The sequence below is a fragment of the Taudactylus pleione genome, unplaced genomic scaffold (assembly GCF_031769625.1).
Source record: "Taudactylus pleione unplaced genomic scaffold, aTauple2 ptg000181l, whole genome shotgun sequence".
In the NCBI taxonomy this organism is placed as follows: domain Eukaryota; kingdom Metazoa; phylum Chordata; class Amphibia; order Anura; family Myobatrachidae; genus Taudactylus; species Taudactylus pleione.
Genome location: NW_028284583.1, coordinates 4270899 through 4415077, shown reverse-complemented (window position 1 = coordinate 4415077; position 144179 = coordinate 4270899). Strand labels below are relative to the sequence as shown.

General features: G+C 45.1%; 1 protein-coding gene across 1 annotated transcript; it reads right to left on the bottom strand.

Annotated features, from left to right (window-relative positions):
• Positions 1 to 35748: 35748 nt before the first annotated feature.
• CDK13 (cyclin dependent kinase 13) lies at positions 35749 to 97675 on the bottom strand. Its single transcript, XM_088476044.1, has 15 exons — positions 96800 to 97675; positions 95486 to 96719; positions 62922 to 63500; positions 60319 to 60483; positions 56104 to 56243; positions 51399 to 51569; positions 50951 to 51140; positions 49241 to 49297; positions 47554 to 47655; positions 43559 to 43636; positions 41795 to 41911; positions 40116 to 40247; positions 39660 to 39862; positions 38978 to 39427; positions 35749 to 38087 (listed from the first exon to the last, which is right to left on the bottom strand). Exons 2-15 carry the CDS (start codon positions 96451 to 96453, stop codon positions 37270 to 37272), a joined length of 4170 nt encoding a protein of 1389 aa, XP_088332170.1. The 5' UTR covers positions 96454 to 96719; positions 96800 to 97675; the 3' UTR covers positions 35749 to 37269.
• Positions 97676 to 144179: the final 46504 nt, after the last annotated feature.

The window sequence follows — 144179 nt, the reverse complement described above, 5'->3', positions numbered from 1 at the left end:
AATGGAAGCTCTAACATTTATACATTTGGTAACCAGCCTTGTAGACCCATATACTTGAAAAAGGTTATGCTCTCTAGTGCATGTTTTTGTGTGCTTTGAAGAATGCAGTAATTACTCTGGGTGTAGCCTTTTTTTGCTCACTGCTACATAAAGTTATATACTTTTACAGTATAGTGTATATTTATATAATGAATGTTCTTTTGCCAATAGGTTATCACCCTTAATATTGTCCATTTTTGTGTTGTGATTGTATATTCTGTTTTTGATTAAAGTTATTTATGTGGGCCCTAATGCGTTTATTTACATACAGCACCAGCTCAAACAAATGCCTAATAAGAAATTAAAATGTATTAAACTACAGAAAATGCTGAGTTTGGATCTGTTCAATCCAAATGGGAAGAGGGTCCACACATTTCTCTTTCAGACCAAGAGTGGGAGAAGATATTCCAGAATGTGTTTAAAATGTTTCAATACATTAATCTTTTGGAAATGCTCGTTAAGATGATACATAGAAAATATCACTCCAGAGCGTTTGCATAGGTTCTGGCCCAATGCCTCTTCGCTATGTTGGAGAAATTGTGATGAGGTTGGTATCCTTTTACTTGCATACATTTTGGGCTTGTGCAAAACTTCAGGTTCTTTGGATTGAAGTTTTTAACCTTATTTCTAAAGTTACATGTATTATGCATCCGCTACGTCCTGAGATGGCTTTGCTCCACCATTACCCTTCCTCCCTGCAATCACATTGTATATATGTAACAGGCCACATCCTTTTTGCTACCAGATCGGCTATTGCCCAATATTGGAGAAATTCTGATCCCTCGGCCTTTTGTAAATTGTTGCTTATGTACAAAAGAGTTATGATGTGGAGATTCTTGGGTTTAAGTATTCCACTTTCACTCTCTCTCCTTTGATTAAATGGAGGTTATGGTTTGACTATTTCTCTACATCCAAACCGTTACAAGATACAGCAATAGATAATGTCTCTACCTTGATTTTTGGTATATGATATAGATTCCTGTTCACTCTTCCTTCATGCTTTGTTTTACATGAGCATTTCTTACTTTTTTTTTTTTTTGTTCTCCACTGTGTCTGTATTACCCCCTCCCCCCTGGCCCCCCTTTTTGTTCATTGTCTGTTATTTGCTTTGTATGTCTTTTTTTATTATTATTTCTTTGTATCGTAACCAATGTGTTTCAAAAATATTAATAACTTTCTAGTTAAAAAAAAGAAAATGTTCAGTTTGGGAGCCTAAGGAATATTTTTTTTATTTTCAAAAAAGTAGGAAAAGTGTTGAAATGTTGTGCTTTTAATATTTACTACTTGTATGTTCTGTTTAGAGCCTAGAAATAACCAGTTTTAAAAGTGGACTGTATGGTATTGTAATGCTTTTATATAGATTAATATCTATCTTTAAAAAAAAAAAATATATATATATATATATATGTACACACACACTGCATCCAGAAAACATTCCCAACACTTTACATTTTCCACATTTTGTTATGTTACAGCCTTATTCCAAAATTGAATAAATTAATTTTTGTCCTCAAAATTTCTACACACAATACCCCATCTTGACAACGTGTAAATAGTTTTTGTGAGATCTTTGCAAATTAAATAAAAAAAAAAAAAAAAAAACTAAGAAATCACATGTACATAAATATTCACAACCTTTGCTCAATACTTTGTTGATGCACCTTTGGCAGCAATTACAGCCTCAAGTCTTTTTGAATATGATGCCACAAGCTTGGCACACCTATATTTGGGCAGTTTTGCCAATTCCTCTTTGCGGCACCTCTCAAACTTCATCAGGTTGGATGGGAAGCATCGGAGCACAGTCATTTTCCGATCTCTCCAGAGATGTTCAATTGGATTCAAGCCTGGGATCTGGCTGGGCCACTCATGGACATTCACAGAGTTGTCCTGAAGCCACTCCTTTGATGTATTGGCTGTGTGCTTAGGGTCGTCCTGCTGAAAGATGAACCGTCGCCCCAGTCTGAGGTCAAGGGTGCTCTGGAGCAGTTTTCATCCAGGATGTCTCTGTACACTGCTGCATTAATCTTTCCCTCTATCCTGACTAGTCTCCTAGTTCCTGCCGCTGAAAACATCCCCACAGCATGATTCTGTCACCACCATGCTTCACTGTAGGGATGGTATTGGCCTGGTGATGAGCGGTGCCTGGTTTTCTCCAAACAATGCCTGACATTCACGCCAAAGAGAACAATCTTTGTTTCTCATGGTCTGAGAGTCCTTCAGGTGCACTTTGGCAAACTCCAGGCGGGCTGCCATGTACTTTTTATTAAGGAGTGGCTTCCGTCTGGCCACTCTACCATACAGGCCTGATTGGTGGATTGCTGCAGAGATGGTTGTCCTTCTGGAAGGTTCTCTCTCCAGAGAGGAATGCTGTAGCTCTGACAGAGTGACCATAAGGTTCTTGGTCATCTCCCTGACTAGGGCCCTTCTCCCCCGATCGCTCAGTTTAGATGGCCGGCCAACTCTAGGAAGAGTCCTGGTGGTTCCAAACTTCTTCCACTTATGGGTGATGGAGGCCACTGTGCCCATTGGGACCTTCAAAGCAGCAGATATATTTCTGTGCCCTTCCCCAGATTTGTGCCTCAAATCAATCCTTGACTTCATACTTGGTTTCTGCTCTGACATGCACTGTCAAGTGTGGGACCTTATATAGACAGGTGTATGCATTTCAAAATCATGTCCAATCAACTGAATTTGCCACAGGTGGACTCCAATTAAGCTGTAGGAATATCTCAAGGATGATCAGTGGAAACAGGATGCACCTGAGCTCAATTTTGAGCTTCATGGCAAAGGCTGTGAATACTTATGTACATGTGATTTCTTAGTTTTTCTTTTTAATTAAATTTGCAAAAATCTCAAAAACTTTACATGTTGTCATTATGGGGTATTGTGTGTAGAATTTTGAGGACAAAAATGAATTAATAAAATTTTGGAATATATATATTTAATGTGTATATATGTGTGTGTATACACACTCACACTATATATATATATATATATATATATATATATATATATATATATATATATATATATATATATATATATATATATATATAATTAGTACCAGTCTAAAGTTTGGACACGCCTTCTCATTCAATGTTTTTTTTTAATTTAAATTATTTTCAACATAGTAGATTAGTACTGAAGACATCAAAACTATGAAAGAACATATACAGAATTATGTTGTAAACAAAAAAGTGTTAAGCAAATCAAAATATGTTTTATATTTTAGATTCCTCAAAGTAGCCCCCTTTTGCTTGGATGACAGCTTTGCACACTCTTGGCATTCTCTCAATCAGCTTCATGAGGTAGTCTCCTGGAATGGTTTTGAATTAACAAGTGTCAAGAGTCAATCTGTGGAATTACTTGCCTTCCTAATGTGTTTGAGACCATCAGTTGTGTTGTGCAGAGGTAGAGTTAGTACACAGTGGACATAGATGGTGGTGTAGTGCGCTACCAAGGAGTGGGATAGAGAAAATGGATTGGGTTTGTGTTGCGGCTATAGACACCAGTGAGTTTCCCGTTGTCACCAGAGTAAGGATAAGTAGTAAACAGAATGGTATCTGTTAGTGCAACATGGGGTTAATTAATAAGTATATAGATAATGTATAAATGATTTTTGTTTAATAAATGCGTAGATAATATGTGACAATTTAAAATGTAAAGGAAAACTATCATACAAGAAAAATTGGGCAGATATTATGCAATAAGTATAGAATTGGTATTCAATATAAGTAGAATCCACAATAACATAGGCACACGGATGTGCCACACCTGCATCATAGACTTATACCACACAGCACGACGAGGTAGGAGGTGCACGCACCTTAACCAACTTACTGTAACATTGTATTCATCATTACAGCTGACGAGCTGCCACTTGCCGCAACTGTAGCAAAGTTACCAACATAATACAATTTTGATATACTGTGAAAAGATTTTCTGGACTACCCAGTTCTAGTTATATTGAATACCAATTCTATACTTAATGCATAATATCTGCCCAATTTTTCTTGTATGATATTGTTTTACTTTGCATTTTAAATTGGCACTACTATTTGACTACTGTTGTAATCCATATTATGGCACCAACCACTCAACTCAGTAAAGAGAAATGACAGTCCATCATTACATATAGACATGAAGGTCAGTCGACACGGAAAATTTCAAGAACTTTGAATGAATCCTCAAGTGCAGTTGCAAAAACCATCAAACGCTATGATGAAAAGGGCTCTCATGAGGACCGCCCCAGGAAAAGAAGACCAAGAGTTACCTCTGCTGCAGAGGAAAAGTTCATTAGAGTTACCAGCCTCAGAAACCGCTACGTAACAGCACCTCAGATTAGTGACAACATTAAGTCTTCAGAGTTCAAGTAGCAGACAAATCTCAACATCAACTGTTCAGAGGAGACTGCGTGAATCAGGTCTTCATGGTCATATTGCTGCGAAGAAGACACTACTGAGGATGAACAACAACCAGAAGAGAATTGTTTGGGCCAAGAAACACAAGGAATGGACATTAGACCAGTGGAAATCTGTACTTTGATCTGATGAGTCCAAATTTGACATTTTTGGTTCCAACCGTGGTGTCTTTGTGAGAAGCGGAGAAGGTGAGCGGATGGTTTCTGCATGTGTGGTTCCCACTGTGAAGCATGGAGGAGGAGGTGTGATGGTGAGGGGGTGCTATGCTGGTGACACTGTTGATTTATTCAAAATTCAAGGCACACTTAACCAGCATGGCTACCACAGCATTCTGCAGAGCCGTGCTATCCCATATGGTTTGAGCTTACTGGGACCATCATTTTTGTTTTTCAACAAGACCATGACCCCAAACACACCTCCAGGCTATGTAAGGGCTACTTGACCAAGATGGAAAGTGCTACTTGACCAAGATGGAGTGCTGCGTCAGATGACCTGGCCTCCACAATCACCCGACCTAAATCCAATTGAGCTGGTTTGGGGTGGGCTGGACCGCAGAGTGAAGGAAAAGCAGCCAACAAATGCTCAGCACCTCTGGGAACTCCTTCAAGACTGTTGGAAATCCATTCCTGGAGACTACCTCATGAAGCTGATTGTCATGCAAGCAAAAGGAGGCTACTTTGAGGAATCTAAAATAGAAAACATATTTTGATTTGTTTAATACTTTTTTGTTTACAACATAATTCCATATGTGTTCTTTCATAGTTTTGATGTATTCAGTAGTAATCTACTAGGTTGAAAATAAATTAAATAAACAAAAACCATTGAATGAGAAGATGTCCAAACTTTTTACTGGTACTGTGTGTGTAATATTAATATATATATTAATAGTAGGGGTTTTGAAAGGCACTCCAGATATCAATAAAGAAATCCACGACGCTCATCGTGTATGCCAACGTTTCAGAGGACTTTAACCTCCACTGTGGCGCTGGAGCCTGGGTGCAGGCGATGACGTCATGGATGCTGGACGGAGGGAGCATGGAGGTGCTGCATGGGTGAGTTAGTATTTATTTGTTTGTTCTTGTTCATTTTAGTGATGATGTCTTGATAAAAGAGGTTAAAGTCCTCTGAAACGTTGGCATACACACTGAACGTCATGGATTTATTTCTTTATTGATATCTTTAGTGCCTTTCAAAACCCCTACTATTGATATCCATACAGCCTGAGGGCTGCTGGAAAGTGCACCTAGTAACCTACCTGTGTAATAGGAGTACTGGGCAAAAAGACTGTGGGGAAAAAAAAAAAAAATATATATATATATATATACACACACACACAAATATATATATATATACACACATATATATATATGTGTGTGTGTGTGTATATGTATATATAATATATATAATTTTTTTATTTTTTTTGATAAGGGTAAGTAATGCAATTGCTAGAATAAAGTCTCTTTCAGACAAAGACGACACTGGAGCACTCTGGAGGAGAAAAAGATGGGCTGCCATTTAATATATAAAAAAAAAAATATATGGGGAAATTAATTAGTATGATGTATGTAAAATGTACGCTTAGTGGCTACCGAATTGGTTATACCTGCTCGTTAATGAAAATGTGTAATCAGTAAATCATGTGACAGCAATTCAATACATAAAAACATGCAGGTCAGGCCAAGAGGTTCAGTTGTTCAAACTAAATTTTAATTAATTTTTAACTGAAATGGCTGTTTTTGTCAGGGTGGTTTGAGATGATCTGGGATTTTATGCAGAACAGTCTCTAAAGTTTAGAGAGAACGGTGTAAATAATAATACACCAGAAGCAGTAGTTGTGTCATTAACAAGGTGTTTTCACCATTTCAGAAGAGATTTGCCAGACTGGTTCAAGTTGCAGGTGACCGTGTAACCAGTGTTACAAGAGTAGTATGTAGTATTCCAAATGCACATGTGAAACCTTAAAATGTATGTGTTACAACAAAAGACCACAAATAGTTCCACTCTACTCAGCCAAGAACAGGAAGCAGGCTCCATTAGGCACAGACGTGCCAAAACTGAACAGTTGAATGAAAAATGTGTCTAGTCTGACAAACTTCTAATTGCAACTACAACTTGCAGATTGCAGTCAGAATTTGGTGAATCCATATTGTCCAAGTTTGTAGTGGTGTGTAGATGTTTAAATGCTATAACTTACCTGTGTATTGTAGCAGCTGCGATAGCAATACCGTCAGACCCTGAAGAACCTCCTTAGTTTTATGCACTCCAATGGCCTCCAGTCACCAGATCTCAATCCAGTAGAGCACTTTTGGGATATGTAAGAATGGTAGACCTGCAGCATGAATGTGCAGCTGACAAATAGCATCTGTGTAAAGCTATCATTTCAACATGGACCAAAATAATAAGTTCTACTATCCTGTTGAATCCACATCAGGTTTTTCTAGGGCAGTCCTACCTAGTAGTAGGCTATAGTGCAACATAAACTGGAAGATTTATTGTTTATATTTATTTTTTTTCCAGCAGTTGTTTTGCTATGCATGTTCAAAGTAGGGGTGAGCGGGTTCGGATTTCTGAAATCCGAGCCCCCCCGATCCGAGTCCGATCCGAATCAGGCTCGACTTTTCCCGCCTGACTCGGATCTGAAATCGAGGCAAAACGTCATCATCCCGCCTTCCGAGTCTCGCGGGTTTTGGATCCTATATAAGGTACCCACGTCGGCGCCATTTTCTCACTCGGCTGTGGACAGTGAAGAGGGAGGGTGGGAGTTAGGGCTGTGTAGTGTAGTGCTGCTGTTGTCCACTACTTCAAAGTCCATAGGGGCTGGCTGTGTTGTGCTGTGCTGCTGTTGTTAATAGGGGCTGTGTCCACTACTTCAAAGTCCATAGGGGCTGGCTGGACTGTGTTGTGCAGTCAGTTCTCCATAGGGGCTGTGTCCACTCCAAAGTCCTGTGCAGTGTCCCAGTCCTAAAGGAGTGCTGCAGTGTTGTCCAGGGGGTGCTCTGTCCATCAGGGGTGCTCCCCCCAAGTGCTAAAAAAATAATATATTTTCTGTGTTTGTGAATTGTGTGCGCAGTAGCCGCACGTGCATCAACAAAGTAGTGCCAAGCGTGCGCCTGTGTCATAAGTAAAGGGCCGGCTGGCTTGACCGTTAAGGGTGCTGTAACCCCCGAAAGTACACTCCAGTCCAAACCAAAAAAAAAATTATTTTCTGTGTTTGTGAATTGTGTGCGCAGTAGCCGCACGTGCATCAACAAAGTAGTGCCAAGCGTGCGCCTGTGTCATAAGTAAAGGGCCGGCTGGCTTGACCGTTAAGGGTGCTGTAACCCCCGAAAGTACACTCCAGTCCAAACCAAAAAAAAAATTATTTTCTGTGTTTGTGAATTGTGTGCGCAGTAGCCGCACGTGCATCAACAAAGTAGTGCCAAGCGTGCGCCTGTGTCATAAGTAAAGGGCCGGCTGGCTTGACCGTTAAGGGTGCTGTAACCCCCGAAAGTACACTCCAGTCCAAACCAAAAAAAATATTATTTTCTGTGTTTGTGAATTGTGTGCGCAGTAGCCGCACGTGCATCAACAAAGTAGTGCCAAGCGTGCGCCTGTGTCATAAGTAAAGTGCTGGCTGGCTTGACCGTTAAGGGTGCTGTAACCCCCGAAAGTACACTCCAGTCCAAACCAAAAAAAAAATTATTTTCTGTGTTTGTGAATTGTGTGCGCAGTAGCCGCACGTGCATCAACAAAGTAGTGCCAAGCGTGCGCCTGTGTCATAAGTAAAGGGCCGGCTGGCTTGACCGTTAAGGGTGCTGTAACCCCCGAAAGTACACTCCAGTCCAAACCAAAAAAAAAATTATTTTCTGTGTTTGTGAATTGTGTGCACTGTGGCTGCACGTGCATCAACAAAAAAGCAGCGCCAGGCGTGCGCCTGTGTCCCATAAGTAAAGAGCCGGCTGGCTCATTTCTTAAAGGGTGGTGTAACCCACAAAGTGCACTACTCTCCAGCAAAAATAAAATAATATTTTCTGTGTTTGTGTGCGCTTTAGCCGCACGTATATATATCAATATAACATAAATGGAGGACCAAACTTTCTCCGATAAAAATAAAATAGGGAAAGATCAAGAACCACTTCCTCCTAGTGCTGTTGCTGCTGCTGGGAGTTGTTCATCATCCCAGAGAGGAAGTAGGAACATCACTACTTTTACTAAACAATTGACCCTCCAACAGTCCCTAGCGATGAGGATGAAGTACGACAGCAGTCATCCTGAAGCAAATCGTATAACTGAGGCCTTGACTGCTATGTTGGTGTTAGACGTGCGTCCGGTATCCGACATTAGTGCAGTGGGATTTAGACAATTGATGGAGGTAGTGTGTCCTCTGTTCCAAATCCCGTCTAGATTCCACCTGCATCCTCAAAGCAGCAGCGACAAGCGTGCGTCTGTCTGTTAAAGGGTGGTGACACCCTCAAAGTGTGCTACACAAACAATTAAAATATTGTTCTTTTTTTTTTGGTCTTTGTGAAATGTGTGGGCTGTAGCCGCACCTGCATCCTTAAAGCAGCAGCGACAAGCGTGCGTCTGTCTGTTAAAGGGTGGTGACACCCTCAAAGTGTGCTACACAAACAATTAAAATATTGTTCTTTTTTTTTCTGTCTTTGTGAATTGTGTGGGCTGTAGTCGCACCTGCATCCTTAAAGCAGCAGCGACAAGCGTGCGTCTGTCTGTTAAAGGGTGGTGACACCCTCAAAGTGTGCTACACAAACAATTAAAATATTGTTCTTTTTTTTTTGGTCTTTGTGAAATGTGTGGGCTGTAGCCGCACCTGCATCCTTAAAGCAGCAGCGACAAGCGTGCGTCTGTCTGTTAAAGGGTGGTGTAACTCTCAAAGTGCTCCAAAAAATAAAAAACTATTTTTTTAATGTGTTTGTGACTTGTGTGCGATGTAGCCACACTTGCATCCTCAAAGCAGCAGCGACAAGCGTGCGTCTGTCTGTTAAAGGGTGGTGACACCCTCAAAGTGTGCTACACAAACAATTAAAATATTGTTCTTTTTTTTTCTGTCTGTGAATTGTGTGGGCTGTAGCCGCACCTGCATCCTTAAAGCAGCAGCGACAAGCGTGCGTCTGTCTGTTAAAGGGTGGTGACACCTCAAAGTGTTCTACACAAACAATTAAAATATTGTTCTTTTTTTTTTGGTCTTTGTGAAATGTGTGGGCTGTAGCCGCACCTGCATCCTTAAAGCAGCAGCGACAAGCGTGCGTCTGTCTGTTAAAGGGTGGTGTAACCCTCAAAGTGTTCTACACAAACAATAAAAATATTCTTTTTTTTTTTCTGTCTTTGTGAATTGTGTGGGCTGTAGCCGCACTTGAATCCTCAAAGCAGCAGCGACAAGCGTGCGTCTGTCTGTTAAAGGATTACATCAGTGACAGCATCCAAGTAGGCATGTCAGACAGTCCGTACCTGTACTGGCAGGAAAAAGAAGCAATTTGGAGGTCCCTGTACAAACTGGCTCTATTTTACCTGAGTTGCCCCCCCCTCCAGTGTGTACTCCGAAAGAGTGTTTAGTGCAGCCGGGAACCTTGTCAGCGAAAGGCGTAGGAGGTTGCTTCCACAAAATGTGGAGAAGATGATGTTCATAAAATGAATTATCAACTCTTCCAGGGAGACCAGCCTCCAGAACGTACAGAGGGACCTGTGGTTCCAGCAGGGACGAATTAATACTCTGTGAGGATGAGGATGTACACACTGAAGAGGGTGAGGAATCGGTGGATGAGGAGGATGAGGATGACATCTTGCCTCCGTAGAGCCAGTTTGTGCAGGGACAGATAAATTGCCAGCTTGTTTTGTGGGGGCCCAAACGAACCAATCATTTCAGCCACAGTTGTGTGGCAGACCCTGGCGCTGAAATGATTGGTTTGTTAAAGTGTGCATGTCCTGTTTATACAACATAAGGGTGGGTGGGAGGGCCCAAGGACAATTCCATCTTGCACCTCTTTTTTTTCTTTGCATTATGTACAGTTTGGGGCCTAGTTTTTCAATGCCATCCTGTCTGCCACTGCAGTTTCACGCCTAGATGGGTCACGTGTTTGTGCCGCCCACTTGTGTCGCTTAGCATAGTCATCCAGCTACCTCGGTGCAACCTTTTGGACATAAAAACACTATTGTGAGGTATTCAGAATAGACTGGAAATGAGTGGAAATTAAGGTTATTGAGGTTAATAATAGCATAGGAGCAGAAAAACCTACAAATTCTGTGATTTTAGCTGTTTTTATGCTTTTTTTCAAAAAAATACAGATCCAAAACACAAAACCCAGAACCCAAAACACGCAAGGGTGGTTTTGGCAAAACCAATCCAGATCCAAAACATGAAGAAAGATCCAGATCCAAAACCAAAACACAAAACACGAAAAGTGGCCGGTGCACACCCCTAGTTCAAAGGGTGAAAGGTTTTTTTTTTTTTTAACAGTGATATACTTTCATGTGTGCTATGAAAGAATTATTGTTACAACTTTCATACTTTTTTTTTTTTTGTTGGCTTTCACTTTTCATCTATTATGTAATATAGTCAAAATGCTTTAAAAAGTACTGGGACTGGACTGCTAAATAAATAAATTAATATTAAAGGCATCTTGTAAAATACACAAATGTATACAAATTCAAGTTGCACCTGAATTAACGATATGCAAAATTGTATTTTCTCTAGTGATTTTATAAGAGCGCAAGTTTTATGTCAACAAGCCTGTTGAGCAAACAGCATCTCACAAATGATTGCTTTATTTCGACTTTAGTTGCATCCAGCAGTGGCTCCTGCCCTCTTATCTGAGAGAGGCTGCTGCTGCTGGTTTGGCTGTGGCCGGCAGGGCCCCGGCGTCTGCACAATGCATCTGGCATGGACCGGCACATGCGCATAACACCGGCTTCTGGGGGCTGCATTGGCTGCAGCCCCGAGAAGTCCTGCAGGACTGTCCAGAAGGCAGAGCAGAGACTTTCACTGGAAGCCGCTCTCTAATGGCAGCCTCGGGGGGGAGAAGACACCTCCCTCTGGGGCTGCCTGTCTTTTGCGTGACTGGCAGGTGGTGCTTCCAATGGGAAGCAAGCTCCAGTCTCGGTGAAGCCAGTGCAATCATGGACTGCAACTGGCTCACTGAAGTGGCGGACTTTACTGGGGGGGGGGGGGGGGGCTTTAGTCCCTAGGTAAAATCCTCCACTGGTTGCATCAATTCAGCATTTGTATTAATAAATTGTGTTAATGTTACATAAAGAAAGTAGGGGGTATATTTATCAAAATTCCATTTTACTTTTGTTTTGATGTTCGATTTAGTTCACCTCAAATCGAAAGTACAAATCCCTCTTCAAATCCTACATTTACTAAAATTCGATTTTAGCAGCATTTTCTAAATCGAATTCGATTTGGTTAGTTTTTGAACAGGGATTTGCTGCTTGATTTTGCATGTTCATGTACAAATCGAACAACAAATCCCACTTCAAAACAATCTTCAAAGCTGAATAGAACTGCTTCATGCTTTCATTTTCAGCATGAGCTGTTAGTTTTGAGACACATACATGCACACATCAGTGAGATGCATGCATGTATTTTACTGTAAAAATCTCATAAATAGTTAAATTTATAAAAAAAAAATTACATGGGGTCCCCCCTAAAACAGAACCAGCCCGGACTTTTCATAGCCAGCCCTGGTTGTATAACTACAAGGGAAAAATTGTGTAGGGTTCCCCCTGTACTTAGCACAACCAGCACAGGGCTCTGATCCTGTCCTGGCTCTGGAGTAATGGAAAAAAATGTGTAGGGTTCCCAAGAAATTTCCAAAACCAGCACCGGATCCTTTCTAGCGGCGGCTGATGCCATAGCCAGGGGAGCCCTTTCACCAGGCTCCCCACCCAAAGTATCAGCCCTGATAGCTAGTCAGCCCAGGCCAGGGATCCCTGGGGAGTTGGGGACTTCCCCAATAAAGGGGCACCCCTGGCCTAGACTAATAGCCAGGGGCTATCCCCGCCACCCGTGGGTGGCGGGTTGATAATGTTTGTACTCTATTTTTTTTTTACACTACACTGTCTTTACAGTAGAACTGCAGATCTCAGCAAGCCTCCCCCGCATGCTGGTACTTGGAGAACCACAAGTACCAGCATGCAGGGTATTAATGGCCAGCTGGTACCTGTAGTTCACCTGTAAAGAAATGTTTACTATCAGTGTGTGTGTATTGTATTTAAAGTTTTAATACATATATACATACACACACACACACACACACACACACACACACACACACACACACACACACACACACACACACACACACACACACACACACACACATATATATATACCTACATTACCTGGAGTGGTCCCTTCTCCCTGTAGGCATACCTTTCCCAAGTCTCAAATAATTTCTCTGTGAACCTTTCTGTAGCGAGGCCTCCAACCATTCCATTCGGAAGATATTAAAAAGTTTTCCCAAATATAAGGAGAGTGTAGGAGCCGTGGGTTGGATTCATACTTGTAGAATACATTTTTTTGCTACAGCAGATATAATTATCAGTAATGTTCGAACCCCCTGCGCCATTCTGGTACATATATGAGTAATATCGAATATTGCCCATTCAGGTGTCAGGGAACTATTAATAGACATCTGATAAATTGTTTACCCCTATTAGGATCCAAAATCTCATTATTGGGCATCCCCATAAACAGTACATTAATTCAGCCCCATGTGCGCCACATCTAAGGCATGAGGAGTCCTCGAACAACCCCATAACATGTCTGCGATGGGGGGATAAATATGTCCTGTGTAATATATTCAGGAACAACTCTGTATATGATGTTGCAGGTACGAGTTTGACACACAATTCAAACGGTTGCAATCATTTTTTGTCCTTAAAGATGGAAAATATTCCCTCCATTGTGCCAGACCAGTTTTCTGCATCTCGTATTGTATAGGAGTGTGTAGGAATGAGTAATGTATTGAAATGGCCTTATAGAGGCAGATTCAATAACCCCGCGGCTAATTCAATTGTCGGGGATTCCTTGCGCGGGAGACCCGGAGCACGAGTCCCCATAGTCAGACTTTACCTCGCAGCTCAAGAAGGTAAAACTAAATCTGCCTCGTGCGTGGGGGAAAAAAATACACAGTTTCCCTTGTTTACGTAGAATCAATGTGTTTACGCTCAAGTCCCGATTTTACGGCGCAGGAAAAAGGCTATTTAATTGAATAGCTTTTCCCTGCACCGCAGGGATTTTGGACGGCAATTAGTTGCGGGGAGAACACCGCGGCTAATTGAATCTGGATTTTCTCCCAGTAACAAATCATCTAGTCGGTTATTATAATCATCTAACTAAAGTTTTCTAGAAAGATTGGCTACATAATGTTGGGCCTGCAAGTAAGCCAGAGGTGAAGAATTAAGGATTGGAAATTTTTCTACCGCCTGTACAAACTTCAGTGGTTTCTTTGAATTACAACTTATAAATTGTCGGTTCATAGTGATTCATTGTCTTTGCCATAAGGTACAAGGTTGTCCTGCAGCCCCATTTTGAGAGTTTGGGTTGCGTATGAGTGGGGGATGTTGGGATACATAGGAGTTCAAGGAGTATTTGTGACGTAGTATATGCCACGTTCTTTGAGTGGACATCAATAATGGATTAGCTCGAATTGACATAGGTACCTCATCATGTAAATGTAACAAAGGAATAATACCAATATTATCTTGGAAAGCTGTTTCCAACAGTATTCACATACAGATTCTTGTTGTGTGTCCAATCTCTTAAATATCGTAGGTGAGCGGCACGACTGTAAGCACTAATGTTGAGTAGTTTAATGCAATCATTAGATCTATGTTGCTGGAGTTTTACAAATCCAATTCTCGTTCTCTTACGATTCCAAATGTACGCATCATCCTCTCAATCTCCATTGTGTCATTTTTAGTTGGCTAAAATGGGAAGTGATTGGAGAGTCTTGGAAATAGAATAATTTTAACCAAGTTTGCTCTTCCTAGATATGAATGATTAAGGTGTCGCCATCTCTCTGTATCTTCTTTAATACTGCGCAAAATACTTTTCATATTGAGTGTATATAGATTTAAATATTTAGGTAGTTGTATCCCTAGATAGGAGATTGTTATAGTCCTCCACTCAATGGGAATCTCCCTAAATCAAGCTGGGCGTGCAAAACCATTTTTCAAATAAAGTGCTGTTGATTTCTCAAAACTGACTTCAAAACCTGATACTGATCCTATTTCTTTTATACACATCATCCGCTGCCCAAGGGTGCTCCTCGGGCCTGAAATAAAAGAACATCGTCTGCAAAGGCAGATATCTTTACAGTTTCCGTATCAATTTCCTTAAACTGTGACCATGGGGTCTAGTGTCAAATTAAATCGCAAAGGGGGGAGAGTGGACAACCCTGTCTTGTTCCTCTGGTTAGTGTATGTCCCTCTCCTACAGTCCCATTGACTACTAATTAAGTAGTTGGGAGGGTATAAAAAAAATTTAATCAGGGATTGGAAAGTCGGTCCGAATCCTCGTCTTTCTAGTATCTTATAAAGGTAAGGCCAGGAAACCATGTTTAATGCCTTGGTGGCGTCTAGGCTGAAAAGCATGGTCGAGGAGTCGATGAAGAGAGGCCGCCATTACAGCCGCAATGGCTGTGCGGATGCCTTTCACCGAGTGTCTGCCTTTAGAGAAACCTTGTTGATGGGTTGTAAGCAAGGAGGTAAAATATTTCTGTAAACGATCTGCTAGTATTTTGGGCAAATTTTAAAATCAACATTTAAAAGTGATTGGGCGGTACGATGAAGAAAGAGTCAAATTTTTATTTGGTTTTGGGATTAGGGTGGTAAATGCCTGATTAAAGCTAGGGTAATGAGGATTGTCTATTTTTATTTTATTGTAGAGTGCACAAAGTGTTGGTATCATATCATGTTCTAGAATTTTATAGTATTCTACTGAGTAGTCATTGGGTCCTGGGGATTTGCTAAGATGCAATTATATTATTTTCTAACGCTTCCCTTTTTAAAGGTAAGGTACGGAAGTGTTGCCTCATCCCATATTTTCGACATTACGGTAGGATCGTGGGGGGGAGGGCGTATAGATTTGCATAAAATATTCCTGGAATTTCTGAGCTATAGCTGAGGTTTTAATAAATAAAGTCTGCGTGTGGGTGTCCTGCAGAGCAGTTCTATGGTGTATTTTTTAAAAACTTTGTCATATTTGCAAGTAGGGTACCAGTTTTGTTGCCCCTCCAATTTCAACTGGGCCTGGGCTAGTAAAAAACTAGCAGTTTTTTTGAATCCATATAAGTTACATGGTTATTCTCAGTGGGATACCTATTGCAATCCGCCAGAGTGGGTTGCAATTCGGTATATTGAGTTCTAATATGTTTATTTAGTTTAGCAACATATGAGACAATATGTCCCCTCATAACTACTTTAGATGTCTCCCAAAACAAGACAGGGTTGTCCCAATGCTCTAGATTGTCATCCATAAATTCCGTCCATTTTAATGTAAGGAATTTTTTTAATTGTTCTGAACGGTAGAGATATGAAGGAAAGCGCCAAAAAGAGGGGTGTGTGGGAGACGATTGGGTGTGAAGAGCTACTGATATTGGAGCGTTGTGGGATACTACTATATCTCCTAGGGAAGTAGACACAAGATCCGAAAGGAGTGTTGTGGAGAGGAGGATGTAATCAATACGAGAGAAGGACCAATGGACCTCCAAATGAAACTTATATGACCTATCAGTGGTATTAAGAAACCTCCATGGGTCTGATAAAGTGATTGGGCAATAATTGGGTGATATGGGTCCACTGGGAAGCTAAGGGGTTAGCTGGTATTGTAAATTTATATAAGGGTCAGCAACCGTATTGAAGCCGCCACCTAATATCAAATTATAATTTATTCTACTATGGAGAAGTTGAGTTATTGACTGATCAAAAGCTTGTAGTTCATTATTAGGTGCATATAAATTGAGTAACGTGTATTTAGCTTCATAAATTTGGATGTCCAATAGAATATAATGAACCTCTGGGTCTATAACGGAGTTCGGTGTCTAGCAAATACAATGGCGACACCATGAGATTTGGAATGGTAGAAAGCTGAAAAACATTCTTCAAGCCAACGTTCACGTAAAGTGGAATCATCTGCCTTCCAGTGTGTCTTTTGTATATGGACTATATCTGGTTTTAGTTTTTTGAGAGATGTAAGAACCCGTTTACATTTAATTGGGGTGTTTAGACTGCCAACATTCCAGGAGGTAATGTTAATAGTTTGGGGTGTCTGGGTATTAGAATAACATGCTGTCAACTAAGGTCATCTTATTTAATGAGATTGTTGGAAGAATACAATTTCCAAAAAGAACAAGGCTCCCCCGTCTTAAAAAAACAAACCTAAATGTAGAGACCCAGGTTCACTTCACATAATATATCAACAACAAAACATGCTTCAATAATTTTTCAAATATTTTCCCATCCAAAATAATATACCAAATCTGGGCATATTTCCCAGAAATTGGTGGATTCGTAAAATCTGATAAAAAAAAAAAGCAAACAATAAGAACATAGAAACTCCCGGTTTATTTCTGTCTCCATAGTAGAACATTTCAATACAAGTAGCCATTATAATTAGAAAAATAGACATTTTAAATAATCCTAGCCTAAATGGCTTATGTCTTAGAGGAAGGGCTTAAACGCGTGAGGTGCGGTGAACCCCTAGGAGAGCTGATTGTAAGAAAATGATTACATGCTAGCTCTGGATCATCAAAAACAAGTGCTTGACCATTCTCTGTAACCCTCAGTTTGGCTGGATAGAACAGAGCAAATCTCTTGTCTACCAGAAATTTATAGACCGGGGAGAACTCCTAACATTTCTACGCTACCACTACAGAGATATCTTGAAAAGTAAGGATCCGATGGTCATCAATCATCAGGTCCCGTTGGTGCTTAAGTCACCAAAATCTTTTCTTTAGCATGGTAAGCTAGAAATTTAGCTATAGCGTGGTCTGCCACTAGGTCATTCTCTTTCCAGGCCCAGTCTATGAGCTCTTTCAATCTGTGAACTCCCAGATCATTTTGTAAGCCAAGAGCTGATACCAGAGTTTTGTCTAGATAATCAGGCAATGTCGACCCTTTAACCTGCTCTGGGATGCCTATAAAGCGCAAATTATTGCATATGTGGCGATTCTCCAAATCATCTACTTTATCAATGATTTATGAGAAATCAGATAGGAGTCATGTGATGTTTGCAAAGTATGCAGATTATCCTCTTTGTTGCTAGTCCTCTGCTCCACTGCATCTAATCTATTGGTGTGATGCATTAATCTAGACAGTGCAGAATCTAAAGAGGATTGTATTTTATCTAATCTTTTATCAATCCTAGGGAGAAGTTGGTCAAACTTGTCTTCCATTTTTGGTAAAAACTGGTGTTTTTTTGTCAATCATAAGTCTAAGTGCTTCAAATGTTTCATACATTTTGGGCATTATAACATTTAGGTGCATAGTTCCCATATCAGGGGTAGGAGTCGCGGGGTCACCTTTCCCCGACTCCAAGTGCTCTGTAGAGGGGCCCCAGTGGGTGAGGGTGGTGAAGTGCCTGACTTTTCAGGTGTTTTATTTGGTTTAACCATATTGCGAGATGAAGATCTCGGTGGTAATGGGGGCAGAGATTTATAGAGGAATTTATCCATACACCGTTTATAAGATCAAAAGGGAAATAAAGTAATAATGGGCAAAGTTGGTTCAAATCGTCAATAGGGAATGTATTCAGTACCAGTATGATGTGTCCGTAACTAGACAGCCACACCACAAGAAGCAACAATTAGGTTTTTAAAGTTATAGTGTGATTAGCTATTCAGTTAGAACTGAGGTGACGGCACTAGGCACTATAACCGCTCTGGTGAAAAGACAAATTATATTAAGCATGTATCAGTAGAGGAACTGTCACTAGATGACAAGTGATGAATAAAATAAGTAAACAATATTTGTCCACAGACTAATGCAAATGTCAATCAAAATCGGCACAGAAACATGTTCAGTACCAAATATGGACATAAAATGTATAGCATAAAACATAAATTGCTACCATGTTCCGGAAAAAGGCTGCAAATATGAAAATTTCCCAGTAGATGGCGATGAGATTAAAGATATAAATCCACCTGTAAATTTTGATAAGAAAGTTGTACAGAGCTGTAAAATGCAATATGTTTGGAGAGACAGCATAAAAGGATACTAATATAGGAATTCTAGTCCCTGCAATATTGAAGAGTAGGTGTATTCCTGAGATATAGTGAGGGTACTCCCTGATTACTGTTAAGTCCCAATTCAAACCGAGTGTGCCACTTAGTTCACTTACCCTCACAACAACTCTGGACAGCAGGTCAGTTCCAGGAATCTCCACCGACAGGGAATTGCAGAAGCACAGAGCTCTAGTGGTCACTCTGCTCCACTATCCACATGTGATGGATTACCCACAGGCAGCCGATCAGCAATCCAAGGCAGCCGCAACAGGACACCTCACAGCAACACCTCTCAACTTATCCTTCAAGTTGGCTACAGGTAAGAGGGGAGACTCATTAGGATCAGGATCCATGTCAGATATATTAGCGGCCACTCTAATATATTCTTGAGGGAGCAGTCCAGAATTCACCGCCAAAGATGACAGCAGAGTTCCCCAAGGGTCCGGCTGTCCGATAGGGAGCAGGTTGCACAGCGTGATCAGACAGGCACCAGCAACCCCTACGTGGTTCCACTGCCAGGATAGGGCTCTGATGCAGGCTGAGACTGGCTGCTAGGCTTCAGATGAGGCGGCCGCACAAGCTCCTTTAGTGGCAACAGCGGGATTCAACCAAAGTCCAGCGGGTGATGAAATCTTCAATCCAGGCTGCAGCAGGAGAGCGGATCACATCGCGGATGGCCAGGTATCGTGGATACGTTCGTAGAGTTCTGGAAACCAGTGGTCAGGATAGAACTCCACACTAAGGTAAAGCAGGGTTCATGGGAGGCAGGTATATGATCTCCGCCAATGTTGATAGTGGAGCTCTCCCTAGGTCCAAAGGTTGAAATAGTCCTCCGGCTGCCGCAGGGCACTTTGTCGGCTGTATGTGCACACAGGTTTAGGAGCAACAGCAGAAGGGGGTAGTGGAAGGCACCAGGAGGGAAGTAACCCTTAACAGGAGCCCTCACACCCCACGCCGAATTTCGCGTCAGTACTTAGGCGGTCATGTAGGCCAAGTATATACATGGCCAAACTCCGGTGGTAAATGAAGCCCACAGAGCCAATATATAGCACAGTCCACTCCACTCGGGAAGAGAGATAGGGTAGGTGATGGAAGCTTAGGTCCCTGAATGTAGAGTATTGAAGCAGATTTATTGAGCCTCGTGCAAGAGTTTGTCTAAAAAATGGCCATGCTGGATGCCCCGCCCACTGGATGTCATTTCCTTTTATTAATATTTCTTGGTTTAACTGCAAATGAGAGGAATCACTCCCAGGACGCTACGGGTATATAATCATATACCCTTATCCATTCAATATGTCCACAGTTGCTGCTATCACGTTTATGTGATCATTCTCTAACATAAGATCTGACTTTTCCTCCAATATCACATACTGCAACTTCACTAGAAATGAAGAAGTCACTATTACCACTCCTTTACTTCTGATGACAGACTTTTCTAGTTGTTCCTATTTATGAATTTGCTGTAGGAGCTAGTTATGTACAATATATTGAGCTACAGTCCATACTTTTTGGAAGTGCATTTTTAGTTCTAGAAGAGCACCCCTGACAAAATGATTAATATAGAGGCACGTCACAGGCTCCAGTGTGGATGTACTAAGGTTTTCTTTTGTTTTGGTTACATTTAACCAATGACATTCTTTCCAAGTTCTACATATTCTACATGGTTAAAAGCATGTGGACACCCATGTGTGCTTGTTGAACATCTCATTCCAAAACCATGGGCATTAAAATGGAGTTGGTCATGCCCTCCCCCTGACAAATTCCACACTGCTGGGATGGCTTTCCATTAGTTTTTGAAACATGACTGCGAGGACTCTAATCCACTCAACCACAACATTCGTGATGTTGGGCACTGGTGTTCCAATTCATCCCAAATGGGCTCATTGGGAATGAGGTCAGGGAATGTTTTCCACTTCAAACTCTGCAAGCCATTTTTTTTATGGACCTAATTTTACGCACGGAGGTGTCATGTTTAAACAGAGAAGGGTTGTTGGAAGCACAACATTTTCTATTATATCATTGTATGCTGTAGAATTGAGATTCACTGGAATGTAGGGTACCACCCTAACCATGAAAACAGCCCCAGATCATTATTCCTTCTCCACTAAACTATGCATTCAGACAGAAAACGTTCAGGCGTCTGCCAAAACCAATCTTTGTGCAAGACATCCACATGGTGACATGTGAGTCGTAACTCCAAAGAATGTCTTTGTACTACCACTCAAGGCAATGTTTGGAATTGAACATGGTGCTCTGAGGCTTGCTTAGCCATTCACTTCATATCCATGGAACACCTGATGAACAGTTCTTATGCTCTGTTGCTTCCAGAGGCAGTATGGATCTCTATTGAGTGTTTCAACCATGGACTGACTGTTTTTTTTATACACTTCAGCACTTGATTGTCCCATTCTGTGTTTACTTGGCTGCTTTGTGGCTAAGTCAGGGCCGTAACTAGGGTAGTGCGACCTGTGCCTTGGCGCAGGGCAGGGGGCGCTGTTCAGGCCTGTCAATTTTCCTGTTTATTATCATTCTCACTTGTAGTTTCCTCTTCTTTTATTCCCAGCATCTTGTGTTTGCTCCAAGAGTACCCCTATCTCTTCCCTGGCCCTTCATCATGAAGCTATGGCCCTTTTTCAGAGGTACTATCTTATGTCCCTATTTACAAAATGGGGGGGATGCTCTCTCTTGGCATAGGGTACCAAAAAGTCTAGTTACGGCTCTGGGCTAAGTGGTTGCTCCCAATTCATAATAGCAGCAGGTACAGTTGATAAGGGCAGTTGTTGCAGTGCAGAAATTTTGATGAATTGACTAAAGGTGAGATCCTATGACAGTGCTATGTAAAGTCAATATAAAAATGTGTAATAACTATAATAGCACATTGCAGAATAACAGATCGATGATATTGGACAGCTTATATTCATGTTATATTCCTTAGGCACAGAGGTCTAATACATTAGTGTAATTGACCCGCTGTAGAATTAATTCACATTTGAAACAGGTGTAAAACTATATCCATCAATTGATACCAATAATACTGAGCAAATACCACTAATGATCTGTAATGGTATTTGGATGATCACCCACAGTGTAAGACAATATGGTGGGCGATCTGTGTGGAAATGCAGAACTAAAAACAGCAGGATAGGATGAATCCTATGTGTATGTAAGCTGTTTGGTACACCATTATTTTATGGACACTTGTAGATGAGTAAGCAGTGTTGTTTGCCAGGAAGGTGGTGGTGGTGGGTTCTGCAGTTGCTTAATGAGCAAGTCCAATGTAGAATGGGGAATGATAAGCTGGTAGCCAGCAAGGGGGAAAAAGTGTACTGTTCCATGCAGCACTTACCCATATTGAAAGGCTGCATGTGACCAGAGATATTAATCAGTGACGTGCGGTGAGGTAAATGGCTGGGGAGGCACTGGCTAGTATCAGCCAGATTACAAATTCATATATGATTATGAACCCGAGGGTTCACGCATTATACAATATACAGTATATAGTGCTGGGAATTTGGTGTGTTTTGATCAGGGATGTGCAGAAAAGGTAGACAGGGGAGGCAGTGCCTCACCTGTCATACACTTTTTACACCAGAGTTTTGACTATAAATGATTAGAATAATACAAAGAAGACATTTTTAATATTTTCTTTACATTTTTCTTATGACAGGAAAGCCTCTGCCTCACCTGACCGCACATCACTGACATTAATGCACTTTCTTATATTAAACATTACTTCAGAGGAAAACACATATGGGTATATATTTACGGATCAGGAATAACCACTGTTTTAACCAATTTACAAAATGGGTTAAAGTAATTTATCATGCGGTCCCATCTTTTTCAGAAATATCATATGAAGTTGTGGGGATTGCAATTTTTTTTAGACAAACACCATTTCAAGTTAGTGTTGTGCTTACTTACCTTTGCAGTGCCCATGTGATCTCCACCTGTGCTTTAATGTGTACAGTGTAGAGGGAAATTTCACTGGGCATGTCCAGTATGGAGATGTGGGCAAATAATTACTGCATAGGTGCTGGCTCTCCATCCTGTGCATGCCCTGCTTATGTTTTAATGGTCACTGCTACAAAGCCAACTCCCAGAGCATTGTACTACCAGTGTTGGGACCATTTAGCACTGGTTGCTGCAGTGGGGGGGTAATTACAGTGATAACTTATTTTGTACCTCTGCAATACAGTTATCACTGCAATACCATTTTCTTTGTAAATATACCACTTAGTCAGCAATGCTAATCTTATTCTGCTCTCACACTTATTTAGCTGCACAAGGCAACCGTCACAAATTACAGCAAATCATGGAACATAAATAGTAGTAAAACACTACATTCAAGCTAACATAAAACCAAGTGTACATAAAATTTATAAAGGTAATTTTTTTGCAATAAAAATTATATCTAATGTCAACATAAAAAACATTTATTATAAAATTGGAGATTGATATTAATTAGGTCATTACACACGTTTGCGTGATGACCTAATTGCGGCTGTGGCACATGCACCTCACACCTAATGTGCACAGTGCACACCCCAGCTCCCACTGTGCTTACCATACATATTTGGTGTGATATGCAGGCTCGTGCCAGGAGAGAAGTGGAATGAGGGGGAAGGGGTCCATCTATTTACTAATATTTAATATAAAAGGTGTTTGTTCTTATAAATATTGTTCTTTGATATTAGCTATGAAACTGAATGAACCAGATCTAGAGAGAAAAAATTTATATAAAAGTGAAAATTTGTCCTTTTGCCTTTCTATACAAATCCACAGTTTACAAGCCATGATCGTGAAATTTTACATACGAGCGTATTAAATTAATTAAAAAACACAATTTTGCATAGCATTCACCCTCTACAGGTCAGGTACAGAATTACAAAAGGATTTAGCTTCTTTACTATTTTTTCTTTTCTGTCTTCTCTACTATATCAAAGCGAAAATTTGTCCTTCTGTCTTTCTATACAAATCCACAGTTTACAAGCTCGTGACATTTTACATACCAGTGTATTAAAAGATGGCGGAGGCAACTAAAAAAATGTTAAATCGAAATTACTGTTAATTTTTAATTTAAGACCACAATTTTTGCTGGACGCTCATTGTGGGGCCTCACTGCATATGGGTAGGGCCTCGGAGCAAGCATTTTGTGTTGTCATGTTTTGTCATGATCTTAATGTTTATTATCGAAGAGAGCTTTAGCAGGCTTTGCCAGCATTCTCAGCTCTCTGACTATACCAAATTACGCAACAACATTTACTACTTTCTTCCAACTGTGTCAAAATGATGACTTTGTAAGGACCCTGCTGTACTGTGAGCTGCCAAAATATTACACATGGAATGCAGGGAGTCGCTGTAGATGGTCATCCTGGTATCAGAGCAACAGAAGCTCTTGGCCGTGTTTACAATGTACATCCTACAAATTTTGAATGCTTCTATCTCCGAAGTTTGTGTTACACTGTTACAGGTCTTACTTCCTTTGACAAACTTCCCTATCAACAGTCCTAAGATCTTCACACTTTTCATGAGGCCTGCCTAAGGAGAGGTTGGTTGGAGGATGATGTGTAAACAAACATTCTTAAAATCCCGGGCAACGCCGAGTACTCCAGCTAGTAGTATATAAGTATAAAAGGAACAGCAATTAACTTTTATGGAATAGTCATTAATTTGATAAAATAACCATTTTAGATCACAAATCTTATTACATATTTAGTAACCGGTATTGATAAGTTGAAAATCCAGACCAGATGTAATACCAGACTACAACACCTTGGGGCCTATGTACTAATTGCAGAACTGCTGTGATTATTAAGGTTCCGTTTTGCTGTGGATATTTTCATTGTTAATGAAAATATCTCCACTATGTTCTAAGGGACAATGGTTGTGGTAACTGCTGTCCCTGCAAGTTACTTCACTGGCATTTTATAGAGTTCTTTCACATTTATTAAAGACTTCTCTCGTGGAAGCCGACACTGCGCATGCGCACAGTGTCAGCTTCCACCGCCAACTATGGGAGAGAGACCGGAAAGGTCTCCCTCCTGCCTGTAAGCATCCATAGAATTAAAGCAGTTTACACCATCTAAGAATGGTGTAAACAAACAGTGCCAAAGGAGTGAGTTCATAGTCCCCATTGTTAACAATGGGTACTGTGATCTTCTGTGCTAATTAACACTCTGCCAGATATTCCCTGCATTGTGCTGTTAGTAGCAACAATTCATAAAATTAGACAGAAACTGCAGTTTCTACATAATTTTATAATAAAAAAAACCTTGATAAATAGGCCTCCTAGTCTACTACATACATTTGTATTATATTTTGGAATTTTAAATGTAATACCAGTTTGGGGCCCCCTTCCCTCAAACACAGGGGTCCTCGGCCTGGGCTGACTAGCGGTCAGGGCTAATGCTTTGGCTGGGCGACCCGGTGCAAGGGCTCTCCTGGCTGTGGCATTACCCCCTCCCCCCCCCCCCCACTAGAAAGTTTGCTTCTAGAGTTTACAGGGAAACCCTATGCAGTTTTCCCCCCTGTATTTCCAGACCCAGGACCGACTCAGAGCGCAGTGCTGGTTGCGCGAAATGCAGGGGACCTTCACATTGTTTATCCCCTGTATTTTGGCAACCAGGGCAAGTTCTGATTAGCCAGTTGCTGGTTGTGCATAAATATAGGGGACCCCTAAGTAGTTTTCCCCCTGTATTTAGCACAACTAGCACTGGGTCACTAAAAGCCCGTGGCTGGTTGTTCTTATGGAAGGGGGGGCACAACATTTTTTATTTTTTTTTCCATTCATTTTTTAATACAGAAGCACAGACTGTTTTCGTTAATCCCATCTGTGCTTCAATGTCAATGCTACATGCATCTGTGTCGGTCGTCACATCATTCAGTGTGCATATACTCGGAACGTTGTGTGGCATATGGTGAACGACAGGTCGATATCTTTCTGCCTGTTGGAGAGATCCACGACCTGCGGCAGCACACATCTGCTCGTGATCATCCCCACATATGGCACTTTTTAAATGATTGGCCTGGGTGCCTTCAGGTGCATAAGATACTGCTAGTGAACCAGGCGACAAGAAGGTTGTTCACACTACTGCTACATTACATTGCCCACAATAGTATGAGGTAAAAGATCAAACATCACCACCACAAACACTACAGTATCACTGCCATTATACTGGCGACATGTACTACCAACACTACTAGTGTGGAGTATGAGCCTGCACCAGTAAAGCAAAATTATTAAATTCATAAATGAAGGCTCATTTTTTAATGATGGTCTATCTCATGATATGTAATGGATGACTGTGTTGGTGGTGCACCCAAAGAATTTGTGTTGTACACATAAATATCTGTTGCAAGGGGGCAACAAAGATAAAAAAATATATCTTTTTGGGGGCACTCTTGCGAATAATATTGTTCTGAATGGTATGATGGTAATGTAAAAATGTAACTTTTAAATAATTACCCTCTAAAAAGAGTGATACTAAATACACTCAAACTATAGGTCACAAATATAAATATCTAAAAATAAATCTTAAATCACTCTTGAATATAATGTATCCAACCACGAAGATTTAGACAGCAGTGTTCAGTATAAGCAGCCTGAGAAGGAGCATCTGAGGTTCAGACTCCCAAAAATGATTCACGGCATAAGGAAAAGTAAACTCCCCAACACAAGCTGTGTGTACAGCAGCTGCACCCATACACTACTCCAGTCACTCTTGCTCCAGGGACCAGTGGACTAGAGGTATTTTTTCTATCCCTCTTCACTCTCATCTGGGTTGATGCCTGTGACCTCCTTGCAATGCCTCATTGATTTCCCAGACAGCAGAAGTGCACACTGTTGTTTCTCTAGGATCAGCATCTGGCACTCTCTCATCCCTTGTTTGATGATACAGACTAGGGAAGGCAGAAGTGGACTTTGTTGCCCCGTGCAACAGATAATGTATTAAGCCTTGGAGAGAGATAAAGTACCATTCAATTAGCTCCTGTCAATTTACAGGCTGTGGGTTCTATACTAAGCCTGGGACAGAAAGTGGACGGAGATAAAGTACCAACCAACCAGCTGCCAATTTTCAAACAGCCTGTGACATGGCAGTTAGTGGTTTGGCTGGTACTTTATCTCCATTCACTGCTTAGTAAATAGACCCCGATGTTTGAAAAATTGGTTGGTACTTTATCTATATCCACTTTATCTCTCTCTCTCTCCAAGGCTTAGTACATACAGTAGACCCCTTAAACCAATGACAGTACTCCATCCTTGTCAGTATACTCCCACCTCCATCCCTTGTGCTACTACATGTGAGTTTGTCCCCCTTATCTGTACTGCCTGACATCCAGTTATCACACCCTTACTGGTCAGGTTATATACCCTGTTTCCAGCCTTCATTCTACAATGTTACAGTGCTTATTTGTTGGCCACCCATTACTGCTCTTCTTTGGCATTGTGTCAATATCACCTGACATTTCAGGGCATATGCACATTGTTTCTCAATAAATAACACTGCTGATTTAAAATCACCTTTGATCATCTTTGTAATAACTTTAGCTTTGTGGTCATATACCACAAGCCAAACTTTTTTTTCTCACGACCACATTAGTAGAATTGTATCCTTATAGAAGGTTGGTTACCTCCGATCGCAGCTGCTCCAAAGTACAAATACGGCCGCTTTTCTAGTGCACGTTACCCCACATCGATCTTTACCAGCACACACTGCCATCACTAAAATTACACTATCGGCACACACCGCATCACTTTATCACTCAGCAGAGCCTTTCAAACAAATCCCTTGGCAGCTTGACAGTAACCCCCCCCCCTCTCTCTGTACAAAACTCAAGTGACTCGCCTGTCACAGTTCACTGTGGCAGAGCAGAACATAATTTGTGACTTTAGAGGGCTGGGACAGACAGTATTTGGTGATATCTCATATTGTCATAATCAAAAGCGGCCATCTGTTATACTGACAACTTGCAATGTGCTATTGTAGTAGTTATTGTAAATATTCGGTATACATCCATTTCAATGTAATCATACAAGTACTGCCTTAGGGTCATCATCTATTCTTAGTTACTGCTATTTTTACTTCTGGGGGGGGGGGCACTTTGGGTCCAGCCCCACATAAACAGGGTAGGCTACAGCGCAGTCTGCACAGTGTCAGTGGTGGGTGAAGGCGCTGCTGCCACCAGTGTGTATAGCGCTGCTAGTCATGTGGGCCACTCCCGCAACAGGGCCCCTATGCAAAGCAATACAACTAGGGCACCTCAAATTAAAATAGTGTTAGCAGAAGCAATTTCATTGTGGGCAAAGCCGCAGGCAACAGCGTGTGTGTGATATATATCTCCCAGTAAGCATAAACACTGCCCAGCTGCCCTCCAGGAAAACTGCAGTAATACACAATGTTGGTCGATCCTGGGAGAGACTAAAGCTGGCCATCCACTATACAATTTTCTGTCAGATATCTGTCCAATCTGGCTGGTTGGAATGAAAACCTGGTAATGTATGGGAGCAAATGACAGTCAATTTATATAGTTTTAAACATTAAAAAAGGACAAAAAAAAATTGGTTAAAACACAAATTTAACCAAATTTGTCTGAACAACCATTTTTGTCTATTTTCCAGTGTTTGTGAGCAAATGGCCGATTGTCATGTGCTCCCATACATTCCAACCAGCCAGAATGAACAGATGATATCTGACAGAAAACTGTATAGTGGATCGCCAGCTTGAGGCGGCACTCTGGTACTTATATGCAAAAGATTCAAATAAATACTTGTTTGTATACAAGACCCGGAGTGCCACCTCTCTGTGTATATATACATATATATATATACATACATATATATACACACAGAGTCAGGTGCATAAATATTGGGACATTGACAGAATGTTCATATTTTGGCCTCTATTCACCACCACAATGGCTTTGAAATGAAACAAACAAGATGTGCTTTAACTGCAGACTTTCAGATTTAATTTGAGGGTAATTACATCCAAATCAGGTGAACGTGTAGGAATTATAGAAACCGTTGTATGTGCCTCCCACTTTTTAAGGGGCCAAAAGTAATGGGACAAACTAAACAAGCCTGAATCTAACTTTCACTTTTTAATACTTTGTTGCAATTACAGCCTGAAGTCTGGAACGCATAGACATCACCAGACGCTGGGTTTCATCCCTGGTGATGCTCTGCCAGGCCTCTACTGCAAATGTCTTCAGTTCCTGCTTGTTCTTGGGGCATTTTCCCTTCAATTTTGTCTTCATCAAGTGAAATGCATGCTCAAATGGATTCAGGTCAGGGGATTGACTTGGCCATTGCATAACATTCCACTTTTTAGCCTTAAAAAAACTCTTTGGTTGCTTTTGCAGTATGATTGGGTCATTGTCCATTTGCACTGTGAAGCGCCGTCCAATGAGTTCAGAAGCATTTGACTGAATATGAGCATATAATATTGCCCGAAACACTTCAGAATTCATTCTGCTGCTTTTGTCAGCAGTCACATCATCAATAAATACAAGGGAACCAGTTCCATTGGCAGCCATACATGCCCACGCCATGACACTACCACCACCATGCTTCACTGATGAGGTGGTATGTTTTGGATCATGAGCAGTTCCTTTCCTTCTCCATACTCTTCTGTTCCCATCACTCTGGTACAAGTTGATGTTTGTCTCATCTGGCCATAGGATGTTGTTCCAGAACTGTAATGGCTTTTTTTAGATGTTGTTTGGCAAACTCTAATCTGGTCTTCCTGTTTTTGTGGCTCACCAATGGTTTACATCTTGTGGTGAATCCTCTACACTCTTGTGAAGTCTTCTCTTGATTGTTGACTTTGACACATATACACCTACCTCCTGGAGAGTGTTCTTGATTTGGCCAACTGTTGTGAAGGGGTTTTTCTTCACCAGGGAAATAATTCTTCTGTCATCCACCACAGTTGTTTCCCGTAGTCCTCCGGGTCTTTTGGTGTTGCTGAGCTCTCCGGTGCGTTCTTTCTTTTTAAGAATGTTCCCATCAGTTGATTTGGCCACACCTAATGTTTTTGCTATCTCTCTGATGGGTTTGTTTTGATTTTTTCAGCCTAATGATGGTTTGCTTCACTGATAGTGACAGCTCTTTGGATCTCATATTGAGAGTCGACGGCAACTGATTCCAAATGCAAATGTCACACCTAGAATCAACTCCAGACCTTTTACCTGCTTATTTGATAATGAAATAACGAGTGAATAGCCCACACCTGTACATGAAATAGCTTTTGAGTTGATAGTCCCATTACTTTTGGCCCCTTAAAAAGTGGAAGGCACATATAGAAACAGTGGTAATTCCTACACCGTTCACCTGATTTTTATGTAATTACCCTCAAATTATATCTGAAAGTCTGCAGTTAAAGCACATTTTGTTTGTTTCATTTCAAAGCCATTGTGGTGGTGAATAGAGGCCAAAATATGAACATTCTGTCAATGTCCAAATATTTATGCACCTGACTGTGTGTGTGTATGTGTATATATATATATATATATATATATATATATATATATACACATACACACACACAACTGTGCAAAAGTTTTTTAAGGCGAGGGAGAAAATGCTGCAAAGTAAGGATACTTTCAAAAAATAGAGGTGTTAATAGTTTATTTTTATGCTGTTTTGAAAGCCAAGGGTGGTCACACCAAGTATTGATTTGATTTAGATTTTTCTTGTTTATTCACTTTGCATTTTGTTAATTGATAAAATAAACTATTAACACTTCCAACTCTTGCCTTACTATTTGGAGCTTTACAGACAAGCAAGCCATCCCAAAGACATCAAAAACAAGTTTGTTTTTGGCTTAGCACTACTTATCAAATCCAGAAAAAAAATTTTTTTAATAAATGAGGGATGAATTAAATGTCCAATTAAAGATAACTACCAGTCATTGAGGCTTCACACAAACCTTTTTTGCATAGATAAATGGGGAAAAAAGGCAAGTCCTTGCTCCCAGGGAAACAGTAACTTAATAATGTGGAAGATGGTTTTATTCAATTACCAAGCATAATACTTTCAGTGCGATGAGGACTAAAGTGTCAGTCCCTGATATAAGTGACATGACATCAGAGAACTTTCATTAGTGACAGCAGTTAATCCAAGAGTGTACATTTGGGCTCAAGACATCAACTTGATTAGGTTAGCTTGAGGGCCCACGCATTTTAAAAAGGATACATGCATTTATCTCATGCTTGAAAATAAAATGTGGAATTAATCTGTTTCTTTGGTAATCCCATTAATGTCCATGAACATAATTAAACAAGTAGACTTCTACAGAATTAACTTTTCGATGAGTGTGAGTTTCAAGGGACACTAACATCACTAATTATTGACATGCTCCACTTCGCATGTCTCGTGTGAGCTTAAATTCTCTCCTGCTATTGGTATTCTAGTTTGGTCCAACTGCATCTTTACTTGTCCACAATTTGTAAAAGTGAATGCTCTCCTACTTAAAATATAAGATGTGTGCTGGAGCCTTCACCGTGTACCCACTATTTAATGTATGTTATTAAGCTGGTGCATGTTGGCTGAGATCTGTGCAGTCATGAAGTTTTCCATCAGGTGACAGATAAAAACACAGGTTACCTGCTGTGCTGTTTGGTCCTCTGGGATAAATGATCTAGTATACAATGTTAAAATCAAGATAAATCAGGTCAGATCTGTTTCCTTTAATGTGGCTCTGAAACCAAATAATTTAAAGTGAAAACAAATAATTTTTAGAAATGAAATACAATACTGATTGCATAAAGTGCGCACGCCCTTTCATAACAAGGCTGCGATGTTGAGAAATAATCAAAATCATGTAGAAGGGTAATTTGTATAGACCTGTCAGCAATGAAAGTGTGATTAACTTGTACGGTATATAAAATCAGCTGCAAGATTTGCTTGCAGTTTTCTTGGCTTTAACCTAGTACGCTAACCATTGTCCCCAAGGAGAGCTTTCATAACACTACAGGATTTTATTGATGAAAACCACCACTCAGGAGATGGGTATAAAACAGGAGTTCTCAGCTCCAGTCCTCAAGTACCTCCGGCAGGTCTGGTTTTGTGGATTTCTTCAAATCATGTACAGGTGAGTACATCCATACCAAAACTTGCTAGCCTCTGATAGCTGAAAAGAAATTCCACCTTGCACTAAAAAAAGAAAAATAAGAAAGCACACATCCAGACCATGCCTATTCAAGAATGCCACCAGAAAATGAAGGTGACACTTGGAATAGCCCAGACCTCAATCACACTGAGCTGTGTGCAGTAGATCCACCGCTCAGTTTTATGGACTTTACAATTTTATTCCACTTCTACCTGAAAATAAAAGTTCAAGTCCACGTCTGCAAAGTCGACAGATATTTATTCAAAGACTCACCTCTATAATAAGAGAAAAATGTGCTACCACAAAGTGTGAGTTTAGTGGTGTGCACACTTATGCAACCAGGGAATTTTATATATTTAATTTTTTTTGTTTCGTAAAAATAGTTTTGTTTTTACGGTTTGATTTTTATTAAAGGTGGAAAAAGATTGGACAAGTTCAGTCTTGATTTCAGGCTTTACATACTAATAACATGAATTGCGATTCTTTTCACCTATTTAATGAGAAAACTTTTGCCCACATTGGTGCCATACTCTCTTCTTAGTCATGATGGATACAGTAAGAAAAGTTCCCACACATTTTTCGTGCAAATATGTGTCAACGATGTAGCAAAACCGCTTCACAACACTGCATTGATTTACTTGATATGTGACACTTTGATATCTGTGTGACACTCTCGGAATATGAAACACATTGTAACTTGGCGTGACAAAAAGCTGCGGCCGCTGCATCATAGCACTTTATATACAGATTCAGTTGCTCACACTTACACAAGTGTCACATATCAAATTAATCAGGGCAGTCTTGTGAAGTGGTGTGGTTGCATTGTGATGCACATTTGTGCAGAAAATACGGTCGGCGAAAGCCAAGTCCATGCGGACCTGGTGTGCCAATATAGGCTGTTTGACACGACTGCAGCAATAGTGTATGAGGACAAATCTGCCTGTACACATGGGTAATTTTGATGCACTGTTGGTTCAGCGGTTCTAGAACTTCAAATGGTGTTATTTAAACCCTATGCAGAACATGCTGACAGTACACACAAGCTTTCTTATTGAACAGATGACCATGGATACAAAGTGTGAGGACACTCATTTTAAGTAAAGCACTCATACTGCATAAGCCTACTATCATATGGTTAAATGAAGTGTTGGATAGGTTATATTTATTAAATGCAGAGCTTTAGGATACATTTACAACAATTGGTTAAATTAATATGAAGACAGGAAAAAAGTGCCAATTAATTGAATATATTTTTATTTCACTCCCTCCTTGTGCAAGTGACGGAACAGCTCAACAAACTATCGTCATAATGGAAGGGGCAGCAGTGTGGTGAAGTTATTGTGCTGAATAAGCTTCTTTAAAAGCTTCACCGAATCAAATATGGGGTTTTTAGGTATACACCAAAACTGATAGCTCAACAGTGTTTTTATTTTTAATGTTTGCCAAGTCTGAATACCAGAAATTCTAATTCTATTACTTTGTGCACCTTCAGTAGTTTTAGAATGTATGGTTTGCTTATTCAAGATAAAAAATGGAATATACACTTGAAATGAAATATTTATTTTTGACATGTTGGACATTACAATGTTATTGTATGATTTATAGGTGTAGGATAAGTGTAAAAGGAGTTGTTGTTTTTTTATGCAATTATGTATTGGTTTGTTTTTCCATGTAAAATAAGTAGATATTGAAAACACCACAAAGTAGAAGTATGGGGGATTTGATTATGCACTGATAATTTGCACAACAATAGACAACATAATATTTGTCAGTGGCATTACAAGTGCCCCATGGCTGCACATTCATTTTGCAGAGAAGCATTTTATTACATTCTGAAAGCTACCTAAAAGCATGAAAACTAGCATAAAAGTTAAACCGTGGATACTGAGGCAAGCTTGTGCGCAAGAATTACCACTTAATAGCCATCTTCAGCGTCGATTGTTTCTGTGAAGATCGAAGATGGTCAGTTACACCGGACAGGAGAGCAGCATGTGAACGCTGTTTTTCCTTTTGCCCTCGCCTGCCCTTTACTGCCAGTGTTGGTAGGAATTTGGCCCCATTGTAATTATTGTTAATTTTGCTATGGGTCCTGGCCTTTATTCTAAAGATACATCTATTTTCATTATCGATTACATTGTGAAATAGATATAGCAAATAGTACCATGGGACATATGCCAAAAGGCTGCCAAGACTGGATCTTAAGATGTCACCACACCTTACCAATATATAGTAAAAACATGGAAAGTTCCAATCCTGGCAACAAAAAATAAGATTAAACAGTATTCATAAAATCTGAGTCCAAAACCAAATGAAAGAACAGGAGAGAGAGAGTAAAAATAAAAAAAATAAATGCAGTGCCTGGGACAACAGCTAATGGGTTTCTAAAAAAAAGTCTACTTTTTAATCCAATGTCTGTACGTTGTAAGTAGTTATTGCATTGTTCCGTAATTCCTGCCCTTTCATACTATCACCAAACTTTCACTAAGGGAAGGTTGCGGGTAATGTGTAATCTATAACTATTTAGGCACTTGGTAAGACCATTCCCTTTCTTTACTTTTGATGGTCAGAAAGCTCAATAAATTTATATTAACTGCTAATATGTTCCAGAAACTATAAAATGGTTATACACTCAGTCTAATGCGGGACACACTATGCTATAAATCGCTTGTACAGCCGACCAACGATATACCGTTAAGTGTACACATAATATACCCATGAACGACGTCGTCCACAGATATATTTTGTCAGCCATGCAGCACAGCAGATTCACAGACAGACCCGCACACTGGACGCAGAAACTGCAGTCGCTGACATCACAACAGAGCAGGCATTTCCCGTATTTGAGGATCTTGCCAGACATATCAAATGGCCTATTGGTATATGTATATGCCTACCAAATCGATCACTTGCTTTATGGGAGCAGTCGATCAGCCACTGGGTTGCTTAAGTGTGTACCCAGCATTAGATAGAACCCACCTGGGGACACTAAACTGACACTTATTGGATATGTGAAGAGAATACAAAATAGGATTTGCATTCTCATACACAATATTCCTAAATGGATTATGTATACTGCTTTCCCACAAATGTTTGCCTAAATGAGGCATGTCTCCGTCCCCTCATCACAGCTTTTCTAGGCCCAACACTTTCTCCTAACAGGGTAAACTGGTGGGTTCAATGAGCCTTTATTCACTTAGGCTACAACAAGTCTCCTATTAGATTAAATTGGGCACACGGAAAAATAGAAATATTAACTTGCATGCAGAGTTGCACACATCTATGCCCCCCCAATCATATGATTTGCCTCATAGAGTCATCACTTGCCCTAAACGTCATGCAAAAGGTCTGTCTGCAAAAGGCATCTCTCTGCACGAATGCACCGCTACCACCCTTCCACCCAACAAGTGAAGACACAGCGCAGTTCAGTACAACTCCGCTCTGGAGCAAATGCAATGTGACAACATGTGAGATCCATATAAAAAACTGACTTACATGCAACTCTGCATCATCCTCTATATGTCCCCCCCGCCCATCCCTCCCCTAGACCTGACTTTAGCTAGACAGGGTAATGGAATGGACACAGGCTTAATAAAAGTCAACTATTTTTTAATATTCACAAAATTACCAGAGTCTGATATTGCTCTATAACTTATGACACCTCTGCCAGAAAGGCTGAGGATGCACATTGTCCATTTATTTCAGAAAATCTTGGATTTGTGAATGATTGCCAATGCACACAGGTGTGGTTTCTGCCATTCATTCTATTCTCAACCAGCCACAAAACCTTTTATTGTCCAATGAGAAAAGGACCTAGGCATTACATTGTTCCCTCTAGGTTGGCATCATTGCAGAAAACAATCTCATGTTGTGCCGACATATGAGGACGTTTTGGAGATATTTAAGTATTATTTTGTACATTTTATTATGAGCTCTTGTATTTTAGGTTCAGTGGCCATTTAAAAAAAAAAAAAAAAAAAAAAAAAAAAAAAAAAAAGGTGTTGTCCACCTCCCTCCCCAGGAAAAGTAAGTCAGAATAATGTAACTGTCTGACCTACAGCTTGGAAATAACGTAAAACAGATTTGTGACCTGCAAGACTTAATAACGCTATCACTTTGCACACACATGCACCATCATGCTCATTAATTAGATCCCGGTATCTGCGTTCTTTAAACATATTTGCTTACATAAACTAAGCTCAATACAAAGGAATGGCTATCTTTTTAGTTTAAATAATAATAAAAGAAATAAAAGATTACCACTTGCACAAACTCAGTAATACATTCTTCCATACTTGCACAGATACACCATAGTTTGCAACGTTAATATAATTTGGGGTAAAACTGGGCAGGGCACGTACCTTTAAATAATTGTTTAGATGGGTCTGGGTGTCCCACAATGCTCATCTTTAGAATGCTTGTTAACTATGGTTATATAACACTTTAAATCTGCCTATTCAATGCATAAATCAAGTTGGAAAAGCAGTACTAGACTCATCATACTGTAATAAAAAAAAAAAAAAAATCAGGCTGGCTGACATGCAACTATAATATTCATTATAATTTCCAGTTCAATCATTTAACACCAGACACAAGATGTAAAATGCAAAAGCCGCCCTACAGTTAATGAACAAAATAGAAATGTGCGAGGTTGCAATGTGGCCATAAGGAATGTGTAAGCCACAGGTGTTAGATTTACATGGCCCATCTAGATTTAGAGGATTACAATAAGCACAACTATTACAGGACTAGACATAGTGGTAGCAATTTTGCACCAGGCAATGCTGGGGTCACTGCTGTTAGCATAAGTTAGTATATATTAAAAATCAAATCAGACATCAAAATTATAAGCAGTTTAATCAACATTTATTTCTTTAAGCTTGAAAAAAAAAAAAAGTTGATCAAACATTTGCATGATAAGGAAAAGGTTGTGTGTGTTTGTGTTTTGTTTTTTTTGTCTGAGATGAGCACAAGTTCCACAATGAAACAGAAAGCAGTGATAGAACCATCAGTGACCTTTGACTAAAGGTAGTTTTTATACAAATAAAGAAATACCAAGGAATTAAAGCACTGCCTTGTCATTACCAAACATTGGTCCAAATGTACAAAAAATAAGCACAAGTGTGCCATGCTCTTCAAAATTCCTGCAAGTGCTAAGGGGAAAACCTACAGATGATGCCCTTATAATGAATATCCAACTTAAAAATGGTAAAGTACAAAATAAAGATTATTTTTTTTTTGTCATTATTATTTGTCAATGTGTAAATTAGTCACTTCGTTCTCAAACATAGAATGAATTGCAGTTTACAATCTCCCTTCACTCAGTTTAATTTGTATTGCAAGACCATTTTGTTTTACATAAAAATAAAGCTGTTGTCAAATCCATTCTCAAGTCTATTATATGGCTGCTGTAAAATGCAGCTTTGCTGAAAAGTAAAGTCATTTCGGATAGAAATATTTGCCTGAGGGAAATAAAAATTAGAATGGTAAGCCCCTCCCACGACCTCTGACATACGTGCCCATATGTCCTCCGTGTTCTTGAGAAAAGGCAGGTCCCTGGTGAGGAGAGGCCCATGGAGGTCTGTGCATTATAGCAGGTAGACCAGGGTGCTCTGGTATATTAGTGCTGTAGCTAAAGTTATGCATTTTTGTTGGCATAATATGACTGTCCAATCCCGCAGGGAGATTATGGTTTCCCAGAAGAACCGTAGGGCTGGGACTATATTGAAATCTGTGGTCTTTGTCCCCACTGAATAACATGGAACTAGCACTGAGGTAGCTGTCCCTGTAAGTGGTGGCAGAATTACAAAAGGGCTCTGGAAAAGCAGAATGTGCTGGGAGCCGATTACCAATCTGAGATGAAGAAGCACTGTAGTTATCAATGGGCTGACTTTCAGGGCGTCTCTCCAAAACGGCAGTAGACATAGTACTGGCCCTGTCACTACAATAGCTGGTTGGGAGAAAAGATTGCCCAAAATTTTCAGTGCAGTCTGGTGCTTTGACAAAAGATGCACCCCCAGTGTATTCTGTATCACCTGTGTCCTCTTCCTGAGGCTGGTGTGGAGTAATAACCTGTAAGAGGGATGCTTTTACTCCTGCATGAGGGTCACAAGCAGACATGCCGGTGTTTTGTATCAGTGGTCTCTCTGTCCGGTAATCAAGGTCCTCCTCACACACTGGAGGTGGTTCTGGTGGTTCAGGAGGCCTTTGATCTGGAGGCAATATGAAGGGAAGTTTTTGTTCAGGTAATAGGTCTTTGATATGTGGATCATGGTGGTCCTCAAGGTCATTTTCATCTAAAAGCAAACAAAAAAAACCCAAAACATAATATCATTAACATCTGTTCAAATGCATAAAACATGACCACTATAATAAAACATTTTGTCCTGATGTTTTCAAGATGTAACAATTTATCAGCAAAACTAAATTTGGGTAGAGTCAAAATTCAAAAGTTAATCATACTACAACTTGATAAAAATAAGGTCATCATAATAAAAATTTAACCCATGACAGTCAAAGCCACCATATCAAATAAGGGTAAAAAGGCCATTGTTACTAGAGGTTAAGTAATGCAAACAGAGAATTTTTAATTAATTAATTGCAGAAAAACCTACTGTACGTCCACATTTTTACTGGATGTTACTAGCAAAATACGGTCAAAATGTCTATATATATAACGACTATATTTTCCATTTGCTAATGGTTTTAAACTATCATCATTCCTTACCCAAGGTGGGCATGAATATTGGAAAGATGAGACTGTATAGCAGGCACTCTATTGGGAAACCAGCAGGGTCCATTCCCCTGCTACTACTCCTGTTCCCCCTCCTTCGCTCACAGAGGAGACCTTTTCAGTGTGCTAGTCCCTTTCCAAACAAGAGAACCCTGGTGAGTGGAGTCTGCTACAGTTAGCCCTGATCACATTCAATAACAGTACAAAATATCTTCATCTCCAGAATACAAATTATTATTACAACATGAGCAAAGTAGCTTAAAAGGAAGAAAGGACCGGGAAAGCCACCAACATTTTAGTGTCCATCAATAACTTTTGTAAATGTTTTTATATACTGTAATGGCAGGGGCTGGAAATGTTTGACTTGTAATGTTGTGTGTCTGGCACCCAAAGAGAAATGCGTTGCCTACCCCTGGTGTACAGATTGAGAAATTTAAGAGAATAAGTGCATACCAATGGGTGCAGGACTTGGAGGTCTCTTGGGCTTCAGTATCTCTTCTTTTATCTTCTCTTCAGGAGTCATTTGCACTGCCTCAGTGCTTTGCTTTGGTTCCTGATCTTTTAACAACTGAGACAATAAACCTGCAAAAGTGTTCGGAATAGTGGCTGGAGCTCCATCCGCTTTAGCTTTAAGTAAAGATAATGATGGCAAGGAAGGTGGCTCAAGACCCAGTGCTGCAGGTAAAAGTGGAGGCTCCTCCTTAGGTTCTGGTGGTTTATCAGCTGGTGCTAGAATACCAGCTGGAAGATTGACATTAGTCAGTTGTTGCGGAGTCTCAGAGTTCATCTTGACGTCCATAATTTGGGCAAACTGTGCCATGCTGACATTGGTCTGAGACTGCAGCAAATTCAGCAAAATGGCCATTTGACTCTGATTCAGCTGCTGTCCAGAACTTGAGTGACCTTAGGTAAAAAGAAAAAAAAAAGAAAAGTGTAATTATTAAATAAACTGCTTGCAAAAGTCATATAAGGATAACATGTTACTAAGAAAAGGCAGGGTGGAGAAGTAACCTACTGCAGCCTAACATGGAAATCCCATTTTACATTTTTGTTTACACTCTTTGCTTTTCACTGTGTTGGGTTGAGCATATATCTATTTTCATGTTTGCAGCAAGTCAAGTCTTGAGACACCTACCTATTCCAACACCAGGAAATCCCTGAGTCTTCTGAGAAGAGGTCTGCATGCCCTGGGGTGTATTACTTCTGCTGTCATCCAGGCCTGCAGACAAATCTTTCCTTGGTACCTTTGGTGCTGTTGCGTCATCAATCATCCCCATTTGTTTTTGCCTTCTACGTTTCTTACTCCATAATTCATGACAGTCTTGCCAAAGAGGAAGGCTAGAAGAAGGGGAACACCACTGCTCAGTAAAAACATATAGCTACAACCACATTAAACAAATTTGGATAATGTGCATCTTTTGTATTGGTCTTCAAACAGCATATTGCACCAGGAAATTATAACAATTAAATCTAAATATATATGTGAAATAAATGAGAAAAAAAAATCAAATCGTAACAATTAGAATAGTAAAATAGTTAATTATCCACCAAAAACATGCTATCCACAGAATAAGAAACAAACATTACGTACTCAGGTGGTGCCATTTTGGATGGGTCCACATCACGGAGAAACTCGCACTGCAGGGCCTGTTCAGCAGTACAGCGTTTGCTAGGATCCAGTGCTAACATGTGATCAAATAGATCTAATGCTGCTGTGGGTATGCTGAAATTAATGAGTATTTTGTATTAACTGATTTAATCACAAACACTACATTGTCAGGTTAATATTTTGCTTATTAAACAAAAGTCAATTAATGCATAAGAAAGAGTGCTTCCGGTTTTGCTACATTGATTACACAAAGTATTACCTTAATAAAAAAAAAAAAAAAAAAAGCTATTTTAATAACTACTGTATACATTAATTTGTGCCTTTTACCTCCTGACACAGCTTTTTCAAAGTACAGTGTCAGCTAATTTAATACGTGAGAGCTGATCTCTCTCCTCGGTAATGGTTTTAACCTGAAATGGAGGATGAGAATGATTGGCCAAAAGCAAGTATACAGATTTACAGGTGTTTCATGCAGTGGCAGCACTAAGGTCAGTGACTCCCTCTGTGCGCTGGAGGCATGTGCTCCCGAAAAGGGGGCATGGCCAGCACTCCCGGGAATGCTGGCCTGCCCCAGAGTCTCTCCCTGCAATGCCAGCTCCTCCTCTGTGAACATGCTGCACATTAAATCACACTACAGCACCTGGCTCCCGGTCACTGAGGAGGAGCTGGCATTTTGGTGCCACCCCCTTGGAGGGTGACATACAGTGCGGGCCGCACTCCCCTAGTGATACCACTGGTTTCATGTAAAAATAGGGGTTCTTTTTAGGTTGACTAAATATACTGGATAATTCAGTTTTACCAGTAAGAGAATTGTCATGCTGGGTGAGAAATCTGCCTATCAGTAGTTCTGTCCCTCACTTGTTGCCTGGTGCTTCTAACTAATTTGCCTCAAGTTACACAAATATTCAATCAAACAGATGCTAGACTTACATAGTAACTACTGTACACTCATTCCCCACAGTTCATTATCAATTAGGCTGTTGAGCCCACCCAGGACCAAGCAAAGCAATAGGTCAAATGTCTTCCTTTGTTGTCAAGCTCTTGTTAAACAAAATACACCAGCTTTGCTCCATCAATGCTGCCTATGTACTTTATCTGAGGGACCATTTCCACTAGCCTTCATACGCAGAATGTGATATGGGGGCTGACGGAGGTTGCTTGGGTTGGACAAACTCATGAGCACATGAACAGTTCATGCCAAGATATCTTCAGGGTGTATTATTGTGTATAGGTAAATAAGAAAAACACTACAATAATTAAATTTGTTTCTGATATGATACCTTTCCATTAAACCATTTTACAAGTCGATAGATAGAAAATATATGCAGCATTATACGAAGGATTTCTGATACAGTTCAGAAAATAATTTTGCAGTACTACATTGTATAAATAATATTTTGATATGTTCATTTGAACAAACAAAAACTGCTTGAAAACTAACTTTTTAATATTCGGTTATAGAAACGTGCCCACTATCTAAGCCCATTGTTTTTTCTGTAATTTTGTCACAGAGGATTACCGACATTTAGCCTGTCAGAATACAGACCCCTCACACCTGCGTCATTCTCTAAATGACTGTATAAAACCTTATCGGTGGAGAAGAATTTATTCATCATTTTCTGCGCTGCACATGTACTGTAAATGACAGAATGGATTCTTACAAAGCAAACTCTTCTCGGATTTTTCGCCGATATTGCTTCTTTGGTTTCATGGTGTTAAAATATGGTAACTTTATTACGTCTGGCCATACAGCAGGGCAAGGACTTCCACACATGCGGCTTATGGAGAGAAGCAAAGAGATAAAAACTAGATCAATGCACATGCAACTGGACTTGAACAGGCAGACTTGAATTAAGAATAAACAAAAAAAAAAACATACAAATAAGCTGGGACCTATATCAGAGCCTGTTACATTAGAACAGAAACATTTGATTACCTTCCCTCTAGTAACTAGTAAAAATACGCCCCCGAGTATTAGAATGGCCTCTGAGGACTTGGCATCCACATGGTGACAATCTTTGGAGTTCTCATGGACTCCTTCCTTTCCTTCAAACCACATATCCAGAATCTCTCGCAGTCCTGGTGTTTTCATCTTAAAAATATTTCCAAGAATAGACCCTTTCTCACCAAGGATACCACTAAAACCCTCATACACTCATTGGTCATCTCCAGATTGGACTACTGTAACCTCCTCCTATCTGGCCTCCCCAACTCCCTTCTCTCCCCTCTCCAGTCTGTCCTCAATGCTGCTGCTCGGCTCATCTTCCTCTCCAAATGCTCTACATCTGCCTCCCCTTCCCTTTTCAGAACCCAATTCAAGGTTCTCACACTCACTTACGAAGCCCTCACCCATTCCTCTCCCATTTACATCTCGGACCTCATCTCCCTTCACTCTCCTGTCCACCCTCTTCGTTCAACAAATGCACGCCGCCTCTCATGCCAATTGATTACTTCCCCTCACTCCCACCTCCAAGATTGCCAGCACTGCTCCCCACCTTTGGAACGCTCTCCCTCTTCCCATCAGACTCTCCACCTCTCTACAATCCTTCAAACAGGCTCTCAAGATCCACTACTTCATCAATGCTTTCCAGCTCTCATCTTAACTTGCTGCTACATACTCCTTCCTCCCTGTCTACCACACCTGTGTCACACCTGTTTGTCTGCCCCTCCCCTTTAGAATGTAAGCGCTTACAAGCAGAGCCCTCTACCCTCTTATGCTTCTCCTTCTCTACTTTAATCTACTTATTACTCCCCACTAGGGCACAAAATACTTGGCTGCTTTGCTCTGTTGCTTATATGGGTGTTATGGTCGCTAATGTAGCAATCTATATTAATCATGTTCCTTGTCCAGTATTATACTGTACTGTAATTCACTGCTCAACTTATTTGTTTATGTACTTTGTAAGGCACTGCGGAACACTTGTGGCACCATTAAATAAATGATGATAATAATTTAGCTATCTTCTGTCCACTAATGGCTGACTGACAATATGAGTCAGCTTTGTTTATAAAGGTCTTCTAAATTGTTGTAAGAAGCTGTCTATATATGCCACCGATTTATAAAGTGTACTCATACTAGTGTCTTGTATTACTGTACTTACACAACTTCAGACCTTGGGTAATAAGAACAGGTTGGCCGCTTTGAACAGGTTTGTCACTTCTTAATACATATTGCATAATGTGCCTTTAGCTCTTATGAACTTTACAGCCTAATTTATGTCACTACAGAGATAACTGATCACTCTCCATGTGATAAATGTACTGAACTCTGCGGAATACATCAAATACATATGTAATACTGTACTGACAATGCTGGCAATCAATGAGGACAAAAGTACACACATTGGCAGACCACAAGTTTACATTCCTACTACACTGGCAAGGAGCTATTCTGCAATATGAATATAAGACAGACATAGCCTCACCTTATTAGTTCAAGTTGTGCCAATTCTTGATTTGCTTGGAAGATAGGTTTCTTTGTAAACAGCTCACCAAGAATACATCTAAAAATAAATAAAATAAAACCGTAAGTTTGGTTATAGAATTTGTTTGTACTGCAAGGTTGATGTTTGTAAATCAAATAAAATCCTATCCTTGTTACAAACCTCCCATTTATTGCATAGGAACTAATTAAATAATGCAGGGGTGGCCAATCCGCAGCTCTCAAGCCAAATGCGGCTCTTGAGTTTCTTCATAGGGGTGTGGGGGAGCTAGTACTGGGGGCACATCCACAGGGAGCATTGCAGAAGGAACACAACTAATGGGGGCATTGCTTAATGGCCACAGCTACAGGGGGCATTGCAGAAGTGGCACAACTACTGGGGGACATTGCATAATGGGCACAGCTACAGGGGGTATTGCATAAGGGCCACAAATACTGGGGGCATTGCTTAATGGGCACAACTATAGGGGGCATTGCAGAGAGGGGCAAACTACTGGGGGCATTGCTTAATGGGCACAGCTACAGGGGGTATTGCATAAGGGCCACAAATACTGGGGGCATTGCTTAATGGGCCACAACTACAGGGAGATACTGCATATGGGGCACAGCATAATGGGCACTAGCTCTCTCAGTGTATTTTATGTGGTTCTGGATTTCAATATGTATTTTATTTGGATGTGTATTTTAAATGTATTTTATGTGAACGTGGCTATTTTATTGTTTTCTATATTGCTCTGGCTTTTACTTTCACTTCAACAGTGAAAAAATTATATTGGGAACTTTATGTAAATTGTGTATTATCAATGTGCTGGGCTCGCCGCCAGTGTGACTAACAACGGGTGTGTGACACAAGGTCATGCTCCTGCGAATGTCATACCAAAGGCGTGCGCGGAAAAATGGGGCGTGTCCTTGTGACAGCTAGGCCACGCCCCATTTTTGCGCGCACGCCTTCGGCGCGCTTATGCAATCGGCTCTTCAACTTGACCACAGATATTTTTTGGCTCTTTACCTCTGACTGGTTGGCCACCCCTGAAATAATGCAATCTGCTTATGCTGCCATACAAGTACATAGTGCAAAATCCCTGTAACTGCATCAAATAAGTAATTGCGTTGTTCCCAACAGGTCACCGCTCATTTCCATCACTACTGGTCAAAAGGTTTACAGCAACCCGATTTTTCCAGTTTTTATTGAAATGTAAGCAATTTAAATCAAGTGAACAATCTGAAATGGTACCAAGGTAAGTGGTAAAAAAAAAACAAAAAACTTTTAGGTTAGCGAAAACTGGAAAATGTCAAATTTGAGAAGACCTTTTACAGGGAACTTAGAGCTGTTCTGCATAATATAGACACTGTAATGTTGATCGGCATATTATAACAACAACTAAAATGTTGACAAACTGTATGTCGACAATCAATGGGCTCGATTCAATTCAACGCAAATTGAATAGCACCGGGAAGGAGCTCCCTGGGCTATTCAATTCAGCGCGCTCTTATGTCGGGAGAATGGCCGTTCTCATGCCCTAAACATGGTGTTTATTCGCGAGAACCGGCATTCTCTGAATAAACTGCCCGGTGCAATGCTGTTTCTGCAGCGCTAAGTGCAGAAAACTGCATCGCACCAGGAGTTTTGTTGGATTTCTGCTCAGACCCCAGGAGAAGTGCAAGAAGAAATCCTTGGGCTTAAAAGCATGCTGAATGAATAGCTCCGGAAGCTCCTTCCCGGCGCTATTCAATTCGCGTTGAATTGAATCAAGCCCAATATGTTGACAGTCAAAATGTCAAAAGGGACATAATGCAGACAATATATAGAGAGGTTAAAATGTTAATGTCATATTCATTGAAGAATAAAGTCCACTGTCTTATAAAGAAACAAGTCCATATCCAAAATTATTTTTGGACCGATTTAAATGATTCATCTTAATACTCCGACGGACACCGGGTTGATAAAATGAATGGCCAAGGCTTAGAAGATATCCAATTCAAGGCGAGTATACTAAACAACGTGTATGATCTTGGATTGGGTTAATTGATCTGTACCATGGAGGCTTGTCGGATTTATTTCCCCATTTACAATAAATGACGTGTGGGAGGAAGTGACGACCTTATTATAAAGATCAGCGTTGCATTCTGCAACCACCGTAGGAGCACAGTGAAAATTGAGTCCAATGCCTATTACTCTCTCCTGAAGGGTGAGTGCACATGTATCTCTGACAAATAAGAAGCTATTTTTACGGTTTTACACTATATGTGGTTTCTTTCTTTCACATATTTAAAAAAAAAAAAAAACACCAGAAAGAAAGGACTTTTATTAGATCAAAGAAAGCGCCGGAACCACCTTTTACATGAGATATGACATCTTGATGATATGCTCTGATAGTGATACTTATTACTATTAATGGCATACCAATTACTACTTGCTATTATCATATCAACAGACTAAGTATTATGGGGTCAATCCTATTAGGTGCGAAGGGTTCGATGTGCTGTTGCAAAAGTGTTCAAACACCGGCAACGGCACCGCAGCTCGCTCCCTTCGCTACCCGATCCGAACCTGGATTTGCATAATTTTGCTCAGAGCCCTATGGGGCTGCGAGCAGTATTCGGCGAATCCGGGCTGCCATAAAGTGCAGCCACTGCCGCGATGACTCGCACCGGCGAGATCATCACGGCTAATAGGATTGACCCCTATGAATTGCTTTAATAGTGTTAGAAGGTTGCAGGAACAAGAAATACACATTCACTTCGTTTGATAAAGATAAAATAAACTGACAATAACATTTTAAATATGACATAAGTTCAATACTATTGAGTGATTCTTACATTTTAGTTGCAAAATAACATTTGTATTTTAAGGTGTTTAAACACAGAGAATGCCATATAGACATAAGGATATGATAGCAGGCCTGGAATAACCAGCAGAATCTCCAGAATTAAACCTCTCGAGGTGGTTTGGGTAAAAACAAACCAACCTCCATGTGCAACACATTTGTGGGAACTTCTACAACAGTGTTGGGAAAGACTTCCTGAACAATGGGGCTGATTCAGCAGAGGACGGAAATGCAAAGCTGCACACAAGCAGCTTTGCAATTCCATACTTGCAAATATGCAAATGCAGCAGGAGATCTCTGGCACCCCCTGCTGCATTTGCAGGATGGGATAACCATCGTGACCATCAGCTGTAATAGTGGACGGCACCAGCCAGCTGTGGAAGCCTCAGCTTAAGCAAGCTGGCTGGCTGGCGAGGCCAGGAAACTGCGTCCAGGACGCCGTCCGTCCCCGTACCGCCCCGTAAATGCCTTTACCTGTGGATAATCGGAAATCTGCGTTCAAGTCCAATATCTGATTTCCATTGTAGAAAGAATGACAGAAGTGTGTTCGGCAGTTATATCTGCAAAAGGTGGCTACTTTGATGACGCAGAAATGTAGATTGAATTTTGTTAAAATTATTCAGGGTTTTTTTATCTACAATTGTTTGTGTTCTATGCTATAATGTCAGAGTACATTGAGACAGTAAAGTAAATTACAGTAAAAACAATGAAAAATAGGGGTGTGCTAAAACTTTTGACCGATAGTTTATGTTTGCCAGACAAACGCAAAAATCTTAACATTACTACACTACTGATTGATGCCACTAAATTTACTTGAACAAAAAGAGCACATTAGTTCTCTATTTAATACATGGATGCGTGCTTACCTAAAATTCGTACAGCTTTCTTATATGGAGGACAATATGTGCTGCTGGTGAAGTTTCTCACTTCTTCTAAGTACTTTACACAATTGTCAATGCATAGTTATCATGGGAACGTATAGGTGATTTACAATGAAGTACTAATGCTAATAATGGATTTTTGAGGCAGAGACAGCACCCCTTCTCCTATAATGGTAGCATATGTATTTACATGTAGGTATTAAATCACTACTAAAGTATGATACATTTACATTATAAGTAATTGCATGCCTCCCAATGGATCTACTTACCCACAGCTCCATACGTCTATAGCTGGTGTATAGCGCTCCTCCCCAAGTAGTAACTCTGGAGGTCGATACCATAATGTAATGACCTTATTTGTATAAGGCCGACTAAACAACAAAAATACAAGAAGGAACGTATTTAGTTAATAAGAAAAAACTGAATATTTAGAACTAGACCATTTCTCCCCCAACAGTACCCTGGAGCCTGTAATGAAAATAGGAGTAAGTGAATGCAGCTGTAACATACATACACCAGTGTTCTTATTGGGATGACAACGTTTGACCCAACTTCATTATTACTGTACTAGATAATTTTTGCATCAGACTAAAATGCCACAGTACATATCATCAGTATGGCCATTTGCTATGTTTTTTTTTAGACTTTTTTTCTTTTTTGGATTCATGACAATTTCTCCACTCTTTCCAGAATTCTGCCCAGAAAAAAGTTGGGTGGCATTAAGAAGTACCCAGGTGGAGGCAGTGTAATACTTTACAATAATGAAAAATGTTTAAATCCTTATACTCGAAATTAACAATTTTAAATGAAATAATCTCTAAAGACTGTTGCAGATAATGCCCACTTGCTGGCTGGACACACGATATATGGTAACCAGCAATACATGCTGAGCCACAGTGCCCTTCTGCACTCCTCCCTCTACCCTTTCTGCAATGTTCCTGTCTTCCAAATCGCGCCCTGCCTCCTAGAGATGGGGGAGAGATCTCGGTCACTGTGCCTGTCATGGTAACGGAAGAGCAGCTCAACTCTGATTTTGCCTGTCAGACCGCCGGAGCAGGATAGTGTCGGATGGCATGTAAAAAAAAGCTGGGTGGAGCGTTGGAAATGGATCCTGTGGAGAACACTGTATAATTTTTATTTAGTTCAACTAAAAAAAAAACCAAATCACTAGGAATTCAGCAGTACCAGATGTGTATGTATATTGTACAGAAGCAGACTGTCAGCAGCTGTCCATGAACAGGGCACAGCTCCAGTCACTACATTTGGAAGCACGCCCCAAAATGGAATCAGCATGGCCGGCTGTTCTAATCCCGACAGCGGCAGCCCGGCAGAGGTGAAAATTCCGATCGTCCTTTATGTAAGTATCACTAACCTAATTTCCCCCCCCCCCCCCCCCCCCCAACTAACCCTCCCTTAGGGGTGCCTAACCCTAACCTCTCCCCGAGTGCCTAACCCTAATCCCCTTTCCCCGAAGCCTAACCCTAAGTCTCCCAAGGTGGTGCCTAACCCTAAACATGGGAGCCCCTACCCTAACCCCCCCCCCCCCCTCCCCCGAGGCTGTCTGCGCCCGGCACTCCTTCGATCGGTATGCCGGGTGTCGCGCTCCCGGCGTAGGTCTAATGACAGGTGTTGGGATTTCAACGCCCGCCATTAGTACCTTGCCGGGATTAGACAGTCAGGAAGCCAGCGTTAGGGATTTCGTCCATTGGCTTCCCCCCAAAATACATTAGCAAGTAAGTTCTTGTCAACCATTTATATTCAAGTAAATCATTTCAGACCAAAACAGCACTAAACTGGTACACATGTATACAAAAACCAGTAACTGTACATGTATACTATGTACACACACGAAAAATGAAATGTCCATCACAGAAACCGACATGTGTTGTGTGGTATGAAGATATCCTCAAATACATTGCCAAGTCTAGCCACAAGATGGTGCTACTGATAACTTACCTTTCTTCTGAGCTGTACAACCTTGCAAGTCCAAAATCCGCAAGCTTGATCTGCCCCCTTGTGGAAATAAAATATATAGAGGTGAAAACAGATTATACTTACAGAACACCTCACCACCACAGAAAAAAAAAACACTTTAGTTCTTTAAAACTTCAAATCTGAAGCATCAAACATGATATATTGATATTTGTATATATATGATTTAATATATTAAAGAGTGTGCTGCTACCCATTTTCCATGAATGCATCAAAGTAGATGTGCCTTAATTATTGGTAAAAAGAAAAAAGATCAATAATAATCATTAAGCGCTCAGGTAGGTTTGTTACACATAATTCCAAGCATAAAGTTCATGAAACTCTTCCTTCTGAATCAGGATCTTCATCTCCCCCCTTGTGTGAGCTACTTACAGGTAAAGATGACTGTAGGGATAGTCTCTCCCACAAGGTTCTTGTTCTTCTTTCCTTTTCTGTCACTGATTACACTGCTGAGTGCACATTTTCAGGTGAACAGAGATCCATTACTTGTTGATTTAAGTGATTTGGTCTAATGATTACTATTGATTTTTCTTCTCTCGCTCATATATATATATAAAACCGAAAAGTGACCTCTTTCAGCGCTCAATCGAGACTTTTAGCGGACGTGACAATGTTCCATTATTTTGAATATAGATACAGAAGCAGGAGATAATCGGGCACTCACTGTTAAACAAATAGCTTCATCCCATTGCCATCTATGTGTTATACAGTTAAACTCAGCTGCACTTGGTTTACTTGAAGAGACGACAGCACTTTCTGTAATGTCAACGTCATCTAAATACAGGAGACGCACCAGGGAACGGGGAGCACATAAAAGTTAGCAAATTCTTTTTGTATATTGTCCTTATTTCAATGTATTTCACATTTTTGTAACAGGGTGTCCTGTTGTCACTCTTCAAGTATACACTGAGGTGCTGTTTCAAGTGTTTAGCTATACTCTCAAATGATGTCCATTAACACATTATCTAGCAATGCAATTTACATACCAACATCCAATTGGATGCTCGCCTGTTATAACACCATCTCAAAAAGGGCATACAGCACCACAATTTACAGTCCTATATTGTACAATAGTGATTCTAAATGGTCTCCTCAAACTATATATACTGTGTTTGCAGATCTCTTACCATGGTCATAAGTAGGTTATGCGTCTATGAAAACACCATAGGACATCACAGAGGAGTACTTGCTCTGAAGCAAATGCTTGCGGAGCTTATCTTCCATGTTTTTGCACTGAACATGAATGAGTACAAATGATGTAGAGTTGTGCGCGTTTCAACTTGACTGAAGCGACATAAATGGGCATTTTCATACATAAGATTCAGCTAAGGTATGTGGACGCATCTGCAGTGTATGCAGCTTTGTATGTAAGTGTAGTTACACCATTATTTCAGGAGTATGTTTTGCACCTAGTGCTGGTGCACATGCACACTAATGATAACTAGTAGTATATTCAGTGTACAAATAGAGGACGGCACACCACAAGAAGTGCACAACTCTATGTAGAGTCAAATACATGCATTATGTTGTGTGCATGCAATGCAGGAGCACATATGGCGTCAGGCCCAGAATGTATATTCTACTAAATACTGCATTTTAAATAAACTCAATGGGCTAGGATCTCTCTAAAAAGGAAAATGTATGTACATTTACACAAATGCACACAAAGCTCACCTGTTATTTAGCAGAATATTTGAGCACTTAATGTCCCTGTGCAAAAAGTTTTTCTTGTGACAGTAGTCCAAGCCTTCCATAAGCTGCCTCATGAAAGACCTTATGTGAAGTTCATTGAAGTGCACCAGCCCTGATTCCAGTAGACCCATCAAGTCATGATCCATATATTCAAACACCAAGTAAAAAGCTCCTGCGGTCAGTGAAAAGGCATGTATTGTAATTACTCATTATTAACAAAATACTTATTTAATAACTACAAAATGTTCTACTAGAAATAAATGAACAGCGAATTATATTGTCGTCACATGTGGTTGGAGCTACAAACAGCAAGTACACACAATATGCTTTCCGTTCCCACAGGACACATTGCTAATGCTAAATAAGAAACAATTCAAGATGCAATTGTACATTTACGCTTTGATCTTAGAAATTCAAAAGGAGACCAAACCTTTATCTTTCTTGAAGTCCACAGCATCTTCTTTGTCTGTGACTATTTCCTTCATGTTAATAATGCTCTGGTGAGTGAGCTGACGAAGGATCTTAATTTCCCTAATAGCTGTGATAGGGAAACCTTCTTTCTCATTATCCAAACGCACTTTCTTCAATGCCACCATTTCTCCTGCAAAAACAGAAATATTTTTCCCACACCATTACACGAGAATGCATAATTTCAGCCACCATCAAATAGTTGGTCCCTTCACGACTGAGCCTATTTTGGCTGGTCATATTCCAACACCAATATTGGTATACTCAGTTTATTTATTTTCTCAGAAGACTTAAGCTGGACAACAGATTGGCCATCCGTTTGATCCGCCGTCCTAACTGACAATTGGTAAGTGCATACACATACCAATCGTCAGCCCGATGTGCCATGCCTGATGCCACAACTGGGCGGGCATTTACATGTGGTCGCCCAGTTGTGATGTCAATCATCGGCGGCCTCTGCAGCAAGCGTATGGGGGGTCAGTTGACCGCCCGTACACACAGCACAAAGTGCCAATATATCTGCAGATATATCAGCCATCGGCTGTGCTGCACAGCCGACATAATGTGTTTGTGAACGACATCATTCACAGACATATCACTGGTACACACCCGCTGACGCGTCCATGACATGTTGGCGATTCAATTGAATGGCCAATATATCAGCCAGTGCGTACATAACATAAATTTCCAGAAAATTGCTTTAGTTTGCTTATTTTTCCAAAAACACCACAAAACCAATATACCCAAAATAGCCAAAGAAAGTGCTTTTTTTCTATTTTTTACTAATATTAGAAAGAAAAATTAAAATGAAATGTGGAAAGTATATATAAATATATATTTTTTTCTTTACCACTAGCAAGAAATACTTTGCGGTCCTGTCTTTGTCATTAATTCACCATAGGTTTTCACAATAAAATATGCACTTGAAAATGAGAACACATTTATTTATGTATTTTTATGTGCTTGAATGAAATGAAAAAAAAAATGTGTAATATGGTAACTCAAAAAGATACCATTTTGAAAAATAAACCTATTGCATCAAATGAAGGGATCCCTGTGTTTACTGACACCAGGATTGAGGAGATCCGATTATTACAGCCCCCCAATCTCTGGATTTCATAATGCTTTCTGTAGTACAGGGTGTTATTGTAATTGTGGACACAGACAATAACGACTAAGGAGGACAACATTTTTGAATGAGGGGACTCCCCTCCCTTAAGTGCCAGGATGGATGAAGTCACTCAACCCTAGCTTTACAAATTTTTCAGCAGTGCAGGTTGATGTTTAGTGATCACCAGCTAATAACCATTAAAGGACCACATCATTTAAAAGAGGGGACTCAACTTTGTCAAATAAGAGTGCTCCTGAGTTTATTGAAGCCAGGATGGGGGAGATATTCCCCCCATCCCTGGACTTCATAATGATTTCTGCAGTACATCTGTAGGTTTCTTTGGTGGGTGATTCTCTATGTGATGCACAGGACATTTACATACATGGAGTGCTTTGCATGGAAGGGGCGGGGTTTAATGACATCATATTCCAGACAAAATGGCAAAATGAAACCCGAATCCTACATGGTCGAGCAATAGCAACTATAAGGGGGAACTTTTAGGCAAGTTCCCTCCCCCTCATTTGGACCCCTGCAGTGCTAAGGAAGAAAAGGTTATATAGAAACTTAATGTTTGAAAGTTGATAAACATTTGCATTTCAATTTACAAATGCTTGAAATAGACCTAATTCTATATCTCTAGTTAGAGAATGTAATTGTATTTTACAATTGACTATAAAAAAAAAAAAAAAAGCTGGACTCGTTCCTGAATTCCTGGCTCAGCACTTAAAAAGCCGCAAATATCAATAGTTAACACAGGGAGAAACTAACTGGCAGATGCAACAAATTTGTACAGAATATGTAGTAATGTGAGGCTAAGGAAAGGGAGTCACACTGTACCTGTGAGGACTTGCTATTATATACATACCAAAGTTCCTAAACCTTGTAAAAACTGTCCACATTGTCATGCAGAAGGCTAGTGACATACTTCATAGAAGCACATCATCAATCCATTCACAGAGGGCTGACAAGCTTTGTTCTTGTCACTAGCAATCCGCAGTTTAGTGGCATGGCAAATGTGTTGAATGAGTTTATCAGAGCACTTGTCGGCTGTTCAGACTGTAAAGCTGGGTAAACACTACACAATGTGTACCCATCATGACATTACCGGTGACGGGACCCTGATTTGGCAAGTGCTTACACACTTGCCAATGCCGGGTCCGACAGGGGGGAGCTACGGGTCATGCTGCATTCTGTAGCATGGCATCGTTAGCGACATCCCCCGTCAGCCCTGCAGTAGGGCTGACAGACGATGTCGCTAGCGACCTGCGGGAGCTCGTTTTTCATGGGTACACACTAGACGATGTACAGGATATGTCGCTCCAATCAGCGGGATAGGACGACATTGTCTAGTATATACCCAGCTTAAGGGACAGAAGCAGCACCGGGGGGCTGGGGGGACGTGGGCTTTGGTGATGAGACTGGTGATCTGAGTGATCAGATCAAGGATAATTTCCCAGAATGGAACCTGGGGACATTCCCACCGTGTGTGTAGAAGGGAACCAGTGTCCACAATTGCAATTTAGTAAGGATCATGTACCATCTGGTATATACCTTATAACCATTTTTCTTCACCACAATATTCATAGATGACTTGGCTATGCCCTGATGGATTAGAGACCATGAAAGTAGTGAGGCGATTACGCATTAGATGCTGTAGCTAAGATTGCTTTATAATTAAATTATATAACCAACAATATCAAGATGATATAGGCTCCTATGTCAAGGGTCAGTCATTCAGTGAGTTGGTGGTGCTCCCATAGTCATATGTGGTAAGTATACATGTCAAACAAGGAAAAAAATGAGGCACAGTTTGTTTTGTTTTAGAGACCATCCTTCCACATCTAGCTCAACTCCCATGTCCTGTTCCCATGTTTTTACAATGAAGGTTGGGGTCTGAGGTTTAAACCATTTAATTTGTGCCTAAATAAAACTGATTTGCACATAATTAACCTTGAGGTGGGAAGGGAGGTCATATCTATCCTACATAGCAGCAAAACAAACTGGTCTGAAACTACCCATAATGTGCACGACCTTATCCAGTCCCCTAGCAGCCCATGGCTGCATATGACGCAGGTGGTTACCCAAGGGGCAAGAAACATATATTCCACCTATTTCTTGCAGCCCACACCAAGAGAGAATGTGGCCTGGAAGTAGTTCTCAAAAATCGGGAGGCCAAGACCACCACTGTAGATGGATTTGGCTAAGCAGAATTAGAGGGGAGGAGGGTGGGTATCCCAGAAGTAAAAGAGCCACATAGTGATTAAATAGACAAGGCAGCATATTCGTTTTCAGAACATTGATTCTCCCGCACCAAGAAATCTGGAGAGAACCCCAATTCTATAAATCTTGCGCGAGAGCTCTGGGGAATAGTTGGCATAAAAGAGTTGGGCATAAGTCTGAGTTCAAGATACCGTATCGCTAATAGGTGCCATAGAAAGTTAAAATTTAGATTTAAGGCGCTTCTCTGTAGGAGAAGAGAAATGAAGGGCAAGTGTTCCGGTTAGTAACCTACCAAGAGGCCATAGCTCTCAAGCATAGCAAAAAAAGATAAGGTGAGAGTAACGTCTTCCGCAAACAACAATATTTTATATTAATATACACAAATTTAGATCCCCTTCATGTTCAGTCTAATCTTGGTTGCAACGAGCTCAATGCAAAGGGCATAAATCAAGGTTAAATGAGGGCAACCCTGGAGAATACCATATAACTAAACACAAATGATTTCAAACTGTTCAACAATGCTTTATATATATATAAAATTTTAACTGCAGAAATATGGTGTATTATACCTCAAATACAAAGAAGTGGCTGCTTCTTATCTATACAGCAAGTGACAGCCAGCATGCTACTTCTGGGGAGCTCTCAAATGCTACAAAAACTTTTAAAACAACTACAGCAGGAGTTGTAATCTATACACTTTGGGGTATAGGCAATAGGCTGCGGACTTCAAGTATCGGCGAGTCCTGTGCGATCCTGCTCGTTATTTTAAAATGCCAACGCCACTATCCTGAAGGGGATCAGAATACTGGCATCTGCATCTCGACCACTGGAATCCCGAACAATGGCGGCTAGCCGGGGAAGGGGGGTTAGGTTTAAAGACCCCCGGTGGTAAATTACTGTTAGACCACAAAGGGGGGAGGTTAGGGTTAGACACCCCCTGGGTGGTTAGGGTTAGGCACCACTAATGCTGGGCATACATTATACAAATATCTGTCAGATATCTGTCCAATCTGGCTGGTTGGAATGAAAACCTGGTAATGTATGGAGCAAATGACAGTCGATTATATGGTCTTAAATATGGTGTTTAGTCCTGAGAACCACCATTCTCCAACTAAATAGCTGGCCGCGCTAAGCTGGCAAACAGGCGCGTGGCCAGCACTTTTGTCGGATTTCTACTCCCATCCCAAGGAGGGTGCGAGAAGAAATCCTTTAGTCAGACCAAACATCTCGCTGAATTGAATAGCTCCGGGAGCTCCCTCCCAGGGCTATTCATCATCACTTTGAACTGAATCGTGGTCTTAGTACAGGACATCCAAAATAATTCACATTTTCTTACCAGTGTCTTTATCTCTGGCTTTGTACACTTGTCCATAGGTGCCCTCCCCGATAATTCCAATAATATCAAATTTGTCCACACAACGCTTGCCCCAATCAATTTCATTCTCATGGATTTCCCCACAGCGTGGACCACAGATCCTTAAAGAAAGAGATAGAAACAGAGGTACTTATAGCTTCCTAAACCTTATGGTGTAAAGAAAAATTAGTACTTAATATAGGGACTGCCCTTCCTTATCAACTTTCTTAAGCATCAGAGTACTGTGTTTATTATCTTTCTTAAGAATTAGATTAGTAGATGAAATACTGTCTGTTTTTTAAACATCGGGTACACATTAGCTGTTAACAGAAAGTATGTAGTATACAGCTGTTCTAATGTAGTTCACTTGCTGCTGCTTTTCTTTCTAGATGTTAGATTTGGCATCATGAAAATATGGCATCATGGCCTTACTGAAAGTGAGCCAGTGTCTTTATTGCAAAGTGTGTTCTGCCAGCAGTAAGAAAATGCAGGAATAGGCATTATGCCACATTGTAGTTTGGCAAAGTCTAAGCAGCATCTCTGGTGAAATGGTGCATAAAGAAAAAAAAAAAAAAAGAGGTTGGAGAAAATATGATTGTTGTTGTCTTCGGCATATCGGATATTACATTCCCCCCAATTCATGTGTCAGCTTGAAGTTAGTAAAATATAACAAACATACAATATACACACCATGAATTGAGTTCAAATGACGCGCGCATATATATAAATCTCCCTGTCCAAAATACATAATGGTAGGTTATTTGAAGTCTGACAAAATGAACATGTGTGTATTAGAGAGTTTAGACTGTAATGGGGAACCTCAGGCCCAGGGGCCATATAAGGCCAACTGAATGATTTGGTCTGGCCCTTAGAGCTTTTTATGCTAGCTTCATCTGGCTAGCAGGGTGCCTAAAATGGCACCCTGCAGCCAGAATCTATGCAGCAGTGCCACCTGGAGCGTCCTTAGGATGCATCAGACGGTCACACCGCTGCCCTTACAGCTCCCCGGAGCATCCTCAGGATATGGGCATTGCTGTCATCACCGGTGAGTGTGGCCCGCCCCTGTGTGACGTCACATGGAAGGGGTGTGGCCTGCACCAGGCCCGCAAATAATGTTATATATATCAAAATGGCCCTTGGTAGGAAAAAGGTCCCCCATCCCTGCTCTAGTGGGACAAGGACTGATGTAAAAGACAAATAGGGACATATTCAATTAGAAAGTGATACTTTATTGCCGATTACGTCATTTTAGACGTTTAAGACTTTTCGCAGGTGCGAAAAGTCTGTCAAAAACCAGGGATAACTTTTCACCATGGAATAGGTGGCGAAATAAAAAGTGTAGAATTGGGGTTTTGGGTTACAAAAAAAAAAAAAAAAGAAGGATCCTGCACCCCTTGGAATGTCCCCCAAAGGTATTGTGTCAAAAAATTAAAAAAAAAGTTCCACAGGACTTTAGTTTTGGGGGGGCGAAAAAAAAAAAAATGAGGGGACAAACTTATAAACTAGCGAAATAGACTCAGGGGGGGACCCCAAGTACGCGGCAGGTATTTTTTTGGTAGCGGTTGGTTGCAGCAGGTGTATTTTTAACGAATTTAAAAGTTCACTTTAGGGACTTCAAAATATGCCCGCACCCATTTTCATGTACCCCAAATTAGATGGGACTAGTTATTTTTTAAATGTTGCTAAATGCCATTCTTCACCACATTGTTAAAGATGCATAAAAGCACCTGTAGAGACCGTTTAAAAACCCCAAATGCCTTTAGCAGGGCTTTTCGGGGGTATCCATAGTGAACCCCCATGTTAGTGCATCTTTTGGGGGGTGACAGGCTGATTTCCCCAAAAGTGACAGGACTTTTCGCTACTTACCTTTCTGCTGGGTCTCGTTTTCGCCTCTTTGAAACTGAATACGCGGGCATCCACCCAGTACTTTTTCACTTTGAAAAAACCTCCGATGATGGCGAGAAGTCCGGCCACGGACTTCTCACCGCTAATTGAATATGGCCCATAGGGCTCAATCCAATTAGGTGCGAATGGCGAGTAGCAAATTTGTTTCTTGAAACTCGCACACGTCGCAGCGAAGCGCTCTCCAGAGAATTCTCCAATCCAATTAAAAATGCCTATTTGCACTACTCGCAGCAGAGGGGTGCGAACTGACTGCCAAATGAGATTTGCGAGAAATGCATGAAAATGTGGGGAGATCATCCTGGACCCCCCAAAATTGTTAATTTTGTTCGCAGGACTGTATAGACGGCTGTTTGTGGGCATTAGGAAGGTACTGTAGGTTTTTAAATGGTATCAAACGGCTGATTTGTTGCTTTGTTTTCAATGCAAGAAAATGATAAACACTTTTTTTTCTTTTAATCTCAAACGAATTAAACGAAAATGCAAAAAAAAAAAGTAGGAAAAAGGGTGATTTTGGGGTAATTTGAGGGCACCTTGAAAAAATTATTTTTCAACTTAAAAATTATTGTAATTAAATTTGGGGTGCCTAAACTAACAAAAAAGTAGATGTTGGGGTAATTTGAGGAAAAAAAAATAAATTACCCCCAAAAATGACATGTAAAGATTTGACTAATTAAGCCAATTGCGAATTCAAAGTGAAAATAGCAACTCGCACCTAATAGGATTGACCCCATAGTCTCTGCCAGCACTGCATAAAAAGGGGGCACTGTATAAACAACAACAACAATAATAATAATAATAATAATAATAATAAAATTAATGCTGTAAATCCCCAGCTAGTGGACTATGCCATTTGACCAGTCACAACCAACGCCTTTCCTAATAAATTTACAGAATCCTAAGATTAGTATTAAATACTTTTACATGAATCAAAATGCTGTTGAAGTAAACTATGGATTAGCCCAACACTGTACAATTGATATAGTCAAACAAAGTTAAGGTTCCATAAGTAGAAAAACATAAAATCAAGAATAACGAAATGTATTAGATTGTGAGGTATAAAAGAAACAGAAATTGATAGTAATTTAAACTCTCCAAACTGCAGTTATGAAACTATTGTAATTCATTGTGAAAGTGCTATGGTGTATACTGGGTCCTCTCAGGGTAACAAATCCAGAGATCACACTAGGCAAAAAGGATCATACGGTGTAACGCTTAAGCCTGAGCAACATGTACAGTTGTCTTGAATTAGCATTTTGAGGAGCTATATATTGAAGATGAATGGGCAATAATTCTGTTCTGAATGTCAAACGTTAAAGATCTTGCACACTCATGCGCCACTACTCTTGTTGCTAAGTGCTGACACAATTTGGCCATGTGTTGACTCTGGGCACTGTGTTAATAAGCCATTAGAAGGAGCCCATGGATGCAGACACATCCCTTGTAAGGCTTTCAGCTGGATGCTGCAAACCAATATTTCATCAAGCTAGTTCCAGTGGGGCAAGCAACTCACAAAATTAAACCAACATAGGTGAAGATGTCCTGAACCCCCCGCTCAAAGCTATTTGACCATAACAGTCCGGAATTTAAACATACCAGTCAGAGGACACATTCTCCAGAAAAATTTGCAAACGTTGTTGGTGGTCTAGATAAATGGTTGTTGAAGAGGAAAAAAAAAAACTCAATAGTCTTTATATACACAGGGGCCTCAGTAATGTATAAATATTATGTGTAAGACGGTAATCTCAATAAATGATTGTACCCAGTGATTTTTTGGGTTTTTAAACTAGCATTTCTAAACTGACCACGTAAACTGGCCCCGACACTGGAATTCATTGTTTCTAGTGCCACCACACCCAAGTGGCAGATTTATTAGTGTTGCATTTCTAGTTCCCTGCACAGATCTTGGTCGTTTTTCTTATACCGCAGGTAAATGCATCTGGGATTCTTAGTGACCTTTATAACAGTAGTAAACACGCTAGTAAGAGCGCTGTGTTTTACTAGTGTAAAAAATGAAAGACACCAATAGGTACCGTATTTGGCCTTTAACAAATTTGATGGTTTCATGTTTTTTTTTTTTTTTAAAATAGCTTTAATTTATACATATTTGAAACACAACTTGCCCAGTCTGACAATATGCTGAAGATATAGACAACCATTCACTCTCAGTTATGACCATACAGAGTTTAGGTGGCTTTCCCATTAGCAAGACATATATGTTCAGGGAGACATCACCAACAATTGCCTTATCATATAGACAAACTGAAGTTTACTTTCTAAAGAGGTTAATCATACTTAGGCCTCCTTTTGTTCTTCAACAGAGATTTCTTCCCTTCTGGGCTACACGACAAATCCCCACTTCCAATGTGGACAGGCGGGAGGGGTAAATCAGATAGGAAGTGCCAGAGTTTTCTCTCCATTTCCTTCTTGACGGACTTTCCTGGGATACAGCCGCGGAAACTAGGAGAAAAGACATTCATAATGTAGAAATTAACTGGATCATCTAAAAGGTAACTGGCGGCTCTTACTCTAACATCAGCATAAAACTCACACCGTTTTGCAGTAGTTGTTCTGATGCACAGGTTATGTGTGCACAGAACATGCCAGCAGAGCCTTCACTGAGATTTTCTTGCATCACATGCATAGAAAATGTGGTCAGAATCTTCTGAAAATGCCTGTCCAAACTATCCCTAAACAAATTTACTACACATTATTATTATTATATATTTTTTTTTAAGTAAAAGCTCTCATTCAACCATAAAGTTCGTAGTTTGCCTTCCCCACCATGAATTTACTGTCACTTGCCTAGAACACTTAGAATTTGACTTTGAATCTAATTAAGAGCCCCATTTAATAACAAGTGATATTCTTGTTATTACTCGTTACTAATCTTAAAAGGTGCTCCAACCAATCAGCTCCTAACTGTCACTTTATAAGCGGTGTTTGAAAAATCAGTCTCGGCTAGTGTACTTATCAAAGTCTAGTGGACAAATGAAGGCAAAGCATCAATCAGCTTCTCCTGAAACAGGTTGCCATATGTCTTGGGACGATATTGAATGCAAGCACATGATACAGCAGGGAGGCGTTGGCTGGTATAGGTCCATTTTCTGAACTATTGAGCTCACAACTTTGGGATCCACAAGATTGAAAAATAAAATATCACTTTTACTATTTGTTGTTCTATGTTAACTGTAAAGCTTTTATTCAACTGTCCAATTAAATTAGAACTTTACATATAATAACTACAGAGATTTTACATTTTGGTGCTACCATGCTTTTAAAAGGATGTGTAATGTTGTCAATATTGCTCAAACAAAATATTACATTAAATATTTCTCTCATTTTTAATTGCTTAGAATTGCTGTGTGCACAAGCCTTTCACAATAGCAACATGTCACTTGGTCATTTCTAGCTGTATTCACCTATCTAGCCTCAGGTTATTAAAGTATTAAATAGTTATTGTTTTGATACCAAATGAAACGAGACCCACTGAGAAAACAGGATGGGCAATTTGATTATTCTTTGCAAAATAGCCCCAACATTGCTCTGTTTGTTGAGCTAAAATTAACAAAAAAATTCTATATGGCCACGGTACAAAATCTGATCTATAACAGTGATATAATGTACAGTAACACGCACGTTATGTTGCACTTCGCATACCATACAGATTGTACCACACCACCATTTTATATAAAGGCTTATAAAATTGTACTGGAAACACTACTAGGTGTGCGAAGGAACACCTCCCATAGGAGGAAAGCTCTGCTCACAACGGGAGACATCGCAGACCATTGAAAAGAGATTAAAGGGAGGCTGAAGGCTCGCTAGCTGAGTTTCATGCGAGAAGGCAGGTACAATACAAATAGGCTGTATTGTGCTCTTTGCCATAACAGTAGCATAACATACTTTAGAATGTAAGCTCTTACGAGCAGGGCCCTCTACCCTCTTGTGCTTCTCCTTACTCTACTTTCATCTAATTCTTACTCCCCACTAGGGCACCTAACACTTGGTTGTTTTGCTTTGTTGCTTATCTGGGTGTTATGGTCGCCAATGTAGCAATGTCTATTATCCCCATCCTGTATTGTAATGTATTGTATTGTATTGTACTGTAAGTCACTGGTCAACCTATTTGTTTATGTACTTTGTAAGGTGCTGCAGAACACTTGTGGCGCCATATAAATAAATGATAATAATAATACTGATCATAGATTTATTTTTAGTTGGCAAATCAGTTAAGGACAAAGACCTGAGAAGTTTCTGTTCACAACAGTTTAGTTAAAGGGGGAACTAGAAGCTTAAACAGTAGAAAACTATGGGGGAGATGTCTCAAAGCTTGGAAAGAGATAGTGGGGTAGATGTATGAACCTTCTATATGGGGAGGAGTCCTACCAGCGCACGTTATATGCGCTGATACTACTTCTACAAGAGAGCAGCCCCGATGTGCAGGGCAATGTATGAACGTCAGTGACACTGACCGCTGCAGCGGTTGTTGCCCTACCACCATGGCAGGGGCAGCACTGTTCCTGCTGCGTCGGCTGCTGGCTCCAGGGGCTGCCCAGTGGCGCCGGCCGAGAGGTGAGATACAGCGCATCAGCACTAGGCTAATGAGGTGTGTACTCAGGCAGGGATCGCAGGATGGGAGAGTTTTCACTCCACCACTCCGGCAGATGAGATGTTCATACATCTTAACAGTAGCGCTTCCTGCTTCGACTTGGTAAAGATACGTGTCGCTATAATACATTTGCCCAAAGTACCAATCAACTTCTGTCACTTTACAGGCTGTGTTTGAAAATTGACAGACGCTGACTGGCTGGTACTTTATCTCTCTCCACTTCATACATTTCCCCTATAAAACAACATGTATAGAAAGCGGTGTAATCCAATAACTCATGATTTACCTGTTTGCATCAATAGAAAGGGAACTGGGAAGAGGTAGCGAAGAAAGTGTAGTTGGTGACAACCCCAAACTTTTAGCTTTCTCAATGCCAGCTGATCCAGCCTTGTGTGCTTTGATCTTCTCTTTCTTAGGCGGTACATCCCGTTTAACAGTCTCTGTCTTATTAACCCTTCCACTTGACTTGGCGGTTTTGTCTGCATGTAAGTTATTGTCCACAGCTGGCGTCTGATTCAATGTTTTGACCATGGCTTTATCACTTTTTGCTGAAGGGGAAGGTTCACTGTCCATTTTTGTTTTCTTCTGCTCCTTGGCATGGTTTGCTTGTTGGGTGTTGCTGGCAGGCTCCGAATGTCCCTTAGTGGGAGTGGAGGTGCAGGAAGCTTTTGCTAGGGCTCTGGCAGCCTCTGCTTCCCTAGCTTTTTTGTTCTTGTTTAACTCTGCAGCTAGGCTACTCTTCAGGGTCAGTGTGCTAGGGGAGATGCTGGACTGTCTACTTCTCGACCTTGAGACTCTGTGTCTGCTTCGAGACCGAGATCGGCGTGGCTTGTAAGGACTTCTACTACGCGACCTTGCAATACGCCTGTTGGAAAGAGCACAAGGTGTAGTTACTTCTCCATAAATTATGCAGAACCAATGGTCTTCTAAGATATTACACTAGTCCTATACAACTATTTGCTGTATGTGTGATCTGTCCACAATTTACATTTTTGCCGTCACTCTTAATAGCAAACTAGGAGGCTGCACACAGCTGGGGATAAAAAAAAATAAAAAATTGTTTCAAAATGAAAGATTATAATTATAAGGTTAGAATTTTTTCCCCTGCACACACTTGTTCAGGACACATACAGAGGTTTAAAACATTTTAATTTGTTTGGGAATATATTCTCTATTCTCCGCCCTCACACTATTAGTTGGGACCTTCTTCTTAAGGATGTCAGAAATAATGTAAAAGGGTCTCACATGAGTTAAACTAGACAACAAATCATAAATCATTACTGAAGCTTTCCAGGTCACTGTATCCTGCCAACTGATGTAATACATTTAGATTCTGTAAGAGTTATATGCAGTTAATAGAACATAACAGTCTAGTACATGAGAGTAATAGGTCTACTGAAATCAAATGTTGATAAATATAGGGCATGCACCTAGAACATAGTAAGAACTAATCTAATTATGCTTTTAATGGAATATAGTTAGGGAAGTCGGACTTGAGGAAAAAAAAAAAAAGACAGCAATACTAGTTGCTAGTAAGCTAAGGCATTGGCTATACATTTTTCATATAATTCATAAAAAAGGGGGGATAAATGCACATGAAGCAAAGACAGAATTACCATTGTTGAAGCCACTACTTAGACCAGACCTAAAAAATATGGTACAGTTTTGGGCCATATTACTGTAATAAGAAAATGTGCTCCAGTTTTGGGCCATATTACTGTAATAAGAAAATGCGGTACAGTTTTGGGCCATATTACTGTAATAAGAAAATGAGGTACAGTTTTGGGCCATATTACTGTAATAAGAAAATGCGGTACAGTTTTGGGCCATATTACTGTAATAAGAAAATGAGGTACAGTTTTGGGCCATATTACTGTAATAAGAAAATGCGGTACAGTTTTGGGCCATATTACTGTAATAAGAAAATGTGCTCCAGTTTTGGGCCATATTACTGTAATAAGAAAATGCGGTACAGTTTTGGGCCATATTACTGTAATAAGAAAATGTGCTCCAGTTTTGGGCCATATTACTGTAATAAGAAAATGAGGTACAGTTTTGGGCCTATTACTGTAATAAGAAAATGCGGTACAGTTTTGGGCCTATTACTGTAATAAGAAAATGCGGTACAGTTTTGGGCCATATTACTGTAATAAGAAAATGAGATACAGTTTTCGGCCTATTACTGTAATAAGAAAATGCGGTACAGTTTTGGGCCATATTACTGTAATAAGAAAATGTGCTCCAGTTTTGGGCCATATTACTGTAATAAGAAAATGAGGTACAGTTTTGGGCCATATTACTGTAATAAGAAAATGCGGTACAGTTTTGGGCCTATTACTGTAATAAGAAAATGTGCTCCAGTTTTGGGCCATATTACTGTAATAAGAAAATGTGCTCCAGTTTTGGGCCATATTACTGTAATAAGAAAATGCGTACAGTTTTGGGCCATATTACTGTAATAAGAAAATGCGGTACAGTTTTGGGCCATATTACTGTAATAAGAAAATGTGCTCCAGTTTTGGGCCATATTACTGTAATAAGAAAATGCGTACAGTTTTGGGCCATATTACTGTAATAAGAAAATGCGGTACAGTTTTGGGCCATATTACTGTAATAAGAAAATGCGGTACAGTTTTGGGCCATATTACTGTAATAAGAAAATGTGCTCCAGTTTTGGGCCATATTACTGTAATAAGAAAATGCGTACAGTTTTGGGCCTATTACTGTAATAAGAAAATGAGGTACAGTTTTGGGCCATATTACTGTAATAAGAAAATGAGGTACAGTTTTGGGCCATATTACTGTAATAAGAAAATGAGGTACAGTTTTGGGCCTATTACTGTAATAAGAAAATGAGGTACAGTTTTGGGCCATATTACTGTAATAAGAAAATGCGGTACAGTTTTGGGCCTATTACTGTAATAAGAAAATGTGCTCCAGTTTTGGGCCATATTACTGTAATAAGAAAATGCGGTACAGTTTTGGGCCTATTACTGTAATAAGAAAATGCGGTACAGTTTTGGGCCTATTACTGTAATAAGAAAATGCGGTACAGTTTTGGGCCATATTACTGTAATAAGAAAATGTGCTCCAGTTTTGGGCCTATTACTGTAATAAGAAAATGAGGTACAGTTTTGGGCCATATTACTGTAATAAGAAAATGTGCTCCAGTTTTGGGCCTATTACTGTAATAAGAAAATGAGGTACAGTTTTGGGCCTATTACTGTAATAAGAAAATGAGGTACAGTTTTGGGCCTATTACTGTAATAAGAAAATGCGGTACAGTTTTGGGCCTATTACTGTAATAAGAAAATGCGGTACAGTTTTGGGCCATATTACTGTAATAAGAAAATGTGCTCCAGTTTTGGGCCTATTACTGTAATAAGAAAATGAGATACAGTTTTGGGCCTATTACTGTAATAAGAAAATGCGGTACAGTTTTGGGCCTATTACTGTAATAAGAAAATGCAATCCAGTTTTGGACATATTACTAAAGCAGGCAACCTCATTATTAAAAGGAAATGTATAGGTTGAATTACAAAAAAACAAAAACTTAACACTCATGGGAAAGGACTACTAAAATTTAATTGCATTAACTCCTCCAGACATAGCAACTGATGCAGATTTGGCTGGAAAATGGTTAATTTACGCGCAAAAATATAATATTTACACTCATATACAGAGCTTGAGATGCACGCCAGTCGGCAACCATAGCATATTGTTTCCACCAAGCACACTTCACACACTATGTCCCACTTGCGATTTTATTTGTTTAATGTGCAACAAATGTATTCGCTATTAGGCATCAATTAAACCACAAAAACATATCTAATACAGCACAAACATCTCCAATTTTGCATGCTTGGAAAAAAAAAAAAAAAAGAGCTTAAACACACTAACAAAAACATAATCTAGTCCATGCAACAAAGAAAGCACTAAGCAGTTGCAAACAGCCTGCACCTGCCCCTATCAATATTCATCATAAATAGTATATCTTTTCCAGGCATAAATGCATAATGTCGGGACTTGGTGCAGAACCACTGGGATACCCTCCTTAATGACTAATTAGCCCAAAATAAGTTTTTTATTAGCTTCATTTGGCCAATAATTACATGTCATTTTTGGGAAGAAAAAGTAAAAAGTGAAGAAAAAAAGAGTTTAAAAGCAGTGGGACAGGTATGGATGGGACAGATGGTTTAAACATTGCAGGAGCCAGTGACAGGTGCATTTTTACAATTTTTTTAAAAGTGCACTAAAATAAAAAAAATATACTTACACCCATAACTACAGCATTTATTTTGGCCAAACAAAATTTGCCTTCTGTCAATTTTTCACTGTTTTACAAAACCAATTATAACAGCAATTTGACATATTTTAAGAACCCCAAACCTTTTAATTATGGCCAATAATATTTTATTATTAAATAAACCACTGATATTTTAACTTCTATACTGTTACCGGGATGCAATCGGGAAGCCGGCTGACATTCTACCGACAGCCGGCTCCCCGACTGTCATATGCCGGCGAGGGTGAAATGCCCGCTGTCTAGATGTAGACGCCGCTCATTTCACCAACGCCGGGCGCCGCAAGTGGACAGCCATGGCGGGGGGGGGGGGGGGTTGGGATGGAGGGTTAGGTTTAGGGCTCCCGGGGGGACGACGACTTAGGGTTAGGCACCCCCCCGGGAGGTTAGGGTTAGGCACCACCGGGGGGCGGTTAGGGTTAGGCACCCCCCCGGGGGACTTATGGTTTAGGCAGCGGGGAAGGGGGGGTGAGGTTTAGGCACTTGGGTGGGAGGTTAGGGTTAGGCACCCTTAAGGGAGGGAAGGGGGGTAGGTTAGGTTAGTTAATACTTACCTAGGGATGACCGGGATTTCCAATGCTGTCGGGATCTGTTCCAGTGTCGGGCTGCCGCTGCCGGGAATCATGGCCGACGGTATTTCATTACGATTCCCTATTACCCTATATTATTTTACCTTTTTGGGGGGTACCGGCTGATATCCCCATTTTTACCTTTACCGATTGCCTGTCATCCATGCAAGATTTATTGTGCAAATTGGTAATAGCCGGTTTTGCAATAGGAAAGCCCGATAAAATGGAATGAGCATTGCTGTGATAAGTGACATTTTCAGGTGATTGGTGCGAAAAGTTTTCAACAGCGAAAAGTTTTTGAATTCACATTTAAATGGATATCTCCCATTGGCTTTCAGCATGCTCATGTCTGCACGTGGGCACTCCAGGTAGATACAACACCTTTTTGGAGGGTTTGGGGTAGCCTCCTGCTCTGTATTGTTTAATAAAATATTCAAACCATGTCCATTCTTTTGGTTACTTTACTGTTAAGGCACACATCCACTTAGCGATAATACTGAGCGATTGCACGATTACGTCATCGTAATCATGCAATCGCTCAGTAATCGTGCACCCTTACGTCGGAAACGACCAGCGATGCGTGCTCCCACTGGTCGTTTCCGACATCAATCGCCTGAACATGCTGTACAACCTGATGATAACGCCAGGTTGAGCATGGTAGGGGATGATTGATGTACCTACATTGAACGACTGCTCGTTCAGTGTAAGAACAGCACAAACTGTCAAACGACTGCACAATTACAATGTCGTAATCGTGCAGTCGTGCATCCCCTCCGGGGATGAGAGAAGAAATCCGACAAAAGTCCCGGCGCAAGGCTGTTTTCTGCCCTTCGCGCCTGGAAAACAGCCTCGCACCGGGAAGTCAGGTTGGGGAATGCCCGTTATCGCGCCTAAACACCCTGTTTAAAGCGCGAGAACGAGCCTTCCCCAGCCTAACATCGTGATGAATTGAATAGCTCCGGGAGCTATCTCCCGGCGCTATTTACATCGCGTTGCATAGAATCGTGCCCTATATGTTAGTTATAAAAGTTTTATTGGACACAATACGTTGGGTTTTCAACAAAGGGTATATAGCTAATTTGTGCAGTCCCGTATAAGGCACTTAGATGAACAGGGTATAAACCGGTGCTTATAACTGGCTATCTGTATCCAGTACTGTACCTGTAAGAATGATTAGTACGGTAACAATACTTTTAAAGAGAACACAACTATTTATTAATTTTTAGTATTCCCCATTTATGGCCTACAATTTTATACTTCACCCTCCAATGTATCATTCATAGATAAGAGAATTAAAACGATCAGCATTAATGGAAACGGGTAGCACTGCTATGCTGTATCACCAGTTGTCTAGAGAGAAAATATGCTAGGATGTACCTGCTGGTACTGACTACTTGAAAAATGAAGGAGTTACAGCAGGGCTCGAGAATTTTTTTTTTAAATCTAGGAGCCATCTTAAAATTTAGGAGCCAGACCATCGTCCGCGACCAAAATACGAGGGTTGTCCAAAAAGTAATGCCTAAATGCTCATAACTCTGAAATAATATGCAACATTTATTTGAAACTTTGTCAGTTTGTAGTTTAATATGTCTGCTAGCTACATTTGTATTTTTGTTTAGGTAGTCCAAGAAATACCATGGAATCCAAGATGAAACAAAGAGCCATCATTGAATTTCTGGGAAAAAAAAAGGCTGCAGTGCTACAGAAATCCACAGTAGACTGAAAAAAAGTGTATGGTGAGCGTATAATTGACTATAGCAATGTCAGAAGGTGGATGAAGTTTTTTCAATCAGGAGAATCGTCCATGTGCAACAAACCTTGTGGTGGCAGACCATCAACTGCAGTGACAGCAGAGAACAGACACAAAGTCAATGCCATGATTCAGAAAAACCATCGTGTGACATCAGACCATCAGAGGTATCAGTGATGAACTTGAATGTAGCCATGGCACTGTAGAAACACTAATCAATGATTTGGGATATCGTAAAGTGTGTGCTAAATGGGTTCCAAAGCATTTAACCAGGGATCATAAGGCCCAGAGGGTGGAAGTGTGTAATGAACTTTTGACCAACTTTGAAGCTAACCCTGAGACGTTTTTGGAAAATGTCGTCATTACAGGAGATGAGACCTGGGTATTCCTTTATGACCCAGAAACAAAGGCCCAATCAAAACAATGGAAACACCCAGGCCAAAAAAAGTTTAAATCACAAATCACAGCGTTCCGTAAACAAAGTTATGGCCACATTCTTCTGGGATTGCCGAGGTGTTATTCTCATTGATTACTTGGAACCAAACCAATCAATCAACAGTGATCGATACATTATTACACTTAAGAAGCTGAAAGAAGCCATCCGCAAAAAAAGGTCAACAATTCCACTGTCAAATGTCATCTTACACCACGACAATGCCAGACCTCACACTTCGATGGCAACATCTGCAGCCATTGCCAAAATGGGATGGGCAATAATGCCACATCCACCACAGAGTCCTGATTTGGCCCCGTCTAACTTTCATCTGTTTCGCCCTCTCAAATATTGTCACTGGGGTCAACATTTTGAAGACATAGAGGTTGTTAAAATCGTCCTACGTTCCTGGGTCAAACACCAACCACTGGAATTTTTCCAAGGTGGATTCACAGCTTGGGTTGAGAGGTGAAGAAAATGTTTGAGGACAGATGGTGAATATTTTGAGTAGAGTCATTCTGTTACTAAGACTTCAAAGTATTTTACTGCAAATTTTCAAGTCTGTATCTATAATAAAATTTTAGTTGTGAGTATTTAGCATTACTTTTTGAACAGCCCTCGTAAATGGAAACATGTATAGACCACCACACATGCCCCATAATTGCCCCTTAATCTACCTGCATGCCATCAGACCACCAAGCATGCTTCTTCAATGGTCATCAGATTTATCACATGTCCATACCTGTCGCCAATTCATATTACGCCACACAGTATACCCCAAATTCGGCGAAGCCCTCTCACAACACTGCACATAACGGTTTCAAAGGTTGAACTATCTAGCTACAGGGGTAGCAAACGTGTGGCCCTCTGGCTGCTGTAGAACTACACATACCAGTATGTCCAGCAACAATTTGGCTGCTAGGGCATGCTGGGAAGTGTAGCTCCATATAAGCAGGAGTGCCACACGTTGCCTACCCCTAGTCTAGCACATCTAAGACCTCTCCTTTATGAGATAACTATTGCAGAGTCCTTTCCATATACGGAGATTACACTGTGAGTTAGCTGGATGGCCAGTCTCAGTACAAAGGTGTGTGTGGTAGATGGTCCCTGTAATCCCCTCCTCCAGAATGAGGCCAGGCCTCTCCGTTCATAGCACCACTGACAGGTGACAGGACAGAGGGGCAGTTATTGGTGACTAGCACATATACAGCTGGGGGGCAGTTATTGGTGACTAGCACATATACAGCTGGGGGGCAGTTATTGGTGACTAGCACATATACAGCTGGGAGGGCAGTTATTGGCGAGTGGAACATAAATGGGGTGGGGGGCAGTTACTGATGGGTGGTACATAATACAGAGCCCTGTATTGATACTAATACCAATCACACAGAGTACCCAATATAATAATGCCCACCCCAAGGTGCAACACAACTCACCCAGCTGCAAACCTGCAGTGGAGCTAATGGTAGGCTCCCCCATACAACCATAGGGACTTTTCCCTTATAGTTAATGCACTAGGAGGAAACATGTAGGGGAACTACAAGTAACAGCATGCACTGTAGGAGTCCTTCACCACACACGCAGCCTTGCAGGAGGGAGGAGGCGAAGCCACACTGATTGAATGTTGCGGGCACACACTCCTCCTCCTGTGTCAGGCATGCCTAGTCTACTGTTGTAACCATCTCCCGATGAGTTTTTTTTTTTAAATTAGCTTTACTTGTACTGTACCTGCCCTGGCTCTTGTTAAACCTAGTCGACAGGACTAAAATCTTAGTCGCCATGGCGACCGGGATTTGTCAAGCCCTGCGTTAGAGGAGATCTAGTATAAGAATAGATATACTAGTATACTTTAATACAAATGTAAAAACTATTACATTTATCCTATAAAGCTGCACTACCACCTACAAGTTATATTTACCAACTCTGCAGCTTTATTCAGTTCTGTTATGCCTGAAATATGTTTATATAAAATGTGTGTTAAATATTTAGTATAAAGGGATACAAATCTTTGAACAGCTTTTCTACAAAAGAATAAATTTAAAAAAATGTTGATACTTTAGGCAAGAAAATGAAAAGTATTTTTTGTTGAAGGGGTAAAAAAAAAAAAAAAACAGCTGTTCATAGATGGTAAACTAGAGAGGAAGCATTATAGAAGAATACTACGGGTCGTATTCAATAAGCGGCGAAAACTGCCGTTATCTTCGCCATTGGCTAAAACGGATGTTTTCGTCCAAAAAAACAGCTAAATTTTCACCAAAAGACAGGTGAAAATGGTAACAGGCGAACAAAAACTGGAGAAAAAGTTCTCTCCATCCCAGGCAGGCAAAAAAAAATGCAAAATACCTATTTTTGGCAAACAATGTGGGGATTTCTTTCAGAACCCTTTGGACATCCCCCTTAATGATAAATTACTGGGGGGAAAAAAATCGTAAGTTGAGGTTTTTTGGCGAAAAACGACCGCGCAATAATTGAGCGGAAAAAAAAAAAATGTTGAAAAGAAAGAGAAAGCAATTTTTTTTCCAGGAAATTACTGTTCCACGACAAAATAGGGGTACTTTGAAATGGGTGCAAGTATATTTTCGTGTTGTAAAAATGCAATTTTAAAAACCGTGAAAAAAAGCTACTGCGACCGCGTGCGATGTTTAACACACTTGACGCATCCATACTGCCCATCGAAAAATCAGACCCAATAAAATGAAAACCATTTTTAATGATTTTTTTTTTTTATTCAAATCAATGAATGATGCTCTCAGTAAATTAAAAGAGCATGAACAGCTTTTCAAGAGTTCACCAAATTTTCATGCACTGAGCAGGACTCCATTCATTGAATGGAAATCTACAATGTATGCCCCAACTACTAACTAGTTTGCACTCAGTGAACTTTGCAGCATAGAGGAGATACAAGATACATGTATTTAACCCACCTCTATATGAAACAATGTTCATATATCTAACTTTTTTTTTTTTTTTAATACAATACTGACATCTTGGGCTCAATCCAATCAGAAGTGAAGGGGAGCAAATTGCCGTTGCAACAGCTTAGAGATGCCGGCAACATTATGGCAATTCACCCACATGGCCAGATCTCACCCTGAGCTTGCACATTTTTGCTCACAGCCCTATGGGGATACAGCCGCACTTACTCATGGGAGCGAGATAGTCACACCTTATTGGATGGAGCCCTTAGTCTTTAAGTGTTTCTTTCAACCAGATTAACTTTTCATTTTGTATAAACATATTATTGTCACCAAGACCATTAAGTTTTGAATATGTTGCAGTGCTATACACATCAAGATGTTCAAAGCAAATGTATTTTGCAACTCCTCACTAGGTTGTCCACTCACATATTGGGCACGATTCTATTCTGTGCGATGTGAATAGTGCCGGGAATCAGCTCCCGAAGCTATTCAATTCTGCTCAAAGTTAGGTCGGGGAAGTCTCGTTCTCGCACCTTAAACAATGTGTTTAGGCGCGAGAACGGGCATTCTCCCACTAAACTTCCCGATGCGGTTTTCCCGGCGCTAAAGGCAGAAAAAGACTTTTGTCAGATTTCTGCTCGCATATCCGGAGGGGTGCGAGAAGAAATCCTTAGTCAGGGTTAGCAGCGCGGTGTATTGAACAGCTCCGGGAGCTCACTCCCGGCGCTATTCACATCGCATAGAATAGAATCGTGCCCATTGTGTTATAATTTTGCCAATTGAATTTACAGCTTGCACAATTCAATTATAAATGTCAAGCTACAGGCATTGCGTGTTCTCTCTGCAGTGTGTGATCAACATGAAGCGCATGAAAGCAGTGAACAAGAAGAGATCATGCAGATTCTGAGTATGTGGTGCAAACGGAATCGGTATGTAATGCTGGCAGTATGTTCAGCCGCCGGATCAAATACAGACAGCAGCAGCCCGATGGGTCGGAATCTCGACTGCAGCAGGTAAGTACTCTAACCCTCCCATCCCCTAGTGGTGCCTAACCTCCCCCCCTAGTGCCTAACTCTAACCTCCACCCTAGTGCCAAACCCTAACCTCCCCCCATTAGTGCTTAAACCTAACTCCTCCCCACACCCTAAACCTAACCCTCCCGGAGCCTAACCTTAAGTTCCTTTAAGCTTCCTTTAAGCTAAACCGCGTCTACACGCTGAGACACACTGCTTACCTTTGTTCGGTAAGCCGGGTGTCGGGATTTAATTGTGGGACTAATGATAGGCGTCGGCATTTCAACACCTATCTTTAGTCCCATGTTGGGATGTGGGTGTCGGCGGGCTGGATAGTGCCCGCCGGTATCCTGACCGCATCCCGGTGCAAACATGCAGGTCTGCTTCTGAATGCTATCGTTAATAAGCAGATGATTACCCCATAAAGTTCTCTATATACTTTTCCTATAGGAATCCCTTTTGCAAACACAGGATTTGTAACGGGGGTTCCAGACAGAGCTGTCCCTGTCTAAAAAAACAAAACAAAAAAAAACAAAATCTGTGTACGCCACTACTGTATTAGATATATTTAGAAAATGGTGTGGTATAGTGATCGATATTCAATTGTTTTAGCGCGCCCTATCTGCTGTGACAGGAGATCACGGAGTGCTATTCAATTTATGCCCATTATCGCGCTGATCACGCCCATAGAGGTCGGGTTTAGCCGTGTAAAACTGCTTCCCCCGACCAAAGTGCTGGGCGCCCAAACAGGTCACTTTTCGCCCATTTCAGCTCGCACCCCCCTGGTGGTGCGAGTTGAAATGGTGGCCCGGCAGCTGATCGCTCCTGACAGGAGCAACAATTGAATAGCTCCCGTCGGGCGCATACGGGGGAGAAACAATTGGATTCCGCCCATTGAGAGAGATAAAACATACATGATTGGACACACTAGATCACATGACCGTGCATCATCTCCCAATGACCGCACACCTCAGGCCTGAACTACTACCTACTGTTATCTGAACCTCATCACAATACCACAGCTGTATCACTCCACAAGTGTAAACAATAACAACATCTCTCACAGACACTGCTCACAGAAAAGCAGCACTACCTCACTGAAATACACATTTCTGACACCACTTTTAAATTGACACTAGGCAATAACGCTCAACTGCTTAAACAGCCTATTCTAAAAGTTAAACTGTTTTATTAACGTGTACTGTTATCCAGAAACTGTTTATAAATTAAATATAATTCAAATTAAAAAGCCTATTCTGAACTATTTTTTATCTCTTATTCTGTACCTGTTTCACCCTACATCATCTGCACGTAAAAATATTTTGTCACAACAGAGACCATTTTCTAAGATAGATACACCACTCTTGGGTGTGCGGTCGCGCTCTGATATATACACACACCTTGTGTGGTTGAATGCATGCCTCATGCGTATATCAAAGTGCGACCCCCAAGGGTGGTATATCTATCTATACATAGTATAAAATAGTCCCTGGTAGGAGTCTGTCTGTTTGGTTGGACTTATCTCGAGAAACATTGAGCGAATTGTGATGCAGTTTTCACTATGCTACAGAGCATTTGTCGCAAAGGTTTAGGTGTATGAAGCATTAATTTATGACAAACGTGGGCCAGAGATGAGGACGTACCTGTTCTGTCAAACGTCCCTTAGTTAGGGGAGCGGCGGCCCTGGCAAGCAGTTTTAAAAAGTTATTGCAAACTCTGGAGGTGTAAACTAAAAGCTACGATTTCTGCCACTGCAATCCGATTTTCTCATTGAACAGTAAAAATTTGTGCAGCCTTGCTCACAGCTAAATGAATCTGCCTTTAATCCCATGGATCAAGAAAAACAGGGATAGAAGGCATTGGCTGCTACACTGCAGAGAAACATAATACAAAGAAGACAAAATGATAACATGGGGCATTTAAATAAGCACTGATCTACCTTTTATACTTAGTCTATAATAGAATCAAAGACTTGTAAACACCTTGGTACAGTATAAAAACCAGTCATTATAGATTACTAAACATTCCTAAATACATCAACTGAGTCTATCTGCAGCATTTATGTTCCAATAATAACAGTCACATCAAGCAACCAATGTGAATAAAGACAGACAAAGGTGCTTATGGTAACCTTGCTATAAATAACTATGTATTACGTAGATTGCTGCAGAGTACCACTAACCACCATAAGACACCACTGCTGCCCCTTATACAACACTGCTGGATGACACTAAGGGCGGAATTCAATTCTTTCCAGCCCCTATCGCGCCCGACGGAGCTATTCAATTCTTGCTCCTGTCGGGCACGATGAGCTGCCAGCGCTACATTTCAGCTCGCAGCCCCTGGGGGATGAGAGCTGAAATGTGCGAAAAGTGACATGTTTGGGCACCCAAACATCACTTTTCGCGATCGCGCCCAGCACTTTGGTCGGGTTTAGCTGCTTTACGCGGCTAAACCTGACCTCTATGGGCGCGATCAGCACGAAAATCTTGGACAATTGCATAGCGGCCCGCAATCTCCTGTCACTTTAGACGGGAGATGCGGGCCGCGAAAACAATTGCATTCCGCCCAATGAGGGTCAGGGCACATGGTGTATAACACTGCTGGGTGACACTATGATGGTCAGGGCACTGGGTATATAACACTGCTGGGTGATGGGCAGGGTATATAACACTGCTGGGTGATGGGTAGGGCATTTTACACTGCTAGGTGACACTATGAGGGTCAGGGCACAGGGCATATAACACTGCTGGGTGACAGTACGAGGGTCAGGGCACAGGGCATATAACACTGCTGGGTGACAGTACGAGGGTCAGGGCACAGGGCATATAACACTGCTGGGTGACAGTACGAGGGTCAGGGCACAGGGCATATAACACTGCTGGGTGACAGTACGAGGGTCAGGGCACAGGGCATATAACACTGCTGGGTGACAGTACGAGGGTCAGGGCACAGGGTATATAACACTACTGGGTGACACTACGAGGGACAGGGCATATAACACTGCTGGGTGACAGTACAAGGGACAGGACATATAACACTGCTGGGTGACAGTACAAGGTACAGGGCATATAACACTGCTGGGTGACAGTACAAGGTACAGGGCACAGGGCATATAACACTGCTGGGTGACACTACGAGGGTCAGGGCACGGGGTATACAACACTGCTGGGTGACACTACGAGGGACAGGGCATATAACACTGCTGGGTGACAGTACAAGGGACAGGGCATATAACACTGCTGGGTGACAGTACAAGGGTCAGGGCACAGGGCATATAACACTGCTGGGTGACAGTACGAGGGACAGGGCATATAACACTGCTGGGTGACAGTACGAGGGTCAGGGCACAGGGCATATAACACTGCAGGGTGACAGTACGAAGGTCAGGGTACAGGGCATATAACACTGCTGGGTGACAGTACGAGGGTCAGGGCACATAACACTGCTGGGTGACAGTACAAGGGACAGGGTACAGGGCATATAATACTGCTGGGTGACACTACGAGGGACAGGGCACAGGGCATATAACACTGCAGGGTGACACAACGAGGGTCAGGGCACAGGGCATATAACACTGCTGGGTGACAGTACGAGGGACAGGGCATATAACACTGCTGGGTGACAGTACGAGGGTCAGGGCACAGGGCATATAACACTGCAGGGTGACACTACGAGGGTCAGGGCACAGGGTATACAACACTACTGGGTGACACTACGAGGGTCAGGGCATATAACACTGCTGGATGACAGTACAAGGGACAGGGCATATAACAGTGCTGGGTGACAGTACAAGGGACAGGGCATATAACACTGCTGGGTGACAGTACGAGGGTCAGGGTACAGGGCATATAACACTGCTGGGTGACAGTACGAGGGTCAGGGCACATAACACTGCTGGGTGACAGTACGAGGGTCAGGGCACAGGGCATATAACACTGCTGGGTGACAGTACGAGGGTCAGGGCACAGGTCATATAACACTGCTGGGTGACAGTACGAGGGTCAGGGCACAGGGCATATAACACTGCTGGGTGACAGTACGAGGGTCAGGGCACAGGGCATATAACACTGCTGGGTGACAGTACGAGGGTCAGGGCACAGGGTATACAACACTACTGGGTGACAGTACGAGGGTCAGGGCACAGGGTATACAACACTACTGGGTGACACTACGAGGGTCAGGGCACAGGGTATACAACACTACTGGGTGACACTACGAGGGTCAGGGCATATAACACTGCTGGATGACAGTACAAGGGACAGGGCATATAACAGTGCTGGGTGACAGTACAAGGGACAGGGCATATAACACTGCTGGGTGACAGTACGAGGGTCAGGGTACAGGGCATATAACACTGCTGGGTGACAGTACGAGGGTCAGGGAACAGGGCATATAACACTGCTAGGTGACACTACGAGGGTCAGGGCACAGGGCATATAACACTGCTGGGTGACACTACGAGGGTCAGGGCACAGGACATATAACACTGCTGGGTGACAGTACGAAGGTCAGGGTACAGGGCATATAACACTGCTGGGTGACACTACGAGGGACAAGGCATATAACACTGTTGGGTGACAGTACGAGGGACAGGGCACATAACACTGCTGGGTGACAGTACGAGGGTCGGGGCACAGGGCATATAACACTGCTGGGTGACAGTAAGAGGGTCAGGGCACAGGGCATATAACACTGTTGGGTGACAGTAAGAGGGTCAGGGCACAGGGCATATAACAATGTTGGGTGACAGTACGAGGGTCAGGGCACAGGGCATATAACACTGCTGGGTGACAGTACGAGGGTCAGGGCACAGGGCATATAACACTGCTGGGTGACAGTACGAGGGTCAGGGCACAGGGTATACAACACTATTGGGTGACACTACGAGGGACAGGGCATATAACACTGCTGGGTGACAGTACAAGGGACAGGACATATAACACTGCTGGGTGACAGTACAAGGTACAGGGCATATAACACTGCTGGGTGACAGTACGAGGGTCAGGGCACAGGGCATATAACACTGCTGGGTGACACTACGAGGGTCAGGGCACGGGGTATACAACACTGCTGGGTGACACTACGGGGCACAGGGCATATAACACTGCTGGGTGACAGTACGAGGGTCAGGGTACAGGGCATATAACACTGCTGGGTGACAGTACGAGGGTCAGGGCACAGGGCATATAACACTGCTGGGTGACAGTACGAGGGTCAGGGCACAGGGCATATAACACTGCAGGGTGACACTACGAGGGTCAGGGCACAGGACATATAACACTGCTGGGTGACAGTACGAAGGTCAGGGTACAGGGCATATAACACTGCTGGGTGACACTACGAGGGACAAGGCATATAACACTGTTGGGTGACAGTACGAGGGACAGGGCACATAACACTGCTGGGTGACAGTACGAGGGCGGGGCACAGGGCATATAACACTGCTGGGTGACAGTAAGAGGGTCAGGGCACAGGGCATATAACACTGCTGGGTGACAGTACGAGGGTCAGGGCACAGGGCATATAACACTGCTGGGTGACAGTACGAGGGTCAGGGCACAGGGCATATAACACTGCTGGGTGACAGTACGAGGGACAGGGCATATAACACTGCTGGGTGACAGTACGAGGGTCAGGGCACAGGGCATATAACACTGCTGGGTGACAGCACGAGGGTCAGGGCACAGGGTATACAACACTACTGGGTGACACTACGAGGGACAGGGCATATAACACTGCTGGGTGACAGTACAAGGGACAGGACATATAATACTGCTGGGTGACAGTACAAGGTACAGGGCATATAACACTGCTGGGTGACAGTACGAGGGTCAGGGCACAGGGCATATAACAATGCTGGGTGACACTACGAGGGTCAGGGCACGGGGTATACAACACTGCTGGGTGACACTACGAGGGACAGGGCATATAACACTGCTGGGTGACAGTACGAGGGTCAGGGCACATAACACTGCTGGGTGACAGTACAAGGGACAGGGTACAGGGCATATAATACTGCTGGGTGACACTACGAGGGACAGGGCACAGGGCATATAACACTGCTGGGTGACAGTACGAGGGTCAGGGCACAGGGCATATAACACTGCTGGGTGACACTACGAGGGTCAGGGTACAGGGCATATAACACTGCTGGGTGACAGTACGAGGGTCAGGGCACAGGGCATATAACACTGCTGGGTGACAGTACGAGGGTCAGGGCACAGGGCATATAACACTGCTGGGTGACAGTACGAGGGACAGGGCATATAACACTGCTGGGTGACAGTACGAGGGACAGGGCATATAACACTGCTGGGTGACAGTACGAGGGACAGGGCACAGGGCATATAACACTGCTGGGTGACAGTACGAGGGACAGGGCATATAACACTGCTGGGTGACAGTACGAGGGTCAGGGCACAGGGCATATAACACTGCTGGGTGACAGTACGAGGGTCAGGGCACAGGACATATAACACTGCTGGGTGACACTACGAGGGTCAGGGCACAGGGTATACAACACTACTGGGTGACACTACGAGGGACAGGGCATATAACACTGCTGGATGACAGTACAAGGGACAGGGCATATAACACTGCTGGGTGACAGTACGATGGTCAGGGTACAGGGCATATAACACTGCTGGGTGACAGTACGAGGGTCAGGGTACAGGGCATATAACACTGCTGGGTGACAGTACGAGGGTCAGGGCACAGGGCATATAACACTGCTGGGTGACACTACGAGGGTCAGGGCACGGGGTATACAACACTGCTGGGTGACACTACGAGGGACAGGGCATATAACACTGCTGGGTGACAGTACGAGGGTCAGGGCACAGGGCATATAACACTGCTGGGTGACAGTACGAGGGTCAGGGCACAGGGCATATAACACTGCTGGGTGACAGTACGAGGGTCAGGGCACAGGGCATATAACACTGCTGGGTGACAGTACGAGGGTCAGGGCACAGGGCATATAACACTGCTGGGTGACAGTACGAGGGTCAGGGCACAGGGCATATAACACTGCTGGGTGACAGTACGAGGGTCAGGGCACAGGGCATATAACACTGCTGGGTGACAGTACGAGGGACAGGGCATATAACACTGCTGGGTGACAGTACGAGGGTCAGGGCACAGGGCATATAACACTGCTGGGTGACAGTACGAGGGTCAGGGCACAGGGTATACAACACTACTGGGTGACAGTACGAGGGTCAGGGCACAGGGCATATAACACTGCTGGGTGACAGTACGAGGGACAGGGTACAGGGCATATAACACTGCTGGGTGACAGTACAAGGGACAGGACATATAACACTGCTGGGTGACAGTACAAGGTACAGGGCATATAACACTGCTGGGTGACAGTACAAGGTACAGGGCATATAACACTGCTGGGTGACACTACGAGAGTCAGGGCACGGGGTATACAACACTGCTGGGTGACACTACGAGGGACAGGGCATATAATACTGCTGGGTGACAGTACAAGGGACAGGGCATATAACACTGCTGGGTGACAGTACAAGGGACAGGGTACAGGGCATATAATACTGCTGGGTGACACTACGAGGAACAGGGCACAGGGCATATAACACTGCTGGGTGACAGTACGAGGGTCAGGGTACAGGGCATATAACACTGCTGGGTGACAGTACGAGGGTCAGGGCACAGGGCATATAACACTGCTGGGTGACAGTACGAGGGTCAGGGCACAGGGCATATAACACTGCTGGGTGACAGTACGAGGGACAGGGCATATAACACTGCTGGGTGACAGTACAAGGGACAGGGCATATAACACTGCTGGGTGACAGTACAAGGGTCAGGGCACAGGGCATATAACACTGCTGGGTGACAGTACGAGGGTCAGGGCACAGGGCATATAACACTGCTGGGTGACAGTACGAGGGTCAGGGCACAGGGCATATAACACTGCTGGGTGACAGTACGAGGGTCAGGGCACAGGGCATATAACACTGCTGGGTGACAGTACGAGGGTCAGGGCACAGGGCATATAACACTGCTGGGTGACAGTACGAGGGACAGGGCATATAACACTGCTGGGGCACAGGGCATATAACACTGCTGGGTGACAGTACGAGGGTCAGGGCACAGGACATATAACACTGCTGGGTGACACTACGAGGGTCAGGGCACAGGGTATACAACACTACTGGGTGACACTACGAGGGACAGGGCATATAACACTGCTGGATGACAGTACAAGGGACAGGGCATATAACACTGCTGGGTGACAGTACGAGGGTCAGGGCACAGGGCATATAACACTGCTGGGTGACAGTACGAGGGTCAGGGTACAGGGCATATAACACTGCTGGGTGACAGTACGAGGGTCAGGGTACAGGGCATATAACACTGCTGGGTGACAGTACGAGGGTCAGGGCACAGGGCATATAACACTGCTGGGTGACACTACGAGGGTCAGGGCACGGGGTATACAACACTGCTGGGTGACACTACGAGGAACAGGGCATATAACACTGCTGGGTGACAGTACGAGGGTCAGGGCACAGGACATATAACACTGCTGGGTGACAGTACGAAGGTCAGGGTACAGGGCATATAACACTGCTGGGTGACACTACGAGGGACAGGGCATATAACACTGTTGGGTGACAGTACGAGGGACAGGGCACATAACACTGCTGGGTGACAGTACGGGGGTCGGGGCACAGGGCATATAACACTGCTGGGTGACAGTACGAGGGTCAGGGCACAGGGTATACAACACTGCTGGGTGACAGTACGAGGGTCAGGGCACAGGGCATATAACACTGCTGGGTGACAGTACGAGGGTCAGGGCACAGGGCATATAACACTGCTGGGTGACAGTACGAGGGTCAGGGCACAGGGCATATAACACTGCTGGGTGACAGTACGAGGGACAGGGCATATAACACTGCTGGGTGACAGTACGAGGGTCAGGGTACAGGGCATATAATACTGCTGGGTGACACTACGAGGGACAGGGCACAGGGCATATAACACTGCTGGGTGACAGTACGAGGGTCAGGGCACAGGGCATATAACACTGCTGGGTGACACTACGAGGGTCAGGGTACAGGGCATATAACACTGCTGGGTGACACTACGAGGGTCAGGGCACAGGGCATATAACACTGCTGGGTGACAGTACGAGGGTCAGGGCACAGGGCATATAACACTGCTGGGTGACAGTACGAGGGACAGGGCATATAACACTGCTGGGTGACAGTACGAGGGACAGGGCATATAACACTGCTGGGTGACAGTACGAGGGACAGGGCATATAACACTGCTGGGTGACAGTACGAGGGTCAGGGCACAGGGCATATAACACTGCTGGGTGACAGTACGAGGGTGAGGGCACAGGGCATATAACACTGCTGGGTGACAGTACGAGGGACAGGGCATATAACACTGCTGGGTGACAGTACGAGGGTCAGGGCACAGGGCATATAACACTGCTGGGTGACAGTACGAGGGTCAGGGCACAGGACATATAACACTGCTGGGTGACACTACGAGGGTCAGGGCACAGGGTATACAACACTACTGGGTGACACTACGAGGGACAGGGCATATAACACTGCTGGATGACAGTACAAGGGACAGGGCATATAACACTGCTGGGTGACAGTACGATGGTCAGGGTACAGGGCATATAACACTGCTGGGTGACAGTACGAGGGTCAGGGTACAGGGCATATAACACTGCTGGGTGACAGTACGAGGGTCAGGGCACAGGGCATATAACACTGCTGGGTGACACTACGAGGGTCAGGGCACGGGGTATACAACACTGCTGGGTGACACTACGAGGGACAGGGCATATAACACTGCTGGGTGACAGTACGAGGGTCAGGGCACAGGGCATATAACACTGCTGGGTGACAGTACGAGGGTCAGGGCACAGGGCATATAACACTGCTGGGTGACAGTACGAGGGTCAGGGCACAGGGCATATAACACTGCTGGGTGACAGTACGAGGGTCAGGGCACAGGGCATATAACACTGCTGGGTGACAGTACGAGGGTCAGGGCACAGGGCATATAACACTGCTGGGTGACAGTACGAGGGTCAGGGCACAGGGCATATAACACTGCTGGGTGACAGTACGAGGGACAGGGCATATAACACTGCTGGGTGACAGTACGAGGGTCAGGGCACAGGGCATATAACACTGCTGGGTGACAGTACGAGGGTCAGGGCACAGGGTATACAACACTACTGGGTGACAGTACGAGGGTCAGGGCACAGGGCATATAACACTGCTGGGTGACAGTACGAGGGACAGGGTACAGGGCATATAACACTGCTGGGTGACAGTACAAGGGACAGGACATATAACACTGCTGGGTGACAGTACAAGGTACAGGGCATATAACACTGCTGGGTGACAGTACAAGGTACAGGGCATATAACACTGCTGGGTGACACTACGAGAGTCAGGGCACGGGGTATACAACACTGCTGGGTGACACTACGAGGGACAGGGCATATAACACTGCTGGGTGACAGTACAAGGGACAGGGCATATAACACTGCTGGGTGACAGTACAAGGGACAGGGTACAGGGCATATAATACTGCTGGGTGACACTACGAGGAACAGGGCACAGGGCATATAACACTGCTGGGTGACAGTACGAGGGTCAGGGCACAGGGCATATAACACTGCTGGGTGACACTACGAGGGTCAGGGTACAGGGCATATAACACTGCTGGGTGACAGTACGAGGGTCAGGGCACAGGGCATATAACACTGCTGGGTGACAGTACGAGGGTCAGGGCACAGGGCATATAACACTGCTGGGTGACAGTACGAGGGACAGGGCATATAACACTGCTGGGTGACAGTACAAGGGACAGGGCATATAACACTGCTGGGTGACAGTACAAGGGACAGGGCACAGGGCATATAACACTGCTGGGTGACAGTACGAGGGTCAGGGCACAGGGCATATAACACTGCTGGGTGACAGTACGAGGGACAGGGCATATAACACTGCTGGGTGACAGTACGAGGGTCAGGGCACAGGGCATATAACACTGCTGGGTGACAGTACGAGGGTCAGGGCACAGGACATATAACACTGCTGGGTGACACTACGAGGGTCAGGGCACAGGGTATACAACACTACTGGGTGACACTACGAGGGACAGGGCATATAACACTGCTGGATGACAGTACAAGGGACAGGGCATATAACACTGCTGGGTGACAGTACGAGGGTCAGGGCACAGGGCATATAACACTGCTGGGTGACAGTACGAGGGTCAGGGTACAGGGCATATAACACTGCTGGGTGACAGTACGAGGGTCAGGGTACAGGGCATATAACACTGCTGGGTGACAGTACGAGGGTCAGGGCACAGGGCATATAACACTGCTGGGTGACACTACGAGGGTCAGGGCACGGGGTATACAACACTGCTGGGTGACACTACGAGGAACAGGGCATATAACACTGCTGGGTGACAGTACGAGGGTCAGGGCACAGGACATATAACACTGCTGGGTGACAGTACGAAGGTCAGGGTACAGGGCATATAACACTACTGGGTGACACTACGAGGGACAGAGCATATAACACTGTTGGGTGACAGTACGAGGGACAGGGCACATAACACTGCTGGGTGACAGTACGGGGGTCGGGGCACAGGGCATATAACACTGCTGGGTGACAGTACGAGGGTCAGGGCACAGGGCATATAACACTGCTGGGTGACAGTACGAGGGTCAGGGCACAGGACATATAACACTGCTGGGTGACACTACGAGGGTCAGGGCACAGGGTATACAACACTACTGGGTGACACTACGAGGGACAGGGCATATAACACTGCTGGATGACAGTACAAGGGACAGGGCATATAACACTGCTGGGTGACAGTACGAGGGTCAGGGCACAGGGCATATAACACTGCTGGGTGACAGTACGAGGGTCAGGGTACAGGGCATATAACACTGCTGGGTGACAGTACGAGGGTCAGGGTACAGGGCATATAACACTGCTGGGTGACAGTACGAGGGTCAGGGCACAGGGCATATAACACTGCTGGGTGACACTACGAGGGTCAGGGCACGGGGTATACAACACTGCTGGGTGACACTACGAGGAACAGGGCATATAACACTGCTGGGTGACAGTACGAGGGTCAGGGCACAGGACATATAACACTGCTGGGTGACAGTACGAAGGTCAGGGTACAGGGCATATAACACTGCTGGGTGACACTACGAGGGACAGGGCATATAACACTGTTGGGTGACAGTACGAGGGACAGGGCACATAACACTGCTGGGTGACAGTACGGGGGTCGGGGCACAGGGCATATAACACTGCTGGGTGACAGTACGAGGGTCAGGGCACAGGGTATACAACACTGCTGGGTGACAGTACGAGGGTCAGGGCACAGGGCATATAACACTGCTGGGTGACAGTACGAGGGACAGGGCATATAACACTGCTGGGTGACAGTACGAGGGTCAGGGCACAGGGCATATAACACTGCAGGGTGACAGTACGAGGGTCAGGGCACAGGGCATATAACACTGCAGGGTGACACTACGAGGGTCAGGGCACAGGACATATAACACTGCTGGGTGACAGTACGAAGGTCAGGGTACAGGGCATATAACACTGCTGGGTGACACTACGAGGGACAAGGCATATAACACTGTTGGGTGACAGTACGAGGGACAGGGCACATAACACTGCTGGGTGACAGTACGAGGGCGGGGCACAGGGCATATAACACTGCTGGGTGACAGTAAGAGGGTCAGGGCACAGGGCATATAACACTGCTGGGTGACAGTACGAGGGTCAGGGCACAGGGCATATAACACTGCTGGGTGACAGTACGAGGGTCAGGGCACAGGGCATATAACACTGCTGGGTGACAGTACGAGGGACAGGGCATATAACACTGCTGGGTGACAGTACGAGGGTCAGGGCACAGGGCATATAACACTGCTGGGTGACAGCACGAGGGTCAGGGCACAGGGTATACAACACTACTGGGTGACACTACGAGGGACAGGGCATATAACACTGCTGGGTGACAGTACAAGGGACAGGACATATAATACTGCTGGGTGACAGTACAAGGTACAGGGCATATAACACTGCTGGGTGACAGTACGAGGGTCAGGGCACAGGGCATATAACAATGCTGGGTGACACTACGAGGGTCAGGGCACGGGGTATACAACACTGCTGGGTGACACTACGAGGGACAGGGCATATAACACTGCTGGGTGACAGTACGAGGGTCAGGGCACATAACACTGCTGGGTGACAGTACAAGGGACAGGGTACAGGGCATATAATACTGCTGGGTGACACTACGAGGGACAGGGCACAGGGCATATAACACTGCTGGGTGACAGTACGAGGGTCAGGGCACAGGGCATATAACACTGCTGGGTGACACTACGAGGGTCAGGGTACAGGGCATATAACACTGCTGGGTGACAGTACGAGGGTCAGGGCACAGGGCATATAACACTGCTGGGTGACAGTACGAGGGTCAGGGCACAGGGCATATAACACTGCTGGGTGACAGTACGAGGGACAGGGCATATAACACTGCTGGGTGACAGTACGAGGGACAGGGCATATAACACTGCTGGGTGACAGTACGAGGGACAGGGCACAGGGCATATAACACTGCTGGGTGACAGTACGAGGGACAGGGCATATAACACTGCTGGGTGACAGTACGAGGGTCAGGGCACAGGGCATATAACACTGCTGGGTGACAGTACGAGGGTCAGGGCACAGGACATATAACACTGCTGGGTGACACTACGAGGGTCAGGGCACAGGGTATACAACACTACTGGGTGACACTACGAGGGACAGGGCATATAACACTGCTGGATGACAGTACAAGGGACAGGGCATATAACACTGCTGGGTGACAGTACGATGGTCAGGGTACAGGGCATATAACACTGCTGGGTGACAGTACGAGGGTCAGGGTACAGGGCATATAACACTGCTGGGTGACAGTACGAGGGTCAGGGCACAGGGCATATAACACTGCTGGGTGACACTACGAGGGTCAGGGCACGGGGTATACAACACTGCTGGGTGACACTACGAGGGACAGGGCATATAACACTGCTGGGTGACAGTACGAGGGTCAGGGCACAGGGCATATAACACTGCTGGGTGACAGTACGAGGGTCAGGGCACAGGGCATATAACACTGCTGGGTGACAGTACGAGGGTCAGGGCACAGGGCATATAACACTGCTGGGTGACAGTACGAGGGTCAGGGCACAGGGCATATAACACTGCTGGGTGACAGTACGAGGGTCAGGGCACAGGGCATATAACACTGCTGGGTGACAGTACGAGGGTCAGGGCACAGGGCATATAACACTGCTGGGTGACAGTACGAGGGACAGGGCATATAACACTGCTGGGTGACAGTACGAGGGTCAGGGCACAGGGCATATAACACTGCTGGGTGACAGTACGAGGGTCAGGGCACAGGGTATACAACACTACTGGGTGACAGTACGAGGGTCAGGGCACAGGGCATATAACACTGCTGGGTGACAGTACGAGGGACAGGGTACAGGGCATATAACACTGCTGGGTGACAGTACAAGGGACAGGACATATAACACTGCTGGGTGACAGTACAAGGTACAGGGCATATAACACTGCTGGGTGACAGTACAAGGTACAGGGCATATAACACTGCTGGGTGACACTACGAGAGTCAGGGCACGGGGTATACAACACTGCTGGGTGACACTACGAGGGACAGGGCATATAATACTGCTGGGTGACAGTACAAGGGACAGGGCATATAACACTGCTGGGTGACAGTACAAGGGACAGGGTACAGGGCATATAATACTGCTGGGTGACACTACGAGGAACAGGGCACAGGGCATATAACACTGCTGGGTGACAGTACGAGGGTCAGGGTACAGGGCATATAACACTGCTGGGTGACAGTACGAGGGTCAGGGCACAGGGCATATAACACTGCTGGGTGACAGTACGAGGGTCAGGGCACAGGGCATATAACACTGCTGGGTGACAGTACGAGGGACAGGGCATATAACACTGCTGGGTGACAGTACAAGGGACAGGGCATATAACACTGCTGGGTGACAGTACAAGGGTCAGGGCACAGGGCATATAACACTGCTGGGTGACAGTACGAGGGTCAGGGCACAGGGCATATAACACTGCTGGGTGACAGTACGAGGGTCAGGGCACAGGGCATATAACACTGCTGGGTGACAGTACGAGGGTCAGGGCACAGGGCATATAACACTGCTGGGTGACAGTACGAGGGTCAGGGCACAGGGCATATAACACTGCTGGGTGACAGTACGAGGGACAGGGCATATAACACTGCTGGGGCACAGGGCATATAACACTGCTGGGTGACAGTACGAGGGTCAGGGCACAGGACATATAACACTGCTGGGTGACACTACGAGGGTCAGGGCACAGGGTATACAACACTACTGGGTGACACTACGAGGGACAGGGCATATAACACTGCTGGATGACAGTACAAGGGACAGGGCATATAACACTGCTGGGTGACAGTACGAGGGTCAGGGCACAGGGCATATAACACTGCTGGGTGACAGTACGAGGGTCAGGGTACAGGGCATATAACACTGCTGGGTGACAGTACGAGGGTCAGGGTACAGGGCATATAACACTGCTGGGTGACAGTACGAGGGTCAGGGCACAGGGCATATAACACTGCTGGGTGACACTACGAGGGTCAGGGCACGGGGTATACAACACTGCTGGGTGACACTACGAGGAACAGGGCATATAACACTGCTGGGTGACAGTACGAGGGTCAGGGCACAGGACATATAACACTGCTGGGTGACAGTACGAAGGTCAGGGTACAGGGCATATAACACTGCTGGGTGACACTACGAGGGACAGGGCATATAACACTGTTGGGTGACAGTACGAGGGACAGGGCACATAACACTGCTGGGTGACAGTACGGGGGTCGGGGCACAGGGCATATAACACTGCTGGGTGACAGTACGAGGGTCAGGGCACAGGGTATACAACACTGCTGGGTGACAGTACGAGGGTCAGGGCACAGGGCATATAACACTGCTGGGTGACAGTACGAGGGTCAGGGCACAGGGCATATAACACTGCTGGGTGACAGTACGAGGGTCAGGGCACAGGGCATATAACACTGCTGGGTGACAGTACGAGGGACAGGGCATATAACACTGCTGGGTGACAGTACGAGGGTCAGGGTACAGGGCATATAATACTGCTGGGTGACACTACGAGGGACAGGGCACAGGGCATATAACACTGCTGGGTGACAGTACGAGGGTCAGGGCACAGGGCATATAACACTGCTGGGTGACACTACGAGGGTCAGGGTACAGGGCATATAACACTGCTGGGTGACACTACGAGGGTCAGGGCACAGGGCATATAACACTGCTGGGTGACAGTACGAGGGTCAGGGCACAGGGCATATAACACTGCTGGGTGACAGTACGAGGGACAGGGCATATAACACTGCTGGGTGACAGTACGAGGGACAGGGCATATAACACTGCTGGGTGACAGTACGAGGGACAGGGCATATAACACTGCTGGGTGACAGTACGAGGGTCAGGGCACAGGGCATATAACACTGCTGGGTGACAGTACGAGGGTGAGGGCACAGGGCATATAACACTGCTGGGTGACAGTACGAGGGACAGGGCATATAACACTGCTGGGTGACAGTACGAGGGTCAGGGCACAGGGCATATAACACTGCTGGGTGACAGTACGAGGGTCAGGGCACAGGACATATAACACTGCTGGGTGACACTACGAGGGTCAGGGCACAGGGTATACAACACTACTGGGTGACACTACGAGGGACAGGGCATATAACACTGCTGGATGACAGTACAAGGGACAGGGCATATAACACTGCTGGGTGACAGTACGATGGTCAGGGTACAGGGCATATAACACTGCTGGGTGACAGTACGAGGGTCAGGGTACAGGGCATATAACACTGCTGGGTGACAGTACGAGGGTCAGGGCACAGGGCATATAACACTGCTGGGTGACACTACGAGGGTCAGGGCACGGGGTATACAACACTGCTGGGTGACACTACGAGGGACAGGGCATATAACACTGCTGGGTGACAGTACGAGGGTCAGGGCACAGGGCATATAACACTGCTGGGTGACAGTACGAGGGTCAGGGCACAGGGCATATAACACTGCTGGGTGACAGTACGAGGGTCAGGGCACAGGGCATATAACACTGCTGGGTGACAGTACGAGGGTCAGGGCACAGGGCATATAACACTGCTGGGTGACAGTACGAGGGTCAGGGCACAGGGCATATAACACTGCTGGGTGACAGTACGAGGGTCAGGGCACAGGGCATATAACACTGCTGGGTGACAGTACGAGGGACAGGGCATATAACACTGCTGGGTGACAGTACGAGGGTCAGGGCACAGGGCATATAACACTGCTGGGTGACAGTACGAGGGTCAGGGCACAGGGTATACAACACTACTGGGTGACAGTACGAGGGTCAGGGCACAGGGCATATAACACTGCTGGGTGACAGTACGAGGGACAGGGTACAGGGCATATAACACTGCTGGGTGACAGTACAAGGGACAGGACATATAACACTGCTGGGTGACAGTACAAGGTACAGGGCATATAACACTGCTGGGTGACAGTACAAGGTACAGGGCATATAACACTGCTGGGTGACACTACGAGAGTCAGGGCACGGGGTATACAACACTGCTGGGTGACACTACGAGGGACAGGGCATATAACACTGCTGGGTGACAGTACAAGGGACAGGGCATATAACACTGCTGGGTGACAGTACAAGGGACAGGGTACAGGGCATATAATACTGCTGGGTGACACTACGAGGAACAGGGCACAGGGCATATAACACTGCTGGGTGACAGTACGAGGGTCAGGGCACAGGGCATATAACACTGCTGGGTGACACTACGAGGGTCAGGGTACAGGGCATATAACACTGCTGGGTGACAGTACGAGGGTCAGGGCACAGGGCATATAACACTGCTGGGTGACAGTACGAGGGTCAGGGCACAGGGCATATAACACTGCTGGGTGACAGTACGAGGGACAGGGCATATAACACTGCTGGGTGACAGTACAAGGGACAGGGCATATAACACTGCTGGGTGACAGTACAAGGGACAGGGCACAGGGCATATAACACTGCTGGGTGACAGTACGAGGGTCAGGGCACAGGGCATATAACACTGCTGGGTGACAGTACGAGGGACAGGGCATATAACACTGCTGGGTGACAGTACGAGGGTCAGGGCACAGGGCATATAACACTGCTGGGTGACAGTACGAGGGTCAGGGCACAGGACATATAACACTGCTGGGTGACACTACGAGGGTCAGGGCACAGGGTATACAACACTACTGGGTGACACTACGAGGGACAGGGCATATAACACTGCTGGATGACAGTACAAGGGACAGGGCATATAACACTGCTGGGTGACAGTACGAGGGTCAGGGCACAGGGCATATAACACTGCTGGGTGACAGTACGAGGGTCAGGGTACAGGGCATATAACACTGCTGGGTGACAGTACGAGGGTCAGGGTACAGGGCATATAACACTGCTGGGTGACAGTACGAGGGTCAGGGCACAGGGCATATAACACTGCTGGGTGACACTACGAGGGTCAGGGCACGGGGTATACAACACTGCTGGGTGACACTACGAGGAACAGGGCATATAACACTGCTGGGTGACAGTACGAGGGTCAGGGCACAGGACATATAACACTGCTGGGTGACAGTACGAAGGTCAGGGTACAGGGCATATAACACTACTGGGTGACACTACGAGGGACAGAGCATATAACACTGTTGGGTGACAGTACGAGGGACAGGGCACATAACACTGCTGGGTGACAGTACGGGGGTCGGGGCACAGGGCATATAACACTGCTGGGTGACAGTACGAGGGTCAGGGCACAGGGCATATAACACTGCTGGGTGACAGTACGAGGGTCAGGGCACAGGACATATAACACTGCTGGGTGACACTACGAGGGTCAGGGCACAGGGTATACAACACTACTGGGTGACACTACGAGGGACAGGGCATATAACACTGCTGGATGACAGTACAAGGGACAGGGCATATAACACTGCTGGGTGACAGTACGAGGGTCAGGGCACAGGGCATATAACACTGCTGGGTGACAGTACGAGGGTCAGGGTACAGGGCATATAACACTGCTGGGTGACAGTACGAGGGTCAGGGTACAGGGCATATAACACTGCTGGGTGACAGTACGAGGGTCAGGGCACAGGGCATATAACACTGCTGGGTGACACTACGAGGGTCAGGGCACGGGGTATACAACACTGCTGGGTGACACTACGAGGAACAGGGCATATAACACTGCTGGGTGACAGTACGAGGGTCAGGGCACAGGACATATAACACTGCTGGGTGACAGTACGAAGGTCAGGGTACAGGGCATATAACACTGCTGGGTGACACTACGAGGGACAGGGCATATAACACTGTTGGGTGACAGTACGAGGGACAGGGCACATAACACTGCTGGGTGACAGTACGGGGGTCGGGGCACAGGGCATATAACACTGCTGGGTGACAGTACGAGGGTCAGGGCACAGGGTATACAACACTGCTGGGTGACAGTACGAGGGTCAGGGCACAGGGCATATAACACTGCTGGGTGACAGTACGAGGGACAGGGCATATAACACTGCTGGGTGACAGTACGAGGGTCAGGGCACAGGGCATATAACACTGCTGGGTGACAGTACGAGGGACAGGGCATATAACACTGCTGGGTGACAGTACGAGGGTCAGGGCACAGGGCATATAACACTGCTGGGTGACAGTACGAGGGTCAGGGCACAGGACATATAACACTGCTGGGTGACACTACGAGGGTCAGGGCACAGGGTATACAACACTACTGGGTGACACTACGAGGGACAGGGCATATAACACTGCTGGATGACAGTACAAGGGACAGGGCATATAACACTGCTGGGTGACAGTACGAGGGTCAGGGCACAGGGCATATAACACTGCTGGGTGACAGTACGAGGGTCAGGGTACAGGGCATATAACACTGCTGGGTGACAGTACGAGGGTCAGGGCACAGGGCATATAACACTGCTGGGTGACACTACGAGGGTCAGGGCCCGGGGTATACAACACTGCTGGGTGACACTACGAGGAACAGGGCATATAACACTGCTGGGTGACAGTACGAGGAACAGGGCACAGGACATATAACACTGCTGGGTGACAGTACGAAGGTCAGGGTACAGGGCATATAACACTGCTGGGTGACACTACGAGGGACAGGGCATATAACACTGTTGGGTGACAGTACGAGGGACAGGGCACATAACACTGCTGGGTGACAGTACGAGGGTCGGGGCACAGGGCATATAACACTGCTGGGTGACAGTACGAGGGTCAGGGTACAGGGCATATAACACTGCTGGGTGACAGTACGAGGGTCAGGGCACAGGGCATATAACACTGCTGGGTGACACTACGAGGGTCAGGGCACGGGGTATACAACACTGCTGGGTGACACTACGAGGAACAGGGCATATAACACTGCTGGGTGACAGTACGAGGGTCAGGGCACAGGACATATAACACTGCTGGGTGACAGTACGAAGGTCAGGGTACAGGGCATATAACACTGCTGGGTGACACTACGAGGGACAGGGCATATAACACTGTTGGGTGACAGTACGAGGGACAGGGCACATAACACTGCTGGGTGACAGTACGGGGGTCGGGGCACAGGGCATATAACACTGCTGGGTGACAGTACGAGGGTCAGGGCACAGGGTATACAACACTGCTGGGTGACAGTACGAGGGTCAGGGCACAGGGCATATAACACTGCTGGGTGACAGTACGAGGGTCAGGGCACAGGGCATATAACACTGCTGGGTGACAGTACGAGGGTCAGGGCACAGGGCATATAACACTGCTGGGTGACAGTACGAGGGACAGGGCATATAACACTGCTGGGTGACAGTACGAGGGTCAGGGCACAGGGCATATAACACTGCTGGGTGACAGTACGAGGGTCAGGGCACAGGACATATAACACTGCTGGGTGACACTACGAGGGTCAGGGCACAGGGTATACAACACTACTGGGTGACACTACGAGGGACAGGGCATATAACACTGCTGGATGACAGTACAAGGGACAGGGCATATAACACTGCTGGGTGACAGTACGAGGGTCAGGGCACAGGGCATATAACACTGCTGGGTGACAGTACGAGGGTCAGGGTACAGGGCATATAACACTGCTGGGTGACAGTACGAGGGTCAGGGCACAGGGCATATAACACTGCTGGGTGACAGTACGAGGGTCAGGGCACAGGGCATATAACACTGCTGGGTGACACTACGAGGGTCAGGGCCCGGGGTATACAACACTGCTGGGTGACACTACGAGGAACAGGGCATATAACACTGCTGGGTGACAGTACGAGGAACAGGGCACAGGACATATAACACTGCTGGGTGACAGTACGAAGGTCAGGGTACAGGGCATATAACACTGCTGGGTGACACTACGAGGGACAGGGCACATAACACTGCTGGGTGACAGTACGAGGGTCGGGGCACAGGGCATATAACACTGCTGGGTGACAGTACGAGGGTCGGGGCACAGGGCATATAACACTGCTGGGTGACAGTACGAGGGTCAGGGTACAGGGCATATAACACTGCTGGGTGACAGTACGAGGGTCAGGCCGCTTACCTGGTGCCCGGGCTGTACGGGCGGCGGGCCGGGGATGAGGACGTATCCGTTCTGTCAAACGTCCCGTAGTTAGGGGAGCGGCGGCCCTGGCGATGTCCGCCATATCCGAGGCTGGGCGAACGAGCAGGGCTGGCGGCTTTCTTGCAGTGGTTTCCCTGGGAAGAGGCCCGGAAGGTCCGCTCCTCTCTGTAGGCCTTGGGCGGCTGCTTGCTGTGCACCGCGGCTTCCTCCCGCTTAGGCCTGAATGAGACCACGGCCTTGAGCTCTGTTCTCTTCCCGGCCTCCTCCTGAGGCCTCCAGGGCGGAGCGAGCAGTAGAGGCTCCGGTATCAGTAGGTTCCCTAAACCGAGTCTGTTCCTCCTATCCTCGGTCCGGCCTTCCTGCTTGCGCCGGTGACCGGACTCCGGCCTCCTGCCGCCCCGCTTCCTCTTGCTGGTCTCAGCTGCACCGGGCTGACGTAGTAGAGGTAGCAGGCGCTGGTGCTGCACAGTGGGCGAGGGGCATCTATCAGAAGCCGGGGACGGCATGAAGCCTACTTCCAGCAGCGGAGGCCCTTGAGTAACAGGGCCCGGCTCCCCCCCTGACAGCGCGCCCTCTGACAGCGAGCTCACGTCGTCATACTCCACCGCGGCGGCAGCCAGGGCCCCGGCCTTCCTCAAGATCCCTCTCCTACCCCGGTCTCTCTGCCTCTTCTTCTTTTCCCGGCGACGCCTTAGTTCCCGCGGAGCAGCCGGGACCTCGCCTTCCTCCACCAGGCCCATGGCTGAGGCTAGCGCCGCTTTATCCCGTGGCCTCCGCTTCTTCTTCCTGTGCCCTTCCCTCCTCCGCCTTCTCTCCGAGGGGTCTCTGGGCCTCTCACGGTGCCCTGACACGGAGGAGGCCGCTGAGGAGGAGGTGGAGAGGGCTGTGGCCGGGGGCTGAGTGAGGGCTGAGCTCCCCGGCATCGGGGGGCATAGAGGAGAGAACATCCCTCCACACTGCCTCCCTCACCCCTCCTGTGTGTCCCCCTCTGTACCGGTCCTCCTGGTCGGTGTCGCCCCTGTGTACCGGTCCTCCTGCTCGGTGTCCCCCCCTGTGTACCGGGACTACTTCTGTGTGTCCCCCCCCACCCCGTGTACCGGGCCTCCTATGCCCCCGGGGTGGCTGCTCTCACTCCCCTCTGACCACCGTGCACTTTAATAGTAGCAAAACTTCAATATCTCTGTATGCGAACACTCCGCAGTAGGGGGATGACCTGTAATAAAATAAACAGGTGTCTGTGCAAATGATCTGCCCTCTATAATATATAGAGAAAATAATACTATGACATATTACCTATGTGCTACACATGTCTGTCAGTCCTCTGATACACTTATGGCAGAACGTACACTGACTTTCCTATAAATGACGTAGCAACATGTTTTGTAACTCTATATATATATATATATATATATAAAGCTAAACCATTAACCGAGAATCACTAAACTCAGGCACTAGAGAAATCTCAATATAATACATGTGAGACAGGGCTGCCTGTAGACATAACAACCTACATATAGGCAGGAATTTGTTTAAAAAAGAAAACAAACAACTTTCCAATGTATAAGGAGTATTTTAAGTGCCCTCATTCCACAAAAGTCAGCCCATGGTCAGATTTGGCAACCCATAAATAGTGGGATCCAAAAACCATCAGGAAAATATAGCAAATTGGAAAAAGAATCAACCAATCCTCCAAGTCCCTATGTGATTTGCAGGGACAGGGAAAGTCTCTTCATGATGCTGAAGTTGCAGCTGGCATGTCCCCAGAGAGAAGGAAGCTGTAGTGGTTCTATGTCACCCAGGCCTGGAACAAGCTAAACAAGGAAGTGCAGCCGGCTCCATGGTCTTCACTCCTCACATCCAGCAATACAAATCTTCAGCCCTTCAACACATACACACACACCTCCCACTCCAGCACATGGCAGGGAGGGGACTGGTGATCAGAGACGAAATTCACAATCCATAATAGTAGAGGGGAATACAATTAAGCAAGTCAGACATTTTCATATCCTTGAAGGCAGCAGCGAGTTGTCTTGTGGGCCTGTCCCTTCTCTTGTAGTTGTGAACTCTGTCATGTGTAATATTATTCCAGAGTAAGACTGTAGATGGCACAGGAGAGAGACTGAATATGCAACTCTTCAGCATTAGCTAGACTGCTCTGGACAGGCACAGCTTTGGTATTATTATCCCACCCCTCTTACGTACAGTATATCTCCACCTCCTTCTCTTCTGCCTGTTTTATGTGTCTGGTTTCAGTTTCACTAACTTGATTTGGCAAAACTTTCACTGAAGACATCGGTTAATGTCTGAAAATAGTTTATTTGCTTTGTTTATAGGTAATGATACTTTAGAATTGGCACCTGTTTTTTTCACCCTGTGTTTGAGTATCTATTTTGTTTGCAACAGTCTGTTTTCAGGAGTCCTGGGAACTGAACAGTCAATTTACCAGCCAATTAGTATTATGTTCTTTGCTCCAGATGTATTTATTACCAGTTATTTATATAGCGCACACATATTCCGCAACACTTTACAGAGAGAATATTTGGCCATTCACATCAGTCCCTGCTCCAGTGGAGTTTACAATCTATATATATACCCCTTTTACACCAGAGCTAAAACCTGGGTTATTGCAGTGTTAACCCGGGTAGCTCCTTGATGTAAAAGGGGACAGGGTTGGATTTCTGGGTCGAGTGACCCGGCAATCCAACCTAGGTAACTTGCAGGGTTTAACACGGGAATGACCCGCAAAACCCTGCAGTGTAAACGGCGCTATCCTGGTCACAATGACCTGGAGGATGCCGCACTCAGTGGTGCTTGGAGATTACGTCATCTCCAAGCGTCCATTTCCACGCCGGAAGAGCTGGGTCACTGCAGACCCGGCTTCGGTGTGAACAACTAGGTATAAAAGTGGTATTACACACTATTACATAGGCTTCTCAGGCTGACAGTATAATCTGGGAGTTTATATACTTATATAAGATCAGCAGTATGTCCAGGGGCAAACGCAGAATATCTTGAATGTGGTGACCATTCCACGAAGAGGACCTGATCAGCCAGTGGAAGGGCGGTGTCCAGCGTCGGGAGCCGGCTCTTCTACAGCAGGGTGAGTATGTCAGTGTGTGTGGTGTTTGTAAGAGTGTATGAGTGAGTGTGTATATGTATGAGTGTGTGTGTGTGTGACCCCCGGTGTATGTGTTTCCCCCCCAGTATTAGTGTGGCCCCCCCGGAATGGGCGCTGGGAGATCTACATCTCCCAGTAGCCCTTGCCCCTCCCACCAGCCCCTGGAGCCTACCAGCAGCCCCCGGGACTCCCAGAAGCCCCCTTTCCAGTAAGAAGATATAGGGGAGGCTACCGGGAGTCGCAGAGACCCCCGGGCAGGTAAGTGAAGAATACTTTTTTATTTACGTGGCACATGGTTTTCAGAGCTGAAAAACCCCACGACCACTATTTTTTTCATAGGATACTACGGGTATCGGGAGAGCGCATACCCGTGGTAATACAAAATTGGGCTCGAGGGGTGCAAGGTTTTTGCATTGCAAAACCTCACGCCCAATTGATTCTGCCCCTATGACTCAGTGCCTGGGAAGGATGGACAGACGGGTTCATTATGAGTAGGAGTGCATTGGAGACAATGATAGTGCAGGGTGAGAACCAAGAGGGCTGAGGACCTTGCTTTTGAGAGTTTACAAGGTTGGTGACAAAACTGGGAAGAGAGGAAAAGGGAGTACATACAGTAGATGTTGTCACATTAAGGATTTTTAGATCTGAGTCAGGACCCGCGGACTGTGGTATTGAGTTGTAGCAGAATAGAGGTTGTGGGACCAGAGGTCTACTCATGGGTGAGACCCACATGGTAAATGCCTGGTGCCTTCATAGAGGTCAGTGATACAGTACCTGCAAGGCGCCCAATCTGCCGCTGGAACCAATTGAGTGGAACTCAACCCCTAATATAGGGATAAGGGTCCGGAACCAGTGTTTTCAGAACTCAGGGGACAGAGCAGCGAGTAATTCAGGTAATCGGTGGCCCATCTGGAATCTGCTAACAGTGCTACAGACTGATTATAAGAGCTGGGTCACTGGAGCCTAAATCCTTAAGGAGGATCCTAGGTCCAGCACCCAGTCCCCAACAACTAGAATGAATGCTGCAGCAGAAACTCAGCAGGAACCCATACACTCTAGGAGAGAACCCACAGAGCAACAACCACTATGGTACTGATGGTATAGTAAGTAGTGAGTCCCAAAGTAGATAAGGAGATGCAATGCTGAGTATAAGCAATATGCCATAATGCAGGACAGAAGGGAACTGAAGTACAGTGATAATGAAGTCCACTTGAAGCTGCAATGAGCAGGAGAGATGTACTGAAGGACTTACTAGTTGATGAGGTAACTGTGGCAGAAGACTTGGCACTGGAAGCACTAGGAATGTCTTTGGAATGCCCAAGAGACTTCAGAATACGAGTAGGCTGGAATTGCAGAATAACTAACAGACTTGGACGTTAGCTGAACTGGAGACTGTAGACATGGAACTGGAATAGAACCGGAGACTTGAACCAAAATGGGACCGGATGTAACAGCAGAGTAGCTGTGGTGGGACCGGAGTCTTGAACTGGAATGGGACCACAGGTAACAGCAGAGTAACCGGAGTGGAGCCAGAAACTTAAACCGGAATGGGACCGAAAATAACAGCGGTGTAGCCGCAGTGGAACCGGAGACTTGAACCAGAATGGGACCGGTGAGAGTAGCAGCCACCCCTAGAGGAACTTTAGGCTTGGACTGGAATGGGACTGGTGAAAGTAGCAGCCAGCCAGAGTGGGATCACAGACTTGGAGCGGTGAGAGCAGCAGCCAGCCGGAGTAGGACCGCAGGCTTGAGCCGGCTTTCAGCCAGTGAAAGTAACAGTAGCTGAGCCAGACTGGGACCGGTCCTTGAATGCAGGCTGGTAGGTGCAGGCTGGAAGTAGCGTACAGCGCAGTGCTGCAGAGTCAATGTAACAGACTCAGAGGCAGCAGCTTGCAGGAATCTAGTAGCACAGGTTCAGGCAGTGGATCAGAGGTAGCATTTATTCATAAGTGAGATCACTTGAAGGTAAAGAACCACATTGTTCCAACTAGGTGCTAGTAAGTGTCAGATGCAGGCTTAAATAGGGCGCTCTTGTCAGGGATAGGATGAGATGGTCATGTGAGCACAGGAGACAGGTAAAGAATAGATACTGGTGCTCACATTCCCTGAATCTCAGGGAATGGATTGACAGTGCACTGGGACAGAATGGTTTATCTTGGCACCGCCGAACAGGGTAAGAGCGACTAAGTCCTGGGGGTATATTTACTAAAGTGAGAGTTTTTAGAAGTGGAGATGTTGCCCATAGCAACCAATCAGATTCTACTTAACATTTAACCTGCACCTTCTAGAAGATAATAGCTAGAATCTGATTGTTTGTTATGGGCAACATCTACACTTCTAAAAACTTTCACTTTAGTAAATTTACTCCCTGGTTTTTGTGACAGATGTGAGTTAAGAGTGTGTGGGGAGCTGGTAGGCTTAAATTAACAGGTGTGTTTATCCCTGCAGGCTGGTAGATATTCTGGCAGCTCAGGGGAGTGAGTTCCAGAGGAGGGGAGAATCACGGGAGAAGTCTTCGATGGGGAGTGTGACAAAGTACTTAGTGTGGAGGTAAGGCAACACTCAGAGGAGGAGCAGTGAGGGCGATGAGTAGTGTGCATTGGAATGAGGTTGGAGATGTAAGAGAGGGCAGAGTGATTTGAAGATGCGAAGGTGAGTGTGAGGAGTGTGAACTGGATTCTATAGGGGAAGGGGGACCAGTGAAGCCATTTAAGTAGGGGACAGGTTGATTCAGAATGATGACATAGGAAGATGAGGCAAGCAGCAGCATCATTAGATTTAAGAGAGGAGAGGTATATGAGAAAGGATGAGACAGAAGTCCAGGCAGTAGAAAATGAGAACATTAATAAGAGATTTGGGCCCTCATTCAGAGCCACTCGCAAACAGCAGTACGCTCGTTGCGTTCCGATGTTGACTAACCACGCATGCGTCGGTGTTACACTGCGCATGTGCGTACGGCAGATTGCGAGCTTTTTATCTGTCGTTCCTAAAATAGCGTACAGGAAGTGACATGTCAAATGTGATTGACAGAACAGGGCGTTTTTGGGTGTTGACGGGGGTGGAGATGGAAAAACGCAGGCGTGGCGAGGCGTTTTTGGGGCGTACATACATTAGCAGATGCGAGCGTAAAATGTGTTCGGACCGTCACATACGTCACTGGAACATCCTCTTTCCCTTCAAAATGCTCGCACAGTTTAGGGTCTGGATTACTCTACCACATTGGCGATGGCCTTCTCCTCCGTCCCGGGACTCCACGATGTTGCAGCGATTAATCGTGGGCGGTCACAAAAGCAATTAGTGTTGTATTGAAAACCGGCTTGGTATGTGTTTGGAAAGCAGTTTATTGGGATAGCACAAAACCGTACGCAGGTGGAAATCATACCTGCTAATGTCAGGATTACACAATCAATTGGCGTACATTTTTTGGGTTTTTTTTTGGCCTCAATTTGTTGTTTATGGCCTATTGTGACAATAATGTCATCATGTTTTAATTAGCTCCCCCTTTTTTTTTTAATGTGCAATTTACATCGTTATGTGTTTTTTTAAACGTTCCTTCAAGAGCCCTTTTTTTTAGACAAATGAAATGGTTTTTGGTGTCCTTTTTTGCCTTTAGGGCCAGGATTAAATGTAACCCATTTGTCCAATAATGTCACAATACAATGTCAGATTTTTGTCATAAATTTATTGTTTAAACACAAACCAATTGGCATAATATTTTTTTTTAGTTTTTCTGCCAAAGATACTTTTTATCCAAAAAAAAAAATCAATAACTGATAACATAAACGTACAAAAATAACTTAAAAACATTTCACAAGAAAGGAGAGGGAAGTTTTGACCAGAAAGGAATATGAGCCAAGCACAGAAGGAGTGTGGGAAAAGTCGCCATTGCTGTCACCGTTTTTTCGCCCGTTTGGATGGGGGAGGGTGGGCGCCAGACCGGGTCCGGGATGCCATCGGGCTGGCCTGTCCAGAGGCAGATGTTGTGGCCTCTGGACTAGGCACAGGGCTAGGCACATTTGGAGGATTGGCTGATGTTGTGCCAGAGGTGGAGGATCCTGATGTTCCAGCAGGAAGGGAGGTCGGCTCCACCATGTGCTGGCGAACGAGCTGCTCCAGGGCATCGGCGATGCGGATGTTGGCCCTGGTATTTTCCGCCAGGGCCTGACCAATGGTCACGTTGGCCGCAGCATTTTGCTCCAGGGCCTTAGCCCCCCGTAGCAGACTGGCGTCCATCCTCTGCAGAATCTCCGTATGGAAATCCGATTTGAAATTGAGTTCTGTGAGGAGGCCCACTGCCTGCGAGGGGGCACGCCCTGGACTGGCTTCTGCAGGGTCCTCAGCCGGATGTACTGGTTCCTCCCCTGCAGAGCCAGCAGAAATTCTGCGGCCAAGGCTTCCCTCTGGAGCAGACTCATCCGCCTGTGTCTCTGTTTGAAAAATGAGAAAAGAGTCACATTAGAATCTACATATTGGCACAATAGCATTTCAGAGTTGGTGACATCACAATACTTACCTGGGCCAACATGAGGAGCCGCAAAGTCTGGCATGTCCGTATCCATGTTGGACACGCCAAACACCTCCACAGGCTGCACACACCCCTGTGCCAGCTCTTCTAAATCGGTCAACTCCAATGACACAGGGGTGGGACCCCCACCTGTCCCCCTTGCATGCCTAGCCCTGTCCGCGAGTTTTTGCTTTAGGCGATATTTGAAGTCGCCCCATCTGTGGGGAAAAATGGAAGCCATTATCCTTTTGTTTAAAATGGGGTTTGTTTTTAGGGGGGGCAAGGGTTTACTTACCGCCGTTTGACATCCCGGGCTAGACGGACATAATCACCCACCGTATTGACAGCAACGGCTACCTCTTCCCACATTCTCCACTTCTGGCTTAGACTCATATTCCTGTCTGCCTGTGGCAGGATGTCCACACACTTCTGGATCAAAACCTCCATCTCCTTTCTTGTGAAATGTGGCTGCCTTTTTTTTTTGGCCGCTTTGGCCGGAATACTGGGCCCAGCAGCCTCTTCCATGTCATCCTCCTCACCTATTTGTGTAAAATTACAGAATTCACAAAATCACAACTTGCCTCATCTTATGGTTCAAATTAATCGTTGATAGAAAATGCATGAAAGACTTACCGCCTGACTCTTGGGCATTTTTTCCCTGGTCTGTCGCCATGTCTGCGGTCCAAACAAGAAATACACCAGAATTTGAATGTGTTTTCGTGACGTATTTATACATGCGTCCTTATTTTGCGGTCGCATCATTGATTGTGCGGCCCTATGATCCCTCCTTAATTTGTGCGGGAAACGAAACACTATTTATGGCTTGGTGTGTCTCAAGACGAGGTGGCGTTTTTGGATTGTTGGAAGTTATCTTGGCTGGAGTGTATTGATTGTGTAGAAAGGAGTTGGAGGTTGTTGAATCGTTTGTTGGTTAGATTTGCGTTTTTTTTCCCGTTATCTTTGTTGGTTTATATTTTTGGGACCTCGTTTGTTGATTTGGTAAGTTTTGTGAAGTCTAACTTTTGTTCAATTGTTGTTTCATTGTGTTTCGTATATTTTGTAATTTTTGGATACCTAATTTATTCTATTTTAGATTTTGTTTTTTTTCGACCCCAAAGACCTTTTGATTTTGCATCTTAGATATTTTCTCTTGGTAAGTCCATTTTTTATCTTGTATTAGCGAACTAATTAGCGCATTTTTAGTAGTTACTCTTGGGACTTGTATTAGCGAACTAATTAGCGCATTTTTAGTAGTTACTCTTGGGACTTGTATTAGCGAACTAATTAGCGCATTTTTAGTAGTTACTCTTGGGACTTGTATTAGCGAACTAATTAGCGCATTTTTAGTAGTTACTCTTGGGACTTGTATTAGCGAACTAATTAGCGCATTTTTAGTAGTTACTCTTGGGACTTGTATTAGCGAACTAATTAGCGCATTTTTAGTAGTTACTCTTGGGACTTGTATTAGCGAACTAATTAGCGCATTTTTAGTAGTTACTCTTGGGACTTGTATTAGCAAACTAATTAGCGCATTTTTAGTAGTTACTCTTGGGACTTGTATTAGCGAACTAATTAGCACATTTTAAACAGCTTAATAATCATTCTAACTTTTTGATGGTTTAGCTTTCGCATTTTTAAGCCAACATTTCGACCCGTTTTGATGTACTGTGTTAAATGTCGCTTTGCGGTTTTGCTAAATGGGTGTTTGGCATATTTGAACTTTGGTCTAGCACAAAATGTATCCACAAAAATGCACAGAGTGAAATGTGTCAAGTAATTTGGTTGGTTATTTTCAGTTTGGACGTATCATGACAATACCCCGGCATGTAAGCAGCAATGGATGCTATCATCAAGCTAAGTTGTTTTAATATAGTTTTGGGGTGGGTCAAAAGCCTTACTTTAAAATTTTGGATTTTCAGGTTGATCTGGGGAGGATTGTTCTGGCCATGCTCCCGGAAGCCGACCAACCTCAATCTCATCCCAGGCGTAGGCATCGTAGGCATGCAAGGCCCCAGATATTTCGAACACGTGTCACCCTTTTTGGAATGCCCGATGATGAGGTTTTAAGACGCTACCGTCTACCTCCCAAAATCATCATAGACACTCTCTCATTAATAGAAAGTGATCTTGAGCGGCAAATTGACAGTCCAACAGCAATACCACCACTGACGCAATTTATGGCGGTGTTACATTTCTGTGCCTCAGGATCGTTTCAAACAACGGTTGGAATAGTGGCGGGCATCTCCCAATCCTCCTTTTCCCGGATCCTGAGGGCAGTGATGGAGGCACTTTTCAAGCACCTCCATCATTTTATTCAAATGCCTTTGGATATGGGTGCCCTTAGTGTGGCCAAGGCCAATTTTTACCAAATAGCTGGCTTCCCACACATCATAGGGGTTGTGGATGGTACTCACATACCACTTCAGCCTCCAGCACGGCTGGAGGCAATATTTCGAAACAGGAAACACTATCACTCCCTGAATGTAATGGTGGTATGTGATGCCTCCCTCCAGATCCTGTCCCTGAATGCTAAATTACCAGGAAGTGCACATGACTCCTTCGTCATCCGGCAATCAGGGATATGGCAGAAATTAACCAACCTACAAGCTGGTGATGCGTGGCTTCTGGGTAAGTGGAGACCTTTAGTACATAACAATGTTAAGCTTGATACACAGTGTTCCTGATGTTGTCTCTTATTTTTCACAGGAGACAGTGGATACCCTTGCATGTCCTGGCTGCTCACTCCTTATTTGGCTCCCACACCAGGCCCACAAAGTGAGTATAATTCCGCACTTACAGCCACCAGGCAAGTGGTGGAGCGCTGTATCGGCCTTTTAAAAGGCCGATTCAGATGCCTCCACCGCTCTGGTGGCGAGCTCATGTATTTGCCGGATATGGTGTCGAAAATTGTGGTCCTGTGTGGGATATTTCACAACATCGCCATAAGGAGTGGTGTCCCAATGCAGCCAGAGGATGCCTTACCTGAGGATGGCCCCCCCGAGGTTGGTCGGAGGTCAGTATGTGGGGGGGCCATACGCGATGATGTGGTGGCCAGATTTTTTAGGTAAGTTTGACCCAAACTACAGTGTTTATACCTAATGTGTTTGTGTTTGTTTGCGAACATCTAATTTATTTTTATTTTTGCACCATCTTCTGTTTGTTCACATAATCTTTGCCACTCCAACGCTCACTACTTCCTGCTACCCTTACCAAACCTGGATCTGGTGATTTTGGCCATATATTCTGGAACCCATATCGCAACGCCATGTTTGTGGAATCATGTTGGCATGGTCCTTCGTCAACCAGTTCTTGATTGTTTTTTTAAATTAAATATTTTATTTGTATGTGTTGGATTTGAGATTATCAGTGTTTTTTAGTTTTGGGACTGACCACTTTGATTTCTCATTTAAGTTGTGAATAAATGTTTGGAGAGTGAAATGGTCTTCCTTTTTTTGGACGTTAACAGCAAGTGTAACCAGGTTAACACACCTTACAATTGACTAAGGGGTAATCCAGTACTGACACCAGTTGATGTAAACTGAAATATGTTTGCAGGTTCCCAACCCACACCAAAAGGAAGCCTGTCCAAACCTTTGGATTTTGAAGATTGGCCTAAGCAGCTTGCACACCAACTAGGAACCTGTAAACTGTCGAAATATCTAATTGACACTACACCCAAAAAGGGAAATGACATTGTTACTGTTATGTGTTTCTTGTGGCTGTTTAACATACAAATACAAAATACAATCTAACTTTTAAAAAATGGAAATCCGTGCAGGAACAGTCTACTTATGTCAGGGAAAACTATTCGTGTTTTCGAAAAAAAGAATGAGCCAGAACGTATATTAGAACTACAAAATTTATTTACAAAACGAATCCAAAAAAAAAAAAACTACTGGCGAAGGATGCCAGACAGCCGGTCAAGGGCCACAAGAAGGCCAATTACATGTTGCCGCATCTGGCCAACACAATCCTCCACCTCTTGACGACGCCTCTGTTCCTCTGTGGGTGACAAAAGTGTGTGGATTAATAAAACAATAGGGAATCCACATTAAAAAAACAAAAACACAACGAAATCACTCCTAAACCGAAAAAAAAAAAACCAAAACAAAAAGGGGGTGCTGGCAAAAATACAAGGCCTATGTACAAATTCACACAGGTGTGATATGTGTATGTTGAAATCAGCAGGAAGAGGTAAAGGCAAACTGCTAAATCAACAAAAGTAAACCAAACAAGCACGAATAAAGGCACGACACATGATTACATACAAACAGTTTGTGGTTAAAAAAAATGAGAAAGAAAAACATACCGGGAGCCAAAACGGGAGCTCCGGAAGTCCATCCATGTTCCTCCTCGGAGGAGCCTTCATTCCCCAAAGAACGGGGAGGGGTAATGATGGACTCCGGGGAGGGGGTAATTGGAAGAGGGGTGGGTGGAGGAGAGGGGGAAGTGGGACGGAGGGGAAGGAGGCCCGACAGTTCCGGGAGAGGGTCTGGGAAGGCTGGGGAGGAGTGGGGTATAGGGGAAATATTTGGGGTGGAGTGTTGGCTGGGGGTTGGGGATAGTGGCCGGGAACGCCGTCTGGCCGGACGGTGACGGCATAGTCTTGGCTGTCCTCCTAAAATATGTAATACAAATTGAGGTTAGTTTCTGGCCAAATCCGGGGCCCAAATTTCAAAAAAAAAACCAGCACCAAAAAACATGCAAAAAGGAGTAGAATGAAAAAAACAGAAATAGAGGGAAAACATGCACACGCAGATATGAGGACAAATAATTAATAGGACAGACAGGAAAACATGCACACGCAGATATGAGGACAAATAATTAATAGGACAGACAGGAAAACATGCACACGCAGATATGAGGACAAATAATTAATAGGACAGACAGGAAAACATGCACACGCAGATATGAGGACAAATAATTAATAGGACAGACAGGAAAACATGCACACGCAGATATGAGGACAAATAATTAATAGGACAGACAGGAAAACATGCACACGCAGATATGAGGACAAATAATTAATAGGACAGACAGGAAAACATGCACACGCAGTTTGCCACACAAACATGAAAACCACAATACATAACACTTACTTTCCAGGATCTGCATGCGAAAGCATGCCAGCAAGCGGGGCGTTCGCCGTTGCAGGTCTGACCACCTGCGCTCAAGCTGCCCGATGTTGCGGCGTGAACCCATCGACCGCAGGCCGGACCGTGCCTCTGCATACGCGGAGCGCTTCTGACGGTTGGTGATGGGTGGAGGCTGGCTGGTGATCCGCCTATCCATCACCTCCGTAAGCACCAGCAGCTCGCGCCTGGTGAATGCGGAGGCTCTCATGATGGCAATGGAGTTTTTCATACAAAACATTTTTGATAAAGTGTGGCCCAAATTTCTGATTGGCTAATGTATTTTGGAAATTAACAGGAGCAATTTTATTGGTTAGTGTATGAGTCATGTGTTCAACAGGGCCAGAAATCTCTGGAGAGTTATGATAGGCTTGATGCAGTGACATGCGTTTGCAAATTTAAATAAAGAAATGAACCCCGGAAAATATGCGGGGATCCACAGCAATAGAACAATTGTTTAATTGTGGTTCACATGTTTTTTGAACAATAAAAGCGAATGTTCCATCCGTACGTATTCTGCGGGTAAACACAAACACGGACAAGAGTAAAGTTTCTTGCATTTTGTTGAAAAAAAAAAAAAATGAGCTAATTGATACATTGATTGGCATGATACGATTGAGGGAGGTAGGCAGAATAAAGGAGCAGGTAATCGACATCTGACAAGGCCACTTCCGGTTTCACTTGTGCGTGCGTTCCCTTCAAGCCATTTCGGGGATGTACGCTCGCTATTTCGCACGCTCGTTAGTTAGAGGAGGGGTCGCCTGAGTTTAGGGAGGAATTTTAGATGCGAACGAAAATACGAGCGAGCCATTGAATTTAAATAATGTACGTACGCCTAACGTACGTGCGCCTGCTTGCGAGTGGGTCTGAATGAGGGCCTTGGTTGCCTACAGGCTCTGGAAGGGTCTGATCCATTGATATTGTGAAGGAAAAAATGACAGGATTTAGAGAGAGCATGAATGTGGCAGGAGAAGGAGAGAGTTTAATCAAAGATGATCCCAGGCAGTGGGCTTGACATAAAGGAGAGAGGATATTGTTAGCAAAAGAAAGAATGAGATGGGAGGGCAAAGAAACCCTGGAAGTGTGGCAGACAATAAGTTCCAACTTAGACATGTTGAGCTTAAGAAAGTGTCTGTACATTGAGGAAGAGCTAGAAGATAGACAGAAATGTGAGCAAGATTGGGGGAGGAGAGCTTCTGGGGAAGAGAAATTGACTTGTGTATCACCAGCATAAAGGTGGTATTGAAGAGTGAAGGAGCTGATGAACTCAGTGAGGGAGCAGGTGTAGAGAGAGATGAGAAGGGGACCAAGGATAGAAAATTTCGAAAAACACCAACAACTAAAGGAAGAGAAGGGGAGATTGGAGGACAGCCCTGAGACGACAGTCAAAGAGCCCAAAGGAGAGGAAGGTCTATAGTGTCAAAGGGAGCTGACAGGTTAAGAAGAATGAGAATGGAAAACTGACACTTAAACTTGCCAGTGAGAAGATCATTGGTTACCTTGGCAAAAGCAGTTTACGTGTAATGAAGGGGACGAAATCCAGATTAAAACAGGTTAAGGAGGGAGTGAGAGGAAAGTATGGTGCATAGTCAATGGAAAGCAAGATATTCTAGGAGTTTGGAGCGTTTAAGAGTTTGGAGGCAAATGAGGAAGAGAGATAATAGTCAATGCAGCGGAGGGGGAGGTTCCAGTTCCCAGAAATCCCCCTTTCCCCATGACCACTATAGCTATAGTATATAATATGATTCTACCACTGGTAGCAGCTTCTCCTACCAAGTCTGCTGTGTGTGTCAAACTGAGCGCTCAATCAGCACACCAGACAAGAGAGCAGCTGCATGCAAGAAGAGCCAATAATTTATGGTTTTATTCATGGGATAGCATCACAGTACAGCATCTCAGTTTTAATAGAATATTGATCTAGCTTAAGCTGCATACACACTGGACGATAATTATGAACAATAACGATATCGTTGAATGATATATCGTTGATATCGTTTAGTGTGTATGCAGTAAACGACGGACGATGCGTGCTCCCTCGGGTCAGTAACGATATCCCCAGTCGTCTGAACATGCAGCTCAATCTGGGGATATCGTTAGAAATGCTGAATGCAGCATGGCCCCACTCCCCCCCTCCGTCATTCATCGTTGCTGGCATCGCCAAGTGTGTATGCACTTACAGATGGGGGCACTCCCGCCGCTGCCGAAAAAAACAAACATTCAGCTAATTCGTGCTGGCCCTACTGCCGCAATGGCTTACTGTGGTTGCTGGCCCTGTGTATGTTCTATGTGTTACATGTACTGCACTTTGTGTGAGTCAGAATATATCTTATTATGTGCTAATTATGACCATTCATGGACTGCCCACACTTTCTTTGAAAACAGCATTAGAGCATACTCTAAGAATCCTGTATTTACCCTGGAATATTGGGCGGTAGTTTGAGAGAGAGAGAGAGAGAGAGAGAGAGAGACATGGAGACATGATGTAGAGAGGTTTTTTAAGACTGGGAGAGAGGTAGGCAAGGTGGGAGCAAGTGTTGAGAGAGAGAGAGTGGAGGAGGTGGAAGGGAATGAGGTCAAAGGGGCAGGTGGTGGGTTGAATCATTTGAGGAGTAAATTAATTTTGTTGCCAGTGGCATGAGAGAAGTGGAAAAGGGTAGGTTGTGGGGGAGCAGAGAAAGGATTAGAGGAAGAAATGTCCTTATGGATAGTAGCAATTTTGGAACAAAAGTAAGTAGCAAAATCAAGGGCCATGAGAGAGCAGGGGGAGGGTAAAGAAGTGAATTGAAGGAGACGAAGAGTCGTCAAACTTTGGAAGCTTGAGAGAAGATGAGGCATTTGAAGTAAGACTGTTTTGAGAGAGCAGAGCCATAAGAGGAGAGCATTAATTTGAAATGAAGGAAGCCATGGAGTGAGTGGGATTTTCTCCAATGCCGTAAAGCAGTGTAGTAAAATTTTTGGAGGTAGTAGGTAATTCCAAAGTGCCAGAGTTAGATTCTGGATCATCTGAGAGTAAGAGTTATATCTAAGGCAACAGAGGCCAGAGCAGAAGTTAAGGTGAATTTATTGAAGGAAGCGGCCATGTCAGGGTAGGATAGGGTGGAGATGGGAGAAGATAGTACAGGAAAGTGGAAAAAAAATCAGGGTCTAGGACATCGAGGTAGCACCGAGTGAGGGTACTCTTGAGAGGGGAGAAGGGGAAGAGAGAGGGAGAGATAGATGAGTTGATGGTCAGAGAGAGAAGAGGAAGTTGGTGAAATTAGAGATATCAGATCAGCGAGATAACCACTAGGGTGAGACAGGGAAGAGGTCCATTGAGTATGGTTAAAGGAGTAAGATAGGTAGAATTAAGAAGCAGTATAATTTATAGGATAATCAATAGGGATATTATAATTGGCCAGGATGATGTAGGGTAGGTCCAAAGAGAGAAAATGAAGCCAAGCAGTGAATTTATTGATGAAGGTGGAGGAGGGACTGGTGGGGAGGTAAATGAGAGCAACTTAAAGGTGTAAAAGGTGGAAGAAGTGGATACAGTGGACTTCGAAAGAGTTGAAGGAGAGAGAGGTCTCAGGGTGAATGACAGAAAAGGTGCACTAGGGGAACAGGAGGATACCCACACCACCACTGTCACATACTGCCTCTTCTGTATTGGTGTCAGCTACATCGTTTATGGTGGCAGTTGTGTAATTTATAGGCTACAGTCTCTTTTTCTCTCGGCTGTCTCAGTGTTATGCTTCCACACCAGCCAATACTGCAGGAGGTTCAAGAGAGATGTGAGCAAGTGCAGGGGGGGTGCAGTCTGAACTCTGCCAAAAGCACCATATAAACATTTATTGCTGTTGATTATGGCATGTTTCCAGAAAGGCTGCTCTTTACTCCCCTTCTAGAACAGGACATCACCTCTGTATACTGAACTTGGGATCTGATTCAGGTTAGTACGTAAACCCAATGATTGCCGTACTAACCCGATGGTGGGTGAACTGTTCTGCGATCACGCTCGCATTGCCCAAGAGCCACAGCCTGATTGACAGGCTGTGGCTGTTTGGGGGTGACACGCCGGCTATCTTTCTAGTCGGACGATGCAGATTTCATGGCCTCGGCAATGCAGGTAAGACGGCCATTCCTGAGTAGCCTTTGACTTTCTCAGATGGCCTGAAGATGCAACCCAATGGTCGCAATGTTGATTCTATACTGCGTGTTCAGACTCAGCACTCGGATCTGTGATGCTGTAAAAAGGGCATCTATTACCTTCAGACGCCTCCTGCAGCATTAAAATATTTACACACAGCAGCGGCTTCCAAAGATGCAGCTGCTGTGTTTTCTGCATCCACATCTGAATCAGGCCCTTGTGCTATGTGGATTGCAACTGCTTAGCCCTTCTGACAGACACCTGTGCATCAAACTTGGCCAGTATTGCTACTGTTTAACTTTTCTGACACACTTTTGTACCAAACTTACCTGTCACCTTGATCTGCACTTGCTTAACCTCTTCAGGTTTAAACTGTGAGTTGGAGAGGGGAGCGGGTACTCTTTACTCTGGCCCGGTGCTGTTGGAATGGCAGTACTTCGGGCAGGCAAAGAGAGGACTGATGCTGTTGTCACACTGTGCTGGGCTAGGGAGAGAGGCCCTCATTCACAGGCAGTCGCAAGAAGCGATCGCTCTCTCTGAAAGAGGGCAGCCGCTTCATTTTTGAAGTGCGGCCTCCTGGTCGTTAGTTAAGCTGTGGGTTACCACCCACAGCTTAACGACCGACCAGGTTGATGGTCGCGATGGTGATCACCATCGCGACCATCGGGGATTGCGACGAGACCCTAAGGTTGGGTCTCGGCAACTGCAAGCCCCAGGGAATTTTCTGCTCTGATGGAGCAGGAAGCTCCCCACTGACATCACTGATGATGTCAGTACGGCCGCCCACAAAACGGTAGGCATTCCTTAAGGAACGCCTCCGTTTTGGAAACCACCCCCCCGGCCCGCCTACAAAACAGCAACATCGACAGCCGTCCCTTTTGTAGCGAGCTCCGGAGCGAGAGAGTTTCTCGCTCCGGGGCTTGTGCACGCTCAGTGCGGCCTGCTGCGCGTGCGCAGGGCTACCCATCGACCCGGTTGCGAGCACATCAGTGCTTTCGACCGGGTCTGAATGAGACCCAGAGTCCTCTCTCTCCATTTGTGATGTCCCAGGGGGGAGCGATCACACTCGCCCGTCTCCCTGGACACTGACGCCCCCCTGTGCGGTGTTGCCACAAATATGTTGTATTATGGAGGGGGTCTGGCCACTCCTCCCTGAGTTGGCCACGAACACACATACACTTCAGTATTTCACTATTACATTGCTCATTTTAGTTGTATTGCATGTTTCTGTGCATTCGGTCCATACTTTAACTTATCTCATCTTAACACATTAATTGCGTTACATGGTTCATTATATTTCGACTTCCCCTTAAAGTCCACTACGACCAAATCCACCTGTTTACTACCCATTGATTTTTTTTCTTTTTCCTGATATCTATTATTCAATCTGCCACTTTCAATTAACTAAAGTTGGGTACACACTGAGCGATGTGTACCCAGCCGATATGTCGTCCTGACTGAGTACACATCAGAACAATGTAATGGACGACGGAACAATAACTCGTTCCATCATTAATTACACTTCAAGGCGCCACATGCGATATTGGCAGGTTTGATGTGCAGCACATCAAACCTGACACTGTCGCATAATACAGTGGGATTGCGCATGCAAGATATGCACAATTTGTCATTCCGATTTGGCCAAATCGGAACGACATAGCTTCAGTGTGTACCCAGCTTAAGGATTACCTAGCCTATTTAAACCTTTCTTGCACACTTGTCATTCACTGTCTGAGGAAGCGGTTGAGCCGTGAAACATGTATCAAAGTTCCAAATAAGTGAGAGTCATTCTGTTTTTATTATTTTAGGTTTTATTTTTTCTTTCAATTTATTCGCATTCTTAAGTGTTTGTATTTATTATCTGACTTTTTAGTGCCATCAGCCTAGTTAAATTTATTTTATTTTGCTTATAAAAGTAGTCATTGCCTGTTATAGGAACTGGGGGCCTGATTCAGAGACGGACGCTAATGCGATCGCAGCTGCAATTTCATACACATACGAAAATATGCTAATGTTAGCAAAGATCACCCGAGCATAAAGACGCCCACTGCTGCCTTCTTACCTGTGTGTAACGATGCATACCTGCTTAAATATCGGTAACATCGGCGGCCATTTTACCATTGCGGCAAGTCTGACCTTCCGCAGCCTCGGGAGCTCTTCTGACACGCAGAGCTGCGCATGTGGCTAATATATGCACGCCCATGTAACAGCGTTTAAACAGACAGGCAAGCCTGCATTTTTCTGACCACTCCCCATTGCCACCCCCAAACGCTGACAACCTGTCAGTCACTCTGTGATGGAATCCTCTGCGCATACATAATCGCAATGCGACCACAGCGCACGTGCAGTGTAGCTTATAAACATGCGTGAAGCCAAACAATCGCTCGATCTGCGTGGAAATCGCATTAGCGTCCATTTCTGAATCTGACCCTGAGTTCCAAGACATATTTGTACAAGTACAGAAACAGACAAATCTCAGGTGCACAACTACAAATTATTAATAATATATATAAATGCAATAGAATTTTGCAATCAATAGAGGTTTTTAGCATAATCATGGCCAAGGTTATGGGCCTACCCACCATATCCAGGTAACCTCTTTCGGGTAGGTCCCTAACATACTAGGGTTCAAATCCAGAGCTCAGGACCCCCCAAAACCGGCCCAGCCAAGCTGCCCCAGGGCACCAACATAGTAAGAAAAGTGCAGTGTAAAGAGATAGTTAGGAGCAGCTGCAGCTGCATATATAGAATGAAAATAAAAAAGTTAAATACATATATATTAAACACACACAGTGAAGGGTTAAAATATGTTATAAAGGAAAATGTGTTATAATGCGGTGCCCTGAGACAGATTAAGCAACGCAATCCAGGGGGACCCACACCCCAAAAATGAACCAAAGTTGCACTACAGTATATAACTTGTAGGACTTACCTAGAATTGTGCCTAATACAGTGTGCATATACATTACCATACTCCATGCTTTGAAACCAATAAGGAAGGGTGCTAATCCAGAATGTGGGCGTCTCCTTTCCCTCAGAAGTGCAATAAAGCACATTAAATGGAGCATATGGGAAAGATTTCTGGACTGCACAACTTGACTATATATATAATGGGAGGTGCTACCTGATGAGACTAATTGCAGGGACAGAAACAGACAAATCTTGGTTCATTTTTGGGGTATGGGTCCCCCTGGATTGCGTTGCTTAATCTGTCTCAGGGCACCGCATTATAACACATTTTCCCTTATAACATATTTTAACCCTTCACTGTGTGTGTTTAATATATATGTATTTCACTTTTTTATTTTCATTCTTTATATGCAGCTGCAGCTGCTCCTAACTATCTCTTTACACTGCACTTTTCTTACTATGGTGGTGCCCTGGGGCAGCTTGGCTGGGGCAGTTTTGGGGGATCCTGCTAAAAACCTCTATTGATTGCAAAATTCTATTGCATTTATATATATTATTAATAATTTGGAGTTGTGCACCTGAGATTTGTCTGTTTCTGTGCCTGCAATTAGTCTCATCAGGTAGCACCTCCCATCATATATATAGTCAGGTTGTGCAGTCCAGAAATCTTTCCAATATTTGTACAAGTATCTTATATTCTGTGTAATTTAAAATAAAATAAATTTATGTCACACCTAAACTATTGTAGTGGACAATTCTCATTATTTTCTTATGTGCACAGCTTGCGTAAAGTGAGTAAAGAAGGATGTTGTTCATTGGACAGACAAAAGTCCTGATCATACAGGGTACTAACTATCCACATTTAAGGTTTTTAACTTTTTTCACAAAGTTACATTTATATACACTAAAGTAGGGGTGGTCAAAGCACTGACCGAGGACACTCGACTGGTTGATCACGGTGGACGTCCAGCAGCAGCCAATAAGAATGAGGCTGTTTCTTATTGGCTAGCTGCGCCAAACTGAAGCCGCGGTTAACTGAAGCACCGGCTGTCACTGTGACAGCAATAGCCAATAAAAATCAGGCCGAGGCTGTCACATTAACAGCCTCAATTGCCAGAGAGCCAGATTATGGTGGGGCATGGGGTGCCACAGCAGAGGGTTCACAATATGGCCGCCGGCGGGATCCTGGACCGATCAAGACTGGTGGCAAATGAAGCCACCCATCGTTTCATCCACACAATGCTCTGGAGTCTGAGGCCTTACTTGCCTACTCTCCCGGGAGTCGCGGAAGTCTCCTGATTTTTCGGTAACCCCACACACTCCCAAGAGAGTAGGCAGATTTCCTGCATCCCGTCTACTTCCTAGTGAAGTGGGCAGGATGGGGAGATTTTACGAGAAATTTGTGATTAGGGAGAGGGCGGGGCTAAATTACACGTAATTTAGCCCCACCCCTCCTCGCGGACCCGCAAATCTCCCCCCGAAGCTAAGAGCCGCTCTCTTTTCTGGGCTGCACCTGGAAACGATTTGTACAAAGGGCCTGATACAGTAAGGATCGCTATTGTGGTTGCAATAGCGATTACGCACGCAGTCTCACTGCAAAGATATGCTAATGATTGCAATCGCAATGCCATATGCGGTCTAACATAAGGACGCCCCCTTTACCTTACACACATCCGTAATACTTAGCAAGACAGCGAAACCATCAGTAACATTGAGTACCATCGCAGCCTCACACACACTTGCACAAGGTTTGACCTTACTCAGGAATAGCTAACCTTGTCGCACGCAGTGAAAGCCCAAGCTGCATATGGCATTGCAACGGCTAAATTATGCATGCACACGCAACAGCGTTCAAACACACTGGCACGCCTGCATTTTGCCGACCACCCCCTCGTCACAACCACCATACAGTACTTCCTGTCAATCACTCTGTGATGGGTTTGCGTAGTCACTGTGATCGCTGGAGCAATTAATTCACGTTTTATTTTTTTCCTGTGGTGGACAATGTTTTTTATTTTCCTATGTGTATTTTTTTTCCTTTTGGCATGTTGCACCCCCTTTTTCGGGAAGTTTTCATGCTTGGTAGATCACAAAAGAGGGGCCTATTTATTAATGATCGCATTTGCAATGCAATTTGGGCGCGATATTAGCGCCCATGATCACATTGCAGGATGCGATCATACCGCCCGGATATAACAAAAAGCACCTGCGGGGACATGGGCTCCGAAAGGAGCCCGACCCTGTGTGCAGGGAGTGAAGTGACTGCGTCAGCAGTCTCTTCACTCCTGTGCTGGGACTCCAGCTCATACGCGACTACTGACCACACGTGCTGTGGCCATTGCCGGTCTAGTTTCTGCAAGGCTTCTCCTTGTTACCTGTGACTCCAGTTAAGCTTCCTGCTTTACCCACTAGGGGGCTCCTACCAAAAACCTTGCCTCTAGTGTCCTGTTATACAGCTGAGGTTCTTACCTGTACACCACCAGGAGCTATGTCTTTGGCGTAATCTGCCTGTATCCACCCAACAATTTTTTGCAAACACATTCAAGTCTCCAGCATCCTCTTAGCTACCTCAAGGTGCATAAAGTGTCCAGCAAAGGCCTTCTGGTGAGATTACACATCACTACACCAGACAGGAAAAGTCTACAGCCTCTCACCCAACTCTGTTCCCACTGCATATGGATAACGACCCTCCCATGGCTCCTTCTACAAAATCCTATAACACAGGTCTATAAACCCTAAACTCGGAAAATAAAAATTCCTTTTCCTCAGTCCTGTGAAGAGTCATTCATTAATTCATAAATTAAACGTCTGCCATTCCGAAGCAAATGGAGACTTTGGAAACTAAAAGGTTCCACTATTAAGTTTCAGACTGAGGGGTAAATGTAATACCCTGCAACTTGTAGACATTGGCGAGATCTCAGTGAGTCTGGCCAATATTTTAAAGTGGCAATCAATTACAACCTGGTTTTGCCTTTTAAATTATTGCCTCTTTAAAACATTGGCCAGAACTTCCTGCATGCAAGTCACAGGCTATTACATTTACCCCTGATACATATAATGATGTGGACTATCTCTATAGAGATCGTCACTTATTTTAAGAAAGGGGAGAATTTGGAAAAACTGCAAACAATCTACACATTCGCGGGAATCACTGGACTCATCTTCCTTTGAATCGTATTTCACTAGACTGTTCACAAGCAGTCTTGACCCCTACACATACACATTGAACGGGTTCTTCTTAGAGACCTATGTTCCAAACACGAGGACTCAGAACTGATGTAGTACATGGTCCTGAAGTTGCTGTTCATTAAAATCAATGGCTCTGTGATTGCAACAAATCTGAACTCTCCTTATGTTCTCTTCAAGGAACTCAGACTACAAATATAACAAGATCTGGCTCTGTATACTGTTGCCAAAAGATGTGATATCAGGATTGTTATGCGCACAATCAGAGACAATGGGGCAGATCAATTGGGCGCGAGGTTTAGCGAGGAAAAAAACCTTGCGCCCCTCGCACCCAATTTTGGAATACCGCGGGTATGCGTGCTCCCGATACCCGTGGTATCCAATGAAAAAAATAGTGATTGCGGGGTTTTCAGCTCTGAAAACCCCCTGCTGCGTAAAAAAAAAATAAAGCACTTACCTGTCCTGTGGTCTCCGCGGTTCCTGGTGGCCTCCCTTTTATCTTCTTACTGGAGAGGGGGCTGCTGGGAGTCCCGGGGGCTGCTGGGAGCCGCCAGGGGTTGGTGGGAGGCGCAAGGGCTGCTGGGAGATGTAATTCTCCCTGCACCCATTCTGGGGGGCCACACTGTCACTGGGGGGGGCACACATACACGGGGGTCACAGACACTCACTCATACACACTCACAAACGGAATCGGTATGATATCCCGGCTGCCGCATGGCCGGGAGTCCAAATCCCGGCAGTGGCAGCCCGACAAAACAGCAGCGCCCGGCAACGGAAGCCCGATTGTGGTAAGGTAAGTATTGTCTAATCTAACCTAACCCTCCTAACCCTAACCCTCCTTAGGGGTGCCTAACCCTAACCTCCCACCCCCTGTGCCTAACTCTAATCCCCCCTCTAAGTGCCTAACCCTAACCCCATCCTTCCCTGCTGCCTAAACCTATTTCCCGGGGGGGTGCCTAACCCTCCCTCCCCCTAGTCTAACCCTCCCGGGGAGGCGCCTAACCCTAAGTCCCCCCCGGGTGCCCTAAACCTAACCCTCCCCCTCCGCGGCTGTGTGCTCGCGGCGCTCGGCATCCGCTCGATCGGGATGCCGGGCGCCTGTCTCCCGGCGTCAGGGAAATGAGCGGCGTCTAGATATAGACGCCGGTCATTTATCCCACGGCGAGATAAAGCAGTCGGGAATCCCGGCAGCCGGCTTCCTGATTGTATACCTCACAAACACCACACACTGACATACTCACCCTGCTGCAGAAGAGCCATCTCCTGAGTCTGGATGCAGAAGACAGAGCTGAAACAGGAGAGTAATTAAGCACTAATTAAGCTAATTGGAAACTTCCAATTGCTTAATTAGTCCTACGGGGGGGGGGGGGGGGGGGTGCCGCCGGGATCCCAGAGCAAGTCCCACTGATTTTTCTTCAAATGATAAATTTTAGAAAAAATCACACTTGCTCTGGAGGCGTGAGGTAAAAAACCTAACGACATGGGGAAAAAAAATCCAGCACTTAATTGAATATCAAAAATCCCGCACCTGCAGGCAAAAAACCTCACAAGTACTGGATTTTTGATAGTCTTGCACCCAATTGATTATGCCCCATAGGATCCAATTTCAAGTGGGACTTTAGACCTCATTCAGAGTGGGTCGCAAGCACCGATGCGCTCGTAACCGACTCGCTGGTTAGTCCTGCGCATGCGCAGCAGCCGCACTGCGCATGCGCAAGCCTCGGAGCAACAGAGAAACTCTGTCGCTCGGAGCTTGTTACCAAAGGGGTGGCTGTCGATGCTGATCGACAGCTTGCCCCGTTTGGTAGGCAGGCCAGGGGGGTGGTTTCCAAAACGGAGGCGTTCCTTAATGAACGCCTACCGTTTTGTGGGTGGCCGCACTATCATCAGTGATGTCAGTGGGGAGCTTCCTGCTCCACAGCTTAACTAACGATAAGGAGGCCGCACTTCAAAAATGAAGCGGCCGCCCTCATTCAGAGAGAGCGATCGCTTCTTGCAACCGCCTCTGAATGAGTTCCATTATTTCCTGGCTTATAGTTGATGTCGGTGGTACAGTAAGAGTAAGAAAATCCATGATCAAGAACCTGGATAAGCTTAAGAAAATCCATGATCAAGAACCTGGATGAGCTTTGGGAACTTCTTCATAAACTTAATTTGTGCCCCCCTTCCTCCTCACCACTCTCATCAGATTCAGAGGCTTCTTGGTCCCATTCTAATCAACATCCATCCTGATTGGTCGTTTTTGGATTATTTTTTTTTCCCTATATGGACCATTGCTCTAGGACTGGTTAATATTTATGTTTCTATTGTTATTTAATAACTAGTGCCTTATGTTTTGTAGATAAATAGGGCATATACATTGCATCTTCCACTATCTCTAATCTTTACAGTTTAAATTGTTATGCTATGTCTCAGTGTACTGTATATGCCTAATGCGGCCCATACACGGTGCAAGTTTTTGCACGATGTGAAGGATTTCGATCGATCGTAATGATCAATTGTGCACATCGTGTGTCGTATAGCTGGATCATAGATCTTATGGAAAAACCATAAGATTATGACCTATCATGTACGATGTGACACACATCGTATGCTGTTTTGCTGGTTCTACATTACGAATTACAATGTACGAGGTATTGCAAAATCCCTAGCCACTCCCCTCCTCCATTTTGTGAGAGACGGCATTTCACGGAAGAAGAGGCTGGCAGCATCATCTGTGCGTTGATCGTATGTGGTGAGCAGAATCCTTAATAAAAAGTGAGAATATACATCACCATACAACATTGTACACTCTGGCAACCCTGGGCACAGCAATGTTTATACCACTGTGCCGCCAATGCGTATCCCCCCTGGCCCTGCATTGTTTATAGCACTGTGCCACCAAATCGTATCCCCCATGGCCCTGCATTGTTTATACCACTGTGCCACCAATGCGTAGCGCCCCTGACCCTGCATTGTTTATAGCACTGTGCCACCAATGCGTATCCTCCCTGACCCTGCATTATTTATAGCACTGTGCCACCAATGTGTATCCCCCCTGACCCAGCATTGTTTATACCACTGTGCCACCAATGCGTATCCCCCCTGACCCTGCATTGTTTATACCACTGTGCCACCAATGCGTATCCCCCTGACCCTGCATTGTTTATAGCACTGTGCCACCAATGTGTATCCCCCCTGACCCTGCATTGTTTATACCACTGTGCCAACAATGCATATCCCCCCTGACCCTGCATTGTTTATACCACTGTGCCACCAATGCATATCCTTCCTGACCCTACATTGTTTATAGCACTGTGCGACCAATGTGTATCCCCCCTGGCACTGCATTGTTTATAGCACTGTGCCACCAATGCGTATTCCCCCTGACCATGCATTGTTTATAGCACTGTGCCACCAATGCGTATCCCCGCTGGTACTGCATTGTTTATAGCACTGAGCCACCAATGCATATCCCACCTGGCCCTGCATTGTTTATAGCACTGTGCCACCAATGTGTATCCCCCCTGGCACTGCATTATTTATAGCACGGTGCCACCAATGTGTATCCCCCCTGACCCTTCATTGTTTACAACACTGTGCCACCAATGCATATCCCCCCTGGCCCTGCATTGTTTATACCACTGTGCGACCAATGCGTATCCTTCCTGACCCTGCATTGTTTATATCACTGTGCCACCAATGCGTATCACGCCTGGCCCTGCATTGTTTATACCACTGTGCCACCAATGCGTATCCCCGCTAGTACTGCATTGTTTATAGCACTGTGCCACCAATGCGTATCTCCCCTGACCCTGCATTGTTTATAGCACTGTGCCACCAATGCGTATCCTCCCTGACCCTGCATTGTTTATACCACTGTGCCACCAATGCATATCCCCCTGACCCTGCATTGTTTATAGCACTGTGCCACCAATGTGTATCCCCCTGACCCTGCATTGTTTATACCACTGTGCCACCAATGCATATCGCCCCTGACCCTGCATTGTTTATACCACTGTGCCACCAAAGCGTATACTTCCTGACCTTGCATTGTTTATAGCACTGTGCCACCAATGTGTATCCCGCCTGGCCCTGCATTGTTTATAGCACTGTGCCACCAATGCGTATCCCCCCTGGCCCTGCATTGTTTATACCACTGTGCCACCAATGCATATCCACCCTTGCACTGCATTGTTTATAGCACTGTGCCACCAATGCATATCCCCCTGACCCTGCATTGTTTATAGCACTGTGCCACCAATGTATAATCCCCGTAACCCTGCATAGTTTATACTACTGTGCCACCAATGCGTATCCTCCCTGACCCTGGATTGTTTATACCACTGTGCCACCAATGCATATCCCCCTGGCCCTGCATTGTTTATAGCACTGTGCCACCAATGCGTTTCCCCCCTGGCTCTGCATTGTTTATACCACTGGGCCACCACTGTGTATCCCACCTGGCTCTGCATTGTTTATAGCACTGTGCCACCAAATCGTATCCGCCATGGCCCTGAATTGTTTATACCCCTGTGCCACCAATGTGTATCCCCGCTGGAACTGCATTGTTTATAGCACTATGCCACCAATGCATACCCCCCTTGGCCCTGCATTGTTTATAGCACTGTGCCACCAATGCGTATCCCCCCTGACCCTGCATTGTTTAAAGCACTGTGCCACCAAATCATATCCCCCATTGCCCTGCATTGTTTATACCACAGTGCCACCAATGCGTACCCCCGCTGGTACTGCATTGTTTTTAGCACTGTGCCACCAATGCGTATCCCCGCTGGTATTGCATTGTTTATAGCATTGTGCCACCAATGCATATCCCACATGGCCCTGCATTGTTTATAGCACTGTGCCACCAATGTGTATCCCCCCTGGCACTGCATTATTTATAGCACGGTGCCACCAATGCATATCCTCCTTACCCTGCATTGTTTACAGCACTGTGCCACCAATGCGTATCCCCCCTGGCCCTGCATTGTTTATACCACTGTGCCACCAATGCGTATCCTTCCTGACCCTGCATTGTTTATAGCACTGTGCCACCAATGCGTATCATGCCTGGCCCTGCATTGTTTATACCACTGTGCCACCAATGCGTATCCCCACTGGCCCTGCATTGTTTATAGCACTGTGCCACCACTGTGTATCCCCCTGACCCTGCATTGTTTATAGCACTGTGCCACCAATGCGTATCCCCCCTGACCCTACCTTGTTTATAGCACTGTGCCACCAATGCGTTTCCCCCCTGGCCCTGCATTGTTAATAGCACTGTGCCACCAATGCGTATCCTCCCTGACCCTGCATTGTTTATACCACTGTGCCACCAATGCGTATCCCCCTTGTCCTGCATTGTTTATAGAACTGTGCCACCAATGCGTTTCCCCCTTGGCTCTGCATTGTTAATACCACTGTGCCACCAATGTTTATCCCCCTGGCCTTACATTGTTTATTGCACTGTGCCACCAATGCGTAACCCCACTGGCCCTGCATTTTTATACCATTGTGCCACCAATGCGTATCTCCCCTGGCCCTGCATTGTTTACACCATTGTGCCACCAAAGCGTATCCTCCCTGACTCTGCATTGTTTATAGCACTGTGCCACCAATGCATATCCCCCTGAACCTGAATTGTTTATACCACTGTGCCACCAATGCATATCCCCACTGACCCTGCATTGTTTATAGCACTGTGCCACAAATGCGTATCCTCCCTGACCCTGCGTTGTTTATATCACTGTGCCACCAATGCGTATCCCGCCTGGCCCTGCATTGTTTATACCATTGTGCCACCAATGCATATCCTCCCTGACCCTGATTTGTTTATAGCACTGTGCCACCAATGCATATCCCCCTGGCCCTGCATTGTTTATAGCACTGTGGCACCAAAGCGTATCCCCCCTGGCCCTGCATTGTTTATAGCACTGTGCCACCAATGCGTATTCCCCCTGGCCCTGCATTGTTTATAGCACTGTGCCACCAATGCGTATCCTCCCTGACCCTGCATTGTTTATATCACTGTGTCACCAATGCGTATCCCGCCTGGCCCTGCATTGTTTATAGCACTGTGCCACCAATGCGTATCCTCCCTGATCCTGCATTGTTTATACCATTGTGCCACCAAAGCATATCCTCCCTGACCCTGCATTGTTTATAGCACTGTGCCACCAATGTGTATCCCCCTGAGCCTACATTGTTTATAGCACTGTGCTACAAATGTGTATCTCCCCTGACCCTACATTGTTTATAGCACTGTGCCACCAATGCATATCTCCCCTTGCCCAGCATTGTTTATACCACTGTGCCACCAATGCGTATCCTCCCTGACCCTGCATTGTTTATACCAATGTGCCACCAATGCGTATCCCCCCTGACCCTGCATTGTTTATAGCACTGTGCCACCAATGTGTATCCCCCCTGGCACTTCATTGTTTATAGCACTGTGCCACCAATGCGTATCCTCCCTGACCCTGCATTGTTTATATAACTGTGCCTCCAATGCGTATCTCGCCTGGCCCTGCATTGTTTATACCATTGTGCCACCAATGTGTATCCTCTCTGACCCTGCATTGTTTATATCACTGTGCCACCAATGTGTATCCCCCCTGGCCCTGCATTGTTTATAGCACTGTGCCACCAATGCGTATCCCCGCTGGCCCTGCATTGTTTATAGCACTGTGCCACCAATGCGTATCCCCCCTGGCCATGCTTTGTTTATAGCTTTGTGCCACCAATGCGTATCCTCCCTGACCATGCATTGTTTATATCACTGTGCCACCAATGTGTATCCCCCCTGACCCTGCATTGTTTATAGCACTGTGCCACCAATGCGTATCTCCCCTGACCCTGCATTGTTTATAGCACTGTGCCACCAATGCGTATCCCCCTGGCCCCGGCATTGTTTATTTCACTGTGCCTCCAATGCGTATCCCCCCTGACCCTGCATTGTTTATACCATTGTGCCACCAATGCGTATCTCCCCTGGCCCTACATTGTTTATAACATTGTGCCACCAATGCGTATCCTCCCTGACCCTGCATTGTTTATATCACTGTGTCACCAATGCGTATCCCGGCGGCCCTGCATTGTTTATACTATTGTGCCACCAATGTGTATCCCCCCTGGCCCTGCATTGTTTATAGCACTGTGCCACCAATGCCTATCCTCCCTGACCCTGCATTGTTTATAGCACTGTGCCACCAATGCATACCCCCCTGGCCCTGCATTGTTTATACCACTATGCCACCAATGCGTATCCCCACTGGCTCTGCATTGTTTATAGCACTGTGCCACCACTGTGGATCCCCCTGACCCTGTATTGTTTATAGCACTGTGCCACCAATGCGTATCCCCCCTGACCCTGCCTTGTTTATAGCACTGTGCCACCAATGCGTTTCCCCCCTTGCCCTGCATTGTTAATAGCACTGTGCCACCAATGCGTATCCTTCATGACCCTGCATTGTTTATACCACTGTGCCACCAATGCGTATCCCCCTGGTCCTGCATTGTTTATAGCACTGTCCCACCAATGCGTTTCCCCCTTGGCTCTGCATTGTTAATACCACTGTGCCACCAATGTTTATCCCCCTGGCCCTACATTGTTTAAAGCACTGTGCCACCAATGCGTATCTCCCCTGACCCTGCATTGTTTAAAGCACTGTGCCACCAATGCGTATCCCCCTGGCCCCTGCATTGTTTATTTCACTGTGCCTCCAATGCGTATCCCCCCTGACCCTGCATTGTTTATACCATTGTGCCACCAATGCATATCTCCCCTGGCCCTGCATTGTTTATACCATTGTGCCACCAATGCGTATCCTCCCTGACCCTGCATTGTTATATCACTGTGTCACCAATGCGTATCCCGCCCGGCCCTGCATTGTTTATACTATTGTGCCACCATTGTGTATCCTCCCTGACCCTGCATTGTTTATTGCACTGTGCCACCAATGCGTATCCCCCCTGGCCCTGCATTGTTTATAGCACTGTGCCACCAATGCCTATCCTCCCTGACCCTGCATTGTTTATACCATTGTGCCACCAATGCGTATCCTCCCTGACCCAGCATTGTTTATAGCACTGTGCCACCAATGCATATCCTCCCTGACCCTACATTGTTTATAGCACTGTGCCACCAATGCGTATCCCCCCTGACCCTACATTGTTTATAGCACTGTGCCACCAATGTGTATCCCCCCTGGCCCTGCATTGTTTATACCACTGTGCCACCTATGTGTATCCCCCCTGACCCTGCATTGTTTATACCACTGTGCCACCAATGCATATCCCCCCTGACCCTGCATTGTTTATACCACTGTGCCACCAATGCGTATCCTTCCTGACCTTGCATTGTTTATAGCACTGTGCCACCAATGTGTATCCCACCTGGCCCTGCATTGTTTATAGCACTGTGCCACCCTGGCCCTGCATTGTTTATACCACTGTGCCACCAATGCATATACCCCCTGGCACTGCATTGTTTATAGCACTGTGCCACCAATGCATATCCCCCTGACCCTGCATTGTTTATAGCACTGTGCCACCAATGTGTAATCCCCGTAACTCTGCATAGTTTATACTACTGTGCCACCAATGCGTATCCTCCCTGACCCTGGATTGTTTATACCACTGTGCCACCAATGCGTATCCCCCTTGCCCTGCATTGTTTATAGCACTGTGCCACCAATGCGTTTCCCCCTTGGCTCTGCATTGTTTATACCACTGTGCCACCACTGTGTATCCCACCTGGCTCTGCATTGTTTATAGCACTGTGCCACCAAATCGTATCCCCCATGGCCCTGAATTGTTTATACCCCTGTGCCACCAATGCGTATCCCCGCTGGTACTGCATTGTTTATAGCACTGTGCCACCAATGTGTATCCCCCATGGCACTGCATTATTTATAGCACGGTGTCACCAATGCGTATCCCCCCTTACCCTGCATTGTTTACAGCACTGTGCCACCAATGCGTATCCTTCCTGACCCTGCATTGTTTATAGCACTGTGCCACCAATGTGTATCACGCCTGGCCCTGCATTGTTTATACCACTGTGCCACCAATGCGTATCCCCACTGGCTCTGCATTGTTTATAGCACTGTGCCACCACTGTGGATCCCCCTGACCCTGCATTGTTTATAGCACTGTGCCACCAATGCGTATCCCCCCTGACCCTGCCTTGTTTATAGCACTGTGCCACCAATGCGTTTGCCCCCTTGCCCTGCATTGTTAATAGCACTGTGCCACCAATGCGTATCCTTCATGACCCTGCATTGTTTATACCACTGTGCCACCAATGCGTATCCCCCTGGCCCTGCATTGTTTATAGCACTGTCCCACCAATGCGTTTCCCCCTTGGCTCTGCATTGTTAATACCACTGTGCCACCAATGTTTATCCCCCTGGCCCTACATTGTTTATAGCACTGTGCCACCAATGCGTAACCCCACTGGCCCTGCATTTTTATATCATTGTGCCACCAATGCGTATCTCCCCTGGCCCTGCATTGTTTACACTATTGTGCCACCAATGCGTATCCTCCCTGACCCTGCATTGTTTATAGCACTGTGCCACCAATGCGTATCCCCCTGACCCTGCATTGTTTATAGCACTGTACCACCAATGTGTATCCCCCTGACCCAGCATTGTTTATACCACTGTGCCACCAATGCATTTCCCCCCTGACCCTGCATTGTTTATACCACTGTGCCACCAATGCGTATCCTTCCTGACCTTGCATTGTTTATAGCACTGTGCCACCAATGTGTATCCTACCTGGCCCTGCATTGTTTATATCACTGTGCCACCCTGGTCCTGCATTGTTTATACCACTGTGCCACCAATGCATATCCCCCCTGGCACTGCATTGTTTATAGCACTGTGCCACCAATGTGTAATCCCCGTAACTCTGCATAGTTTATACTACTGTGCCACCAATGCGTATCCTCCCTGACCCAGGATTGTTTATACCACTGTGCCACCAATGCGTATCCCCCTGACCCAGCATTGTTTATAGCACTGTGCCACCAATGCGTTTCCCCCTTGGCTCTGCATTGTTTATACCACTGTGCCACCACTGTGTATCCCACCCGGCTCTGCATTGTTTATAGCACTGTGCCACCAAATCGTATCCCCCATGGCCCTGAATTGTTTATTCCCCTGTGCCACCAATGCGTATCCCCGCTGGTACTGCATTGTTTATAGCACTGTGCCACCAATGCATACCCCCCCTGGCCCTGCATTGTTTATACCACTGTGCCACCAATGTGTATCCCCCCTTACCCTGCATTGTTTACAGCACTGTGCCACCAATGCGTATCCTTCCTGACCCTGCATTGTTTATAGCACTGTGCCACCAATGCATATCCCCCTGGCCCTGCATTGTTTATAGCACTGTGGCACCAAAGCGTATCCCCCCTGGCCCTGCATTGTTTATAGCACTGTGCCACCAATGCGTATTCCCCCTGGCCCTGCATTGTTTATAGCACTGTGCCACCAATGCGTATCCTCCCTGACCCTGCATTGTTTATATCACTGTGTCACCAATGCGTATCCCGCCTGGCCCTGCATTGTTTATAGCACTGTGCCACCAATGCGTATCCTCCCTGATCCTGCATTGTTTATACCATTGTGCCACCAAAGCATATCCTCCCTGACCCTGCATTGTCTATAGCACTGTGCCACCAATGTGTATCCCCCTGAGCCTACATTGTTTATAGCACTGTGCTACAAATGTGTATCTCCCCTGACCCTACATTGTTTATAGCACTGTGCCACCAATGCATATCTCCCCTTGCCCAGCATTGTTTATACCACTGTGCCACCAATGCGTATCCTCCCTGACCCTGCATTGTTTATACCAATGTGCCACCAATGCGTATCCCCCCTGACCCTGCATTGTTTATAGCACTGTGCCACCAATGTGTATCCCCCCTGGCACTTCATTGTTTATAGCACTGTGCCACCAATGCGTATCCTCCCTGACCCTGCATTGTTTATATAACTGTGCCTCCAATGCGTATCTCGCCTGGCCCTGCATTGTTTATACCATTGTGCCACCAATGTGTATCCTCTCTGACCCTGCATTGTTTATATCACTGTGCCACCAATGTGTATCCCCCCTGGCCCTGCATTGTTTATAGCACTGTGCCACCAATGCGTATCCCCGCTGGCCCTGCATTGTTTATAGCACTGTGCCACCAATGCGTATCCCCCCTGGCCATGCTTTGTTTATAGCTTTGTGCCACCAATGCGTATCCTCCCTGACCATGCATTGTTTATATCACTGTGCCACCAATGTGTATCCCCCCTGACCCTGCATTGTTTATAGCACTGTGCCACCAATGCGTATCTCCCCTGACCCTGCATTGTTTATAGCACTGTGCCACCAATGCGTATCCCCCTGGCCCCGGCATTGTTTATTTCACTGTGCCTCCAATGCGTATCCCCCCTGACCCTGCATTGTTTATACCATTGTGCCACCAATGCGTATCTCCCCTGGCCCTACATTGTTTATAACATTGTGCCACCAATGCGTATCCTCCCTGACCCTGCATTGTTTATATCACTGTGTCACCAATGCGTATCCCGGCGGCCCTGCATTGTTTATACTATTGTGCCACCAATGTGTATCCCCCCTGGCCCTGCATTGTTTATAGCACTGTGCCACCAATGCCTATCCTCCCTGACCCTGCATTGTTTATAGCACTGTGCCACCAATGCATACCCCCCTGGCCCTGCATTGTTTATACCACTATGCCACCAATGCGTATCCCCACTGGCTCTGCATTGTTTATAGCACTGTGCCACCACTGTGGATCCCCCTGACCCTGTATTGTTTATAGCACTGTGCCACCAATGCGTATCCCCCCTGACCCTGCCTTGTTTATAGCACTGTGCCACCAATGCGTTTCCCCCCTTGCCCTGCATTGTTAATAGCACTGTGCCACCAATGCGTATCCTTCATGACCCTGCATTGTTTATACCACTGTGCCACCAATGCGTATCCCCCTGGTCCTGCATTGTTTATAGCACTGTCCCACCAATGCGTTTCCCCCTTGGCTCTGCATTGTTAATACCACTGTGCCACCAATGTTTATCCCCCTGGCCCTACATTGTTTAAAGCACTGTGCCACCAATGCGTATCTCCCCTGACCCTGCATTGTTTAAAGCACTGTGCCACCAATGCGTATCCCCCTGGCCCCTGCATTGTTTATTTCACTGTGCCTCCAATGCGTATCCCCCCTGACCCTGCATTGTTTATACCATTGTGCCACCAATGCATATCTCCCCTGGCCCTGCATTGTTTATACCATTGTGCCACCAATGCGTATCCTCCCTGACCCTGCATTGTTATATCACTGTGTCACCAATGCGTATCCCGCCCGGCCCTGCATTGTTTATACTATTGTGCCACCATTGTGTATCCTCCCTGACCCTGCATTGTTTATTGCACTGTGCCACCAATGCGTATCCCCCCTGGCCCTGCATTGTTTATAGCACTGTGCCACCAATGCCTATCCTCCCTGACCCTGCATTGTTTATAACATTGTGCCACCAATGCGTATCCTCCCTGACCCAGCATTGTTTATAGCACTGTGCCACCAATGCATATCCTCCCTGACCCTACATTGTTTATAGCACTGTGCCACCAATGCGTATCCCCCCTGACCCTACATTGTTTATAGCACTGTGCCACCAATGCGTATCCCCCCTGGCCCTGCATTGTTTATACCACTGTGCCACCTATGTGTATCCCCCCTGACCCTGCATTGTTTATACCACTGTGCCACCAATGCATATCCCCCCTGACCCTGCATTGTTTATACCACTGTGCCACCAATGCGTATCCTTCCTGACCTTGCATTGTTTATAGCACTGTGCCACCAATGTGTATCCCACCTGGCCCTGCATTGTTTATAGCACTGTGCCACCCTGGCCCTGCATTGTTTATACCACTGTGCCACCAATGCATATACCCCCTGGCACTGCATTGTTTATAGCACTGTGCCACCAATGCATATCCCCCTGACCCTGCATTGTTTATAGCACTGTGCCACCAATGTGTAATCCCCGTAACTCTGCATAGTTTATACTACTGTGCCACCAATGCGTATCCTCCCTGACCCTGGATTGTTTATACCACTGTGCCACCAATGCGTATCCCCCTTGCCCTGCATTGTTTATAGCACTGTGCCACCAATGCGTTTCCCCCTTGGCTCTGCATTGTTTATACCACTGTGCCACCACTGTGTATCCCACCTGGCTCTGCATTGTTTATAGCACTGTGCCACCAAATCGTATCCCCCATGGCCCTGAATTGTTTATACCCCTGTGCCACCAATGCGTATCCCCGCTGGTACTGCATTGTTTATAGCACTGTGCCACCAATGTGTATCCCCCATGGCACTGCATTATTTATAGCACGGTGTCACCAATGCGTATCCCCCCTTACCCTGCATTGTTTACAGCACTGTGCCACCAATGCGTATCCTTCCTGACCCTGCATTGTTTATAGCACTGTGCCACCAATGTGTATCACGCCTGGCCCTGCATTGTTTATACCACTGTGCCACCAATGCGTATCCCCACTGGCTCTGCATTGTTTATAGCACTGTGCCACCACTGTGGATCCCCCTGACCCTGCATTGTTTATAGCACTGTGCCACCAATGCGTATCCCCCCTGACCCTGCCTTGTTTATAGCACTGTGCCACCAATGCGTTTGCCCCCTTGCCCTGCATTGTTAATAGCACTGTGCCACCAATGCGTATCCTTCATGACCCTGCATTGTTTATACCACTGTGCCACCAATGCGTATCCCCCTGGCCCTGCATTGTTTATAGCACTGTCCCACCAATGCGTTTCCCCCTTGGCTCTGCATTGTTAATACCACTGTGCCACCAATGTTTATCCCCCTGGCCCTACATTGTTTATAGCACTGTGCCACCAATGCGTAACCCCACTGGCCCTGCATTTTTATATCATTGTGCCACCAATGCGTATCTCCCCTGGCCCTGCATTGTTTACACTATTGTGCCACCAATGCGTATCCTCCCTGACCCTGCATTGTTTATAGCACTGTGCCACCAATGCGTATCCCCCTGACCCTGCATTGTTTATAGCACTGTACCACCAATGTGTATCCCCCTGACCCAGCATTGTTTATACCACTGTGCCACCAATGCATTTCCCCCCTGACCCTGCATTGTTTATACCACTGTGCCACCAATGCGTATCCTTCCTGACCTTGCATTGTTTATAGCACTGTGCCACCAATGTGTATCCTACCTGGCCCTGCATTGTTTATATCACTGTGCCACCCTGGTCCTGCATTGTTTATACCACTGTGCCACCAATGCATATCCCCCCTGGCACTGCATTGTTTATAGCACTGTGCCACCAATGTGTAATCCCCGTAACTCTGCATAGTTTATACTACTGTGCCACCAATGCGTATCCTCCCTGACCCAGGATTGTTTATACCACTGTGCCACCAATGCGTATCCCCCTGACCCAGCATTGTTTATAGCACTGTGCCACCAATGCGTTTCCCCCTTGGCTCTGCATTGTTTATACCACTGTGCCACCACTGTGTATCCCACCCGGCTCTGCATTGTTTATAGCACTGTGCCACCAAATCGTATCCCCCATGGCCCTGAATTGTTTATACCCCTGTGCCACCAATGCGTATCCCCGCTGGTACTGCATTGTTTATAGCACTGTGCCACCAATGCATACCCCCCCGGCCCTGCATTGTTTATACCACTGTGCCACCAATGTGTATCCCCCCTTACCCTGCATTGTTTACAGCACTGTGCCACCAATGCGTATCCTTCCTGACCCTGCATTGTTTATAGCACTGTGCCACCAATGTGTATCACGCCTGGCCCTGCATTGTTTATACCACTATGCCACCAATGCGTATCCCCACTGGCTCTGCATTGTTTATAGCACTGTGCCACCACTGTGGATCCCCCTGACCCTGTATTGTTTATAGCACTGTGCCACCAATGCCTATCCCCCCTGACCCTGCCTTGTTTATAGCACTGTGCCACCAATGCGTTTCCCCCCTTGCCCTGCATTGTTAATAGCACTGTGCCACCAATGCGTATCCTTCATGACCCTGCATTGTTTATACCACTGTGCCACCAATGCGTATCCCCCTGGCCCTGCATTGTTTATAGCACTGTCCCACCAATGCATTTCCCCCTTGGCTCTGCATTGTTAATACCACTGTGCCACCAATGTTTATCCCCCTGGCCCTACATTGTTTAAAACACTGTGCCACCAATGCGTATCTCCCCTGACCCTGCATTGTTTAAAGCACTGTGACACCAATGCGTATCCCCCTGGCCCCTGCATTGTTTATTTCACTGTGCCTCCAATGCGTATCCCCCCTGACCCTGCATTGTTTATACCATTGTGCCACCAATGCATATCTCCCCTGGCCCTGCATTGTTTATACCATTGTGCCACCAATGCGTATCCTCCCTGACCCTGCATTGTTTATATCACTGTGTCACCAATGCGTATCCCGCCCGGCCCTACATTGTTTATACTATTGTGCCACCATTGTGTATCCTCCCTGACCCTGCATTGTTTATTGCACTGTGCCACCAATGCGTATCCCCCCTGGCCCTGCATTGTTTATAGCACTGTGCCACCAATGCCTATCCTCCCTGACCCTGCATTGTTTATACCATTGTGCCACCAATGCGTATCCTCCCTGACCCTGCATTGTTTATAGCACTGTGCCACCAATGCATATCCTCCCTGACCCTACATTGTTTATAGCACTGTGCCACCAATGCGTATCCCCCCAGACCCTACATTGTTTATAGCACTATGCCACCAATGCGTATCCCCCCTGGCCCTGCATTGTTTATACCACTGTGCCACCTATGTGTATCCCACCTGACCCTGCATTGTTTATACCACTGTGCCACCAATGCATATCCCCCCTGACCCTGCATTGTTTATACCACTGTGCCACCAATGCGTATCCTTCCTGACCTTGCATTGTTTATAGCACTGTGCCACCAATGTGTATCCCACCTGGCCCTGCATTGTTTATAGCACTGTGCCACCCTGGCCCTGCATTGTTTATACCACTGTGCCACCAATGCATATACCCCCTGGCACTGCATTGTTTATAGCACTGTGCCACCAATGCATATCCCCCTGACCCTGCATTGTTTATAGCACTGTGCCACCAATGTGTAATCCCCGTAACTCTGCATAGTTCATACTACTGTGCCACCAATGCGTACCCTCCCTGACCCTGGATTGTTTATACCACTGTGCCACCAATGCGTATCCCCCTGGCCCTGCATTGTTTATAGCACTGTGCCACCAATGCGTTTCCCCCTTGGCTCTGCATTGTTTATACCACTGTGCCACCACTGTGTATGCCACCTGGCTCTGCATTGTTTATAGCACTGTGCCACCAAATCGTATCCCCCATGGCCCTGAATTGTTTATACCCCTGTGCCACCAATGCGTATCCCCGCTGGTACTGCATTGTTTATAGCACTGTGCCACCAATGCTTACCCCCCCTTGCCCTTCATTGTTTATACCACTGTGCCACCAATGTGTATCCCCCCTGGCACTGCATTATTTATAGCACGGTGTCACCAATGCGTATCCCCCCTTACCCTGCATTGTTTACAGCACTGTGCCACCAATGCGTATCCTTCCTGACCCTGCATTGTTTATAGCACTGTGCCACCAATGTGTATCACGCCTGGCCCTGCATTGTTTATACCACTGTGCCACCAATGCGTATCCCCACTGGCTCTGCATTGTTTATAGCACTGTGCCACCACTGTGGATCCCCCTGACCCTGCATTGTTTATAGCACTGTGCCACCAATGCGTATCCCCCCTGACCCTGCCTTAATTATAGCACTGTGCCACCAATGTGTTTGCCCCCTTGCCCTGCATTGTTAATAGCACTGTGCCACCAATGCGTATCCTTCATGACCCTGCATTGTTTATACCACTGTGCCACCAATGCGTATCCCCCTGGCCCTGCATTGTTTATAGCACTGTCCCACCAATGCGTTTCCCCCTTGGCTCTGCATTGTTAATACCACTGTGCCACCAATGTTTATCCCCCTGGCCCTACATTGTTTATAGCACTGTGCCACCAATGCGTAACCCCACTGGCCCTGCATTTTTATACCATTGTGCCACCAATGCGTATCTCCCCTGGCCCTGCATTGTTTACACCATTGTGCCACCAATGCGTATCCTCCCTGACCCTGCATTGTTTATAGCACTGTGCCACCAATGCGTATCCCCCTGACCCTGCATTGTTTATAGCACTGTACCACCAATGTTTATCCCCCTGACCCAGCATTGTTTATACCACTGTGCCACCAATGCATTTCCCCCCTGACCCTGCATTGTTTATACCACTGTGCCACCAATGCGTATCCTTCCTGACCTTGCATTGTTTATAGCACTGTGCCACCAATGTGTATCCTACCTGGCCCTGCATTGTTTATAGCACTGTGCCACCCTGGCCCTGCATTGTTTATACCACTGTGCCACCAATGCATATCCCCCCTGGCACTGCATTGTTTATAGCACTGTGCCACCAATGCATATCCCCCTGACCCTGCATTGTTTATAGCACTGTGCCACCAATGTGTAATCCCCGTAACTCTGCATAGTTTATACTACTGTGCCACCAATGCGTATCCTCCCTGACCCTGGATTGTTTATACCACTGTGCCACCAATGCGTATCCCCCTGGCCCTGCATTGTTTATAGCACTGTGCCACCAATGCGTTTCCCCCTTGGCTCTGCATTGTTTATACCACTGTGCCACCACTGTGTATCCCACCTGGCTCTGCATTGTTTATAGCACTGTGCCACCAAATCGTATCCCCCATGGACCTGATTTGTTTATACCCCTGTGCCACCAATGCGTATCCCCGCTGGTACTGCATTGTTTATAGCACTGTGCCACCAATGCATACCCCCCTGGCTCTGCATTGTTTATACCACTGTGCCACCAATGTGTATCCCCCCTGACCCTGCATTGTTTATAGCACTGTGCCACCAATGCGTATCCTCCCTGACCCTGCGTTGTTTATATCACTGTGCAACCAATGCGTATCCCGCCTGGCCCTGCATTGTTTATACCATTGTGCCACCAATGCATATCCTCCCTGACCCTGATTTGTTTATAGCACTGTGCCACCAATGCGTATCCCCCTGGCCCTGCATTGTTTATAGCACTGTGCCACCATTGCATATCCCCCCTGGCCCTGCATTGTTTATAGCACTGTGGCACCAATGCGTATTCCCCCTGGCCCTGCATTGTTTATAGCACTGTGCCACCAATGCGTATCCTCCCTGACCCTGCATTGTTTATAGCACTGTGCCACCAATGCGTATCCCGCCTGGCCCTGCATTGTTTATAGCACTGTGCCACCAATGCGTATCCTCCCTGACCCTGCATTGTTTATACCATTGTGCCACCAAAGCATATCCTCCCTGTCCCTGCATTGTTTATAGCACTGTGCCACCAATGCATATCCCCCTGACCCTGCATTGTTTATTGCACTGTGCCACCAATGTGTAATCCCCGTAACTCTGCATAGTTTATACTACTGTGCCACCAATGCGTATCCTCCCTGACCCTGGATTGTTTATACCACTGTGCCACCAATGCGTATCCCCCTGGCCCTGCATTGTTTATAGCACTGTGCCACCAATGCGTTTCCCCCTTGGCTCTGCATTGTTTATACCACTGTGCCACCACTGTGTATCCCACCTGGCTCTGCATTGTTTATAGCACTGTGCCACCAAATCGTATCCCCCATGGACCTGAATTGTTTATACCCCTGTTCCACCAATGCGTATCCCCGCTGGTACTGCATTGTTTATAGCACTGTGCCACCAATGCATACACCCCCTGGCCCTGCATTGTTTATACCACTGTGCCACCAATGTGTATCCCCCCTGACACTGCATTATTTATAGCACGGTGTCACCAATGCGTATCCCCCCTTACCCTGCATTGTTTACTGCACTGTGCCACCAATGCATATCCTTCCTGACCCTGCATTGTTTATAGCACTGTGCCACCAATGTGTATCACGCCTGGCCCTGCATTGTTTATACCACTGTGCCACCAATGCGTATCCCCACTGGCTCTGCATTGTTTATAGCACTGTGCCACCACTGTGGATCCCCCTGACCCTGCATTGTTTATAGCACTGTGCCACCAATGCGTATCCCCACTGACCATGCCTTGTTTATAGCACTGTGCCACCAATGCGTTTCCCCCCTTGCCCTGCATTGTTAATAGCACTGTGCCACCAATGCGTATCCTCCCTGACCCTGCATTGTTTATACCACTGTGCCACCAATGCGTATCCCCCTGGCCCTGCATTGTTTATAGCACTGTCCCACCAATGCGTAACCCCACTGGCCCTGCATTTTTATACCATTGTGCCACCAATGCGTATCCCCCTGACCCTGCATTGTTTATACCACTGTGCCACCAATGCGTATCCCCCCTGACCCTGCATTGTTTATAGCACTGTGCCACCAATGCGTATCCTCCCTGACCCTGCGTTGTTTATATCACTGTGCAACCAATGCGTATCCCGCCTGGCCCTGCATTGTTTATACCATTGTGCCACCAATGCATATCCTCCCTGACCCTGATTTGTTTATAGCACTGTGCCACCAATGTGTATCCCCCTGGCCCTGCATTGTTTAAAGCACTGTGCCACCATTGCAAATCCCCCCTGGCCCTGCATTGTTTATAGCACTGTGGCACCAATGCGTATCCCCCCTGGCCCTGCATTGTTTATAGCACTGTGCCACCAATGCGTATTCCACCTGGTCCTGCATTGTTTATAGCACTGTGCCACCAATGCGTATCATCCCTGACCCTGCATTGTTTATAGCACTGTTCCACCAATGCGTATCCCGCCTGGCCCTGCATTGTTTATAGCACTGTGCCACCAATGCGTATCCTCCCTGACCCTGCATTGTTTAAACCATTGTGCCACCAATGCTTATCCTCCCTGACCCTGCATTGTTTATAGCACTGTGCCACCACTGTGTATCCCCCTGACCCTGCATTGTTTATAGCACTGTGCCACCAATGCGTATCCCCCCTGACCCTGCCTTGTTTATAGCACTGTGCCACCAATGCATTTCCCCCCTGGCCCTGCATTGTTAATAGCACTGTGCCACCAATGCTTATCCTCCCTGACCCTGCATTGTTTATACCACTGTGCCACCAATGCGTATCCCCCCTGGCCCTGCATTGTTTATAGCACTGTGCCACCAATGCGTTTCCCCCTTGGCTCTGCATTGTTAATACCACTGTGCCACCAATGTTTATCCCCCTGGCCTTACATTGTTTATTGCACTGTGCCACCAATGCGTAACCCCACTGGCCCTGCATTTTTATACCATTGTGCCACCAATGCGTATCTCCCCTGGCCCTGCATTATTTACACCATTGTGCCACCAATGCGTATCCTCCCTGACTTTGCATTGTTTATAGCACTGTGCCACCAATGCATATCCCCCTGACCCTTCATTGTTTATACCACTGTGCCACCAATGCATATCCCCCTTGACCCTGCATTGTTTATAGCACTGTGCCACTGCCACCAATGCTTATCCCCCCTGGCCCTGCATTGTTTATAGCACTGTGCCACCAATGCATATCCTCCCTGACCCTGCATTGTTTATACCAATGTGCCACCAATGCATATCCCCCCTGACCCTGCATTGTTTATAGCACTTTGCCACCAATGTGTATCCCCCCTGGCCCTGCATTGTTTATAGCATTGTGCCACCAAGGCGTATCCTCCCTGACCATGGATTGTTTATACCACTGTGCCACCAATGCGTATCCCCCTGGCCCTGCATTGTTTATAGCACTGTGCCACCAATGCATTTCCCCCTTGGCTCTGCATTGCTAATACCACTGTGCCACCAATGTTTATCCCCCTGGCCTATATTGTTTATAGCACTGTGCCACCAATGCGTAACCCCACTGGCCCTGCATTTTTATACCATTGTGCCACCAATGCATATCTCCCCTGGCCCTGCATTATTTACACCATTGTGCCACCAATGCGTATCCTCCCTGACTTTGCATTGTTTATAGCACTGTGCCACCAATGCATATCCCCCTGACCCTTCATTGTTTATACCACTGTGCCACCAATGCGTATCCCCCCTGACCCTGCATTGTTTATAGCACTGTGCCACCAATGCTTATCCCCCCTGGCCCTGCATTGTTTATAGCACTGTGCCACCAATGCGTATCTTCCCTGACCCTGCATTGTTTATACCAATGTGCCACCAATGCATATCCCCCCTGACCCTGCATTGTTTATAGCACTTTGCCACCAATGTGTATCCCCCCTGGCCCTGCATTGTTTATAGCACTGTGCCACCAATGCGTATCCTCCCTGACCCTGCATTGTTTATATCACTGTGCCACCAATGCGTATCCCGCCTGGCCCTGCATTGTTTATACCATTGTGCCACCAATGTGTATCCTCCCTGACCCTACATTGTTTATAGCACTGTGCCACCAATGTGTATCCCCCCTGGCCCTGCATTGTTTATAGCACTGTGCCACCAATGCGTATCCCCCCTGACCCTGCATTGTTTATAGCACTGTGCCACCAATGCGTATCCCCCCTGACCCTGCCTTGTTTATAGCACTGTGCCACCAATGCATTTCCCCCCTGGCCCTGCATTGTTAATAGCACTGTGCCACCAATGCTTATCCTTCCTGACCCTGCATTGTTTATACCACTGTGCCACCAATGCGTATCCCCCTGGCCCTGCATTGTTTATAGCACTGTGCCACGAATGCGTTTCCCCCTTGGCTCTGCATTGTTAATACCACTGTGCCACCAATGTTTATCCCCCTGGCCTTACATTGTTTATTGCACTGTGCCACCAAAGCGTAACCCCACTGGCCCTGCATTTTTATACCATTGTGCCACCAATGCGTATCTCCCCATGCCCGGCATTATTTACACCATTGAGCCACCAATGTGTATCCTCCCTGACTTTGCATTGTTTATAGCACTGTGCCACCAATGCATATCCCCCTGACCCTTCATTGTTTTTACCACTGTGCCACCAATGCGTGTCCCCCCTGACCCTGCATTGTTTATAGCACTGTGCCACCAATGCTTATCCCCCCTGGCCCTGCATTGTTTATATCACTGTGCCACCAATGCGTATCCCGCCTGGCCCTGCATTGTTTATACCATTGTGCCACCAATGTGTATCCTCCCTGACCCTACATTGTTTATAGCACTGTGCCACCAATGTGTATCCCCCCTGGCCCTGCATTGTTTATAGCACTGTGCCACGAATGCGTATCCCCGCTGGCCCTGCATTGTTTATAGCACTGTGCCACCAATGCGTATCCTCCCTGACCCTGCGTTGTTTATATCACTGTGCCAACAATGCGTATCCCGTCCGGCCCTGCATTGTTTATACCAATGTGCCACCAATGCATATCCTCCCTGACCCTGATTTGTCTAAAGCACTGTGCCACCAAGGTGTATCCCCCTGGCCCTGCATTGTTTATAGCACTGGGCCACCAATGCGTATCCCCCCTGGCCCTGCATTGTTTATAGCACTGTGGCACCAATGCGTATCCCCCCTGGCCCTGCATTGTTTATAGCACTGTGCCACCAATGCGTATTCCCCCTGGCCCTGCATTGTTTATAGCACTGTGCCACCAATGCGTATCCTCCTTGACCCTACATTGTTTATATCACTGTGCCACCAATGCGTATCCCGCCTGGCTCTGCATTGTTTATAGCACTGTGCCACCAATGCGTATCCTCCTTGACCCTGCATTGTTTATACCATTGTGCCACCAAAGCTTATCCTCCCTGATCCTGCATTGTTTATAGCCCTGTGCCACCAATGTGTATCCCCCTGACCCTACATTGTTTATAGCACTGTGCTACAAATGTGTATCCCCCCTGACCCTACATTGTTTATAGCACTGTGCCACCAATGCGTATCCCCCCTGACCCTGCTTTGTTTATAGCACTGTGCCACCAATGCGTATCCCCCCTGGCCCTGCATTGTTTATAGCACTGTGCCACCAATGCGTATCCTTCCTGACCCTGCATTGTTTATACCATTGTGCCACCAATGCGTATCCCCCCTGACCCTGCTTTGTTTATAGCATTGTGCCACCAATGTGTATTCCCCCTGGCCGTGCATTGTTTATAGCACTGTGCCACCAATGCGTATCCTCCCTGACCCTGCATTGTTTATATCACTGTGCCACCAATGCGTATACCCCCTGGCCATGCATTGTTTATAGCATTGTGCCACCAAGGCGTATCCTCCCTGACCATGGATTGTTTATACCACTGTGCCACCAATGCGTATCCCCCTGGCCCTGCATTGTTTATAGCACTGTGCCACCAATGCATTTCCCCCTTGGCTCTGCATTGTTAATACCACTGTGCCACCAATGTTTATTCCCCTGGCCTATATTGTTTAAAGCACTGTGCCACCAATGCTTAACCCCGCTGGACCTGCATTTTTATACCATTGTGCCACCAATGCGTATCTCCCCTGGCCCTGCATTGTTTACACCATTGTGCCACCAATGCGTATCCTCCCTGACTTTGCATTGTTTATAGCACTGTGCCACCAATGCGTATCCCCCTGACCCTGCATTGTTTATACCACTGTGCCACCAATGCGTATCCCACCTGACCCTGCATTGTTTATACCATTGTGCCACCATTGCATATCCTCCCTGACCCGGATTTGTTTATAGCACTGTGCCACCAATGTGTATTCCCCCTGGCCGTGCATTGTTTATAGCACTGTGCCACCAATGCGTATCCTCCCTGACCCTGCATTGTTTATATCACTGTGCCACCAATGCGTATACCCCCTGGCCATGCATTGTTTATAGCATTGTGCCACCAAGGCGTATCTTCCCTGACCATGGATTGTTTATACCACTGTGCCACCAATGCGTATCCCCCTGGCCCTGCATTGTTTATAGCACTGTGCCACCAATGCATTTCCCCCTTGGCTCTGCATTGTTAATACCACTGTGCCACCAATGTTTATCCCCCTGGCCTATATTGTTTATAGCACTGTGCCACCAATGCGTAACCCCGCTGGCCCTGCATTTTTATACCATTGTGCCACCAATGCGTATCTCCCCTGGCCCTGCATTGTTTACACCATTGTGCCACCAATGCGTATCCTCCCTGACTTTGCATTGTTTATAGCACTGTGCCACCAATGCGTATCCTCCCTGACCCTGCGTTGTTTATATCACTGTGCCACCAATGCGTATCCCGCCTGGCCCTGCATTGTTTATACCATTGTGCCACCATTGCATATCCTCCCTGACCCGGATTTGTTTATAGCACTGTGCCACCAATGCGTATCCCCCTGGCCCTGCATTGTTTATAGCACTGTGCCACCAATGCGTATCCCCCCTGGTCCTGCATTGTTTATAGCACTGTGGCACCAATGCGTATCCCCCCTGGCCCTGCATTGTTTATAGCACTGTGCCACCAATGCGTATTCCCCCTTGCCCTGCATTGTTTATAGCACTGTGCCACCAATGCGTATCCTCCCTGACCCTGCATTGTTTATATCACTGTGCCACCAATGCGTATCCCGCCTGGCCCTGCATTGTTTATAGCACTGTGCCACCAATGCGTATCCTCCCTGACCCTGCATTGTTTATACCATTGTGCCACCAATGCATATCCTCCTGACCCTGCATTGTTTATAGCACTGTGCCACCAATGTGTATCCCCCTGACCATACATTGTTTATAGCACTGTGCTACAAATGTGTATCCCCCCTGACCCTACATTGTTTATAGTACTGTGCCAACAATGCGTATCCCCCCTGACCCTGCATTGTTTATAGCAGTGTGCCACCAATGCGTATCCCCCCTGGCCCTGCATTTATTATAGCACTGTGCCACCAATGCGTATCCTCCCTGACCCTGCATTGTTTATACCAATGTGCCACCAATGCGTTTCCCCCCTGACCCTGCATTGTTTATAGCACTGTGCCACCAATTTGTATCCCCCCTGGCCCTGCATTGTTTATAGCACTGTGCCACCAATGTGTATACCGCCTGGCCCTGCATTGTTTATACCATTGTGCCACCAATGTGTATCCTCCCTGACCCTGCATTGTTTATAGCATTGTGCCACCAATGTGTATCCCCCCTGGCCCTGCATTGTTTATAGCACTGAGCCACCAATGCGTATCCCCGCTGGCCCTGCATTGTTTGTAGCACTGTGCCACCAATGCGTATCCCCCCTGGCCCTGCATTGTTTATAGCATTGTGCCACCAATGCGTATCCTCCCTGACCTTGCATTGTTTATATCACTGTGCCACCAATGCGTATCCCCCTGGCCCTGCATTGTTTATTTCACTGTGCCTCCAATGCGTATCCCCACTGACCCTGCATTGTTTATACCATTGTGCCACCAATGCGTATCTCCCCTGACCCTGCATTATTTATACCATTGTGCCACCAATGCGTATCCTCCCTGACTTTGCATTGTTTATAGCACTGTGCCACCAATGAATATCCCCCTGACCCTTCATTGTTTATACCACTGTGCCACCAATGCGTATCCCCCCTGACCCTGCATTGTTTATAGCACTGTGCCACCAATGCTT

Coding starts and splice junctions, on each gene's coding strand:
- CDK13 (XM_088476044.1), bottom strand. CDS start 96,453: ATGTTCTCTCCTCTATGCCCCCCGATGCCGGGGAGCTCAGCCCTCACT. Junction 49,298..50,950: donor AATATTCTGCTAAATAACAG/GTGAGCTTTGTG, acceptor TATTTCCACAAG/GGGGCAGATCAAGCTTGCGG. Junction 39,428..39,659: donor ATTTCCTGGTGTTGGAATAG/GTAGGTGTCTCA, acceptor TTTTTACCTAAG/GTCACTCAAGTTCTGGACAG.